Below are 130,921 nucleotides of genomic sequence, written 5' to 3' on the forward strand. Positions count from 1 at the left end.
CTGGAGCCTCAAGCATTTTAAAAGCTAAAGTGTTGCGTATGCTGAGAAAAAGCTTGAGAATTGCCTAGTAAAATATAAAACCCCAAAAACCAAAGGGTGAGGGAAATGAGCCCTTTATTTATTCTTAAATTATTTTTAGGAATAATATTTTTAATTATTAATTATATTGAAACAAAATTTCAGTGCTGTGATATTTAGTACAGTTTAATGGTTTTGGTGGTCTAATTCAAGTAGTGGAGGTAGCTGTGCTCCTCCTCCCAGGCTGTCCTGGACTCGGTGTAGAGAGCAGCTGCAGAGGCTGATGCTGCCTCAGGGGAGCTGAGGGTCTGCCAAGGGGCTCAGTCCCACTGGGACAGCACTGGTGAGATGCAGGAGATGTCACCATCCTGCATTTGGGATCTATTTCTGATGGTAGAAATGGGGAGAATTTTCAGTTGTTTCTTGTAAGCCTCCAACAGTCTGTTTCAGGATTCTTGAGCTGGAGTTTTCACATTTCTCATCTCCGGCATCAACAGCATTTTGAAATCATGCAACACTTCAAACATTTCTTGACCAATAGGAGAGGAAGGATATCATTGGGCTCACTGGGGTGAGCTGTTTTTGTTACTCTGAGACAAATTAAGTAAGAAGATTACAAAAAGCAGGAAAAAATAAGTAGTAGGTGTATCCAAAATAAACAGATGCAATTAATTGTTTTTATTAACTGTTGCAAGAGGCACCCAGGCCTTTCTCCAAGCTCACAGAAGCACCAGCAGCTTTGGAAACATCAGCCTCCTCTGCCAACATATAATTCCAATTAAATGCAAGACTCACTTTCCTGGAAACAAGCATGTTTTTCAAATCAAAGGAGCTGGAGGCAAAGTCTGAAACAAAACTGCCCCAAACATATTTCAAAGTATTTAATTACAGTTCTCAAAACCTATTTAAAAGATTCTATGAAGCACTATCTAAAGAAATGGGATGCAAAATTGTTCTATAATGTTCCTCAGATTTTGTTATTGTTACTGACGAAAGCTTGGTAAATTTACTAAATGGATGCAGAGAGAAGTAAAATACATTTTATGGCCAGAACTGGTACCTTACCCCACTTGACCCTCTGGCTAATACAGATCTCTTCTAACCTTTGCACTGAGTACTGTAACATGTGTTTGTCTATTTGTTCATCTCCCAGCATGGCAGCCAGGGCCATGAGGACAGCAGCAGATAGAGAACCTGCCAATTAATTCCAATTTATTAAAAAAAAATAAATAGACATATATATATATATGAATAATATGTCCAAGTTTAATTTCCAGAGTACAGAGAAAATCTGAACTATCCTAAAAGAGCTTGTACAGGTAATCACAAAAGTCAGGGAAAAAGTGAAAAATAAGGCCTTTAGCACTCCTGCTGCCTTTCACCCTAGTACCAATGCAACCGATGGATATGAAAAAAGAGGTTAAGAAGTGGGGGTAATAATTCAAAGCTTGGCTCACAAACATCTCAAAAGTTTCTTGGTGTCAATTCAAAGTGCCCAAAGGACAGATCTGATAAAACAAAATGGCCATTAAAAATGTCAAGCAAGAATTCAACATTTCTTCTGTTAAAAAGATATGTAAAAGGTATGAGATCAAAATAAAAGGAAATTAATCTTATCTAGGAAATTACTCTTACCTAATCTTATCACCCCAGGACACTAGGCAACACACAGAATTCAAACCTGAAAGGACTGAAATGTCTCAGGAAGGTCCAGCTGTCAGTTCAGTAAGTGAATTTCAATTGCTTTGACTGTGTCTTTACCTTTTGGACCAGCTAAATCTATCTTCAATAGCATCTAAAGTCTGTCAAAACATCCACCAGCACCCCAAAAAGGTGTACATGTTGCTCACAGTCCTATACTGAACATGCCCTGTGCTATTCTGTTTCTTTAGTCAAGTGGCTCCAGAAGCAAAGCCAAATAAAAGCTGAGGAAATGCAATAGCATTCATGAGATCAACTGACATGCAATGGAAGCAAACATGGAATTTTTAGCATTTTGGCTCTGAAAAGGCAGGAAAGGTGCTGGTGTGCCCAGAAGCCTCTCTGCTTATTTTTGTGTTTAGCTATATTAGTCTGAGATTGTGCCATTAAAGACAGTATTGACACACCAGAAGATTCTAATAGTGGTGTGACCTTTTTGCTGTAAGCTTGATTTTGTAACCTAGCACTGTTCCCCCACACTGTTCTCTGCATGGGTGACGCATGCAGAGCAGCCTCCTGTGAGGTCAGCTTTATGCTTTACCAGTTTTGAGAGTATCCTCACATTTGTAGGTTCTCTGTAAGGTTCATGCAGAGACAGCTCAGTGGATCCTTGTCCACTGCAGTGAACTGTGGGATGGGACACAACCATCACACATCATGGGAAGTGACTTGACCTGACCAAGCAGACCTGAGGAACACAAGAAAAATCTACTTGGGAGCTGCTTAAACAGGTACACTGTTGCACCAGAGACATATATTTTCTTTCTCTTTCAGGTTCTCAGTGCTCCCTTCAATATTATTACTATCAGAAACATTTGTAAACAAAACTACATTTCAAACTGTAAGAATGAAGCATTAAAAAGACTGCCCAGTGACATGTTTCAGACTTCTTTAGCTGGAACTGTTCACAAGCTCTGCAAGAGCCCTATGTAACTCCAGATAACTTACAACTGGATCTCCTTCACCTAAGTCAGTTTGTTCAGCTCTAGTGCAGAAAGACTGACTGGTTTGGAGTTCCTTTTGTGGGGCTGACAGGAGGAGGTTCAGCTGAGGGATTTGTCCAACCCTGTGATTTTTTTCATTTCTGATTTGCTATGCGGTCTAATGACCATGCAGCGGCATAAGCAGCTTTGGGTTACCCTGTAATTTGTCCCTCTGACAAGCCAGCCTGCCATGTCAAAGCCTGCAGATGGTGCTCCCAGCTTGGCCTGTGGCTGGGCTGCGGCTCAGCACTCCTGTGGAAGAGCATCCCTGGATTGCAGGCGTTCAGGGAAATTGCGCTGTGCTAGACATGGCCATGTCCAGTGCAGACAACAGCCTCTGCACAAGATCTAAGCTTAAAAATTCCCTGTTTCTCCAGACCAAGTATCTTGAGGCCTCAGAGTAGGTAAAGTCCAAAGATGGTTCTGACTGGTTGTGTCACAGCAGTGGTGTAGAGCTGCTGGTGGCTGTGCCCACAGCTGGAGATCAGTAGTGCCACAGTGCAGCTGCCACGTGTGTGCTGGAGCAGACTTCCCACAGCCAGCCACTGTGGCAGCCAATGAGACTCCTACCAACTCCTATCTGGCCTTAGCTCAGGGACAAGCAGATGCTCATGAGCTCTTAGCAGTATGCACAGATCTGTATCCACACTTTCTCACTGGTGTGCCCCTTAACAGGTCCTGGGACAAACCCCAAGATCAGGGACCAGCAAATCTGGCTCAGCTCCTTGCCCTACAACAGCAATGAAAACTGCACTGGGGTAAGTCCAGTGAGGTTCTTCCTCTTTGCCCGCAGCTGACTATCATGACTAACCTTCTGGATTTATCCAGAATGAGTCAGACCTGTAAAATCATGAGACCAGCTGGAAAACAATACACAGTGTGAGCTATTTGTGCCCAAGTCTTTACAGTACTCCTGGGGCTTGTTTCCTCTGGAAATGGCAGAGTTGGGAACATGCTGTTCTCTCATAAGAAAGGCCAAGCTGACAGTCCTGGGCTCCAGGCAATCAGACATTCCAATGAACACCCAATGTCAAAAGACTTGCCAGAAATTATGGGGGTAGTGAGACTGAGCAGGCATATAGGGCCTCTCTGTGTTGACCAAAACTTGCTGAGTGTGGGCCCTGGATGTTTGCCTGAGAGATCTCACACATTCAGTGTTTGTGAACATTAAAATACTGGATCCTTTCTGCTCTGTCCTTGGCCGAGAAATCCTCTTGGCCTCTCGTGTAATACTTGTTGCTACTCTTCACCTTGGGAGTGGCTGCATTTTAGTGGTGAACATGAGATCAGCCCATGGGGTGCGGTGGCTCCCAGTGAGCGGTAAGGAAAGCTGAATCATTTCCCCATAAAACCCAGGGTGCAGGATCTGGCTCCAGCTCCAGCATTCCCCAGTGTCATCTGCATTGACTAGGACTATTTCTTTTGTCAGAATAGTCAGCCAGTCCCAATAAATGGTGATGATGATGATGAGCTTGGAGGCTGAATCAGGCAGCCAAGATGAAGAAACAGCTCCAAGATGGTCAGGATAAACAGGCACCACAAAATCTATCACCAATCCTTTACAAATGTCATTTCTGATGGAGCCACTATCAGGCTTTCTGTCACAATCTTAAACATGAGGTACCTTTAATAATGGCTGTTGGAAAAATGTTACAGATAGAGTGTTGTTGGACAGCCCTGACCCCTTTTATAAGTGTCCCAAGAAAGAGGCATAAATAATAAAGCAATACTTTTGTTTGCCTGTTTGGAACAAGCCTTGTGTTCATACTGCCAGCTTGGACAAGGTTTCACCACTGATGTGGGCCACCACAAACAGGTGCTTTATTGAAGCACAACACTCTCTGAAGGAGATGTTTCTTTTCTCATCTAAAATGGACCAGATATTTTGGTTACAAGTTAAGAGCATAGTCTGAGTCCTAATCAAGATTTTCCCTTGAGTCCTAAAAAGCAGAGATGCAGAGAGTAAAGGAAAGAGAATTGTGGCTGGAAATATTATAAGCTTTTTTTGAGTGGCACTGTTGAATCACAGATAGAAAAGATGGCTTTGTGCTGTCAGGTGCTGCTGAGGGGACCCAATACATGGTGACAAACTTCTGGCTGGTTATGTTAATTTGTCACAACTGACAGCAGTCAAGCTTACTGTGTATAAATCTTTTACAAAGTCATTCTTATCTCACCTCCATCACTGCAGCATCCCAGGACATGGGATACTACAACCTCTCAGTATACTTACGAAGTATCAGCTGTTGACTAGAGGCTGGTAACTGAGGCATGACATAGATAATGACTTGCCCAGACTCAGGCAGCCCAATGGTGTCTCATATGGTACATCTGAGCTGAAAACAAATCAGGATATAGCCTGCTAATAGTGAGAAGAAGAGGGAGCTGAGGGTACCCATACAACAAATCACTGCTCAGGAGGGTACTCTATAGCAGAAGATGCAAGAACATCCTGGCTTCTGGCCAAAGGTTGCTGTGAGCTGAGACCCCAGTACACTAGGATGGCACTGCCTCAGGAGTACCAAAGGATCCTGTTTAAAGTCAGCTCTTCCCAAACACTGGCATTTATATGGGGAACTGTATCTGGTGTCAGAATGAAAATCAATAGCAAAGTTTGCACTGGTTTCATATTAGCATATGCAAAGTAGGAATGAGCCCTACTTTGTGAAGGACAAAGCATTCCTTGCCATGAGAGAAGGCGGCAAAAAACCCCAACCACCACATTAGAATATGAACATACAAATGTTCATATTTATCCATCACAGGGTGGTATGTTTTTGGAATAATGTACTTTACGTAGCTTTATCCTTACCCCTTACCACCATAAAAGATGAGCTAACTCCCAGACTTTGTGTTGTCAGATTGCAGTACCTGTTTGGAGACAGAGTTCAACCTTTCCTCTCCTCAGTTTTCAGAAATATGGCAACATAATTCAGACTTCGTGCCATGAGGGTGACCGAAGGGGAATCTGTAATTCAGACACATGGTGCCTGCAGTTCCATGTCCGGCTCCAGGGTGGCGATGCTGCTTTAGCTCTTACTCCAGCTAATTATGCACACTGCACTCTCTGAAGGGATTTTTTTTATTAGCACCACAGGGTGTGATGAGAGATGATTGCATATGGCAGGAGTCATTCTTACAACCACGGTCCGCCTGTTTTTGCTACATCTGAAGCCTTGCATGTAGCTGCTGGAACAGCCCTTACCTGCCCATGGATTGTAACCGGAGGAAGAACAGAATGTCCTAAGAAATTACACGTGTCTTGTTTCTGGGATGCTTTTTATTATGAGTATTTACAGATGGTGTCAGTCATTTGTAGGTGGTTATGCTAAGAGGAGATAACAGATCCCACCCAGGACACAGGCTCTTCTAATTCCAGCTCAGCCTTTGATCATGGATAAATTATTCTTCTTTCGCACGCCTCAGTCTCTCTCCCCCTTCAAATGTCTACTTAGACTGTAAGCCTTTGGAGACAGTGGGTGTCTCATAGCGTGAAGATACAGAATGTAGCACTGATACTGTGCAGCACCCAGAACAATGGAGACCTTGATCATGATGGCAGCCTTCACTCATTATCTTAATAGAAGCATCCAAGTCTATATATGAAACAATTTATCTGAACAATCATTTGGCCATACTGACTCCAGATCAGACACGTGGTAAGAAGTGACAGAGGAAACTGTGCATATGTAAAACCATTTTATGTCTTTGAAATGACTGAAGATGTAACTTTTGCAGTCAAAGTAGAGGTCAGTGCCCTCCAAGTGGCAGCGCTGCACCTGAGACATAATGTGTGTGCCATTTCCATTGTCTGCTAGTAGCTTTGCCCGAGTAGGGAAAAGAAATTAATTCCAACTCTTGGATCCCAAAGGGCAATTTTGTAGCAATTGTGGTGGCTCTCTGCAGGGAGCAACTCCTTAGAGAATTGAACTAAATATGACACCAGAGAAGGAACTGGTACCTCCCTTACAAGGGACGCTCCACCCATCTGAAGAGGGAGAAAAACACAGGTTTGAGGAGACTGGACTCTCCAGCCCTCCAGCTCCTTTTCCATTTTTAAGTATACACTATAAACACCATAGCAGATAGGAAGCATCGGTTCATAAGGAAAACTCCCATTTGACTAAAAAATTTCACAAAGGACATTTTAATGGGGAGGTTTTGAGGTGTGAGGACAATTAATACTGTTTCACCATCATTAAGAGAGTGAATTTCCCATCTTGCGTGGCAGAAGAGCAGACCCTAAAGTGTACCTGACCTCCAACAGTATGTCTTCCAGCTTTGCTGGGCTGCAAGGACCAGATCTGTGTGCAGCCTCCACCAGAGAGAGTTTATTTCATTGGTGTACTACTACCTCTCTTAACCAAGACATCAGTCAGTCACTCAAAAGACCTGGTACTGCTTCCTCAGGCCACTTTTCTGTCTTATGTGTCTCTTCCACCCCAGCTCAATAGACCCATATTCACACTGTGCAGGATCCTCCTGGCAACTCTGAGCATACCAAAGCAACAGTGAACCTCTGTTCCTCATTTGCCAGCCACTTTCTAATCCAAGCCTTGCTATTTTTATCCAGTTCAGATTTCCTCACTCCTTTATTAAATAAATAATGTGGCAATCTCTCAAATGTCTGGCCAAAGGCAAAGCAGTTTGCAGTCATTTCTGGCCCTACTGCCAGAAAACAACTGACTAATCAAATGGGATCTTGCTTCCTAGGCTGACCCCAGTAACAAGGTTTTTCTCTAAGAGGATGAACCTGGATATCAGGGCTCTGTCACCATTTCTACTATACTAGGGGTCTCTTTCTCCTTCTCTCCCAAAACAACTGCATTAATGATGTAGTAGAGAATTCAGCAGCATCCTACCATGCCCACCATCTTCCCCAAACATCAAAGGAGCAAGTGCCTTATGTGACTCAAGAGAGATTGTAGGACTTCCAAAAAATCACTCATTCCTCTGAGATTTCTGCCCTCAATGTCCTAACAAATGGGAACAGTCTCCAATTCCCTGTCCTCTTGTGACCTTAGCCCCAGTGTGCCCTAGATGTGATAGCTCTCATTGAGAGCCGAGTGACTCTTCTGGCTTGGACCACCAGCAGACACGGCTGGGGCTTCATCTGAGGTGAGTCAAAGAACACACATTCAAAATGTTCCAAGCCCGATAATAACAGGGAGAAGGTGGCCCCAAATATGTTGTTTGTAGCATCAGCTAAATGCTAATTTGGAGCTAGTTTTCCTCCCACTTTGCTTGGCTATCTTGACAGAACAAAAGCCAGAATTCCTGAGGAACTAGCAATTGCTACTGAGTTTCCAAGGGCAAAACTCAGAAAACATCTAAGAAAAAAAATAGTCATAAAATCTCTGATTTCTGAAAAATAAACAGAGTTCCTCCCCTCTGAAAACTCTGCTTCACACTACCTTTGGTAGGATTTCCAAAATCACCTGTATATGAAAGCCTTGGGCTGGGTGTCCTTTATGCAAGGCGAAGATGGTGGATCATTCTCTTACGGTCAGTCAAATATGTTAATAAATTTCTTTCAGGCCTAGTTAGGAGCTCAGCCTGTGCATTTTAGAGTTTGTACTGAGAGTAGCACAAGGTAGAAACTACTCTGCTGAAAAAAGGTAGACGGCCATCCTCTGAACTTCAGCTATGCCTTATCCCTCCTTTCAGGTGGAGGGATTTCTCAGGAATAGTAGGGCAGCTGAGCAGCTGGACTTTCCTATGAAAGGTAGACTATGAGAGTAGAACTGGAAGACTGGGGCATGTGGGTATGTAGGGTATTGATGATATGTGCTAGGGAAAGGGTGGGTTGTAGCAAAACTGTAATCTCCAAACTGAGGTTTGGAGATTAAGCCTCAGAAACTCTGTGGTTTAGGCTGTTGTTTAAGGCTGGTAAAGCAGCTGCTAGAGAAAAGGGGAAACAGAGGAATTTGAATACTGCTTATTAAAACTGGTACTGTGGAGGGGAAGGGGAGAAAAGCAATGCATGGTCTGCTCTCAGGGAGGGAAGCATACTTGGTTGCGTAGAGACTTACCTTTTAAAATTCTCCCTTGCTTCTCTCTCTTTTCTGTAATTAAGTATGCTCTGGATAGCGTAAAGGAAAGTTTACCACTCTGATACTGAGAGCCTGAAGCAACCCTGAGGCCCCAGAGCCTATAAATGTTTCTGAGAGTTTATGGTCTCCTGGTGTTGTAGAAAGCAGTGCCCTTGTCCCTGGCCTTACATGCAATGAAGGCCTGTGAAAGTCTCTCTTCTGATGATGATATGGCAGTCTGACCTCCCATGTGGCCTTTCTCTACTTATTCCTGGGATACCATTAGGGTGTAGAAGTTTATGGATTAGCTCTGGGGACAGAGCTGCTCTTTTAAGTGCCTTTGTTCCCTCTTCTAGAGGCATAGGAAAGCTATGGATTTTAGGTCTCTGAACATCTTAAAAGTTCATTTGTAGGCTCTTCCCTATGCCAGGGTAGGCCTGCTGTGGGATCTGTTTGGGAAAGCCAGGAGTATTTCTCAGCTGATGACCATTCAGACACTGGGTTGGAGAGGCACAGCTCCAGGAAGTGCCATCAGAGGTGCTGGAGACTGAAGCCATCCTCAGATGAGGTCTGCCACTGACCTGCTATCTTGGATGGGTTATGTCATCCTTAGTGAAGGTTGGTGTGCCAGCAGTGCCTGGTCAGGACATTTTACTTAAGTAACCCCTTGTTCCTCACATGTCAGAGAGTGCAGGGGTGAATCAACCAGCCATTTGCCTGGCACTGCTCTTATTTCAGGGTCACTGTTCTCAGGTTTCTGTGCTCAGCCAAAGATTTGGCAACTCCCTGGTGCTTGTAGCCAAACAGAAGATCTGGTACTTGTGTTAGTGTGACCAGGTCCCTGCAGTGGTTGACAGAAACTGGTCTGAGGGAAAATTACAAGAGTTTGATCTTCAAACAGTGTCCATCAGGACTCCTACTAGATCTGAACAGCTATCATATCTGTGATATCTGAAAGGCTGCCTGTGGCTATACCCCTGCTCTTCCATCACAAGGCAAATAACAGTTTACAAATCTTTTTATTACTTACTGAAGTGAAAATTTTTAAGGCTTTTGGGCCTGAAATTGACTTTTTCCTTCATTTGCAAAAAAGATCTTAATCAACATTGCAGAATCAAATAGGCTGTGGATGGTTCAAACCAAACTGCTCTGCCAAGCCTCTGGCCATCTAGGATAGGTCCAGGTATTCTTTTAATGGGTGCACCAGGATCACAGGCTGCAGCAGGGCTTTGTTGCATAGGGCTAGGTGCAGTGCCGATTGGTACTTCTTGTGAAGAAGGGACAGGAAGACATGGCTGAGGTTGCTCAGCTGATCAGTGGCAGAGTGGGAATGAGCTCCAGTTCATGTTTTATGCATCAAGTGAAAAAAAAGCACTTTGTTTTAATCTTCATTAGACTTTTGCAGGAGTAAAGGCAAGTTGGAAATTTCTGCCTTATTGATGGAGAAGCTGATATGCTCACCTTGTTGCATACAGAGCCAGACCAGAGACACTTCTCTGAGGGGAGGAAATGGATATAACTGGGGTTTAACTTCAGTAGGTGTATAAATCATCCAGGTTCCCTTGCTCTGCAATTAATTTAAGTCCTAAAGTGATGGGATTTAATCTTAGTGTTCTTGCTGGGTCCCCTCTGGCATTTCTGGCAGTGTAGCCTTGGAGAACTATCACTTGAAGCCCTAAGACTTTCTAAATGCCACAAGAGGTGACATCTGTTTAGATTGCTAGCAGCAGCAGCGGGGAAGATTTAGAGGGTACTGGAGCCATGCCATCAGCTGCCGTACTTGCTGGTGCATGGGGAGAGGTAAGAGCATGTTGCATTCTGAAGTTGGGAGGCTTCTGCTAGAAGTGTGGGGATTTGACAATGCTTTGGCACTGGTATAGAGGACGGGGAATTAGTTCCTCTAGCTCTACAGGTGCTTACACCCCAAAGGCTTTCCTTAAAGTCTGAGGCAGAAGTGGAAGTAACAAAGCTAAGCAAAGTTTTCAGGACTGTCTCAGCAGGACTGATATCATCCATTTCACGCAGATGAAAGAGATAGAGGGAAAAGGAAAGCAAGCATTGAGAACACTGAGTGAGTAAATATTCATGACTAATATCATTAAAGCATAGCTGAGCCAGCTCATTTGCCCTGTTCTTCGATCACACACTATTTAGCTTCTTTTACTTGAGCACTAACAAATCCAACAGCTGTAGGCAAAGTGTAGGCTCAGGAGGTCCCAAAGCCTAGGGAGGCCTTCTTTTGCCCTCAAAGTGAGCTGCTGGGCACAAAAGCAAACATTGAATTGTCTGCCCACACAGGCAGGTGACAGTGGGAAGTCAGCTGCCGATTGCAAATGTTTGCTGACCACAGCTTGCCAGCTCCAGCTGCCAGCACCCAGAAAGCTCTCAAAGCCAGGACCTCATGTGTGACGACAATGGTGGGGAAACATTGCAAAAACTCTGTTGCATGTTTTAATAAATCATAATGTGGCTGGTATCAGTATGCTGGTACTGAAGGAGTTACTGGAGGCAAGAGGCTCTTCAAGCAGAAAGTTTTGCTTGAATGGAGCAACAGCTGGGCATGAGCTAGCACTGTGCTCCTGCACACTTAGAGGTCAGGTGTACATGAGAGATTTCAGTGATCAGGCTGAAACAGCACCTGAAAATCTGGAAGGAAATGTCATCTGTCAAAGCCTTCGTTTCTTTAGTTTAATCACTTCTGTCATGTTTTGGACAGATAGTTTTAAAAATAAAACCTAGTGGAAAGAGACTGCATTTGATTCTCAGCTTTGCTATGAATGCTCTGGGCTGCCTCTTGCCAGGCAGCTCTGTTCCTGCATTTGTATATGGGGATTTTGCCTCTTGCGTTATAAACTCTCTCTGGGGTAGGAGCTGTAAGATTGTGTGATCTGCTCAAACCTTTCAGAACTTACATGGAAGGAGTGCTTCACAGAAGGTGAGGTTATTGGTAGTTATTAAAAATAGAGGTCCAGATATAATCTGGCTGTTCTTCTATAGGGCTCAAAGCATCTGCTGCTGGCTGTGATTAGTCAGAGGATACCTTTGGTCTGACTCAAAATAAAGCTAGCTTTTATTGCAATAGTTAGTCAAACAACCTTAAATTCTTTCTATAGATGGAAAAATCTGGCTGCTGCTTAATTGGAGGTACAAACTTCAGAGCCCTGGAGAGATGGGAATGCAGATTACCTGGAGGCAGATTAAAAGGGAGGCTTACAAGATAAATTGTCATGGGCTTCACTTACTTGCAGCAGCGTGACTTCCAACACTTGTTACTTTTCTTCATTAGAAGTGATGAGTTTGCACAGATTCTCTGGACATCTGTGGAAGCCACAAGGCGTATGGAGATGCTTTAGTAAAACAGCAGACTTGGGCAATGGCCATATTTGCAGAATGACTAAGTGACAGAGTTGGGTCTGCCAGTTCATGGTCCCCAGCCATGCATTGAAGCATGAAGGGAAGACAACATGTGGGTGATGGAGCAGAAAGCACTTAGCTCTCATATGGGACCTTCTCCTTTTGAACAGATCTTGCCCTTACAGACATGCACGCGGTTCCTGCCAAGTCCCTCCACAGGGCTGAATTTGACTGAATTTCCTATAGTACATTTCAGGAGGAGGAACATGTTCCCCACAGCCACCAATTCTCTCTGGCAAACAGTAGCATGTGTTTCACTGGACTTTCCACAAACCATTTCTTGGTTTGTTTGGTCACAGAAGCTGTCCTGTGCTAGCACTGTCTATTCTAGCTGGATCTGCCAGTGCCACCATGAAGAGTTATGTGTGCCACACTCTCTTTAACATGTTTTTCCCAAACACATAGTATAAGGTTCTATTTTCTTTGATATGGAGTACTCTTGGGGGAAAACACAGATTACAACTGCTATTTCTTAAAATATCTTCTATTCATTAGCTGCTGGTAACAGAATCAAGGTGTTGTCAGTAAACCAGATTCACACAACACATCACTCATGCACGTTCACTCATTAGTGGGAGCAGCCATTAGAACGCCAATCCCAATGTGAATGCTTGGAAGCAGAAGGTCATCCTGATGCACCACTGCCTTCTGGGCAGGTCTTTAGAAATTCCTTCAGAGGGCACCTTGTTTCACCACCTGTATGCATAACTCTGTATTCTTAATCTGTGTAGAGCAGCCACTGCCCTCCTGGGTGTGATCCAAATTATACAACCTGTTGCAGGTTCTAATGTGTGCTGGTAGCCTTGTAGAGCATTAAACACTGGTGGTCTAAATTTATCATTTCTTGCAAATTAATGAGGATCAGTTATCTCTGAAGCTTATCAGCCCCTAGGAAATTTTCACATAATATCTTCTTAGCATATATCTGTCTTGACTTTGGCCTGTAGTATTTCCTGGCAACTATTTCTCCATGTGAATCTATAGAAGCATACAAACTTGTACAAAGGGGGCTTCTATGATACCAGGAGGTAGTATTTAATTGGGGTGGTGGTGGAACATGTATGTCCTCTGCGGCCTGTGGTGGGCTTAAATAAATTTGGAATAAGCTGGATAGATACCAGTACTTGGGCACACTAATGCTGTTATCTTCATATGGATGGAGTTGACATTTACTTACTCCAACTGGTTTAAGAGCCTGTATGCGATACATAGCTCTTTCACAGCTCCTCTTCATGTTTTGCAGGCTGGAAGGGGTTCCCTGGTGATCCGGCTCTCTCATACATGGAGTGATCACCTCCTCTGCCAGCTGTGTTGTAATGCCCAGCATGGCTGCTGGTGAAGAACAGAGTTCCCTGCACACTCTAGAAGTGTTAGGAGGAGCAGTGTAATCCTGTAGCACCCAGTAGATACCAATTTACATCTCTGCCCTATATGGGAACTTACCAGAGCAGGATGGCCCAAGCTTTCAAACCAGGAGAGAGCTCTGTGGGATCCCAGCCATATGGCACACAGTGCTGGTTACTGATGAATAGGTTTGCTTGGGGTTTTCCTACACATGTGGTCAATGAGACAGTCTGCCTTTCAGCAGGTCTCAATTAGTCTAGCTCCTTTTTGAGCAGCACTGGCTCACACTGATGCCTTTGCTAGTGCTCCTGGTTGGCTTTCTGTGGTCTTGCCCAAATGAGTCTTGGTCTGCTGCTGCTGAAAGAAAAAACCCAATTGCTGGCTACACAGCAAACATCTCCAAAGAAGTCTGAGCTGTAGTTGGTGTGGAGCTGACCAGTCTGAATGTAAAGCCAGACAGCTAGTCTGTAGAAAGGTGTATTATATCTTGGGTGCCCACAGTGAAGGAAAGGGGTAAGTGCTCTGAAATTCTTCCTAAATCTACCCTTGCCTTTTCACCTCCATGGAGTCTGGCCCTCTGAAGAGGCTCCTGACCTGGAAAGCCAAATTGGATGGGGTTGGGTTAAAGGAGCACTGAGACAGGGAAATTTGAGGGCTCCTGATCACCATTACATGGGCCCTTCACTACTGCAGAATCCCTCAGATCTTGTTTTCTGTCTTACCTGGAGGGCTGGCTTTCAGTGCAACTGCAGCAGACCCGGTGTATCTGATCTATCAGCGGCCTGATGCTCTGACCTGCACTATAACCAGCAGCAGGGGCACCAGGATGCATGGAGGAATCTGACTACTGTAACCAGGGAAACAGGAGGAGTGGGCTTCTCAGGAGGAACCAAAATGGAGAAACACTCTGAACTAATACATTCATTCACCACATAGCACAGTGGAGAAAACCAAGAGGGTTGTGCTGCTGTGTGTGACAGCTGACTGTGTAGCTATTACCTGTGATGGTGAAGTCAGCAAGTGTGTAGGTTAGCATGCATTCCATGTCTTTCCGTCACTGGCATTTCCTGATAGTTTTTGACAACATTCAGAAGTTCCGAACAGAATTATAAATTTAAAACATGTGGTAGCTTTTGTATAGTCTGATAAAAAGTATAAAACAGCAGGAAAGTTTGAAAAAGTCATGCTGACACGTCAGTGAAGCAGAGTCACTAGCTGTGGATTTAAGAGCTAAGTGAAGTGCTACAGGCTGTTTCACAAAGCCAAGTTTCTTACCCAGCTTACTACAGAGCTGTCATTTGGGAAATCAGAGGCACGTGCAGCCCTTCTTGACAGACCATGCTTGGCATTGACTTCACTGGGGGGTTGCAGTGCCAAATGCCTTCCCTTCTTTATTTATTTGTCACTGTGATGGACACCCTGCCAGCCATGGCAACTAAAACATTTGTTAATTGTCATGCCCTTTACTGGAGTTAACTCCACCTACTTTTCCCTGCCGGTTCAGTCAAACATCTCTGCTACAGCCAGGTTATTTCTCAGCCTCTGCTGCTGGTTTCTCTGCAAGGGCACTCTTGTAATTGCTATCTTCCAGTAAGAGCATTTTTGTATCAGTGTCCCTATCTCCCCCAACAGGAAGAGATGCCTAACCCCGTCCTCTCAGCCATAGAAAAGCTATTTGCAAATACATCAGGAAGGAGGCACTTTTTCAGTCGTTATAAATCTGAGCTTTTACTGGGAGGTGCTTTATCTATGCCAGCTAATCTAGAGTGTCTCAGTACTTTACACTGAGGATGAGGGTAATTATCTTTAAGCTAACTCACTTTCTCAGTGAACACTGTTCTCTTTTACTGCTGCACTGTGGCCTCCTCGTGACCAGGAATTGGTTTTCTCTGCAGTACTCTCCTCACAGAAGGGAATTGAGTGCATTTAATAAGCTAATGTGCTCTGAAGTGGGGGTTGTGTTAAAGATGCAATACCTGATCACAGACTGATCTTATAAATATTTACTATTTTATATGCCTGAAGCAGTCTTATGCATTTAAACATTGGCAGTGAACAGCGAGTACATTTACAAGGATGTGTGTGGTACCACCCTTGTGCTAGAGCTGATGTCATGAGGCCAGGAAAGCTTTCTGCCTTATCTCTTGGGGACCAGAGAAGGCCGGAGGCCATTGGCACTGACACCATACAGTGTGCCCAGGCAAACATTTGGGTTGGAAATGTCTGTATGTTCTGGCCACGTGGGAAGGAGGTGTATCTTTAGGGTGCAGCTAAAGGGCAAAGAAGCTGAGCTTAGAGTTCTCCTGTGCCCCAGCTTAGTGGCTCTGCTGCTGTGTGGCAGAGCAGCACTGGGCAGATGTGGAAGTGTTTCTCCAGCCAAACAGAAATCTATCACAGCACAACACATAATACAGCTGAGTTAAAGTAACTCACCAGGGCAGAGAAAACTCAGCTGAAGTTATTCAGCTGGGTTACTGACAAAGATGTGTCAGGCAATTAGTGATCCTTGCAATATGTCCTGTACCTGCTCAGATAGAGGAAGGAGCTGACAGTAAACACACTGTTAAAATATTAAATGTGTCCAGTTCTCATGGCAGAAGCATTTATTATCAGTCTATGCTGTTCTGTTAGCTCAAGACATCCAGATAAGGATGAGGGCATAGAACAAGCTAGGAGAGCTGTGCCTCAACACATCAATCATTCAAAAGCATTATGTATTTAAATGTGCAATTGGAACTGATTTGAGTCTCTTGAGGAAAAAAATCCTGTGCATGCATCTCCGGGGAGAAGGTGCTTTAGTTTCCGTGTTTCAGGGTCTTTCATTGCACAGGAGTTTTGTTATGGTAAGGGTTTCTGCAGCAGCAAAGGATGGGATACTGTGCTCTGGTTTTCCTCAAAGACTGAGGGGTGGTCTGAGGACTTGCCTTGTGAACTTCAGAGAAACAGGAATGGCTGAACTCTAAGTAAAGCAGGTAAGATGGAAGGTTTCTACGATGGTTCTTTGTCTTAAAACATTTCTAACCATGCTCTGGCTTCCTTGTGCTGGATGTGGAACATTAAGTCTTTTGTCCACAGAGCACAGCAGAAAACTTGGGAAGGAGGAAAGCAGCATTTTCCCAGTTCCTGGAGGATTAAGGGACCTGCACAACATCACGTAGGAAGTCAACAGCAGAGTGAGAACCAAGCAAATTCACTAGTAGTGATTCAGGCTAGAGGCTGGCCCAGCCCAAGGCATATAAAACTATATCATATATCATCCTTCTGACTGGATAAATTCCACCGAGGGAGCCACCTGCCAGCAGACGATGTGGTCATCATAATTGAAACACTGAAGGAGAATTGAATTGAAACCAGAAGGAGAAAAAAGATATTCTGGACATTTTGAGATTTCCTGGTTTGGGTATTTTCAAAATTAAATGCTTCTAAATGTTGCTTAGACTCTGCAGCTGTATTTGCGTGCAAAGGTGGTGATCTTATATACTATTATGTAGAATGGAAGGAGTCACATCAAAGGCAAAGGAAGGCAAACATGTAAGGCTGAAACTGCCTCATGAACAATCAACCACACAAGAAAGCTGTGAGTTCACAGCTTTCTCTCTCTTTTCAGATAAATCCAAGATGTTTTCATAATTTTTTATACAATTTTTCACCTTTCTGAATCCAAATTAAAGCTAGTTGTGAAACAAAAATTTCCCTTTTTGATGCTTCTCTATTATAACTTCTTATGCTCCTTCAGCAAATGACTCAGCTTAATTGGCATTGGAGAGACTAGAGACAAAGAAAAATCTCATAAACACAGAATAGAAATCCCACACAAATATTAAAACAAAGCTATTGCATTGTTACTAGCAGTTCTAGAGACTTATTTTCTGAAAACTCTCATGTCTGCAGGATCTTCCACTGCATCAATCCCAGTATGTTATGTGGTCATTTGTCCAAAGAACATATTCATTTATGAGTCTGACATGGCTTTGTTAGTCAAGACTGGCAAACTCAGTTATGAGCTTCTTTCCCAAAGATTCAGTATTTATTATGTGTCATCAAACATCTTGATAATTTGATGGCTGGCCTTAGAGGCTTGGAGTGCTCAAAGCCTGGGGAAGAGAACTGGAAGATCTGGAAGGAATGACGTGGAGGAATGGCAGTGCTGCCTCCAAAGCTTGGTGGGATTGTGGGATCCACAGTGATTCCAGCCCTCTGCATCCTCATGCTGCAACAGGGGCTGTCATGAAAGCAGAATTTAGAGCAGGGTAACTACTCCTGATCCTGCTGCACATGCCTGACATGTCATATTTTCCATCAGTGGCAGCCAGAGAGGCTGTTTAGGAAGAGCCTGCAAGCTGTTCCAGGTCTACTCCACTCAGACCTGAGTCCACGAACCTTTTGTGTGTGTTAGAGGGCACGCCTTTGCTTTTACCACCTGGTTATGGACCTTGTTTACTCTGAGTCTCCCAAAAGCATTGGCGAACCTGTTGATGCTCTGGAAATCAGAAAAAATTTCCAGAAGTTAATCACCCCCAGTAGGAAAAAACAGAAGTATGCTTCTATGTCAAGCATTTTAAAACTGCTTAGCTTCAAACAAGGAAGCTTAGTCATAGGCCACAGCCACCAAGATGCCTCAGATGACATGTTTATCACTGAGCACTCAGAGTCCATGCTTAGGGTCTCCTCATTAATATCCAGGTGTGGAACTCATTGCGCCAAACTCATGATCTAAAAGACAGGCATCCAAAAATTAATCCAGGTATCCGTATATAGAAGTTACAGATGCACCACCAGCAGATGAGTCACCTTTTTCTAAAACAGGTATCTCAGATTGCTGCTGTGAGTCACCGTGGGCACCACCTCCCTATCTCCCCTGCGTAGAGGATGCTTATTTAACCAAAGTGGATTTCACACATGTTTGAAATTGCTGAAGTTAATTGAAACCTGTCCCCACCATCTTTGCCCTGTGAAAAGAGACACATGAATTCTGAGTCATCTTGAAAGACTTTTTGCTGAAGGGGGATAGTGGACAGGTGAGTGCAGGGCAGCCTGATGCTCCGTCACCTGCTTGAGGTGAGAAAACATCTTGACCTCAGTCACTGTTGTAGTCGTTCAAGGCTTTTAAAAAAATTAGTTTGGTTTTCTAATGACGCACTTACCAGTGATCACCAAAGAACAATGTATCCAAGCGTAATTTCCTTGGGACTCAGAATCAGGACAAATCCATTTTAGCTGATAATATGGTAGTAAAATGTGTGATATTTGAATCACCAGTATGTAATTAGGCAACTCAAAAGGACAGGAAGAAGAGAAATGCTACAATTGTGTAAGTCTCCTCCTGTTTCTGAACATTAAAAGTCACATGGCAGGGGTTACCAGAATTGTGTGATTAGCTTAGAATTTTTTTTATTTTATATAACCGTGCAAATATGACAGAATGTTAGACCTCTCTGCAGATGAAGGAACACATAATTAGGATCATTTTGTCAAAATGACAATTTCACTTAGTCAGCATATAAGGTGCCTGAAGGTCATAGGCATTTTCAAAAGGGATAAGTGTTTCTTCTGTTTGAGTGATAAAGACCAGAGTTTTGTAGAAAGCTATTTTAGGAGAACTGAGGAAAAAAAAGTAAAACAAACAACTGTGTTTGTTACAAAGCCAAAGTGGCATGTAAGAGCTGTCCTCACTCTGTTCTCTATTATGAAATACTATTTGTTCTGTAAAGTCTTGTATCTTTCCATGCAGTTTAAAATTAAATAAAAGACGCGGTTTTACAAGGTTGTTTTTTTTCAGTTAAGAATTAACTGCATAAAAGTGAGGATTTGATTGTCTTTCTGTAATGCCAACTTTCGAAATACAGTTACAAAATTACCAGATTATAACACAGCTAACATTAATATGTATGAAGCCTCTATCCCAAACCCAAACCTCAGTATTCCGCTCCATGAATGATATTTTTGTGTTATTTATGTCTGTATATGTATATTTGTACTTGAGTGTGAGTACATGCGTCCACATACATACTTGAATTACAATTTTCTTTGCCTTCCGGATTTTCTCTACTGTCTTTTTAAAGCTAAAGTGGGAGCTTATTTTTAAACACGAGTTGAAGTGCTCGCATTTCCCACGACTCCAGCATCCTGGTGCATGTTTTGCGGGAGCGCAGGGAGCAGCAGGGCCGGGCGCTGGGCCGGGCCGGGCGGGATTGGCTCAGCCTGGGCTGTCGCACACCCGCGGCTCCGGGCCCCGCTGACCGGCAGTAACCCCGGGGAAGCCCAGCCCACTGCGGGTGTTCCCCCCGATCCGGGCCTGCACCGTCAGCTGCCGCTGGCTGCCCCGGGGCCTGTGCCGCCCCACAGCCGTGCTGTGACCGTGGCAGCCGTGGGACGGAGCGCTGCACGGCCCCCCGGGACAAGAGCTCCCTCAGGGGCTGGGCTGCGGCGAGTGGCCACTCGGCACACGATGCTCCTCCACCTCTCCTCTGCAGGGCTGCTGTGCTGCCATCTCCGCCACCTGCTCTCCCGGGACTTGGTGCCCTCTTTCGGAAAGCCCCCACGGGCTTGTGAGGCCCGCATGCAGGGTCAGCAGTAGCTGGTGCTTTCTCGGTGTGGTTCTGATGCCTTGAGAGGCTACCTAGAGCAGAGGCCAAACAGTGTTAAAGGAATAAAGTAGGAATTTATTAAAAAGGCCTTCAAAGGGTACACCCTGGGCAGTACAAGAGCCCGGCCGAGGCTCCACCCAAGATGGATGACCCGTCACATGTTTCACCATTTTATAAATTTTGGTCCATTTCCATATTGGGGTTAATTGTCCAATTACAGCTTCATGTTATAAATCCCATCTTCCCAGATTGCTCTCCTCAATTTGCTGTTGTTTATACATTTTGGGCCTGAAGCTGCAATGGAGCTCTTGGTTCTCAGGCTGGAAAAGGATTGTTTAATCTAACTGCACTGTGAAGAGAACTTGCTAGCACTTTATATAAAGTTCAGTGTTATATACTAATGCAGTACTGAATCTGGAAAATATGAAAGCTAAAACTTAAGGCATCATTTGGAGCCCATAGCTTGGAGCAGAGCTGATACCCAGTCCTGCTCCTGGGCATCTCTGGGGGGAATTGCTGAGCTCCCTAGGGCACCCTCCCTGGTCCTGCTCCCAGGGTCCTGGACTGGACACACTGGGTTCCTCACAGCTGTGTGCACATCCCACCCCTGGGGAGTGCGTTGCAGCTGGAACCTGGTCTCCCCTAAAGATCACGTTGGCATCTTCTATATGTTGTGTTCAGAGCAAAAAAGATGCAGCAAACTCTCCCCTGACAGCCTGCAGCCCTCCCTGCTCTCGCTCCCTTGGGTCTGAACAAGCAGGCACTTGTTTGCCTGTTCTCTCCTACCCAGCAGAGCTGGCTTGTACATTAACTCTTCCTTTCCCTCTCCTTCTCTGATGGGCGGAAGATTTTCAGAGGAGCAAAGTTGGGGTGCACTGGAATTGCAGCCCAAATGTACAGATTACACAGGAAACCAGGAATGATCATGCATGAAATATATCCAGGCAATGACTTAAAAATGCTGAGGTGGCACTGCTGGAGGGGTTGATAGTGTAGGAAAACATATTTTAGGCAGAGGATTTAATAACAGTCTTTAACGAAGAGGGAGAGGCTGCGATTGGAGTCGCACTCATGAAATCCAGAGGGATCATTAACTTTATTTTTAGGCTTGGCTGAATAATCAGGAGTTTTGAAGACTTGCCTTCTCAGTTTCACTTGTTTTAGGAGGGGCTGTGCTGTCATAGCTGGGATCAAAAGTGCACCAGATTACCAGAAGCAGCACCTCTCTTGTCACTTCCAGGGACGTCGTGCTGTGACCAGCTGATGAGCAGGAGCATTTGATTTGCTTTCTTTTACAGCTCAAAGGAGCAACATGTCAAATTGGTTGGGCTGGTCACATATTTCCAGGTGGAAGAACACAGCTGCTGGAAGAGCCTCAACCTTCTGTCTGAGTAACTCTCTTTTCATCCCCTTGCTCCAATTTGCAGCACGCTGACTCTGGCTTACTCACCCAAAGGGCTTTCCAGCAGCAGTAGCTGCAGCTGGAAACCAATGCATGGGCCTGTTTTCCCAAGGGATTCAGCATGCCCAGCTGCAAAGGTCTGGTGGTGCCAGCAAGCATGAGCTGGATCAGGGGTCCCTATGTGCTGCAGGCGGCAAAAATGCCACAGACAAGGCCATTCCCTCTGCCTGCTTGTGCATGGAGCAAGCTGGTGCCATGCGGAGACGGCCTTACTCGCCACTATGATCAAAAGACGTTTAGGTGGGGGTGCAGGGAAGCGACTATCAATTAAAGTGATACTTGGTCAGGGGATTTCCCCCTTTTCCTTTCACTTCTCTCCAGCTGCAGAAGGGGTGGGGATACGCAGAGACACTCACTCTTGGATGAGGAAAATTCCCCTTGCTGATGCTGATGAACCCGCCTGACGGGAGGCGGCTGCCGGTATTACGTGTTGTGCCGCATGTGTATCCGCCAGCCACAAGGCCCTGGCAAGGGGCCCCGGCTGGAATTAACCTGCAGTAACCCCAGGCGCAGGGGCAGCCTTGGCGGGGTGTGCCTGCCTGGCCTGCGCTGGAGTATGAAAGCCATTATAATCCACTCATTCATGATGCTTAAAGAGCCAGAGGCGTTTTTCCCCTGGTTCTCCTGGAAGAGAGAAGGGTTTGGAAACAGTAAGGCACAGCATTCCCCATCCTGATGGAGCATCTCGTGCTTTACCAAGCCCTGCCCACCATGTCATCAGTCCAACAAGTTTTAAAGTAACATTTATCATTTTTATTATGAACAAATAAAATTTCAGATCAGCACAACCAGATGTTTCCATATTAGTAGAAATTATTTGAAAAAGTTTTTTTTCCCAGTACACAAAACAGAGATACTAGTATGCAGAAATCCCTAAGCTGTGAAAAATCATATCCTACTCACATTTCAACAGTGACAGAGCTTAGACAATGTGCAGATTCAACTTTCCAATCCTTCCCTGAACACCCAACACTTAGACTTCTGCTCTTCACAATACCAGCAGGGCTGGGAATGGTTTTGGAAAACAAACCAGTCCGTGCTTCTGCCAGCAGCGGTGTGTGTGGTTCGTATTGTTTCTTCCTGTGCTCGGCTGGTCAGCAGCGAGCCTCAACACACCTCTAGGAGGCAGGGTGTAAACCCCACCCCCCCCCCCCCACCCCATTACAGATAGGGAAACTGAGGCACAGAGCGTTTTTAAGTGACTTTGTCCCAGATCGTGCAGTGAGCGAGTTGTTCAGCTGGGAACAGGTCCCAGCTGCTTTAGCCATGAGGTCCCACTGCTGCTTTTTCTGCTTCCACCTTTCACAGACTCATTTAAGCTAAACATACAGACGATGCGTCCAGGACACAAACATGCCACCAAAAATATATATATATTTATAGGTATATATATATATATATCTTAAACAAACTTCTACTTAAAGTGTGTATCTGTTTCTTAATCTAACAAAAATTCTAACTCAAATACATTCAAAATCACCTGTACCCACAGTTCCATGTAGGCAATTAAATAATTAAGAAACCCCTTGAATGTTCATAACTCAGAAAAAAAACCCAAAAAACGGCAGATAGCTGTCAATACTTCTATGTATATTAAAGAAAGATTTAAGGCACCCAGAGATATTTGCCAATCTACCTTTAAAGTGACTGGACAAACACCAGGACTGTTTGGTTACTGCCCCTCAACTTCCACTCTCATTCCAGATTCTGGACCCGAATCAGCACTCGAAATTTGAACTCTTGATGTCAAGACCTGCTTCTCTGCTGAGAGGATGTGAAATACTGCTGCATTTCACAGCATGCATCTCTACTGTAGGGTATGTCACACTACACCTTAAGGGCACCAGGAGCAAGGAAATAATTCTCCCCTTCTCCCCTCCCCACATCCCTTTCAAATTATTGGCTGGAGTAAATTCATCCTCTCTGGGGACTTCCATGAGTTCAGAGGGGTTTACACTAGAGCAAAGTTAGCCCACAATTACAGAGCTAACAGTGTTTCTCTTTTTTTGGAGGGCTTTTTCTTTTTCTTTTCAAATGGTAGGATACTGCTCTAGCCACAACTCCCTTTGGTCCAGCCAGCACCCAGGCAGTCAAGAGCCTCAAAGCAGTAAGGACACTATCTCCTGAAACCAGAAGCTGAAGGACTCTCTTCTCCATTTGTCCTTGCTCTTCTTGGCTGGAGACCACATCATTCCTTATGGCTCAAAAACTCAGAGTCCCGTTGCTGAGCATAAACAAGGTTACAGTGGTGGCAGGGAAGGGAAGGTAAGAAGACAGACTCATTTTCTGAGTAACAAGCTTGTTCTTGTTAAGGAGAACATCACAGAACTATCCTAGCTCCTGGCAATTTTCACTGCAGCAGGAGGAAGCAAAGCTGCAGACACTTGCTTCCATGAAGCTTCTCTGGCTGTGACATGGCAGAGCTGAGGTGAGGAAGTTGGCATCTGCACTGTCTCTGCCTTCCCTGGCCTGCCTGAATAAGGGAGACGCTGCAAACCCCACTCAAATATCACTTTGTTCCAGCTACCTCTTGTGCTTTCCTCCAGCTCCAATTGATGCCTTGAAGCAACAAAAACAATACTATTACTACAACTAATGATAATAATAGTAATAAAAGTTAATAATAACTAGGAGAATTAAGGGGGAAAAAGCATGTTCAGCTCAGTGAGGGGTGTGACACCATGACATCCAGAATGTAACCGACCGCCTGAACTCAAGCTGGTCTCTGCAACTTGCAGGAAACAACACCCACATGACTTTTTTCCCCAGCGCCCTCCAGCTGCATGCCCACGTCGGCTCAGTGATGTAACTGACCTTTCTGCAGGCTCAGCCGCCCTCGCTGCCTGCCTCACTGGCAAAGGAGTGAGGTGGCGAGATGGCTCGCCGAGGGGGCTGGGAGGCAAGCTAAGGGACTAACAAGGAGCTGTTTTTGCATCTCCTTCCCACTCCCTCTGGGTAGCAGGGAATGGCAAGCCAACATAGCCAACCCTGGGCAAGAAAGCACAGAGGTAGCTCACACTGGTGGCAGTGTCTCACCTTGAGGTCTCAACTTCCTCGAGCCCCCTGTGCCACCTGGCTCCACACTGGTGTTTCTCAGGCACTTGTTGAGTGGACTCCCCGAGGATGAAAATACCTGCTCCTGCAGACACCCTCACTCCTCCCTACACCTGCAGGTGCTCCCTTGTCTGGTCCCTGTGCTCAGCAAAGATCTGGATCTGCCTGCCACCCAGAAGGGACCCTGTTTTTCCAGCACATAAAGCAGCTTAACTCAGAGGTGGAGCTTTGGTTTACATCCTTCTCCTCCTCTCCATTTTGGCAAAGTCCCATTTGCCAGCAAAAATCTCAGTGGTGGAGGTGAACAAAACTTACTATGGGCTGGTGCTGCCTCTTGGCAGCCCGTGGCACACCCCTCCACCTGTCCTCCTCCTCACTGCAGCTCTCCAAAACAGCTGTGGAGCTTAGTCATGCTCTGCCTTCAGTCCCTCGTGGCACAGAGGGCAATGCAGGGAGGGAGGCTGTGACACTAGAGGGAGTAGGAATTAAGGCCACCAGCACTCCCCCTCCAGTGCCCACTGCTGTTACCGCATGCCCCAGGCACTGGTGGACCTGGCTGGGGATCTGAGAGAGTCTGGGCACTCTCCTCTTCCCAGCCACAGTGGCTAAGTGGTGAGAAGCAGGGGAGAATGCTTCCCAAGAGACATCTTGGAAAGAAACAACTCTTCTTTCTGATGGCAAGAGTGAGGGATGGGGCTGCTTTTCCCAGGAAGAGCAGTTTAGCCATGTCATGTCTGTCTGCAGCCCTTGAGAAAAGAGGAGGGATGTGGCAGAAACTTTGGGGGGAAGGTAGTGGGGAGAGGGTCACTGACTTTGGCTCAACTCTTCATCTGGCTGGTACAGGCTTCCCTTTACTAAATGATACATAGCCAACTGCAATGGGCCTCCCCAGGCCACTTCCTACCAGCTTCTCTTCCAGGTAGAGACTGGGACAATGTAAAGCAGGAGACAGGTTAGAGAGGCTGGAGAGGAAAACAGAAAGGAAAAGGAGAGGAGAGAAAGGGTGGCCTTGTGTTATAAAGGCAGAGTCCTAGATCTTAAATACATCACGCAAAATGCAGGGTGGTAGGGGGGGCATTAAAACTCATTATCATTATCTTAAGCAAACTGGTAGCATTATTCAGTAGTTAGTTAACAGAACATTAAACTTTTGTCCAGCGTGTTTGGAGGGGTTGGGAAGGGAGAAAGGGAGAAAAAAAGGCGGAAGGAGAGGTGTGGATGTGTGTGTGAAAGGGAGCAGGAACTCAGCCACTCTTGTGACTTCCATCTCCAGTCCGCATTTTCCGAGCCAGGATGACCTCCTTGGAGACCTTCTTGCGATCGCTGGCCAGCCCCAGGAGGCACATGAGGTCAATGAAGGCTGTGGTTAAGTTGAAGCGCCAGCCAAATTCACTGGTGGAGTAGTCATAGGGGAAAGTGTGGTGGTAGTTGTGGAAGCCTTCTCCTGAAAAACACGAGCAGGGAGAGGATGTTGCGGAGCTCTAGGTGATAGACCCTTTATCTTGACCTAAAGCATCATAGTCCTGTAATGGACTCTGGATTGGGTTCAGGTTCCTCTCTCCTCTCAGCCCAGTTTCACCCTTCTGCAATCTACCCCATCTCATTTGGGCATGACCCAGCATGTCAGGGCTGGCCCAAATGAGGCAATGACAATCACAGAGGATTTTTGGTGCTTTAGAAGAAAACAAGCATGTGGCAAGGAACAGTGAAAGGCCCTGGCTCTCCAGCTGCACCAAAACACCAGGGGATTCCTAATAGTTTTTCCCCTGCCAGCACAAAAAATCTTGTAGTATTAATGCAGCTACCAGTTAGACCAGCAGCAAGCCCCCAACAAATCAGGCTAATCAATAGTCCTACAACACTGGCAATCCTAATGCCAAATCCAAAGGACATTTCCTGATGGGGAAAAAGCAGACACTTAAGCAGACACTTCTACTAAGCAATCTATACCAGTCAGCCACCATCTGTTCTGGACACTGTCAACATTGGCTTCAGTGCTCACCCCTTCAAAGGTGCCTTGACTCCTGCTCCTACCCCTGAATCTCTGCAGTTCAAATCCCTCTTTACTAAAATTCCACAAGCAGATCCTTTGGTGGTGGAAATCAGTGGAGCCCCAGTGAGGTACAGTGGTGGAAAACAGGTAAGGATTTAGGCATGGGAAAACAGATAAGGGTGTATACTGATCCTGGGATGTACTTTCCTAGATCTCCAAAATTTCAGTAAAAAACATGAAGCATCTATCTTGTCTTACCCTCAAGCACCCCAAAAATCACCAGCTGTCCTGAAAATGTGTCAAAATATGAATCTGCTGATTTTCAAGTTGACAAATCTCAGACAGATATGCAGTGACTGCAGCACACGTTTTTCAGTCTAGTGAACATGGCAGAGAGACCTCTGAACAAGGTAAATAAAATATTGCCGTTGAGATAAGAAGGTGCTAAGTGTAGTAGAATTCTTTCCAGCCTGGAAAGAGTCTGATGGGAGCTGATAACCCCACTGCCCTTAGGTACTCACTGGCCAGCATGGGAAATACCCCCAGATGCAAAGGCTGGAAGGGAAGGGTGCAGGTGAAATAGGGAGACCTGGGTTGATAGAAATTCCTAGAAGCAGTTGCAGCCCCAAGAGGCAGTTCCTGTTCTACAGTCCCCCTCCAGCAAAGACACAGATGCTGAACATACCTAGGGCCCCCAGGCTGACCAGGGGGTTCTCGCGCGGGTTGATGTTCTGGTCATACGGCCGGTTGCCAAACATGTGAGCAGCACTGTTCACTAGCCAAGTGGCATTGAGCCCTATGGTGTAGCGCAGGATGGCTGGAATGAAGAAGCTGATGACGATGGATTCATCCCAGAAGTACCAGGGAACTACAGCTGGCAATGTGAAGCACAGCAACACCACTGAGGGCTTGTAGTATCTGGAAAGGAAGGGACCAGGAGGAAGGTGTTCAGTGGCAGAGGCAGGACAGGAAGGACTGATTCAGCCCTCCATTTGGAGGATTCATGCTCAACTATAAAGGGAAAATTAAGTGCAGAAATGCTTCACTCCTGAGCCTTGTATCTTTTGCTCTGGATGTGCAGAAGTCATGCCTGGAGATTCCCAAGTCCTATCATTAGGCAAGAGACTCAGACTAAATCCTGCTCCCCTCACATATGCACAGAGCAATGCCCCCATCACCATGAGTCCAGATACCAGCTGCTGCTTTTGGCCTTCTCTGTTATTGGCGTCTCAGCTACACTGGTCCCTGTAAAGGCAGCCCCATGCTTCCAGAGTCCCACAGATGGTCCTTTCTCTGGCTTTGGCCCAGTGCTGCAACTCCTCCTTTCAGACTTGCCTCTGCCTACAAATACCCCCCATAACAAGTGCAAGCAAGTGGAACAGATGAGCATACAGATGAGCATGTGGGCTCTCTCACACTAGAAGAATGGCAGTAGAGGAAGGTGAACCACTCTGATGACCCACAAGAAAAATAAGTCTAAGACTGAACTAGGGACTTCCTGACTTAGGCTGGTTACCATATGGTTTCAGTCCCACATCCCTGCAGCCCTGATGATAGGCTCACCTGCTCTGGGAATCACTCCTAGTATAGCTCCAGATGGCTGAAAGATACCCTACCCAAGAGGCACCAGTGAATCACAACTGTCCTTCCCAGTTACTGCCCCTCTCACATTTCCATTTTCAACCTTCTTTCACCATACTGTTTCCAGAAGACTGAGGGAAGAGGGGCATACACATGGCCTGGAAGGTGTACAATCTCCCAGGATGTCTCAGAGGCACCAGTATGTGGGCTCTGGGGCAGCCAAAGTAGCAGCTGGGCTGTGGGGTGAGCAGGTGGGGGGGCTTTGTGGTGGGAAGCTCAGCCAGCTGCTGGCAAGATGCTGCCAGGTAGGCAGGCAAGAGAAGGGTATGGGAGGGCTAGAGGTAGCACTGGGTTCTAAACACTTCCCATAGGAGAGGAACAGCTAATTTCTCACAGTTCATCTCACAGCAAAGCCTTGGGCATGCTGAAGAGTCACATTTCTCACATGATGCCCTCGATCCTCTCACATTCCATCAAAGCCACTTGAGTTTCCAGCTCATTTGTCCCCACTCCATTCCCCATAGCTCCTCACTAGGGTTGACCCCACCACTCACTTGCGCTGGAACATCACCACTTTGTCAGCCTTTATGTCACTTAGGTCCAGCTTCTGTCCTTTCTCGATGACATCCGGGTGCTTGCGCACAAGGAGCCAGCCAATGTGGGAGAAGAAGAAGCCCCGCATGGCATTGTGTGGATCTGCATCTGTTTCGGAGAACTTGTGATGGACACGGTGGTCCCGGACCCACTCATAGATGTCATTCTGCAAGTCAACAGGAGTGAAAACTTAGGGTCAGGGCTGGACACATTCCCTTCAAATTATAAAATGGCCTGAAATGTTTAAATACTTAAATCCTATTGACCTGAACTCATATCAGTTGCATTGTGTGTTATTAGGGTTTATGATTTAAAACAGAGGTTGGGTTTTGGCTGCACCTCTCCAGTTTTTTGGGAAGCAGCTCCAGAGGGGTGCCTCAGTGCTGCTCTTTGATTGGCCAGCTCTGGAAGTTGCACCACACCCATGGTGCTGCAGGCTCTGATTGGTTGGCCTGTGCCCCACCCCTGCAGCATCCACTCTCGTTGGCTGGCTGGTTGCCCTGCCCTCCTATGCTCGGCTCCTGTCTCATCCCCATCCCTGTCCCCATTCCCATCCTTGCATAGTGCCAGCCCCAGGGCTGACCTGCCCCTTCCCTGTACCTGACATTTCCCATAGGTCATCCCGCCTTGCTTGTCCTGGGATTGCCTAATCACATGTTTAACTTGTGGGGGAGAGGGGGGTGAGGCTTTTTTAATTTATTTTTTTTCCATTGGAAATCAGTCTTAAAATTAAGGTTCCTATTTAGAAAGAGAACAAACACATAATTTCAATGACATTTCTCAAAAATACCTCTCTTCAGACCCATTACTGTTGCATTTAAGCAGGAAAATCAATACAGTTTGGAAAATGTCAACGCTTTTATCATTTGTATTATGAAATGATTGCTTTGGCTGGTTTTAAGAATAGATTTTCATAAGCCTGTGATCATTTCTTTGTATCAAGATTTCAATGAGCTTAAAGCCATGTATTACACCATCCTAGAAAACATGAAATAGAGATCTAACCATGGCTCTATTACCTGTATTACACAAGAGGCTCCTTAATCTCCTACATACCCAGGACTTTTCCTGAAAACACTCTGAAGGCAGGGAAATGGCATAATCATCCCTGTTTCTTGCCTCAAAAGACTAAAGGACTTGTCCACACAGGGAGCCTGTAACAGAGGCACAGCTCCTCAAGTCCCTTTCAACCACTCCTCCTTTAACTGAGATAAAATTTACCTGCAGGCCATTCCAGAAGGCAATGATAGACAAGGGCCAGGACTAAACTCTTGCTTGTTTCCAGATATTGGGAACTGCTGCCTTCCTTCGAGCCAAATATCTCCAGGTATCAGCAACCCTTGCTGATCTTGGCCAGAGCTTGGTCACTCAGTATTCACCCAGAAGAGGGTGGCCCAACTGCCCTCCCCATCTAGTAAAAACTCAACCAGTACCTATGCTGGAAAAGTTTCATCAGTGACCCAAAGTCTCTTTCACATTCCAGACCCTACACAGGACCATGTAACATGAGAAAGCCCAGTCTGAAAGTTGACAGACAACTTGGGTTTGCACATATGTCTTGCTGGAGGCAGAAGGCACAAATTTGGAAAGAGACCATGTAACGCAGCTGGATCATGGTATGACTTCATCTGCCACACCCTGTCTACAAACAAAATCAGGAGTCTCAAACCTGAAAAATTACATCTTGACCCAAACTTTAGCTCATTATCTTTTCTACTGGTCTTATTTTGGGATCACCTCTAAGTGCTCCCTGACTGAAAATCTTCTAAGAAGAGCAAGCAAAGCCAAGGAGAATGTCTTCTTCCTTGGGAGTTTCCAGATACAGGCTATAACCATGAGAGCTTCTGTTGTGCTGCAGCTGACAGGTCTTGCAGGTGGAAAAGCCAGTTAGAGACAGAATTCACAAATTCTCTGAAGTTACAAGTCACAGGACTCTGAGCAGCCAACAGGCATTTTCTGGAGGACCAAAGATAAGACAGTCCATAAACTTCCATGATCTTAAAAGTTGCTGATTCCTCTGCTGCCACTAATAGGAACGAGATAAATTCAAAATAAATCTTTTCTTGATCTCACTGAAAGTAACTATTTAAAAAAATCCATGGGGAATAGTATCGAATTTTCAGTAAAACTTTGGATTAGTTCCTATTGAAGTTGAAATATCTGTCTGTCTCTCATCTTTGTCTATTCCTATCCCCTACAGCAATAGCTCAGCAAATTCTTTCCCCCTCTGCCCTATAACCCTGTGAAAGATGGTCTTTGTACAGGACTAGCTAATACACAGCAACCCATCCTGTTGCCTTGATGAGTACTGGACCACTGGCTGGAATCAGCAGCTTGGTCCCTCCCCTTCCTCATCAAAGACTGCTGTTTGGTATTATCAGAGAAGAAGACATTAAATGATGTTTTAGAAAGCTTCTCAAGGCTTAAAAAAATTTACTCTTTTTTGATTACATGTAAACAAAGTAATATCCTCTGAAGAATTACTTAAAGAACATAGCACTTGATACTTCTGTGTTCACCTTTTTATAGCAGAAAGTGCTGCATTCTGACACCTTCCTGAGTGCTTCCCACAGACAAGCAACCCTTCAGTACAGTTGGAGGATGGAGTGTTGTTAGGGCTGACTTACAGCAGCAAGCCTGAGAGGATTTATTTTTCTGTGCCATGGCAATCTGGGGTTTCACTCTGACTTCTACAGATTTGCAGTTTTATTTACTTTGGGGACTGTGAAGTATTCTCACAGTAGTTAGGCAATATCCTGAGGTTAGTGCTCTTTGAGAGGTGAAGCAATCTCCCAAGGTGCTTAACAGTGCCTGCAGTCACTTGTGCCACTCCAAATGGGCCCAACCCTTCTCTCCTTAATATATCACTGACCTGGGACAACTCTCTGGAAGCCAGTGGTGTGATTTGTAACATGATTAGTCCTAATCTGAACGAGAGAAACATCCCCTAAATCTCAACAAGTTCTTGGTCTTTAGGGTGTAGCACATTCTACATCCTGTAGAAATCTACATCCTTGGCTTTACAGATGTCTTCTCCTCTATCAGCCACACAGCAAAAGGAGAGTGAAGCAACATCAGGAGAACACGTAACACTTCCACACCTCTTTCATAGGATCTGGTGCAAGCACAGGGAGACCACACCTTGGAGAAAGGTACATTCCTGCTTTGGAGAGCTTTCCTACCCCTGGTCTTGGCCAGTTGTCCTCTCCCCATTGGGTTTGTCTCAGAGTCAACCTCTGATGGGACAATAGGTAAAGACAAGGAGACAGACTCTAACACTGCGGTGTTAGATAGAAAGAGTTGTCTTTTTTCCTAACAAGAGGTGGTAGGAGATTGGAACCTCTTCATCAGATTGTGTCCCATATCTGAGACAGGGATTCATGGGAGCACTTCCTTCTGAGCACCAGTGACACACTGAGAAAGTGCTTACCTGGAAGGCCATGGAGTTCGCAATAGTCAGGAAGATGCGCAGGGGCAGCGTGGCTTTGTAGGACCGATGACTCCAGAGGCGGTGAGATCCAGCTGTGATCCCCAGAGCACTCACCACAAAACACAGAAGAGCTACAAAGGAAAAGAAAGTAAAGTTGAAGAAAAGAAAAAAAAGTTGAGCAGTTAGAGCAAAGCTTCAGGAAGAGCAACACAAAGGTGGGCCTTCCCCCAAAGCTTTATAAACAAGAGACAAATCCATGGAGAGCACAGATTGGGGCAATAAAATTCAATGTGAGAGTGCCCAAACTACCACAGGCCTCCTAGGCAATGTGAGGCAAATAAATTCAGCTCTTCATCTCTAACAAGGAAGGAGGCTCCCCCTTAGAAGACTTGTCACAGGGATTGGTTCTTCAGCACAGTGCCATCTGTCATGGTGCAGAATAGTCAAAATTGTATGAAGTAGCTGCTTCCATAAAGCATAGTGGTAAAGCACTGCAGTCCACCAGGGAACAGCTTCTCCCTTTCCTTCCACCCTGAATAATCCAGGCTCTTGCTTTCGTATCTCACCACTCCCCACTAAATCTCTTCTGCATTATTTTCACCTAGAGATGGTAGATAATCTTAGCATTCTTCGGGGGACAGCTCAAGCCCAGGGTTAGGCTTTTCTTCTGCTCCCTTTCTGAGCAGAAGCTGGCTAAAAAAAGATCTAACCTATCCTCCCACTCAAGCCTGGGCTTCACCTTCAGCTCTAGCTCACCTTCAGCTCTAGCACTGGCTTAAAATCTGCCCAGAAGCTACCATTCCTAGGGTCTTTTTGATCTTTCCCTCTGCTCAACTCCTGCACCTTTTACAGAAGGAAACTCCAGAGCTAACAATTCATTGCAAGTTGTGCCCATGGCAGGGGCCAATGTTGCTGGGCCCTGTTCAGCTTTGAGGCTGCTTCACGTGTTCCCTCTTCATACAGAGCAGAAGAAATTCCTTGCCCCTTTGGCATTTAGTAAAAAAACCACATCCCTCTCCCAAGACATATTTGCCCTGATCTGTGTGCCCATTTGTCCTCCTGGGAATTCTGGAAATTAACCTCAGCTCCAGCATCTGACCCTAAAACTAAAATGGAAAAAGACCCCAAGAGTTTCACAGCAACATTACATTAGGAAAGTGGATTAAGAAGAAAATGGGTTCTGCAAATTAACTCATCCTCTAGGAAGGAAGGGTCAGGAAGTTTGGTGGAAAGACAGCATTCAACAGCTGGTTTATTCTGCAAGCTCAGACACAAAGAGTGAAGGGTGCATATCTGTGAGTAGGTCAACTCCACCTCTAGTCCTCTGAGGAAACAATGCCTTCTTACCAGTCCCCCAGGGCAAACTTTCCTGGTATAAATTTGCACATTTCAGCCAATTGTATTGATCATAAAAAGATTTCCTCGTTCTTACACATAAGTGTATGGATAGGAATTGCTGGTCCTGTGCTTGATGTTCGGCCAATGGCTCTAATCAAGTTTATCTTGAACCCAGAAAACCAGATACTCTGACAGAAACTTGTCTGGAATCAGAAATCTGAGACCTGTGCCAGGCATAGCCCAGTTCTCTCATTCAAAGTAATACAGGCTTTATTTCCTGTAACCTCCTGCTTCATCTTTTTTCTGTAACCTCCTTTTTGTTTTGCTGCATTCTCAACCTAATCTCTTATCCACTAAAAGCCTGTCTTGGGTGATTTAACATCAACTTCTGGCCCCTTAAACTTGCATGAACTCTTCTCACTTCCATCCTGCGGCACAAGAGTGACCTTCCCTGTCTGCTGATCTGACCATGATTCCCCATCATCTTCTCCCTTGGTTCCCTGCTGAATGCAGCACAAGCTTTGGACCGGCACAACTCTGCTTTGTGTCTCCCAGCACCTCGGCAGTCTTTTGGGAGAGCCAAGCATGCAAATACAGCAGGATCCAGCTTTTGCAAGAGACAGAGCTGAACAGAGCTGAACAAAGCTCACAAAGCTGTCCAAGCCTGGAAGGGGAGAAGCAAAGGATGATCGAACAGGGCATTTGGCTCAGGTGTCCCTTTGCCTTACTGGTGCTGAAAACCTTGAAGATCTTACTCAGTCTCATGATTCTGACTTGAAAGTTATGAACCAACTCATGACCTGTTTATTTTAAATTTTAAGATGCATTTTAAATCAGTACTATCTCCACAGATAATACAGGATAAACAAGGGCACTTTGCAATAGATGTGTAGGGCAACTTGCTAGGGAAAGAGCCCTCTAGGGCAAGCAGGCCCTATGAATTGATGGTGTACCAGGGACACAAATTAATGATATGATTTTTCATGCTCTTAGTAGCACAAGAAAGTAAATGTCAGGTTAGATGAGTAAAGGCCTGATTCATAGCCCTGAGTTTTCAGCATTTCTTATCTGGTGAATCCTCACATGCTGACTGAGCATATTTTGGTAAAAGAGGCCTCCAGGAATATGAGTCTAGCTGATGACTGTTGTGTTTAAACTTTGCAGAAAAGGAAGCTCATCTGTATCTCTTTTGTACAGACAATTCTCAGAGTTTGCCTGTGGATATCCCTGTTGGGAAAAGATGACACCAGCAACAAAAACATTATCAGCAAGCACAGGGAATCACAAAAGAGATGTAATGAGGACACCAACAGACTCCAAATGCAGACAACCCAGTATCTGCTTTTTCCTGGAAGCTTTTGTAAAAAAATTGGAAGAGCCTCCACTGTTTTTGGGTGTCCTGGCATAGAACAGACTCAGCCTCCATCCAAAGCCCATGAACCTCAGCAGCTCGTGTTGACTTCTCTTGGAGCTGCATCCCAGGTCACTACAATGGCCATAACTCTCTAATTATAATCCCATGCTGCTTGGCCTCTTGCCAAGAATCTGTAGTTTATCTAAGGGGCAGACACTTTGTGTGGGAAAGCAACTGATTCTCAATCTATGCATTTGGGGTGCCAGCACCACAGAAAGCCAAACCCTACCTGGAGACAATTAGACCCATCAGCCATATCTAAGAGTTTATGTGACAGTGACAGGATATGCACAATGATTGAAATCCTTGTGGAATACAGAAGAATCCAGCACCCTTATGATTCAGAGAGTTCACCCCCACAAACAGGTACAGTGATGATCATAGTCAGGGAATCAGCATCTCACAGGGAAGAAGAAAAACTCCTCCAAGATCATCCACTTAGAATTCAATTGGAAAGAGAATAGAGAAGGTGAAATAAAGTAGCACAGCTTTTCACACCTGCCCTGTGATACTGCCCCAAACTGAAGGACTTAGAGGGTCAGATGAGGATGCTTCCATACCATACCATGCTTTGAACTGCATGAGATTCAAAAGATTGGCAACTGACAGGTGATATTCCCAGTGACCCATTGAACTGGAATACGAAGAATTATGACCACTGGCAGTAATAAGCACTCGATATTCCAAAAATTAAACAGAAAACATTCCTCATTCAGTCATAGCTATGACTCATTAGGCTTTACCTCTTTAGGGCCCAGATTCAGACCCAAGTTATGATGAGAAGCTAGGAATGTGCTAAAAGCATTGTCACCTGCAGTGAACACCAAGGATGTTTACATGAAGAGGTACTCCTGCTCCAGAATGTGTCCTTGGGCTTTTGCTTAGTGCAGGACTGTTCCCTCCTTGCTGCCCAGTCCCTGTTAGCCAGGTGAGTCCTGCTACTCTCAGGAGAAAGATACCAGGGGCAATGAAATTTACAGGCTGCATAAAAGGGAACAGTGTTTAGGAGGAGCAGTAGGATCTGCTGTCACTCAAACCTGACTTCCCTGCCACACTCAGAGAAGCACACCATCTGCTACTTAAGCCTGGAGGGAACACTAAGTGGAAAGGTGTTGCCAGCTGTAGTCTTGATGGGAAAGTGAAAAAAACACTATAAACACTTTTCTGGTCATATCTCTGGGGGTAGTATGGGCTGAGATTTTCATACTGTCAGAATTGCATAAATGATCCAGCAAGGTTCACCTTGGTCCAAAGATAATACAGAAAAAAAAAATAAAATTATATCAGCCCATGCTTCTAGAGCTCCTGGCACTGCAGGGAACTGAGGTGTTGACAGAGCACCATGTTGAGAAGAACCATTCCTGTTTACAGACACTGCTGTCCAGGCCAACTGGAGTTAACAATTACTGTCAGTCTGCTGCATCCAAGGGCTAAAAAGACTACCCACAAAACATGTTTCCAGGGAGGATCTGAGCAATTAGAGAAGAAACTGTCCATCACCTTTTCATTCTGCCCTTTTAGACTCAAGTTTCTGTGCCATTTGGTAAATGACGTAAAATCTGCCTATGATCCTTGAAAAGACTAAGCAAGACTTTGAGAAGTGCAGTAGAGAAGACAATAAATAAAAGGGGAGCTGACTAGAAAGCCAGTGCTGGACAGGCTCTGAGAGCTCTTGTGATGGTGAGCTCTCACCTGATCAACAACCCGAGCTCATTCTGGGAAGCTCTGTACCAGAAAGAGATCAGGGGATACAATGCACACAGCAACGCAGAACAGCAAACAATGATGAAGGCAGGGCTGGGGAGCTTGAGAGACAAAGAGGAATCAGCACATAGAGAAATGAAAACAAAAGAGGACAGTCACCAGTATAACTGGTTTCAAAGGGACAGGAACATCAAGGAGATGGTGGCCTGGATGAAATGGGTATAAGCAATGGATAAATTATAGAAGGTAGATGAGCTACCAGGCCCCACAGCTGCCTGTTGTACCACAACAGAGAACATCTGGGGCCATGTTAATTTTGTATCATATGTACCCAACCTAAGGAAGAAATTATCTGAAAAACAAACAAAGAGACAAGCAAAAACTCCAGCAGCTCCAGAACTACCACTGCTACCGGAGCTGGCCTTCCATGAGCCTATGGTGTACTGTCAGGAGCAACCTAAGTCTCTGCTGCACTATCCTTGTGTGTAACATGGGAACTGTAGTCCTCTCCTTGCTACCAGAGGGTGATGGGGAAAAAACAGCAAGTTACTGACATGACAGCCACAGAAATCTTGTATATGCCAAATAAAGGCATGAGCTGAGAAAAGGGCAATGCAAGGAGCAAGAAGCTTTGCTGAGAAGGTAGACCTGTGGAGGTTCAGAGTATTCCAGTTCCAGTTAGTGCTGGAGGAGAATGGACTCTAAGGGAACTCTGACTTGGCTTCAAGGTGCCATGAACGGTGATCCTTTCCTGGAAAAGGAGTGCAGGAGCTTGGTGGAGCTACTCAAGCTTTGGTGGATTCATCTTCAATCTTCAGCCAGTCCAGAACAGTGCAGTTCCCACAAACACCATGTCCTTCTCCCATTCCCAGAATATGTCACTCCAGAATCCACCAAAGAATCTTGCAGTGCCTCACAGTGGCAGGAGAGCAACTGGCACTTCACATCAGAGCTGACTGAGTAAGGAGAGCAGAAAGGATTGACATGAGATAAAAAGCAAAGCAGATTCCTGGGAAGTGCCATGGGATGGTCTACAGACGTCCTAAAGAGAGGTACAGTTGCAAAAAAAAGATGTACAGTCTCTCTACCTCAGAGACCATTTTGGAGTAGGGTGGGGTTTAGCAGAATGCAAAACAGCATTAACTTTCTGGATAAAGACGCTCAAGCCCTCTTAAGTATCCCAAGGGAACTCAAGGGAGGAGGGTTGGATGGATTTGGAAATCATGGAGTATATCAACAGCTTGAAATGAAATCAGTAAATTCTACCCACTTTTTTTTTCTTCTCCTTGCCCCAACATCCTGAGGTTATCTGACTGGAATTGGAGGACCCAGGCTGCCAGCTCAGTGAGTGAGAGAAGCCAGCAGTCTTTGCTTAGCCTCCAGCCCAGGGATGGGACACACAGACCAGGATCAAGAGCCCTGAAATGCTCCTCCAAGGTCATGCTGAGGCTGCATGTTCTGCCCAGCTCTGACAGGCCAGGGGGATGTACAGCCTGTCAGGTTTTCACAAGGGAAAGGCCCAGCAAAGTCTTCTTTCACAACATCCCCCTAAAAGGCCATGCTGGCTGCAAAAGGGAACATATCAGTGCCTCTGCTTTTGCAGATGCTGTAGCCAGATTCTGGCTGTTGCCTCCAGTGAAGTTCATCCCCCGGACCTCTGCCTGTGAGAGGCTGATGTGGTTCAGGAGGAAGAGTCAGCCTGGCCATCTGGCAAGGCAGGATCTCCTTCCTGGTTCAGCTGTGATACTTGTTGCACACAGCCATCAGGAAGACAGACTTTGAGAATGTGATAGACCAGGTGGATCACCCCAGGGCCCAGCCATAGCCAAGCTGACCAGGAAGCAGGAGCACTACTGAACCCAAAAGCCACCCCAGCAGGCCTCAATCTAGACTGTTGATTTTTGTTTCAGGATGTTCTGTTTCACAGTGAGGCAGTGGTTGGATACAGTCTCTTGACCGCCCTACTGGGAGCTATTTGGCTTCTGGACTCCTCCAGGGGTCCACACAAAGGCCCCTGGAAAGCAAGGCTCTCCTGCAGAGTGGGCCCTGGGCCCAGCTGTCTTTCAAGCAGTCAGAGGAGAAGTTTGGTTCCTACCCAAGGCAAGATCTCTGAGAAAGCAGAGCTTTGCCTAGCTACCTTCTGCTGGGTTGTGATTTCCACTGGAATTTGCAGCCTGAAGAGACGCTTATTTATTTTCTGAAAGTTGTCAGGCTTAGTTCCGGGATGCCAGTGGCTAATCTGTGCTCTTTTAAGAATAATAAAAGACCTGAGCTTCAGACTTAATTCTTGACTTTTATCTTCAGCACAACTGAATTTTGTCTCTTTTCCCTCATACACACATTGAGGCTCTGTGGGATTTACACTTCCCTAGTAAGGACAGGAATGGTTCTCATGACTGCGCAGCAGTCTCATGCCAAATAGTGCTCTGTACCTTGCCTCCCCAAATACCCATTAAGGTGCTCTTCCTAGCATCTTTCTTCCTTACTTTCTGGCACTGTCACAGTATTCTATCAAAGAGTGTTGTGCTTCACCCCGGTAGCAGCTGCACATTCAGGGTATTTCCAAGCCTAATGTCTGTGAATCAAGTTTGTTCTTTGAGCAGACAAGCCAAATCCCTGCCAAATCTTTCCCTCTCATGCATAACCTTACAAGAGACACTAGCAAGCCCTTCCACAGCTTGCTACAAATCTGGCTGGAGAGCTGCTTCTAGAAGCAGCCCCCTGCTTCTTTCTCTCTCATCCCCGAGTCTGTGGGCCTGGAGGAAGAAAAAACCAAACAACCCAGTTTGGGGGTTGTGGATGCCAGGAAACAGATTGAGGAATGTGCTTACCCCATGCCAGTGTCTGGATCTTTGCAGAAGGTATCAATGTCAATGCGAATAGGGCCCCTAGGTGCAGCAGGCTCATGAGGATGATATTCCTCCAGACGTAGCGCAGTGGGGGCTTGGGGCCCTCTTTCTCCCGGTAGGTCTCATCAAAGATATCGTCTATCATGCCCCGGTCTCCTGCCAAGTCCTCATGATTGAGTGAGTCCTTCTCCATGATGGCATCTCCATTCCTGGTCACCCGGGAGGTGACTGTGCCAACAGCAGTGGTGCTGGAGGTGGAGGAGAACTCCTTGAAGAGGTAGCAATGGATATTTTCAAGAAAGGAAAAAAGGGAAAACAAAACAAGAAGTTGGTGGTTATCAATTCAAGAAATAGAAACACATGCATCTAGGCTGGCAGTGTAAAGATTCACAGCCTGTAGTTTCCCTGGAAGGCTCCATTCTTTCAGCTGATCCCTTGGCACAAAGAAGAGCCTGCTCTGGCCACATAGAGTCATGGCCTGAGACAACAGGGACCTGGTCTTTCTGGAGAGGAGGTGAATGGTAGGTAGGGTGCCAAAAGTAAAGAAAAATACTTGAAAGCCAGTCTCTTTTCCACCAGTGGCTTTGGTGAGATCATTTGCAGACTGCAAGGATTTTTATTTTTCCTTCAATTTGATTAGTGGGTGTTTTTAGGTGGGTTTGTGGTCTGGGCTTATGCATAAGCAGACAACAATAAAGGAAATCTTGTGAATGAACAAAGATGAGAAAGAAATATGGTCTGAAACACAGTTTTATAATAAATCAACGGGCTGCTCCTGATAGCCTACTTATTTGTGCCACTCCACCAGGGACCACGGGGGAACATCAGGAAGATCCACAAGGGGATTCCTCTGGGGTGCCTCCTCACCTCCCCTGCTTCACCTTCCAAGATGGGATGTGGCAAGACCAACATGCTTGAAGATCAGTGGATGGAGGCAGTCAGGTGAGGTACTTCTACTTAGAACTGCAGCTACTTATCCCGTGCCTGCTGCTAAGACTTTTATCCCTCTCTTATTTCCCACCCACAGGCAAACTGAGGCAAGGGAAGACAATCCTCTGATCTATGGCCACCAGCATGCAGAGAGGAAGTTTTAAGCAGCAAAGTTGGCTCAGCTTGGCTCCTGGCTCCCTTCTATAACTGTGACACAATATTCCCTCAGCACATGCTTGTTTGCCCTGGCTGAGTGACAGCCTACCCCATCAGGCATGCATGACAAAAGGAGCAGGCAGCACTGACCCTAATGAGACAGGTCACTGAACCCTGAATCACCGATTTCCATCTCCATCCTGACAGCTGTGTGCTTGCTAGTACTCGCAGTCCTTTGTCAGTCCCGAGCCCAAGTGCCCAACACGGCTCAACCCTGGGGGTGCCAAGCACGTGGGATGCAAGCGGTGTGTCCTGCACATGTCACCCCCATCCCCTGGGAACCTGCCCAAGGGACACATCCCTCTGCCGCAGCACCGCTGCCCCCCGCCGTGAAGGGGCACTAAAGGTCAGCCGGCAGGAACAGGAGAGCTGAGACTGCCGGAGAGAGCGTGGTCAAGCTGGCAAAGTTCCTTTCCCAATAGAAGTCTCTCCTGAATTAACAGCAGATTCCCACTCAGGTGTTCAGGATTCATAAAAGACCACCATCCTGCCATGGCCTAGTTTCCTGAGGGAAGCATTAAAATCAGGCCAGGCAGCTTACGTGGCCACCCCAACTCCTCCCTTTCCCAAGGGCTGAAACTAGAGGGTTACAGACATACCTTCCGATGGGGAGGAGCTGGCAAGGCTGACAGATTCCCCACATTTGGGAAGTAAAACGATCTCTGCAGAAGGAGCGCTTTTAGTTTTTCTTTGGGGAATCAAAGGTTTGAAAGGAAAAAGCTGGACACAAAGTATCCTGCTGCCTTCCCTGCATGCAGGCAAGCTGCTGAACTTGGGACTGGCTCTTCTGCATCCTGGCTATAGGCTGTCTCTGCCTGCTTTGCTAATGAATGTTTTGAGAGTATGATACTCTCATCTGCTGGAGAATTTAGAGGTAATCCCCAGACCAAAAGAGCCATGAGAAATGGCTTCTAATCCAGAGATCAGGCAAGGAGAAGTCCTTCCCATTCCCAAGTGTTAGATACTCTCATCTGGCATTTTGGCAGAAAGGTACAATTTTCTTTCTTGGCTGCAGGACAATCTACCAAAAAGACCCAAGACTTGTCTATGCAGGAAAAATTCACAGCAGTGATTGGTGTATAATTAGACGGGTAACACACCCCATATGGACATGCTGCTTCCAGAGTAAGAAAGTGGGGCTGGAGTTGCATTTTTCTCCTCCATGATATCTTATGTCACTGTCAAAGTTACACAGGGGTAGAGGAGGAGGAGGAGAAGGAGGAGGAGGGAGAGTGCAAAGAAAACAGCAGAGAGGAAAAAATGTCTTCCAGAGTTGTAGTAGCCACATGAGGAATTTTACCAGCATACCTATGCTGCTGGAATTACATTGATATAATCAGACTGGTCTTTTCTCACATGTAAACTAACCTTGAACAAAAGGGCTATAAAGCAGCTGTGAAACAGCTCCACCGTTACAGACTTGCTGGGAAGAGCATGGGGGGAAGAGGGAGGGAGAGAGGGCAGCTATTTAAGTAGAAACAGGGGAAACAAGGAAAAAAAGAGGATTTTTATCCCCTTATGACCATAGTGGCTCCTACCGAGGAAAATGGGATGGAGTACTGATCTGGGGTCTAGGGCTGAGAGAGGGAGGAGGCCAGCTAAATCATTTTCATTAGCTTTCCCTCATTTCTGAATGACTTTGCAGCTCTCATCTGCAGAACAGATGTGTTTCCCCATCTACACCCCCACCTCCCCAGCACTGAACACGCCATAGGTGATGCTGGCACCCAGCCAGCTTATACAACCAACTGCAGCTCAAAGGCTCCTGCACTGGGTACAGTGTACAGGCCCCAGGGCACTGAATCTCGGGTCCAGCATATTTGAATATGCCCAGCATGACCCAGGGACAGGATTCTTTCCAGCTTCCAGGATATGGCCCAAAATACATGCCAAAACCATGAAACATGGTTTGAGCACACTGCCCTTGACATCCATTTTGGGAGGGGAGAAAAGTGAAGTTCTTTACATCACAGCATCACTGGAAGGTCATGGCACCTGCACAAAATGACCAAGGAAGTCCCTGTGTGCTGGTGACAGCAAAAGAACAGGGCTATGATTTATATCCACTTCTAGGCATTGGCAGAGGGGAGAAGGATGAGAAGGTGAGAGCACCAACACCAGAAACAAGCCCCTGCCTCCTCCCCTTGGGCAAAGGGTGGCTGCCATAAGGGTCAAAAATAAAAATGAGAATCTTTAAAAATCCAACAGCTCCACACATCTTACTGGTGTGTCAGGCTGTTATTCAGACCTTCTTATGCCAAAAATGGGCAGTCTCCCCATTGTATGCTTGCTTGGCTCAAGCAGACACAGTCATTCATTTCATCTGGGCAGCCGGCTTTCACCTTGCGTCTGTCCTAGAGACGCTTCCTGCTGCAATATTTGGTTTTAAAAGACTGCAAGTGAAAGCTCTTTCTTATTAAAAAGAAAATGAATTAAGGAAATTTTTTTTAAATCCCAGTCTGAGTATTATCAAAAAACCACTATGACTTCTTGGCACAAAAGATCTTCTTGAACAGCTCTTCGTGCTACTCAAGCACCCAGCATGCTTCGATGGGTGTTTTCAAAATAAACCTGTATTTTATGCTGAGTCTACCTGAGGGCACAGGACCCAGGAAGATCACCTCAAAGGCGGATGTCTCCGCTTCATCCATGGGCTCCCCATCAGGCTTGGGTGATGTGTTAAGTTACCACTGAACCCCTCCGGCTCACAGCTGCGAAGCGGCGCGGAGAGGACACGGGCACACACGTGTGAATACCTGTGTGTGTGTGTCTGTGTGTGTGTGTCTGTGTGTGTCTGTGTGTGTCTGTGTGTGTCTGTGTGTGTGTGTCTGTGTGTGTGTGTGTGTGTGTGTGCACGCACAGACACGCGTGGATACCCAGACCCTCTTCCCCAACACAGCAGCAGCGCAGCGCTGCCGGGGCCGCGGAGATGAAGGAGGAAGGGGCGAGGGAAAGACAAAGCACCCGCACCCCGGGGCCCCGCTTACCTCCTCCTGCAGCAAGTGCGCAGGCATGGGGCGGCCCTGTCTCTGCTCCTCGGCGGCGGAACGCGGGCGCGCTGGCGAGAGGCTGCTTCTGCTCGGCTCCTCGCTCGGCGAGCTGTGCGGCTCACGGAGGCGGGTGCGGAGGTATTTAAGGGGGGCTGCTTGCTCGGCGACTGGCGGGGCCGGGCTCTGCGCGCCCCGGCCTCCCGGTGACCCCCTGCCCGCGGCTGGGATGCGCGGGGTCAGCGCGGAGGGCGGCGAATCGCGGCGGGGGCCCGGCTCTCGGCGTAGCCGGGGGGAGAGGCGGGGCGGAGCGGGCAGGGGGGCGGGAGGGAGGCAGGATGCTGAGGAAGAGGAGGATGACGAGGGCCAGGCTCTCTCATGATGCCTGGCTGCTTTTTTGCTTTTTTTCTTTCCTTTTTTTTTTTTTCCCCTCCCTCCCCCTCGCGAGCTGATTGGTTGCGGGAAATTTGGTGCCACCTCGGCTTGCCCTCGCCATTGGCTGCCCGCAATCTGCTGTTCGCTCCCCGCGGCGCGCACCCTGCGCGCCCCGCTGCGCGCCCCGCTCCGCGCCCGCCGGGGCTGCTGCGCTCCCCCAGAGCCCCTCCGCCGCCCCTGGGGCTGCCCCGAGTGAAATAAGGGCATCCCGAGGCGTGAGCGATGTCAGGGAGCCCCGCGCCCCTTCCCCAGCTGGATGTGAGTTGCGGCAGGGAAAGAAAGGGATTCAGCACGAAACATCTGCTCTGTATTGGGGATCTGTCTGGGGAGCATTCTACACGTGTATGAGAGTATAGAAATCATACATTTCTGCAAAGAAAAGCACCCCACAACTTATGTCCGGATAAACTTGTATGTCTGTGTAGACGTTCATCACGATATGCGCAAATAGTTTGGAAGCTGTTGGTTGCAACATTTTAAAAATAATCCTCTCTGTTGTCCCCAGAATGCAGTGCCTTCAGCAGAGGATGGAAGGAAAAAGTAGCAGCTCAGTTTGCCATCAGCTATTTTCCATAACAACCTCCTCGCTAGCCAGTAGTGCCAGCGATATCCAGCCTCTATCTAAAATCCAAACTCTATCCGAAATTCAAACTCTATCCCACAGAGACCTTCACCGTTAAAAGTGAAAAACAGGACTCTTACAAATCAAACCTTTTCAGTGGCAGAGCCCGGAGGCAGCTCTCCTAAGTCCACCTTGTGGTCACTGTGCCAGGCACCCTCAGTCATTTAGCACCAAGGTTTAGGGTACCCTAGTGCCATTACCCTGGCCAGGACCTCTTGTAGCTCCTTCCCCTACTCAATAGTGTGTCCTGTGTTCAGTTCCTGTCCCCTGCTAACACATATGTCATTTTGGGAGTGAAGCAGGGATGTGAAAAGCCAAAAGTGTGTCCATATCCTCTGACATATATCCTGTCCAGAGCTCTCCTGCAGTGATGGAGCTGACCACACGAGGTGCAGGCAGACAACCAAGATCTTGCAGAGTCCATCCCTGGGCTGATCCTGCTCAGACATATCATGGCTTATTCAGTGGCAGCTGTCAAAAGTGAGTTTCATTGTAATCACTGGAAGAGAAAAGTGACAATGAAAAATAACAGTAGCCCTTTGTTCTCAAGATTTAGAGGTGTCCAGCAAAGGGGGAAATATGTCCCTGCTTTTTCATTTCACTATGATGGATGAAGAGGTCTGTGGGGAGTATGTGTTTAAATTTGATATTAGGATCTTAAGTCATGCCTATTTTTTGAGACACAATATTAAAACAGAGAGCCCAAACAGAAGATGTTCCTGGATAGTGAAAGCAGACATGAGTCAGGGAAAGACTTTCAACCGCCTCTTTTAAGACTTTCCATTAAATGTTTGGTTAACAACACTGAGAAGAAATTATGTTTAAATTAAAGATTATACCTGTTTTCTATGTGAGTGCTGAAAGAGCTAGAAATTGAGCTAAGAACTACCCTAAGGAAACCTGACTCCTGCTATTTCCAAAAGAAAACTAGAAAATAAATAATTTTTTTAAAAAAGAAGGTGGCACTTGGTGATTTTAAAGAGGTGATCTGCAGCTCATAACACATGGGGAAAATAATCTCAGTGTCATGAACCAGGAGCAGACCTGGAATTGCTAGCAGTGGGTGACAGTGAGGCTTTGGGGAATTCAAGGTTTGCAGTTTTGCAGATACTCAGGCCCACCAGAGCCCTTTCCTTTTCCATGGGTTTCTTTCCTCAGACATGGAGTGCAACTAAGAGGGATTATACAGGGCAGTTAGTCTTTTGCCATCTAAAATTAATAACACGTTTGGCTGCTCCCTCACAACAGGAATAAGTTTCCTGCATATTCCCCTGCCCAGTTAGTATGGGGGTGACCATCACATTTCTTTTGCTGCATAGAGGAAGAGGTGGATCTTGACCATCACTGGTGCTGTGCTTACCTGGCAGGTTTCAAGTCTTCTGTGCCAAGGACAGTCCTGAGAAATGCCCTGCACAGCTTGGCCAACTTCTCCAGCTGTCATTTTCATTGCCATTGAAACAGGTTAATGCTCCTGAATGTGGCCACGAGGTTCAGGCATTGACGCCTTGGTGAGGAAGTAGAGAGTGTGCAGCGTGGTTTGCTTTTCCAGTGTTTGGATTGCAGCAGATCTGGCCTTGCTGTCGAAAGGCTTTTTGGCCCTATGTGGGCTAAAGGCTTGGCCATGCTGTGCCAGCCAGGCTCCCTCCTGTGGAGAGCTGCTGGCCATACCAGTGGCCTGCGCCCTGCACAGCCTGGCCCCGCCACCCGGCTCTGCCCATCTGAGTCCCAGCTGCAGACTTCTGTCTCAGCTCTGCTGCTCAAAGGCTTCAGACACAAGGGGGATCACTGGGCAGCCCAGGTGGGAAAACAGAAATGTCTGTATAAACCCAGAAATACAGCTTAAATTGGTCTTTTCCTGCTCTAGTTTGTATCTCTCCAGACAGGCTTTTCCCTCCTTCCAGAGAGAACTTCCCAGCTGAGTCTTCAGCAGACTTACATTGCTCATGGTGTACACCAACACTGCCTCATGAAGATTCAATTTTTCTGCATCTGGTGACTGCTGCCCAGGGTCATAGTCTTTCATAAAAGAGCTGATGCAACCAACCAGGGCCATGGTGCAGAGCAGCAAATGAGCAGAACCATGTCATGGGCAGCACAGGCCATGAACTTCAGCACTGGATTTCTTTAGAAATACATGGTCTAATGCAAGGCTATTTCCACCTTCCTAAGACCTCACCACAGATTCACAACTCAGATGGGGCACTGGGCTAGTGAAAAATTCTTGCAGAATTCTTTTTGTTAGAGGGTCTCACAGTTTTTCATCAAGGGTGGAGAGAACGAGGTATAAACCAGCAGTGAGGTTTACCACAAGATAGTATCAGTGAGCAGACACCTTAAGAGAAAGAACTGTCACATTCCTGTCCTGGGATGCACTAACCACCCTGGTTTTGCTACCACAGTGCCAGAATGCAGATAAAAGCATCAAAGCTAAGCTAAGGTTCTTTTACCGTAACACGTTCCTTCCTATTCTCCTCTGAAAATATAAAAATGCTTTTCCATTTGGCAGTAAGGTTTGCAAGGGGATTTCATCTGATGTTGACATCTTGGAAATTTTATTAGATCTCCTCAGTTACCCCCTCCAAAACTGTTGAAAAAGCCATGTACACAAAAACACTTTCTGTAAAGGGTTTTACAAGGTTTGTTTAATGTTTATTTATCTTCTTTAACAACATTCCCTGTCTCCCACTTTGTCTTCTATTTCACAGCTGGAAGCTGAAACAAGAAGAGGAGACTCAAGTAATGAGGGAATGAGCTGAAAACTGGGGAAAGAGATGAACCCTTTGCCAAAAATAAAGGCTTGCAAAAGTTTTCCTAGGATTATTTTCTACATCTCTTGCATTGATTTTCTGAAGAAGTATGAAGCAATTCCAGCTTTAGAGCTTTTTCTAGAGGTAGGAGAATCATGCCGTGGGTCTTTCATTCAAAGAGCAGTGCTGGGGTGGCTTTCTGTCCTTTCACCAATGCCTTCTCTCCTCCTTACCCTCATTAAGAATCTGCTCTTCAAAGGTGTCGAGCCCACTTTGCAGAGCAGATGAACACTGCTCATCATTCACCACTGCTGCCAGTGGTCTCTTAGGTTAATGGTGTCTCTGGTTTTGACAAGTTGACTTTTGGGCAGAGTTATGTGTTGCAGAGAAATAGGGTAGGGCACCATGGCTACAGAATGAGTTGGGACAGGACCTGGCTCAGACTACAAGAGTTCAGAGTTAATGCTTGCTTGAAAGATGATGGCAGCTGCAGGTCTTTGGGGTTATCTGTTTCAGGAGTGCAGGTGCCAAGGGATCAGATATCAACTTGTGGGATCACCACATGGTTTGATGTTGTTTTCTCCCCATGCTTTCTTTTGAAAGCTGATTATCCTGTGTTACATTTTCACACACTCTTCCTTGTCCAGGAGAAGTAGCAAATATATTTCATATTTGAAATGGAAAGATAAGAATTGTTTAACTGGCTCCAGACACAGTGACTTGAGGAGCCTGGTTTCATGGCATTTACCAAAAGTGCAGCATCCTGGTGATTTGCTTGCTTTCTATCATGTTCCCCCCATCACACACACACCTTAAAACATCAACCGTTTTTCTATAAATTCAATGGTTCCCACAAATTCCTGAAGATCCCCTGCTCCATCCTCACTCCTCAAGCATGGCTAAGCTCAGTATGGAATACCTGGGCTCCTCAGTTGGGAGCACCCAGAAGAATAGCAATGGCCAAATCCCCAACTGCCCTTGGAAGGGCAAGGGCTGGAAGAAGCTGATGCTTACCTTGTCACCCCGCTGCTTCTGACTGGGACATACGGGGTTAAAGGGAGTCAATAGAGTAGCTGAAATCACTAGTGTCTCATTGCCAGGGTTAGAAGGGAATGCAAATGTAACTGGGGTGCCAGCCATGGCTCCAAGCTATGATCAGGATAGCTAAATTCCCTGCCATTGATGAGAGGATAATCGCCAAGATAGTCTTATCAGCATCAAGAATTAGGCTGATAACATGCTGATGACTGGGATAGGGTGCTTATCTCTGCACTTTGCTCCATCCCTTTCGGTCTGACTCAATGCCAGACACCCTGCCCACCCTCCTCCCCTCCTGTTACCCCAAACAGGCTTTGCTCCCAGTCCTCGGGCTGCCAGCAGCAAGAACCCAGCCGGTATTGTCTAAACAGGGCCATACAATGGGCAGCATTGTTGATACTGGATTTTTGCCCTCATTGAAGATGACCTCACAGCCCACCCCTTGGCCACTTCAGCCAGCCCCTCGGGACTGTGAGGCTGTCTTTTGAACTCGGTAAATAAATTGGGAGAGGAGGGGGAGAAAGGGATGGGGACCAGAGGAACACAGCGGTCTTTGTGTTGCCACCCTCTCTTCAGCACTGGTGCTCTCTGGTGTCCTTCTACCCACATCAGATACGGCAGGCCAGGTGCCAAGGAGCCTCATGCTGCGCGCCCATCCCCACCCTCCCGCCCTGCGCTCGCTGGGCAGCGGCACCTCTGCACTTCTGCAGCCTCCCTTCTTCGGGCTGTAGCGTGCAGCTCATCTCAGCTGGCCTTTCTCCTCCTCCAGGCCTTCTGTGCCTTCTTTCCCACATCTGCAGCCTACATCTCCTGCCCCTCTCTTCAGGCTGCGACCATCCTCCCAGGTACCGCATCGCCTGCTGCCAGCACCGTGGGAGTGCCGAGCGGGGATCTGCAGAAATGCCACCTCCTGGTGGCAGATCTTCTGACCCAGCTTAGGTGGCGTGGGCAGTGCCACGGTGTCCCGTGATCCGTGGTGTCAGCCCGGCTTAGATACAGACAACACATCCTCAATACTCGCTGCGTCTGCGGGTGGATCTCCACCTGTGTGGGGAGACAGGTGATGCTGCGTGGCTGTAAGCGTGAGCCCTGGGGACACATTGCCACATAGTCAGCACAGGGGGAAATTGCAGCACCGGGGAATGGTGAGGGCACATCCAAGGTCAGCTTGCAGCTGCCTCTTGGGCAGAGCACAATGTCCCATGCCACTGTTTATCCTGTTTGTGTGCGTGCTCTGCATCATTGCTTTCTACCCTGTCTCCTTGCTGCAACAGCAGCCTGACCATTTGATGGCTGCCCCGACATTTAGGAGAACAAAAATAGTTTACCAAAGTTAAAAATAACCTGGGGTCTAAAGACTGGGGAGACATCTCCCTTATATACTTGCTGGCTGAATCCCAGATACTCATTTTTATTCTAGAGATGCTTCTGATAGACTCCTGTTAGGGGAAGCAGGCATACTCTGGCAGGGAGATGCTGATGGGGTGGCCCTGAGGATGCATCCAATGGTGCTGGGATGAGAAGCAGGAAGGACAAAGGAGAAACTTGCTGAGCTCTCAACCCAATCCTCCCTACTCTAGGCTTATCAACGGCACACAGACAAAAACCTCAAAGATGGGGTGTGCCTCTCCCTGTCTGCTGCTTCCTACTTTGTCCACATCCATACCTCAATTGCTTTTCGTTTTCGGGTCTTTAAAGAACTTGTCTACCCTGTCTCCTCTAAAGAATGGAGCTGAAAATACTCTTGCCTTTCCATGTCTACCTCTTCACTTAAAGTAAAGGGCTGCAAAACTTCTGGATTCCTGTTGGTTTTGGTGGGTAAAAATGTCCCATGCTAACCTGGTGTTTGTGTTTGGAGTGTTAATAGAGGGAAAGTTCTGTTGCAAGTGTAAAAGAAATCCTGAGCAGGTAACACAGAGGGGACTTTACAGCCCAGTATCATCTGCTCTTAGCTACTTCTGTTACCTTTCTAAAGCCATCCTCATTTTGTCTCTAAAGTCTTGTGACAGTACCAATGCAGCAGTCTCATTCAAAATGTCAGTCTACAAAGGCTTCTTACAAAGTCTAGTCCTCATGGCACTGGAGAGGTGAGCAGATGATTGACCACCACACGCATTCACACATTCACACAGCAGGTATTTGGTGTGTTTTGGAAGGTGTGTGTTTTCCTTCATCCAAGCTGTGTTCGAGAGGATCATGTTTGCAGAGGATTCAGGTATAAACCTCAAGAACAACCAATGTTGGCATGGAAATTACTTCAACCTTCTCTAATTGATAACGCCAGGTGATTTTATTCCTGATTCGTTGAGAAAAGAAAGCAAGGTAAGGGTGAAGTAGCAGAATTTTATGGCTTTTGGTATAGAGTTATATGACATTATCACCACAGTTTTACTAATTTTAACTAGATGAAGATGGTTGTGGAGGTGTTGGGAAACTGGGCTAAGAGCACCCACTTTCAGTCTGAGGGCTGCTGGAACAACTCTGGGATCCCTAGCTGCAGTACAGCTACTTTGAATTTCCCTGCTGATACACATGAAGAAAGACAGACCAAACTTCTTCCTTCTGTAGACTGTACTGGACTAGGAAGAGCAGAAAATGTGTTGGAGGTCACCTGCTTAGATTTCTAGTAAGCTCTTGGCAAATGGGATACATGGACTGAACTAAATAATAGGATGCAATTCACTAGACAAGTACAAAGCTCCAGTTTGAGGTGAAGAGTCAAGTATCCGAACCTGCACTGGGAGAGTAACTGGGTGAGACAGCAGATCTGCAGGTAAGAACTGCAGGTGTACAAGTAGTGGCATATGATAGACACGGGGAGACTGTCTGGCTCTGCTTGGCACTGGGGACATCCAAAGTCTGAGGGTTTTCTTCATTTGTCCACTGTGCCATTTTGCTTTTTAAATAGCCTGCTGACTCTGTGGTGTGCCTTGGGAATAACAACTCTGAAAAAGGATTTGCATGTAAAGATTAGCAACCCTAAAGCTTCAAGAGCCCCCCTGAATAGCAAAAATATCACACAGGAAGAACCCAGGCAGAATCCTTTGCTGCCTGTCCTGCAGCAGCAGGGTTTTGCTTTCATGTGAGATACTTGTCTGTACAGCTTTGGGGGACAAATGCCTGGATGGCACCTCTCAAACCACTACCAAGGGACTGCAATATCTCCCCCCAATGATGTCCCCACCTGATCACAGCTTCTGTAATATGCTGAGAGCCCCCCACAGGTACTCCAGGATCCCAGCTAACGTGCCTGAATGCTGAGATAGAATGAGTTTGGAAAGCATTGGAACACAGATAGGAGGTAACTGGTTTGCAAACACACAATGTTACCAGAGACTGGTTTGGCCCCCACTCCTTCTTCACCTCCTCTTTCTCAATCACCCAAATATATCCTTAAAAAGTGGCTCAATCAGGGGATTAGCTCATCCCTGAATATCAATCACATGCAGCACCTAATCCCAAAACTGATGACAGACTCTGGGTGTTCAAACGGCCACCTAAACCTTTCCCATCTTGTCTTCCTACCTATAAAATATAAACTTACTGGATTGTTTGGAATAACATGGTGAAGAATAAGAAGAGAAAAATAAGTATTTTGCGGCATGGGACTGTGCAGGTTGAATGGATATAATTGCACTGCAGACAAATGATTTTCATCTAAACAGTGATTTGGTTACAGAAAACCAGTGAACAAAAATGGAAATGTGGTGAATCATTTGCAGCTCCTGAGGAATCTGCCTCTCTAGTCAGGACTTGACCAGTGCTTTCCTCCAAAAGAATAGTGGAGTGAGCTCAGGACGTGCTGAGGTAAAACTAGAGCAGCTCTTTAGTGTCCACAGGGTTCCTGCCTTGGTTTCCAAAGATGTCAGGATTCCTTCTTTTGCATTTCCTCCCTGGGGCTCACAGCTGGATCTCAGGAGGTGCCAGGCCTTCAGATGCAGGGACCCTGCCCTTCTTCAGGTGCTGCTGAATGTATCACAAACACTTTTTTCACCCCTGGGAACAGGGTATCGCCTCTGCAGCATGTGTTAACGTGAGCCTTAGCCACAGACTGTGGGAAAAACAACATCAAAATGTCAACTGCTGACAGCTGCTAGAGGAGGGGGAGAGGGATACTCCTGCAGCAGGTATCAGAGAAGCCTGATGTTTTGCCCTGGATGGCCCCGATTTCAGTATCTCTCATTGCTAAAGTTTGCTCCAGGCATAACAGGAACAGGCAAAGTGAGTTCCTTGTCCAGGAATGAGTTAGTTATATGACAGTTAACCAGTGCTGAGGATTTCAGTTTGAACTGCTAATCCAGTTTTATACCCCCAGCCCCACCCTTTGGACTTTCCCTGAATTATTCTGCATGGGATATCTGCATTGCTTGCCCCTGCCAGAGGCCCTGAGAGGTGGAAGTATTCCTAAAGTCAAAATGCAATGATTGAACTGCAAAGAGCCTGGCAATTTTCAGCAGATGGCCACAGTATGTCCTCCATAGCATATGCCTGCCACACGTGCTGCAGCTTGTGCATGATATGCAAGGATCAGCAACCAGCCAGGAAAAATTTTCCCGGGTGGAATAAATTGCACTGCCTTCATCCCGAACACCTGCACTGGTCCTCGGGTGGCATTGGTTGATAGCTGAGTGAGTGCTCTGCTGAGCTTTCGGGGAAGCCTTTCTGCCTTGCTCCTGGTGGTAGGCTGTTGCTGCTGCTCGGTCCTGGCAAGGACAGGTTGGGTCTTGTCGAGGCTGTGCTGCTTCTGCCCATATTGTCCTTGTTAACCGGGGCGACAGGCAGTCATTGACTGAGTTTGATAAAGGACGAGCCCAGTGTGGTATGGAAGGTGAGGACTGCTGGGATTGGGATTTCCAGTGCTCGTGGCTGTTGGAGAACGCAGTTCCAGGCAGAACAGACACCTGATCAGGGGGCAGTGCAGGCAGGGGCATGTCCAGCTGCATGAAGGGCACAAGACCGGAGTGTCCGGGGGCTGCACTGCCCGGCCCGGGAGGCCTGTGCCACCAGGGCAGCGCAGCTCCGGGCAGGCAGCGCTGGCACAGGCGCTCAGCAGCGGGCACCGCCGCCAGGGCCGAAGCGGGGCTGAAGGCGGAGGCAGGAGGAGAGCGGGACGGCAGGCGAGGGGCCACGGGGACGGCCGGCAGGTGAGGCGCGCTCGCAGCGCGGCGGGCCAGCAGCAGCAGCCGGGCCAGCGGCAGCAGCAGCCGGGCCAGCAGCAGCAGCAGCAGCCGGGCCAGCAGCAGCAGAAGCAGCAGCAGCAGTAGCCGGGCCAGCAGCAGCGGCAGCAGCAGCAGCAGTAGCCGGGCCAGCAGCAGCAGTAGCCGGGCCAGCAGCAGCAGTAGCCGGGCCAGCAGCAGCAGCAGAAGCAGCAGCAGCAGTAGCCGGGCCAGCAGCAGCGGCAGCAGCAGCAGCAGCAGTAGCCGGGCCAGCAGCAGCAGTAGCCGGGCCAGCAGCAGCAGTAGCCGGGCCAGCGGCAGGACCCGCGGGCGGAGCGCCGCCGCCACCTGGTGTCCGGGCCGGGCGGCGCAGGCAGCGGGGCCGGGTTCGGTCCCCGCACGGCGGGGAATGGACGCTGGGGGACGGACGCTGGGGAATGGACGCTGGGGAATGGAAGCTGCGCTGGCAGTCCTTGGGGCATCCCGCGGGGCTCAGCGCGCCCCAGCTGAGAGGGGTGCACGTGTCTGAGGTGAGCCATCGCTGAGAGAGATGAACGCCGTCCTCCTGGGATTCTGCCAAACTGTCAGAAAAGGTCAATGATGCTCCAAGTGAGCTTTCCCAAACAGGGCAACCCCGTGCCAGTTTGTAGCCATATGCTAAGAACTGCCCAGCAAACCTAGGTGGTCACAATAGGGAGTTTAAGTGCTTTACTAAACTCATAAGCATGTAACTGGGGAGTAAGTAGATGAAAAGCACTGAAGTGTAAATAATAGCTAATGAAACCAAACAATATTTCAGTGAATAGATTAAAAAACCACAGGCTTTACCTACGCTTTGGAGATTAAATGCTTTAAAAAGTGCTGGTGCATCTAAAAGTGGGAACTCCGGCAGGGACACAAGTTCTGGAGGAGGGAAACAATTCCACAACAGAGACCTTCTTTCACTAGTCTCCCATTTTATGAATTATGCTATTCCATCAGAAAGCTGGGTGCAGCACTGTAGTTCTCCATCATGCTTGCGTCTGTTAACAAAGGTGATGGAAAATACAATCTCAGCTCTCACATATGATGCATCCTGCTATGTTTTTCCTACATGTTAGCCCATGTATTAATGCAACATTCCCTAAAAACCAAGAGGGATCAGCATTCCTTCTTCTCATCACACTTACTCAACACAAGCTCACAGCCTGCTGTGTTCACAGAGTACACCGTGTAAGCACTCTGTGTATACAGAGACTCTCTTGCATGTGGCAGATAGCTGGATTGGGGAAGAAATCTTTGGTCTGAGTCCTGCTTTATCTTTGTATGGCCAGTGGCAGGTGTTTGCCTGTGATATGCCACGGGACATAGACTGTGTGTCCCTCTTCTTGCTGGCTGTGATAAATCTGGGTCAAAGGAGCAGCCTGTATCCAAACATCCTGCCCCTGACAGCAGCCCAGCCTATGAGAAGTGACTCCTTGAACCCCTTGATGGAAGCTCCCGGACTTGTGACAAGCGTGGGTCACCTCTGGGAGTAAACTGTGGGTTGGTTGCCTCCCCAGAGCTGTTTTCATTGCACAGGAGGAAATAACGTTTGTTTTGAAGCTGGTCCTCCTCAGGCGCTTCTGTTTTTTTAGGTGTGGTGCTCATCACTGCCCACGGTGTGTCAAAGACAGACTTTCTCCCAGCAATGCCAGTTGGCCCAGACAGTTCCTAGGAATACAGAGCATGTTTGCTGCATGTGTGTGTGGTAACATGCCCACACATGGATCTGAACAGCTGCATGTATCACAATGAAGCCTTAAGAAAACAACACCCGGCAGAGTGACAGTAAAGGTTCTTTGTAATCAAAACTATATTTAGAGATCAAGAAAATTTAGCTCTATATTCTAAAAAGAGGAAAAATCAACATTATCTTGTAAGGGACCTGATAACTTAATCCTATACCTGCTTCTTTCTGCTCAAGTGGAGTTGCACTTGCACAGTCCCTGTGAATTTGCAGCCAGACAGTGAAGTCCCCACTGAAGGCCACTGCACAGGTACATGGATGTACGACAGCCCTCCAATGTGTTAGGAAAAGTGTGTTAGTAAAAATGTCTTTGTACAGATGTTTATGAAAACTTACTGCTAAGTTGTACATCATGGTAACAAGTTTTTATAGGTCAGTTTCAATCTGTCCTTAGCTAAAATGTCTTTCACTCTCTCTTCACCTTTTCCTCCTCAAGCAGATTTGTCTTGACAGATTGGAGACATGTAGGGCTGCTTACTGAAACAGTCCTTACACCTTGGTCTGCAGAAAGTACCTTTTGTGCCAGTTCCTCAACAAGTCTCTCATGAGATGGTTGAATTCCTTGGTCTCTGAACATAACTAGAACAAGAACGGTATTATTCAAATGTAGATTCAAATGTAAGATAAAATCCACCTGTCTCATGCAAAAAAAGAGATTGGCAGAGAAGACTTCATTTAAATGAAAAGTAATGAAAAACACATGAATGTTAATACACTATGCTGGGAAAATTTTCAAAATGTGTCATAAATAGTTTACTCAATACCAAGGTACTGTGCTTGGAAGCCTGGTTTTTTATTTCTGATGCTTAACAGTTGATTAGTGCTGTCAGCACCACTTTCCCTTTCTCTATTCCTGATGCAATCCATAGAGATAACAACTATCTCTAGCTCTGTTCATGTTGCCTGGAAGTGGGAACCAACTGCTTGTGTTGATGAGAACCAGCTGAAAATGGATTATTGCCAAGAGAATTAACATAGCACCCTAAGTAAGAAAACAGGAACTTGGCTATAGAATTATTTATGCATGGTTGTGTCTCTTTCTTTGTTTGTTTTAGATGCAGTGAAATGTGATTATAGAATACTGTGTACTGCTAAACTTCTGTCTCATGAATGAGGCATCTGTAGAACTTTAAACCTCAGTGACAATGATTAAGCTCCTGAAAGAAAACTAAAAGTATTGTTCGAAATCTGTGCTGAAATAGATTCTGTTATAGAGTGGGATACTTCTGTCTTGGTCCTCCACCAGCTCTGTTCAGCACAGAACGTTGGTCTGTAACTGGTGTCCCAGCATCACCTCTAGCTGGTGAAAGTGTCCCTGCCAGGGCCACTTCAGCAGTGGCTGGTGAGCTCCTGGAGAGCCTGTCTGGTGAGAAGACTCACCTCAGTCCCAACAAGTGACTGCTCTTCATTAACTGACAGGACTTTTTTCTAACCATGAAATCTAAATGATTTCTAGTTCTAATTCAATGTTTGATAGTGCTTTTTTGGGGGGAATTTACAAGCTCCTTGGTGCTCTCTTCTCTTTACACAAAGAATTTAAGTGTGGGGTATCATTTAAAAGTCTGTGTGCATGGCATACTGACAGAAAAACTTCTGTGGCTCTGGTACTTTGTGTTATCCTAACATGCTGAATCCCATTGTGATAGTGGTTTCTGGTTTTAGAAACAGTCTTTCCTGGGTGTCTCTGAAAGGTTTCTTTTAGGCCTGCTGAAAAATGGATCTCAACAAAGAAGGGACAAAGAAGAATGGAGAAGAGAAATTCTGTTTTCACAAGAATGAAAGTTTGGCGAATAAGGCCGAAGACACTGTAAGGAAAAGAGATGTGAGGTAAGTGCTCACAGATGCTACCAGACATACACTGTTCCATAGCAAGGAAATACTGCTGCTCCACACAGGCTTGCATCAAACACCACAGAGGGCATTAGCAGAGTGATCTATGAGGTCCTAAGTCTGGATCATATTCTCCCCCAGCTGACACATCTCCCATCATTCAAGTTTACTGGCTGAAAAGAAGCTTTCCAGACCCACATAAATTGAGTCACCCCCCCATGCTGCCTGTAAAGCGTTGCACATGTTTCCTTAATTATAGAGTGCTCTTGGTTCTTCCTTGTGTTAGGCTCTTCAAAATCAGGTGACACAGACATGACCTGTCTTCTGAGCTAGGTGGGTGGCTTGGTCTTTCAATACAGGACAACGCCTCCCCTTTCACCACCTGCTCTGTGCCCCAGCCACTGAGACAGTGGATCTGCACTGTACCTGGGCCCTGAAAGATGGGATGGGATGTGCACTGGTGCTGTGCCACAGGCAGCAGGAGCTGCACTGTGGAAAAACCTCCATGTTCCCCCAAAGCAGCAGCTCCATGCATAAGTCACACTGCTTGTGCATGGGCAGGGACACCAGCTGTATGGTCCCAGGAGTGCAACTGGATGCCTGGCTCTGGCATGTGGCCTTTTGCTGAGGCCTCTTTCCTTAGCATTGCTGCTGCTGGGGGGCTCTGCAAATGCTTCCCCTCCTCTGAACCCACTATTTCCATGCCACTGCTTTCATCTTGCTAGGGAGTAATGAAACACAACAGCCCTAATAATACCAAATTCAGTCAGAGGATCCAACCCAGACCTCCAGTGACTTCCCACCACTAAGGCTGCCCTCTTAGTGCCCTGTGCCAAGTTAGGTCTTGTCTCACTGTTGTTCAAGCAGCTGCTTAGTGCCATGATCTTAGGTGACATCTAGGGGACATCTCTGCATATCCCAGCTGGTTTGGCAACATCACCTGTATGAATAATTAGAGTCCAAAGAAGACAGGCCTACAGGTGTGAGAGTCATGTTGCTTCCTTAGGTAATGCCAGAAAAATAGCAATCCTCAGTTCCCACAGAGAGGCACCTCTTCTGAGTTATGTAGTCAGACCTGAGGAAGAACAAGGCTCAGGCTACACATTCTTTGATAGTCTCATCACCAAAACTAGTGTGTTATCCCAGGGTTAAGCTCTGGGACCCCTCAGGGTACAGTGACACACCTGCAGGACTTGCTGGTGGCCACTGGCAAGGTGGATGCAGGCAACTCCCAGCCACTGTTATTGGCAGTGTTGCCTGTTTGCTATTTTGGTGGTTTGTTTGTTTGGTTCGCTTTTGTTGTGTTTTTTGTTGTTTTTGTTTGTTTTAATCAGGCTTGCCTCAGGGCTGGCAGGCACTGTGGGGCTCATGGAAATACCGTGAAAGCAGAAGATTACACCCCCTGGTTTCCAAAACGATCACTACATTTACTCCCGTGTTTCACCCCTGCTTTTACAATGAGCTAAGGAAGAGGATGCTGTGCCTCCCACCTGCCTGGGCGCTGCCACTCGCGGAGCTCCTGCTCTTTGGCCCTTCACTGCAAGTGTTCCCAGGGCGACTGTGATAATAGGGCTGACGGTGGTTCCTAACAATGGGTAGTGCCACCCCTCTGATCGGTGTCACCAGCTGAGCTGATATAAAAGAAAGAGAGGATGCTTACTGTCTGTGGGGAGCTGCTGGTGTGCCCTCTCCTGGCTGCTGAGGCAGACAAGCTCTTTGGCATTGATTATCTCTCTGCTAATTTAATTCCAGCCTGAGCAGGCAGTTGTCACAATTCCAGTTAAAAAGTACTTCTGGTGGCAGTGAGTAGTCATGAGTTTGTCTCACCTAAACAGAGCTGAGAGCCACTTTCAAGTATCAGAGGTGCATGAACTGGAGACAGTGGGGAAGAAAGCTTGGGACAATCCTGTTTACAATGGCTCTCCTTCTACCTCCTTGAAAATTCAAACCATCTACAACCCCAAGTCTATCCTGGAGAATCCCTATGAGAATTTTGAAGAGGTTGGGAATCCACTGCCCTACCAAGAAGAACAGAGCAAAGCTGTGAATGGGAAGACAAGTCCTTTCCTCAAGTGCTGCTTCTACATCTTCAGAGGCATCCGAGGTAAATCTCTGATATCTCATTAGAAGGGACTTTTTAGCCCTCAGAGCAATGGTGTGGGAAGGAGGGGAGGAAGAGAAAGGATGCAGAAGGTAGAAACCTCATAGTGTCTGTGCAGGCCAGGGACCTGTTAAATATGCAGTAGCATTATTCCAGAGATCATCTTTGGCTGACCTGAAAGGAGCATCCTCATTCTGTGTGCCTTGCTGTAGCTTCATGGTCTATCCTGTTACCTTTACTACAAGGCAAGAGACTTAGTGGTGTGCTCAAGGTCGTGCAGTGAATCTCCAGGAGCCATCACTGTGGTGGTGAGACTATTCTGTCTTTGTGTGCATTTTCTAGATAGAGTGGTACTGGTCCCTGTGCTACAGCAACATAAGAACTGATAGACTTATCTACCAGAGAAAAATCTAGCACTGTCAGGACTGAAATGTAGGGGGGGATTACAGCAATGTATCAAATAATGCTTTGCTTGAAGATAGCTGAAATAAAGAGGTGGTTTTTTCCAGTTTAAAAGACAAAGGGGAATTAAATACCATATAGGCTTATTCAGAGGCAAACAAAATCCTTGGGGGCAAAGTAAGTCTCCTGTCAGGATACAACCTTGGGTAAGGGCATTATTTGAATTGTTTCTTATAGAAGGCATAAAATCCTAATATTTTAAAAACAGGAAAGATTAAGCAAATAAAAAAAAAAAATTCTTGCCAATGTGTCTTATTTTTCCTCACTTGGAAGGCAAGAACCCTTCTCAGAGCCATACTCTCTAACAGTACAAGTGGGTGAATAATGGTATAGTATGGTCCTGAATTGCACAGCCCCTCTATGACCAATACTTTTGTCATTGCCATTACAGTCTAACACTACTAACTCACATGGAATTCAGAGCAGGGGCTTTAGAGATTTCTCCTGGCCAAGGAACAGTGCTGAGTGGGTTTGGTAGCTAATTGCAGACTACTCTTAGGCAGTGTATAATTTACCTGCTTTATTCTGAAATGCTTTCTTCTAGGCATTGTTTGAGGCTTAAAATGGAAAAACACATCCATGCTTTAACATCCAATTTCCATTTTTGAGCTGCCAGAGTTCAATTTGGAGCATGCAAATGATGATAACTGTCAGGATACTACATTATTTTCTTCTGACTGTTGCAGCAGTGTGTCCTGACACTAAGGGTGGTAAATAGGGCTGTAGGAAACACCCAAGCTGGGAATCCAAAGGCCAGTGCAGACTGACCAAAGGCCTCTTTGAGCCTCACAGAAGTGGGGACATTTTCCTTGAAGAATTTGCTTCCTTCCTTTGCATCTTTACTAGGTGCTCATCATTATTCATTGCCTCTCCATTGCTGGCTTTCCCCCTTCCCCTTCCATTTAATCACCTTGGTGTCTCTCGTGAAAAATAGAAGTAGTACCTATAAGTGAGTTAGACAATGAGAGTTTGAGAGGTTGTTTTTTTTGCTTAAAAACCATTTCATGAGATTACATGTCCATAGCTAGTGGTTGTAGTTTGATTATTAAGCTTTTTTCTTGTCCTCATCAGTTACTGTGCTGGGTTAGTAGTGAGCACTGCTGCTCCTGATGCCACTGCTCAGGACCATTCCTCTCTAAGCGGTGTCCAAGCAACTCTGTGTCCTGGTTCCTGCCTGCCTCTGCCACCTCTGCTGTTCCATGGTCAGCCCATGGACAGACTTTGCTGGGAATCTGTGTGCATGGTGGTTGATAAGGGATACCCAGCTTACCACTGCCTTTGGAAGAGGATCTCCAGCTGTACCTGATACTGTGAGCTAGTCACTCACCTGGGTCACAAGTCTGGTTTGAAAGCACACCCAGAAGATAATGTAGGCATTTCCAGTAATTCTTATCAGTCACTTGCTACTATCAGGAAAGTGAGGCTTATAAATGAATTGCATTCATAGCCCATTTTCTAGATTCTCTTATTTTTTTCTCTGCTCAGCCGTGTGAGTGCTGGATTGGTCATTCAAGGTGCCATAAGGAAAACTGGATATCTTCTAGCCTTGGGTCCTTCTACTCCAAATGTCATGTCCAAAATAGCTGCATCCCCAAGGGGTTAGGTGGTGCCAAAGGAGACACAGATGGGGACATGCTTCATGTATAAGGTGATAGGTTTCCCTGGCATGTTTCCTAAAGACATAGCTGAAAATAAACCTCAGCTGATACAGAGTTACAACTACAGCATGCAATCTGAAAGGACTGGAGCAGCCTCATGGTCCTCCAGGTATCATTTTGGGCAAGTCTCTGAACCAAGTTCTCAAGGACATTTGAGTGTCCTTGAATTTAGGTGTTCCTGAGTACACTTCTGTTCTCAAAGTAAAGAAGGTCTGGGCATTTGCTCCTAACATATGGATAGTAGGAGTTCCCTGCTCACAGAAAAAAACCCAAACAAAAGATTGAAGTATAGTCATATTTAAGGATGAAAGTAGTCATTTAAAAGTGACCCAAAGAGATAGGCAAATTGTTTTCCTGTGTTTTTCTCCATTGTGAAGATTCCTGTAGAACACATGATACTTTCTCCTCCATGGGAGTTAATCCAGACCATCTCCAAGCTGTCAATTCTGTCGCTGGTCTGGATTGTCCAGAACAGGCTAGTGGTTTGCCTGCCCAGAAGAGACAGCAGATGCTGCAATAGTCACTATGGCAGTTATAGGTGCAAAAAACCTCTCTAATCTCTTGTGATGCCAAAGAGCTATAAAAATGACAGGATAAATGCACACAGACTGCTAGAAGTTTTGCTTACTCCAGAGGAAAAAATAAGTTTCCCATCTGCCAAAGATGACTTCAAATGTGGGGCCTTTGATCAGCTTTGATCCTGGTTTGCAGGAAGACGGTTGTTGCATCCTACTGGGGATAGGAATCAGGGCTGAGCTCTCTAGGAGCTGCAAAAAGCAACAAGACTATGGCAATTATTGACATGGCTTTCATCACTAGGCTTTCAACTGAAAGTTCTTATGCCTTTCAACTTCAGGTGCGTTCCAGAAATCACAACAGAAAGCCATTACAAAAAGAACAAACAAATACACTAATGGTATCAGATGGTTCATCAAACCCAAAATATCAAGGCTCCTTTTAAAGGAAGCATTTCTCTCTTATTGACAGCCCTGGTGGCATTTAATGAGTTGTGTGAAGAAATAGGATCTTTAGCTGGTGCAATTGGTGTATTGGATTCAGCTAAGCTCCATCGTTAGATGTCCTGAAGATAATTTGGCTCTAAATATTATGCTGAAAATATTGAGTTGGGTTATTTGATTGAGTTTTATGACAAGAAAACAACAAAGAAACTGCATGAGTTTTTAGGTAAGCAAGAGACAAATATTTGGGACCTAATGGTTCAATATATCCTAAAAGGAGTAATAGTTGTAAAGCTAACACCAGACACAGTTCTGCAATGGAAGACCTCTCAGAAGGTCAGCTGTTGGCACATGGGTGACTGAGATGAAATATTATGGTTTCAAGAGCATTTATGACAAGGACTGAATTTCTTCAAAGAGTAAGCTGAAAAACAGTCAGGAAAAGATCAGGTGGAATGCACAGAAAACAAAAGAACATAAAACTAAATAGTGATTTAGCAAAATAAAGAGCCAGTATATTTTAGTGTTAGTTAGCCACAAATCTTTTATTCATGCTGGAATGGCTCTTCTTAGGGGTATTCAGCACATTTTTATAGGTTAAGTTTTGAAATGAAAAGTGGCTTGGCCTTGAAAAGCAACAAAACTTCAACTCCCAACAGTGTATTTTTGGAACAGGACTACAGCTCCTCACATGGCCCTTGAGAATCACTGTGAAAACTCTATGGTCCCTTCTTTATACCCACCAGGTCTGTGGGGCACTACGCTGACTGAGAACACAGCTGAAAACAGGGAGCTTTACGTGAAGACCACCCTGCGAGAGCTGCTGGTCTATGTTACATTCTTGGTGGACATCTGTCTATGTAAGTAGCTGTCATATCTCATAGGCACCATGTCTGTGTGCAGCGTGAGGGGAATAATGTGAGATTTTATTACAAGTCTTCCTTGCTCTGCTGTAAATGTTACATTTATTGTATCTCTCACAGCAGCAAGAAGTTGTCATCAACCGACAGAATTAATGCTGCTCAAGGAAGTAAAATTACTGATGAATGCCAACTGACGTTGGTTAGACTTAAGCAGTATTTTCTGATTGGCATTATCAGTTCTAGCCACTGACTCCACAGTCCTAGGAGTCAGTGCCCAGAGTCTTTTCTCAGTTTCACAGCAAATGCTGTGAAAAACACCCAGAGAGCAGCTCTAGAAACTTCCTGGTATCAAAGACAGTTCAGGGAGATTTTCCCCTCTGAGACTGGATGGGTGGCTGAGGTGATAAAGCAGATGGCAGTTCACCCTGTTGTTCTTGAGTGAATGTAATGTGTCCCTGTACTGAATGCTAATGCTAATAGAGACTTTATGTCAGTAGGACAATGGCTGTGTGGTTTTGCAAAGGTTCGTTCCTTATCACAAGTGAGCACCTGTGGCATGGGACAGTGAAGAGGGTTATATTTCATGGACCCTGTGGCAGGAGAGATGGACAGACAATACCATCCTAGGTTACTATCATGCTGGCCCAGGGAGACAGTCACTCTTCCTAAAGAACCAAGGCACACGCATAGATGTACATGTTGTCACACACTGACTCATCATCCAGAAGTGTGGGGGGCTGTGTCTTGAATGTCAGGTGCTTTATTTTCCTGGTGTCCTTTCAAGAGCAGGACATATTCTTAGTGATCACCGTGATGGATGATTTTTCTGAAGGAAGGAGCACTGGAGAGTTGAAACAACACGTTTGTGGAAGTTAGAGCCTGCTCCTCTTGGAGTTTCTTGGTAGATGAAAACTTACTTGGAGCTTTTCACTTGGGAAAATAGGGTGGTCTTTGTGCCTTCATGACTTCACATCAGAAATTCAAAATATAGATCACGGACTTTGTTCTGAGAGATAAAATTTCCCTCAGTAATTTTGCCTGGAAACAAAAAACTGTTATCCAGAATGTTCAGTTGTATCCTCCAATGGTCTTCTATCACTACTTAACTCTTAGAGTCGGTCAGTCTGACCATTTAAACTCTGGAAGACAGAGCAGATAAGTTTGCAAATCCCTAAGAAAGAAGAAAGCCCGAAGATTTCTTCCCCTGTGCCTTGTTCAGCTTACCGGTGAAAATATAAGGTACATAGAAAATGAATATATAAATACATTTATATCAGACTCCAACATTTAGGTATAAGGAAGGACCCTCCTCTTTTTCTCTTAGTGACATATGGAATGACAAGTTCCAATGCTTATTACTACACCAAAGTGATGTCTGAGCTCTTCCTGCAGACCTCTACAGATGGCCGTGTCTCCTTCCAGTCCATCGGCAGCATGGCTGACTTCTGGGTGGTGAGTACCAATCTGGCCTGCCATGGAGAGCCCTGAAACTCAGCTAGACGGGGATATTCAGTTCCCTCTGAAGTACTATCTAATGATTTCAGCAAGAGATTTTGCTGCCACAAGCTTTTGCCAGGTACTAGCAATAGTTACAATAACATTGGCATGCAAAATATTCACTGATTTAAAGCACAATTTATCCCTGAGCACTGTGTCCAGAATACTGGCTAGGCTAAGTTTTGTGTGTGCCCAGAAGAGTCCATTTCCCAGTAAAACAGGCAGGACACAACAAAATAATTTTGGTGATATAAGCATCAGCTCATTTCACAGATAGGAAGTACTGGACTAGAGAAGCCAAGGGATTTACTTCAGGTTTCCTTGTGATGCAAGTGGCTTTGAATCCTAGAGTTCAATATCTTCAAGCTGGTGTCTTAGTAATAGCCTATGTCCGTTTTCATGGCATTTTGAGAACATCAAAATTGACCTGCCTGTAATTCATGCCTGGGCTTGTCTAATCTATAGCTTCTTTAGGAAGAAGCTGGATTAAAATTTGCAGTGACTTTTATCAAAGAGAATGAAGAAGGGGAAAAACATCTGGGGTCTAACATATTTCTGTCAAAGAATGGGTGAAAGAATGACAAGAACCTCAGTGAAGGCCATTGAGTTATTGCAAACACTTATCTCTGACGGCCAGAAATTATTTGTCAATTATAGTTGCCTTTTTCTATTGTATTAAAACACTCTGGCTAACAATGGCCCTATTGTTTCCCCACCATTTCCAGGACACTGGCACATGCACTTTTCATTGTTTGCAGCTTGTGCCAAGGCAGTTCTGTGAAACGTGTGCTGACTGAAGTAGAAGAGGCAATGAGACTCGTAGAGCTCTCATCTCTTCATAAGGCAGAGAAGGTGCCACAGACACATTACAGGCCTGTGAGAAACCAACAGAGACCCTGCTACCTAGCATCCCTCCTCCATCCACCAGCCCTGCTCTTTCCTTAACATACATGCAACACAAACTTCTACTATTCATCCTGGGGACTGGAGAGGGGTGCGTCAGGTCTTCCTACCTCAATCCCAGACTAAGAAAATTCCTCTGATGCATGAGCTATGAAGGAGTTGCTCTCCTCTGCCTCCTTTGCAGTATGCACAAGGTCCCCTGCTGGATAATCTTTACTGGACCAAGTGGTACAACAACGAGTCCCTGGCAGCGCACAGCACCCAGTCATACATCTATTACGAGAACCTGCTGCTGGGTGTCCCACGCATGAGACAACTGAAGGTGAAGAACAACTCCTGTGTGGTCCATGATGACTTCAAGGAGGAAATCTTGGGCTGCTATGATGTATACTCTGAAGACAAGGAGGAAAGGGTCTCCTTTGGGCTCATCAATGGAACAGCGTAAGTACATCTAATCCAAATTAGTCTCTTCTCGTTCAAATAAGAACTGCTGAGCTGAAGGATGCTGGGGGTGATTTTCTAACATAAGGCTGGAATTCCCCTTGCAGTCAGAGGCAGGAAGTCCTTTTTGTCTATAAATAAGGTCTAGTGTCTCTTTGTGGAGAAGCACAACAGAACGAGTTTTCATGTTGGGAAAGCCATGAAAAATCCAGTGGGAATATAGGAAGAAATTGTTACCTATTTTTAAGAAAGTGAGGATAAGTAAAAGCCTTTGGGGCCAGATCTATCAAGCGGCAAGCTGGCATTCAGCTGGCAAGTTACTATTTGCTTTCCTCTGAGATTTCAGGAGCCAGAGAAAAAGGAGTGCATCCCTTTCATCTTGACAACTTGTTTCTCTATAATACTGTGAGGTAGCTGCAGTTTAAAAACTCTGCTCACTGCATGAATCTTGATACATGAATGAGAAAATATTATTCATTAGGAAATACGAGTACAAGAGCATTCTAAGCAGATGGTTGTGTGTGATGTGCTAGAAGGCAACAGAGCAGATCCTGAGAATAACCTCCATGAAAACAAGACTGATATAGCCAACAAACCTCAGAATTTTCCCTTCATAGTATTGCAAATCATGTTGTGTCACGGCTGGAAAGCACTAAACCAGAAAACTAACCATAAGGGTTATCAATATTATGTAGGGTCAGATCAGGAGTAGGAATTGTGCCAATTCTTCAATTGAAAACTGCTCTTCCCCTTGAAGTTATAATTTTTCCTGCATACAAGGCCATATTCAAGCCTGGGCAGGTGAAGCCGTTGTTTGTGCCTTGTCTGTTGCAGGTGGAGGTACCATTCTGAGGAGGAGCTGGGTGGTTCATCTCACTGGGGAAGACTAACCAGTTACAGTGGGGGCGGATACTACATAGACCTCAAGATGACCAGAGAAGAGAGTGCTGAAGCCCTGCAAGTCTTGAAAGAGAAACTGTGGCTGGATCGGGGAACACGAGTTGTCTTTATTGATTTCTCTGTGTATAATGCAAATATCAATCTGTTCTGTGTTCTGAGGTAAGCTGAGTCCTGACAAAAATTCTTCAGGCTCTTTCATCTTCCTCAATGCCTCAATTTGTTTCTTAAAATGAAAATATTTTATTATGGTCCACCATTGGGGTGGGTCTGAGTGATGTCAGTAGAAATTGTGTAGATTAGTGAGAAGTCTTGGTCTTCCTGAAATAACCAGTCACACTTCTTGTCACCTTTCACCCTTTCCTACCACAGGCAGTGAAGCAGCAGAGATGTGGATGCATAAACACATACACAACGCTTCTGCTTGTGGTGGATATCTCATGCTCAAGTTTGATGCCTCTCAAAATTATCTCTGAGCCTCCATCCCCTAGTTTGAAATTGTTTCCTTGTCCCCTTCAAGGTTAGTGGTTGAGTTTCCAGCCACTGGTGGTGCCATTCCCTCCTGGCAAATCCGGACAGTGAAGCTTATACGATATGTCAGCGCGTGGGACTTCTTCATTGTTGCCTGTGAAATTGTATTCTGTGTCTTCATCTTCTACTACGTGGTGGAAGAGGCTTTGGAGCTCCGTATCCACAAGCTTCAGTACTTCACCAGCATCTGGAACATTCTGGATGTGGTTGTCATTCTGGTGAGGATCCTTGTACACTTTTTTGGGGGAGCAATGGCAGAGATGTATAAGAGCCAAAATAAATGAAGGAATGTAGAAATTAGTTTAGATAAGGCAAGAACTGGGTGCATGTTTTGCTCTAATACTAAAATGAACAGCTGAGTAAATTGACACATGCTCTTGTATCTGGAAGAACTGCTAGGAGAAAATTCTTAGAGATGCCCAAGAGACTGTAAAGTCAGGGCATTCAGCACATCCAGACCATATTTCTATAGCCCACCAGACTCTGAAGTGCAGCTCTGAAGTGGGATTCCAATGAGTTCTGTGACATTTTCATTTCCATGGAAAGTATAGGAACAGTGGTCACTGCAGACTATTCCTCTTCCTCTTTGCAGCTCTCTATTGTTGCCATTGGGTTTCACATCTTTCGCACCACTGAGGTGAACAGGCTGCTGGGAGAGTTGCTGAAACACCCCGACACCTATGCAGACTTTGAATTCCTGGCATTCTGGCAGACACAGTACAACAATATGAATGCAGTCAACTTATTTTTTGCCTGGATCAAGGTATTGTAGGGGGTTTGGGAGGTGCCAGGTCTCCAGTCAGGCCTCTCCTTCTGGACAGTTTGAGGGCTGTCTCTTCCATCCCTCTGAGTAGATGTGTAATACCTATAGAACAGAGAATTTTCCTCAATTTTTGCAGTAAATTGCAGTAAGTTCCTCGATTGTTTTGCAGTAAATCTGGGTAACTTTTCACCCTGCATTCTGAGGTCAGTTATTTGGAGATAGTCAGGGATATGAGTTCAGACACTGAGGTGTAAAAGTGGTTTTAGAAAATGCTGAGTACCATGAAACTCTGTCCATCCTGTACTGTTTTGGTATTCTTGAGATATTCTTGCAAACCATGGGTTGTTTTTCATGATGGTCACTCCAGAGCTGGAAATTACTCATCTGTTGACATGGACTTTGCATTTCAGCTAAAGCATCTTGGTGTGGCAGAAAGCCATCAAGGGGTTCCTCATCAACACTAAAAGATTTGTCCTTCTAGCAGTTCCTGTTTGTATTTTCCTTTGAGGGAACATAGTCATGTGTCTATGAACCCAGAGAAGGATGGTGGCACACCTGGAATAAATGTCCTGAAGACTAAGCCACCATTCCTAGCCAACTTTCTCCTCACTACTTTGGTCCTGTAGTGAGCCTCTTGTCTTAGTAAGCATGTGCATACATGAGAGAGATGGACCTAGCTGATGGTTTGGCCTAATTTTTTCCCCATTCTTCCATCCTGCAGATATTCAAGTACATTAGCTTTAACAAAACAATGACCCAGCTCTCCTCCACGCTGGCACGTTGTGCCAAGGACATCCTGGGCTTTGCCATTATGTTCTTCATTGTCTTCTTTGCCTATGCCCAGCTGGGTTACCTTCTATTTGGGACACAAGTGGAAAACTTCAGTACCTTTGTTAAATGCATGTAAGTGTGTAAGTTAGTACCATGTTTCCATAATTTTATCAAAATAATTTTAACCGCTTTCTGCACTTCCCCCCAGTTACAAATCTCAATGTCAGTCAGACACCTGTTGTAGCTCACTGTAATAAAGCCACAATGGTTAATAAGTTGCTCACAGCCTTCTGGACAAAAGAACGCAGTGAGAAAACTGAGGGAAACAGGCAGATTTCTGTTTGTCTTTTGTTTGTCAGCAAGGACAAGAGGTATGATGGATATTGGTAAGGATATTGATTTCCATAGAAGTTCCACAGATACTGATCAATATATCTGAAATGGAGGATGACCAGTGGGTGGATGAGCACGCATAAGAGTGGTGGGGAAGTGAGTTAAAATCCTGTCTCAGACAATCCTGCAGTCCATGGGCCTGCTCAAGTAATTTGTGATGTTAATGGAGGTATCTGCTACAGCAATTGTTTTCAGCTTGTGTTCCACAGACCTCTGGGCATCCAGGTCCTGCCTTTGAGGGGTCTACAAGAGAAAACTGAGACAAGGAAGCTTTGGATCAATACACTTAAACTTTCTTCACTATAGGGGCTATGAACTACAAAAGGTTGAAGAGCACTGTCCAGTTCTAATATCCCTCCAGAGTCTCAAAAAATCTCTTGCAAGAGATGGCTTTGTTGAGTCAATTGCCTTTAATCAGGGAAAATTCAAAACTTGTTTTTTCTCCTATTTATAGCAAAACACACTTTGGACAACCTGAATTTGTGTGAAAACCACATTTTATTTTCCTCTTCCTCTAATCAGATGCATTTAACTCACTACTCTGGAGTGACTTAGACCCTGCTCAGGTTTGTGCCTGTGCCCATCTGGGCTGCAGGCAGGTTCAGGTTCACCTCAGGACTGTTTGCGTGTGCCTTTGTGTGACCCTGTGCTCTTTCTTTCCCCCAGTTTCACCCAGTTTCGGATCATTCTTGGTGATTTTGACTACAATTCCATTGACAATGCCAACAGGGTCCTTGGGCCTGTTTACTTTGTCACCTATGTGTTCTTTGTTTTCTTTGTACTTCTGGTAAGCAACAGAGTCCTCCTTATGTGTGTATTGAAAGCAGTGTTTGAGAGATCTCTCCTGACAATCCCTGGGTTAAGTGAAAATGCCTAGAAAAGGGGTTTCAGTTACAATAGCTTTGCAGTGCAAATAGACCACAGTAAGCAAAGAGTGTGTTACTACAGCTGGGGATTTGATTATTAGGATAATTAAGGGCAAACATCTGTCAAGGTGAAGACTGAAACTGACTGGCTTCCTGGTCAATAGATGCAGAGGGATGCTCATAAAAACCAGGTTAAACACCCAGTGTCAGGAGTCCATATACAACCTAAGATTTTGCAATAGAAGCTACCAAAGGTAGTATTTGAGGTGGGAACAAATGTTCTTTCAGTCACTGCTTCAACTGCAAAAAACTTAAGAAAACATGATTTGGCTGAAGTGGGCCTTTTCTTCACCCTTGTTAATATGCCCAAGAGAGATACCCCATAGGGAAACAACTCCTCATTTAACTAAGTCTTGCACATCTGTGCCTGTTTCTTGCTGCTTCAGCTGCTGGAGCAGGCAAGATGTCTCATGTATATTCATCTCACTTCTTTACTTTTTCTTAGAACATGTTTCTGGCCATCATCAATGACACCTACTCAGAAGTCAAGGAGGAGCTTTCGAGCCAGAAGGATGAGCTGCAGCTCTCTGACATCTTGAAGCAGGTGATGAATAGTGAAAGCTGTGCTACTTTCTAGCTAAATCATTAAGCATTTTTTGGAAGTCCCTGACCTAAGTGGGATTTACTAGAGAGAAACAGTGGTTGCCAACTTCAGATCCCCCTTCTTTGTGTGCACAAGAGTCACAGTTCTTTTCTGGGATAAATCAAGCTCCCAGACCCTTTGGCAATGAGACAATGAGAAAGCAGGTGTTGGGGGAATCCTGTTAATTGGTGTAGTGTTTCTGAGAGAATTTTCTTCCCAGGATGGTCTCTAGACAAAGCTCTTTCAATCCTTCATAAAATGTACTTTGATCAATAACATGGCAAGTCCTGCTGTGCTAAGCTGAGCCTGTTAGAGTGGCACAAATCTAGAAGGCTAGATCTGTCTTTCCCATGGGCAAATTCCAGAAAAGTTCCTGGAAGGTCACAATTCTGCTGTGGGACCAATAATCTGCAAGGAATAGCATTTGAGATGTTATCTTAAACAGCTGATGTGTTGGGAAATCACACGAATGAAGAACTGGGATGAGAAAAGCAGAGGGTTAACGTGTTAGTGTCATTCTGAAGGTGTGATTCTACTTTAGAGATGAGGTTCATACAGCAGTGCTTTTTGGTTTTTTGCTTGTGGAAAGCTTGAAAACTCCTGGTACTACTTGGCATATAACTCACCTGTATCACATTGTCTGCTCTGTTCTACTTTTCACTGTTCTGTGTGCGTGATTCTGGGTCTCTATCTTTGGTACCAGAGCTACAACCGGACACTCACGAGGCTGAAGCTGAAGAAGGAGCAGATCTCTGATGTACAGAAAGCCCTGCAGAATGGAACAAAACAACTAGACTTCGAAGACTTCAAGAACAGCTTGAAGGAGTGAGTGAGTCAGTTTGAGGGATGCCTACTTGGTTCTTTCTCTTAGTAACACGGGTAATTTTAAATTTTTGTTTTTCAAGACAAGGAGAGCAGTTAGCTTAGATCTGGATAATTTAAGACTAAAAAAAAAAATAATTTTCTTTCCTCAAATGTTTAATTTCCTGTTCTAAATAGGTTTGCTAACTATCTCTTGCCCATTTGGGATGTTTAGATTTATCACTGGCAGGAGGAAACAATACACTGATTTCAAAATTCCCACTCTGTTAGAGCTTAACCGTATAATTCTATGCTTTGAGCTTTCTCTTCCTATTCTTTTGCAGACTGGGCCATGCAGACCATGAGATCACAGCAGCTTTCTCCAGATTTGACAAAGATGGCAACCATATCCTTGATGAAGAGGAGCAACAGCAGATGAAGCATGACCTAGAGGCGAAAAGGGTAAAAAAAAGGGCAAGGAAAAAAAATCATCTGTTTGGTAGACATCACTCCAAAGTGGCCTCAGGAATCTTTGGGTTTATGGTATAAACTAGGCAGGCAACTAAAATATAGTTCCAACTCTACCTGGATACAACTGAGTGTATTGCTGCCTGTGAAGCTCTGTGTTATTGACAGTAAAGCCCACCACAGAGTTAGTATCCATATTTGCAGGAGTTTCTTCGTTTTCCAGGTTGCTCTGAATACAGAAATTGAAAATTTGGGGAAATCCTATGGTGACAACAACATGCATGAGAATCTAACCTACATGGAAGCAAGGAATAACCACACCAATAAGGCCACCTGGGTCTCCAAAGAAGAATTCCAAGTGTATGTTTGTATGCTGTCAGTAGTTTAAATACCCTGCAAATGAGGGCTCTGATTTCCTGTTGCTTCCTTCCCTGATGTAACTCTTTACAGTGGTGCTGAACTGTTTCAGTAAGATCTTGTCCCTTTTATCTTGCACATGTGTAAATAAGCAGGTCAGGAGATAACTGGGACTGTTCTACGTATGGAGTTTGCTAGTTCCTATAAAAGATTGAGTTAAGAAATTTTGCTTTCTGCCTCTTGAATAACCTCTGCAGCTGTCATCTACCCACAGGCAATATACTGTCATGTTTCAGGTCAGAAGGTGGCCCAAATAACTGGGCCAGGGAAAGTTGATACCTTTACAGAAGGTCCTGTAGCAATAAATATCCTTGATTTATAGCCTAGTTGGCCTTTATCCTGCAGGTCCAAGAATAACATATTTCTTCCATAGGAGGAGCACAAGATAAACACAGCACATAGAATCAGTATATCTTGATTCTGCTACTCAGAAACACTGGGCCATATCAAAGGAGAGGCAGGTGCAATATTTAATAATGGAATTATACTGTGTCTGGGCTGGGATTCATCCTAAGCAGAAACACTGATTACAGATGAAAACACAGTGTAGTAGGGAGCTATGTCATCAGTAGGTGTGAATCCGTGATCTGGGAATATTTGCTTCTATTTGAGGTCTCTGGGAGATGTCTGCAGAAGCTCCCTTTATTCATCACATGTAGAAGCTTACAAATGCTCTCCATGTCTCCCTCAGCCTCCTGCATCGCGTGCTGCAGCTGGAACATTCCATAAACAGCATTGGCTCCAAGATTGATGCAGTGGTGAACAAGCTCAATTTGCCAGAAAGAAAAGAGCTGAAGAAGAAGGATCTGTTGGGCAAACCTCTGGGTGATATTAGCAAGGTTGGTAGCCCTCCACCATGGATTTGAACCAGCTTCAGATCAGGTGACCAGCTCTGATGGGAGAAAGGGCCTGGTATCATCTTTATTTTTCCAATCTTTGTTGATTTAAGACAAAAAGTCTTGGGCAGGGTCAGCATTTTGTATGATCAATCCTTTTCTGTTTAAGCAAAATGACACAAGCCCTTTTGTTTTCATGTCTGCACAGTTAACCCTAGTACCTTTAAACACACTTTCTGGCTCCTTTGTGGCCAGCCTCAGTCCTGTGGCAGTGCATAAAATTTGCCCGTCTTCAGTTGCTTTCTAACTCAAAAAGTTAGAACAGAAAGATGTCTGTTCATCCTCAGATACTGAAATGATCAAACTGTCCTTTCCAGCAAGAGCAGCTCATAGCTGTGGTGGACTGCGATCTTAACATTTTGCCTGTGGATTATTTATCAGACATGTGGTGGAAGACTGGTCAGCTATGTGCTTATAGGATATCACTGCAGAATTATGACTTTTGCCAAAGAGTGCCCATATTGAGTGAACCAGTGTATTTTGGATCTTCAGCCTTAAAGTCAAAGGCAGCAAGGCATGTGGGAGCCATGTCACTACTTCATGGTTTTGTGGCTTCAATAATGAGAATAGCCAAACAGCACACAGTGACCTAGAAGAGTCAGAAAGAAGCCTCTCTTTTGCAGAATAGTCTTGTGATACCTTCCCCTCTGAAAGAGTGTTTTGGGAGGTCCTGCTGCTCATGTGAACATGCCCAAAGTCTTATTCAAGTATTTGTTTGCAGATTTGCTTTGCCACAGTATTTCTGTGAATGTGCTTGTGAAGGATGAAAAGGAGTTAATCTCTCCTTTTTGGTCTAAAACTTGAATGTGCATTCATTAGTGTATTGCAGCTGTGTATTGGGTCTTTAATAGACAGCCAGGCTTGTTCTGAGAGAATGTGGGAAGATATTTTAGTATCACACACACCTTGCCTCTCTCTTGGAGTGTTGCTAGACTTCCTGGTAGCTTGCTGACATTGCAGGTCACACTTTCTTCTTGTTCACAGGAGGAAGAAGCCAGTCAGAAAGAGCTGCATCCCCAGAGCCTGGACCAGTTGGGGAAAGAAGAATCAGAAAGTTGGACAGAACATGTACAGAGAAACAACCTGAGTGGCAACTCTTCCCAAAATGGGATCTATCACATCTTGCCCAAGTCAAGTGTGCTGGGGTCTCAGGTGCCCAAGAACCTCTAGCCAGTCTGATGTGCATTTCTATAGCAGTGCTCAGCAGCCCAGTGCTCCCAGTCTGGCTACCATAGTACCAAGTCACTGTCAGTTGTTCCCTCACTGTTAGGATAATCCAGACAGCTGGACACAGACAGCACTGTTGTCAGGAGCCCTTAATGTGAAAAATCAGGGATGCTCTTCTCCATGATGTATCATGTCACAGAGCTAGAACTTCTGTCCCACTTCACCTTCTCCCCTGTACCTATATCTCAGGAAGAGGTAAAATTTGGCACTAGGTGATGTATTAGATTTTTGCCTCTGAACAGGCTGGCACAGCATCGTGTATCTAGCCTTCCCCAAAAAGTAGGAACCCCTGAACTCTGAACATTTGTGTCCAGAGTGGCATATTGCAACTTGCTCCCCACACACGATAGTCTGCAGAAGAAAGATATGGTTGCCATGGAAAGAAAGCAGAATATAATCACTAGTGTAAAATGGGAAGAGGAAATCTAGTTGTTTCTGCCTGGTTACAGCCAGTTTTGTTCTGCTGTAGTTTGTTTCCAGATTACCTTGGTAACCCTCTCTGTACCTTAGATTCAGGTATTTAGGAAAGAGGTTACTAGTGCTTAACTCTGGATAACTACAATAAGAGTTGACACCAGTGTAATTGGGAGAAAGTCTGAAATATTCTAAAATGAGAAGCAGTTGGTGAAGTCCTAGGTCTGAGTGTTAGGGAACAAACTTCTGGTTATATGATTTCTAACATAGCTGTTGACACTAAGAAATCTTTGTCATTTATTTTCACACTTCTTAAACTGCATCTCAAGATTCTTGCACCTTGCAAACTAGCACCCCATTTATGAAGTTTGATGCTTCTTGTTTTTGTCAAGGAAACAAATTTGCAGTTATGGGTGCTGACACCATCTACATTGAAGAATATTGTGAAAATGAGATGTGTCAGTTTTTTGACCACATGCAAGATAACTTATTTTCTAAGCATTTTTCTGTTTGCTGGGGCTAGTCTTTCCTTGTAATTGGTGCAGACTATTGCTGCTATTACAGGGCCATTGTAAATATATTTCAATACCTTAATCACTGATATTCTGCAATAGTTAACCGCAAATAGGCTCTGTAGGCTTAAAGCCAATAGAAATGTGAGCTGTACCAGACCACTGCTAACAGCTCTCATTAGTGCTACACTGTTTAGTGTGCTGTGCAGTGATAGGTTTAGTGGGGACCTTGTGCAGGGGCATCTTGTATTGCTGCCTTTTTTAAGATGAATGTGTCACTGCATTCTGGGGAAAGCCTCTTTGGCAATGTCTGAAGGACCTCAGGATGAGCCCTGTCCTCAGATGGCCCAGGTGTCAGGGCTGCCACAGCCACAAGATAGTCTTGATAAATTGAAACAGTGTCATTCAACTACAAGGGCCCAGCAGGAACTGTGAGAAGCAGCTTGTTGTCCAGCTCACAGGGAGGATTTCAGACAGGAGCTGTGGAGGCAGGAACTACAGGATCTCATGATTCACTTCCCATCATCAGCTGGTCCTGCTGTTGGGGACAAGACTTACCTGTGAGATATTGCCATGGTGCTTGACTCCCAGTTCCACTGAATTCAGAATGATGTCTTACCTTCAGCTTTTCTGGCTGAAAAAAGAACAGTGCTGTTGCTTACTTCCTCCTCCTCTCTACATTGAAGCTGTTATCTTAATCAGAAGAAAACAGCCTGTCAGGAGAACTTCCTGAAATAGGCCTTTTTCCCCCTCCAAATTCTAATTAAACAGAAAATTCATATGCTAAATTGTAATTGAACAGAGGAACATATCTGCTCTATAATAGGCTTAAATAGTGCACACAGCCCTTTGTAGTCAATTCATCAGGTCTTCTGTATGTTGAAAGGCATAGAAGAAGTTTCTTACAAATTAATTTGTAAGATCTTGTTTTAGATCCTGGCTCAAGAGCAGACTATGAGTACCAAGGCATAATTGCAAAGTAAGAAAAAAAATTGCTGTTCTTTTGAGTTCTCTGAGGGTCTGCCTTATCCATGGACTCAAATTACTGGATGAGATTCTGAGTCTGTATTACTGCACAGATATTAAATGCTTGGGATGCTGATCTTTTAGGAACTAAGTCTGGTACTTTAGGAGAGATCCAAGCAGCAGTTGTCTGCTTCAGGTGGTTGAACCTGTGCTGGTAGCCAGTGTAAGATATGTTGCTGGCTGAGGCTGAGCTCCTTAACCTAGAAATAACTACTGTGAGGATAAGATGACCCTGAACTCAGGTTCTGCCAAGAAAATGAAGGTAAAATCTAATATCTGTAAACCTTGGCTTTACAAGGCCTCAGATTTCTCACAAGGGATAGTGTTGTTTAGCTGCTCTGTTCAACAGAGAAGGTGACTCAGAACCTCCCTTCCTGCATTGCCCGGTGTTTATTTTCTGTTCCCCTTCTGAGCTGTGCCAAACCCCAAGAGCAGCCCCACAGATAACCTCCCACTGAGGCAGGGATGCTGCAGCCACAGCAGCACAGCCTAAGAGCCCTGCCTGTCACTACACACCAGAAGATAACCTTCACACCCCTGTTCCTTTCTGCACAGGGACTCCCATAACTATCAGGAAAGGTAGGTGAAGTGCAGAGGTGTGAGAGCTGAACTCAGATCTATGGGACAGTGACCAACAGCACTGGCAACCAGCTCCCAGGCACGGAGTCAGCTCTTTATGGCAGCAGGAGGAACAAAAATGGTAATGTTCATGTGCAGTGTTTGTTCATGCCTGAAACTTGGGAAGCCAGTTTTCCTCTGCAACTGGAGAGCATAGGAGTCTCCACAGGGCCACTGCAGCTGGGAGAGATGTCTGCCTCTCATTCTACCTGTCTCTGGTAAATGTGGGAGACTATAGCTCAGCTTGCCAGGGCCCTCCCTTTCTCTGGCAAGAACAGCCTGGCAGCTTCCTCTCCGCTGGACTTGGGGGACAGCAGTCAGTCTGCAATGTTGAGGAGCCCTAAACCAGCTCTGGCTGTGATCAGACAAGAACTGCAGGCTATAGTGGTCTCCCACGTCAGCTTCCTGGCAGAAAGACCAGTTCCCCCTGTGCTGTGATTTTAGTAGTGCTAGTGCTTCTCAGTGTAAAACAACTTCTGTTACTGGCATGTGCCCATGCCTGCATTAATCTTGTACTTCTTGTACATCTTCATGCCACTGTGCCTTGTCTGTTCTTCGTTTATGCTGTCATGTGTATAATGTGTCCTAGAGCAGGCATGGAAATTACTTGTTCCCAGTATTTGCTTTTGTGCAGTTGTCAATTGTGTTTTCAAGCTGGTTGAGAAATAACATCAATACACCAAATGGTAAATTCATACAGCTTTTCTTTTCAAATATGTGTTGTCAGGCCTCCCATCAGGAGCTGATATTACTTAGATAATACATGTCTGATGGGTAAAGTATTTGTTCCTCAAAAAAAAAGGTGTGTGATCGTGTTTTTTTTCAATCTGCAGAGGGTAGCCTTCCAAACTGCACTGTGCCAGCTGTGCCTTAAAGTGGTTAAAATCTTTGGGAAGATGTTTGGAAAAGTATAAAGTGCTTTGAAGATATATCAGCAGTTATCCCTGTGAAAAACAAGGTTCACTCTCCTGGTAAAATTGAAAAGGTTTAATAAAGACGATAAGAAACATAGATAATAAAGTAAAGAATAACTGCTGGGTGCTTGGCACTCTGCCAAGAGCACATTTGGTGTTTCAGGAACACCCTTTATATACCATTTCTATTGCATCACCTTGATGCATCTTCAGACTTTTCCATTAACTAGTTTACATCTTCCAGGAACTATTTTGCATGGCCACTCCTTGGATCCACCTTTTTAGAGCATGAGCATTTCTTGGCTTGTGGTTTTAATTCCCTTCTTATCATCTTTTAATTTGGGCTTTGGCTCCTGCTTTCCACAGGCGGTGAGTGTTGATAGCAGCTAGGTCCCATCATCTGTTCACTGGGGGTTATCCTAACTGGGCAGGCAGTTCAAACATACTATATCGACTATTACCACTTATGCCTAATTTTTTGCTAATAGCAGGAGAGACAAAAACTACATTCACACAGCAAAGCCATTCGAACATTATACATATAACATTCATCTTAATACTTGTGAAAAGCCAATATTATACCATCACTGTTATTTATGTTGGCACTAGCAATGGATGTGGTCAGAAGCCCACTCTGGCAGGTGCTGTGGGTGCTCCTGATTTAGAGTCAAGGGGGAAGGAAGCAGTGTCCTAGCTGTGATTTCAAAGCACAAGTGAGGCAAAGATTCACGGATGTGTGCAGGCATGGCAGTGATGTCTGAGAGGAAGCTCAGGCATCTGGCAATAAGCAGCCCCAACCAGCCGTGGCCATCAGCAAGAAAAGCTCCTGGTCGTGCCTCTTCAAGAACATGATGCCATAGCCTTAACAATGAGCAAGCCTAACTTTTCATGTGTTCATTTTCTTTTATGTGTTCAAGGAACAAAATACACAATACACAAATACAGCCAAGCTTCTAGTTACTTATCAGCCTGTTTTGGTTTACCAGTAGATGTCAGTCAGCACTACTCACAACCCTTTGCACCTACAGTCCCTTCTCTTCCATTTTCAATGGACAGAACAAATCTGTCATTTGTTTTAGTGAGAGGAAACTGAGATACAGAAACATTCCCTTTGTGGTTACAGAGAAGACAGAAGCAGAATCCATGGCTTCCAAAAGGTAATTTATGTTATTAGACCTTCACACTTGAGTATTTGTTGCAAACTTTATCTATCTCAGGCAGGTTTTAATTCTCCCTACAACCTGTAAAAAGGGGGTTTTTACAGGTTTTGCTCATTTTCTTCCAGTCTTGTGAAAAGTTTTTAATGAGTGCTATTATTAGTGTGGAGCTGCTGCTAACTGTTCAATCTTAAGCACAGAAAGTTGTTAGCTGGAGGCTGCCCTGCCCCTGTTTTACAAACACACCGTAGCAGGAGTCACTTAAAAAGAAAAGAGGAACATCAGTGAACAACTATCAGTATTCAGAGTTTATCAGCAACTAATGAAAAAGGAAGGAGAGAAGCCAGCACCTCATGATCTAGCCGATTACAAACCCAGATGATGTGCCATCCTTTTGCTGGTCACAGAAACCCTAATTCCAGGTCTCCAAACATGAAAGCAAGGAGGCTAGGAGTGCGAGAGCAGTAAAAGTAGGAGGAATTACAGTGAATACCATGTCCAGCCCCCATTCCGGGCTCAAAAGACGAGGGATATGATAATGTGAATGTGCTGGGTTTTGGGGAGACATGGAGCGGTTATGGCCCTGCTAATGGCCCCTTTTCAGAGGTGGCAAATGCCAGGCGTAGCTCATTGCCAGCCAGCCATGCTGTATACCTGCCAGGCACTCAGGCAGGTGACAGAAGGGTGCCGGCCCTGCGGGGTGCGGTGAGATAAAGCCCAGCCCTGGATGAAGAGTGCTGAAGGAGGAGTGCAAAAGTTCAGTTGACAAAACAATGTCTGCTCAGCGCTGGGTCTCCAGCCTGAATCAGCCAGCTTTGCTGAGGCGTGCCATAGCAAGTTACCAAGACAGCCTGTGTGCATGGCAGTAACAGGGCTCTGCAGCACAGGAGGTCCCAAACAGCTCTGGATGCTGCTGTTTCCTGGCCACTGCCGTCCCCAGAAGATAGCAGTCGTTACTCTGATGGTACACTCACCTCTAGTTGCCAGAAGGCACAGCAGCCTAAGAAACAGCCACTCAGAACAACATGCAAATCAGGAACTTGAAGCTGGTTTTGCTTGTGCTGCCTGAGAAGGGACTGGGAAGCCATCTCAAGTGATCATTTCTATTGGCTGTGAGTCTCCATGGGGTCCCCTTCTGCAAAAATCATCAGAAATAATAGTAAAGGGCGAGCTCAGAGAGCAAAACTCCCTATCTGTGCACACATACACCTGCAGACATATTGCTGTAATGTTGCAAACCACCCAGGTTGTTCAGACATGTCTGGAGTTCACAAAGAGAACAGGCTTTGAAAGCACATATAAAGACCTCTGGGAAAGACAAAAGGACAGAGCTTCTTCTCAGTTTCCTATTTTCACATTTTCCAATTAAGAAGTGTTACAGCAACAAAAGATGGTATGCTTTCTGAATCCTTTCAGGAATACTGCCTCTTCTGCCTCAAAGAGTTTTATTCTGTTCAGGCCCAAGAGCAGCCATGCCACCAGCAGGCATTCTTTACCATGAAGAGAATTGAATGACCTTATTGTAAAACAGAACAGATTGTACTTGCTTCTGTTCTCTTACCAAATACTCATGAAGAAGGAGAGCTATGCCCAAATGAACTGTTCAGCAATTGGACACCATGACCTATGTCCAGGTGCAGTGGTCAGGGTTCTTGTCATGACACACAACAAGGTACACCAGCTAGAGACTTCTCATATCTCCTCCATCCTTAGCCTGGTGACCATGGGTTGTTTATGAATGTGTGTTTTCACATGCTTTAGGAGATGACACTGTTCAATTTCTTGTCCTGTCCCTCCTCTGTGGGTCATTAAGATTTACTCATTGCCCCTTCTCTCCCACTCAGAGTGCCTGGAGGAGCTAGATGTGCAACTGCCCTGGTGAGAAGATAAGCTCAGTGAAATTAACACTTGCCATTCTGGTGTTCTACACCCAGAATCTCACTCTCTATCCAGACCCACCTTGGCATTTCTCGTACTCCCCCTGCCTCTCCTGATCATCCAGCCCTAGGACATCTCACTGGCCTTCAGTGGCTCCTGGGTGACCCTTGGCTCCCTCTGCCCCTTTTGCATGCACTTGTCATCTCCACTTATACAGCCATTTCAAACATAGGAGAGAAAAATTAAGTCTGGAGAGGAGCAGAACAACACAGTCAAAAAACCTGAGATGCCCTGGCCAAGACAAACTTCAGGCACTGGCTTTACTGAAAAAGCCAAATCTAGATGAGTTGGGACACAGTGGAACATAACCAGTGAGGCCAGATGGAAAGCGAGTACAAAGAACTCTGACCTGAGTAGTTTAGGAGTGTTCTGCTTTTTCCTGTGGCATTACGGGTGACTTGTGCAACCAAGTGCTTCCTTCTCTTTGTTCTCCTCTCTGTTACTGTCTTCATCTTCAAGATGAAAATCCAAACAATTAGTCTGGCTTTCTGTTTTGCGTTATCTTTGATAACACTTGCTACCTGGTGATTCCTTGCTTTTCTTCCTCAGTTTACTTCTTTATAAATGTGATTTTCCTGCAGTCTGCATCAGAGTAGGGGACAGCTGAGATTTCTGAGCCTTTGCACTTTTTCTTTCACCTACTGTCATGCTCTGCCCTGTGTCATGGCACAGTAGTTCTCTGTCAAGGTCATATAGCACTGGTGGGCCTCTAGGAAGGCACAAAAGAAGGGAAGAGTTATGGGGGAGACAGAGCCACTTTCCTATATCTCCTTCTGCAGAATGCAAGCTGTTTGCTGAAATGGTATCTCACAGTCTTACTGTTGTGTATGGTCCCGTGGGGGAAGAACACTCTGCAACTCTGGGGGAAGAACACCTACTGCAAAAAAATAAAAAATAAAAATCTGAATGTGTTCAGGGCTGCCACAACAAATACTAATGGCAGCAGCTCAGGCCTTGAGAGTGGATAAAAGTTAAACTGTTTTTAGGAATGTCTCATAGGGCAGCCTGGACTTTGCTCCTGAGGAAGGAGGTGAAACACCTACGTAACAATGTGTATGTCAACATTCATGTCTAGCAAGGGAACTGACCTCTGCAGAGCTGAGTTGGGACAGATAAAACACAGTTTAATCCTGTTAGCCTCCTGCAGGCACTGAGGCCCTCAAAAGGGAAGCAGAAGGATGGAGCGCCCATTCCTGACTCACAAATAGCAAGACAAACTGTACTTGAAGGAGTCCTGCTCAGGAGCTTGGGTTGAGTATGGGAGAAAATTGTACTGGGGATTGTGTGTTGTGGCCTCAGTGCTTGGTGCACTTCTTGGTCTGAAGTCCTAGGCTTTGTCCCAAAGGCTTGAGAACACTGTAGGCATCTCTCCCAGACCTGCTTGCCTAGAGAGGACATGGGAGCTTGCTTTCTCCTTAGCAGGCTCCTGAACACACTACTAACAGCAGCAAGTAGGAGCGATAAAAATCTGAGCACATTTATGATGTCATCTTTTTAACTCCTGAAGAACTGTCATGGTGGTTTAGATGCACTATGCACTTTATCTGTGACATCCTTAGCTGATTACTTGCTTTACCAGGTAGTACCAGATTACACCAGATGTGTGTAATTCTGTTGGTCCTGTAGTTCAAGTGTTCATGATTTCTGTCAGAATGAAGCCCATGATATCTCAGTATAGTGTACTAGTTAAATACTGATTTCCTTTACTCTTAGATTTGCCTGAGCCCTTTCTTATCTTTATCGATTAACAATTTGGAGCTATGAATTCAGATAATGGACTAAATGATTAACAAACTTGACAGAGTCAGTTTTCTTCTACATAATCTGCAAGTCTTACAAAAGTCAACTTCTCCAAGGCAAGCAGCACTTTAACCAAGTAAGGGAGGCCAGTCAGCACTAGCTTTGACATGATGAGCAATCAGGGCGGAAAAAGCACAATGAGTTTTTTTTGTGCCTAGGGTGGTAAATTTGTAGATGCACCAGATTTGGTACATGTGTACACGTCTGTACAGGGTGTGTCTTTTGGAATGGTTTACTGGAGCTTTTGGAAAAGAAGAGCCCAGGAAGTATCACTCAACCACCATGTCTGATATTGCTGTCTGCTGCATTGATCTCAGAGCTGCTTTTGTACAGTGAACATTAGGATCTGCTTATTGATGAATTCAGTAGAGAAGGCAATAGTACTAATAATCGTACATTTCCTCCTGGACATATTTCTTATGCACACTCTTGCTGGTTCAGGTCCCTGAAATATTTTATGAGCTTTATGAAATTCAGCATTAAGTAGGATTAAAAAACACCCTGGATCCTCAGGTCAATGAGAGGAGCATGCTAAACAAAGCAGTGGAGAAACAGCAGGACTCCTCAAAGCCTCACTTTATGCTCACTTTCCTCATGCCCACGATGGTATCATGGTCCCTCCTGCTCTGCTACCCTGTAGTGGCAGCCAAATCAGAGGCTCAAGGCAGCAGCACCTCAGGAGCAAAAGCAAAGGTCTCAAACCTGTGCTAAAACTTGCATGAGATCTTAAGCATGACCCAGGCTGTTCTTTCCTTGCTATCATAACTTATCAATTTGAAGCCTGTAGCATTATTTGTTTAATGTCAGTAAATGCACCAGGGCATTGTAGCTTGGTGCTTTCTAGGGCTTTACACTGGGCTGATCCTTTCGGTGTCTTTCTGTGAAAACCACATCCTTTAATCTGCAGTAAAGCCTGACAGTTTACAGGGCAAATGCCCCTTTCAGTGGATGAGGAGCACAAAGCATTGCTGGTGGGCACACCCACCAGCCTACAGAGTGGTGGGCAAGAGAAGAGTACAGTAACATCAGGCTGTCATCAAGCTTATTGTATTTGTCTTAAATAACTACAGCCCTGGCCACTGTTTTCTATCCCTGTACTGGCAGAAACCTCCCTCAGCAACAGTATGAGCTAGATAACTGGATTAGTAACATGATACAGTTGAAAAATATTCCTAACTGGGGTGGAAGATGAAACAGGCTCTCCTTGAAGAAACCTGGAAGACTGCTGCTTGAAGAATGGGCTAGAGAAAAGACAGAGCCTCCAGCCAGATCCTGTATTTGGCAGATTTAGTTCCTCCCCATATCTGGGGTCTCTGCTCATTTCTTTGTCATTGGGATGAGCTTAGGCACAGGGGACAGAGAAGTGGATTTTCTATTCCATGAAGTGTGGGAGGAACAGTAGTGTTTCCCAAAATTACCAGCATGAAGGCACCTACCACCTTTGTCTGAGGAGCAAATGTGCAACTGAAGCTGTCAAGAATAACCTGAACTTTTAGTTGTGCTCCTCAAGTGAGCTGTTCTCCTGCACCACTGTGCAGGCACTATGTGGATCAGCAAGTTCATGACTCAGAAAATTCTCACCTTTGTTCCCAAGCACACAGGCTCTGTTTGTCTCACTGTTATAGGCACATGACAAGGAAAAATTGCCTCTGCAGCTTGTTGAGGGGTAGTGAGTATTTAGGATTGAAATATTTTTGGAGACAGAGATGTGCATGCTTGGTGAAACACTAGGGCAAAAGTCTTCAATGTAGGCAGATTTTCCTCGAAAGAGGAAGTTAAATCACACAGGAAACATGAACTCAAGTCCATTTCTGACCCATAGAGTGACTGAAGATAACATTCAGCAAGCCTATAGCAAAACCTGCTCTTCTGAGAGATCTCTAGGGCTATTTCAATACCCCTATAAACCTACCCACTGACTCCTCATTGCAGAGCAATGCAGCTTCATAGGATGTGGGTGTCTTTTGCCTAGTGCATCAATGGCATTGATCATTGAATATCATGCATATCAACATACCCAGAGGAGGCAGGTGCTGGAAAAGGGAGAGGTGAGCCTTTGGAGTTTTTTATTATTGTTATTGATTGGATAGATAGAGGTATCTTTTACCCTAGCTGAGCCTTAAATTGATCTAGCAAAAGATGTTAGGAAAAAAGCAATGCTGTACAGTGCTGCAGAAGGCAGTCAAACCAGAGGCAATTAATATGGTGACTTGGCAGCTTTGCCATAAATAGTATTTATAAATCATAAAATTGGGTTTTTCCTGCATTCAAAGTACCAAGGAACCTGGGGAGATAGAGCTTATTTATAGACAACAGTGCTTGGGAATGGGAAGACAAGAAGAAGGCTTGACCTCAAACTGAAGGAACTCCGATATTCCTGATTTCACACGTTCTCCTAGCTGGGAACACGTGGCAGCACAGAGAGACAGCCTGATGGACAACGCGTCACCCCAGCAGGATGTCCTGACCCCCTCTGGGCCTACCAAGGAGCGCAGTGCCACGGAAGAGATCGGAGCGGCAGTGTCACCCTGGGAAGGGCTGCTAATGGCCCCAGCTGACCCGGCTGGACTGGACCCATGCCCCGGGGGTGATGACCTTTCCGGGAGGTGGGAGGGCAGGAGGCTGAGTGGGCGCTGCCTCCCGCTCCCCGTCTGTCCGTGCCGTGCCGAGGCGCGCAGGGGCCGCGGGCATTTCACGGGGCTTCTCGTGTCCGACGCCCGCTGCCCGCATTGGGGGCTCCAGGCGAGCGATCACCGCGGCTTTGTCCCGCTGCTCTCCCCGCCCCGGGAAGGCGGGCTGACAGCGCCGGCAGTCCTCGGCACCCCGGCACACGGGGGCTGCTCCGCGCTGCCGCCCCGGGCCCAGCGCTGCCGGCGGGGACAGCGCTCCCGCAGCGGGGCCCTCACACGGCCGGGCTCGGCACGGCCCCGGGGGTCGCGCCGCCCGCGGAGCGGAGCTCCATCACCGCGCCTTCATCCGCGACCGGCGGGGTTTGCGTGACACCGCCGGCACTCCCGCTGCCGCTTTATGTAACCCGCCGCTCGGACCCGCTTATAAAACGCCGCCAAGGCAGAGCCACCGCCGCTCGGAGCGCCGCGGCAGCCGCGAGGTAACGGCGCGGGCCGGGCCGGGCCGGGCCGGGGCGGCCGAGCAGCGCTCCTGGCGGGGCCGGGGCGGGCGCGGGCGGGGGAGGAGAGCGGAGCGGAGCGGAGCGTGGTCGGTCGGGTCGGATCGGGTCGTGGCTCCGGCTTAGTGGCGAAACCAGCGGAACGCGGTGCGTGGGTGGGTGACAGAGGGGCACTGCCGTGAGGGGCTGCTGCAGCCCGACCCTACCTGTAGCCTCTGCTGGGCTTTCTCGTCCTCTGCCGTCCGTGCACACACGCGCTGGCCAGTGCAAATCGGTAGCTTTACAAAAACCTGCATAAAAGGGTGTACGGTGAACGCAACTACCGAACCTAGCCAGGACAGATACAAGCAGAATGCTCAAAAGTCTAACAAGGTCCTTGTCCCTAGTGTCAGTGTCCTCCTGTTAGTTTTTTTTTTTTTTTCCCTCACCATCTGTTGTGCAACCTTTCAAGTGTGTAAGCCATCTCTTGTTGATGTAACTAGCATATCCTGTGTTGTATCCCATAAGCAAATCTTTCCCAGGGTTGACTAGCCTTGGAGTTAAGTATGGGTCCAAACTAAACCACCCTTCCTTTGCTCTTAGTTTTATTTCACTTGTACAGGAAAAAGCTTTTGCAACTTGTTGAACTTACACTGATAGGAAGAGGCAGAGTGGAAAGGACAATTCCCATTTCTTTAAACCTGGAGCTCCAGGTTCCCAATAGGGTGACCATCTCTCCCTGAGAAATCTACTTCTGCTGTAGTGGTGGTCCTTGGTAGTTATCACCCTCTTAGTCCTGGGAGGAAAGAAGTGCAGACGGTGGGAAACTGGTGATTGGTGGGATACTTCTACCTTCACACAAAATTCAAGGAACTAGCAATGGATGTGTTTTGTGGTCAGGTCTTTCTCCTTGTTCTTTTAACCTGATGAGCACCTGGGCTTTCCCCATCATCACAGTAATTTTTAGCATGTGCAATTGTTATTCTGAAACAGACTTGTGCAGCAAACAAGATGCAACTGCCCTTCATTTTCATAAACAACAAACATTTTTTTTGCTGTGGTTCTTTATATGGATTCATTAATAGGCTTTCTCTGCTGGCTTTGTTGGGGGGCAGAGGGCTAAGCATGTTATGACTGAAAAGGGTGAGCTTGAATCTCTTTAAGTGGTGACAGTTTCCATTAGTAGTACCGACTGTGTTACAAAAGATGGTGGCCATCATAGGTAGGCTTGTTTTTGCCTCATTAGATGCCCTTTGAGCAAGCATCATTTACTTCAAGAACATACTTCTTGTTCTTAAAGGTTAGTTCTAAATTTGTGGATTTCCGTGCCTTTGGGGACTACTGGATGTCTTCCGGTGCGGATGTCCATCCTTTTGGAAACTTGGCATGTGTACCGATTTGTGTGGTGCACATGAACTTGCTCTTCCAAGACACTTTCTGGAGAAATTTCTGTTCACACGTCTCCTTCCCTGCGTGTTTCTGTGTTCTGCATCTCAACAGATGGGAACTGCTCAAAACAACAGCGACCTCAAAAATCTCCATGCAGTGGAGCTTGACCTGTGTAACAAGGACATGATGTCAGACACATTCGATCACAGCATTATTTCTGTTGGAGAAGAGGAAGGAGCGGGCAGTTTCCAACGTTCTGTTCCAACACAAGAGTCCCTCCGATCTCCTCGTGGCTCTGTTGTGAGTTTCCATAACATCCAGTACTCTGTTAAGCAGTCCAGTGGATTCCTATGTAAAAGGAAAATTGTGGAAAAGAAGATTCTTCATGATGTTAAGTAAGTGTTTGCTTAAATGAAATACTAGAGGGTAGGAATTAATCTTCTGCTGTGAACCAGTGACCTTATGTCACCTTCCAGATCCAGCTGTGCTGGTACAGAAATTACTGCCCTCCTGCCAGTCAGCAGTTCATGTAAGCACTTTGATTTGCTTTTAGGCAAAATAGCTGGGATGTAGATGAAGTAGTTTCAGTTATTGATTGGAGCAAATTAAGACCAAACTTGTGTGAACTCTTCTGCCGTAAGATCTGAGGGCTCCCTTAACTAAGGCTCAAGGTGTAGTCAGAGGAAATGAGCAACAGAGAGCAGTTGTTGCTTCTTTTCAAGACCCTGCTGAGCAGAGAAGACACTTAATTTTTGTCTTTTGTAGATTGCATTTTATGTCCAGTTCTGATTCTGTTCTGACTGGCAGTCTGGGACAGAAAGGAGAAATGCTTATTGATTTCAGATTTGAGAAGTTTTTAATCTCTGAAGTTTTTCTTTTAACAGCATTTTGTTCACATCTCACATCTACTAAAATCGGCATATGGGTGGTCCTTGTAAATGTCCTTATTTGTAAACAACTCTTTCCTTCTTCCAGTGGCATTATGAAACCAGGCTTGAATGCTATCCTGGGGCCAACGGGGAGTGGAAAATCTTCGTGAGTACCTTCTGCTCATTTAAATGGACAGTCAGCTGTTCAAAATATATTTGGGATTCTGAGGGTTAGGGGAGATCTGAGGTATCTGCAGACTTAGACCTTTGCATGCCTTTGAGAAATCTGGTGATGCAGTTTTACCTCCTGCCCCTCTGTCAGCTTTGCTGAAGTTCTTGCACTGTGACGTGTTACATCCCTCATCTGCTCCAGTTGGTGCTCCCTATTACTGCAGTCTGGTGGTGGCCTGAGTTAAGACACCAGGCAGAACTGAGGTGATTGGAGCTCAGATGTAGGCTCTGTTCTGACTGGTAATGGGGTGGGGATGGGGTACAAGCCCCCCTGGGGCATGGAAGATGTCAACCCCTCTGAACTCTCTGCAACATGAGAGTTCCTCGAAGCTGCTAGGCCAGACCCCTCTCTGACAACTGACAGGAATGTGGTGTAATGCAGTCTGTAGGATGCTCTGATCTTTACCCCAACTTGGCTGTGGCCTGCTGGTGGGGGTGCACATATGCTTGAGTTGTTTGGATGAAGGCACAGAGAAATACCATGTAGACTATCTCCATCCAGTCCTAATGCTGTTTTCTCTCCTGTGGTAAGAGAGCTCTTTGTCACTCTCCCACTTTAAGAATGTCAGACAGTTGCAAATATGGCCAGGGTTCACACAGGTGTGTCTTTGTGGTGACCACTGATGTTCTTTTCTGAGGAGCCTGCTGGTTAATCAGGATGCTTTCAAGAGCAGCACTTCATCAGGGCAGTTTACTTATCTGGCAGACAGGCTGGCCTCTGCATTGGCAGTAAGGAGAATCCAGTGATACGTTAAAAAAAATTACTTTCTAGAATTAATCTTAACTCCTGTTTTGTTTACACCCATATGGATTAATTTCCTTGAGATCAGAGGAGTTAGTTCGGTGCTCCCCTGGCTGGAGAGCAGCCTGCAACGACTCAGCAGGGTGCTTTTGTCTCTGTGCATTTGAGGTTATCTGTAAATACACAGACCAAGTTTATGTCTGTAGGGGGTTGACTGTTGTGAATTGTGAGCGTCTGTACACTGCCATACTGCTGTGGCACACCGTGTGCTGGAAAATCCTGGATGTACACCAGACTTTCTGTACAAAGAGCTAAAGCCTGCAGAGTAGGGGAAGCCCCTTCCTCTGCCCTCTGGTTTCAGCACACTGTGAGCAGGCTGTAACTCAGTCATGGCTGGTGGTACTTACCCAATCAAGGGTAAAGGCAGCAGTTATTGCAAAACCTAATGCCTGGTGTTTGTTTGAAGTCTCCTAGATGTGCTGGCTGCCAGAAAAGACCCAGCAGGTCTGTCTGGAGAAGTGCTTATAGATGGCATCCCACAACCTCCAAATTTCAAGTGCATCTCAGGATATGTTGTGCAGGTGAGTAACTGCCTTCCTGGAGGCCTGGGAAACCTTGGGATGGGAGACCACATAAGATGAGGAAACATGAATGACTAGTTTAGGTAATTTTCAGTGATCCCTACAGAGCCTAATTTGCTAATTCAGATGTTACAGTGTTTAGTTTTTATCTGGGATATGGAAGACAATAAGATCAAACTGTTACTCCAACCTAGCCAGGCATAGAGGTGTGTCTTCCCACAGCCCCATGGATCCCCAAACTGCTGGGCTACTGTGACTTGTCCTTTGGACTCTGCCCTGAAGTGCTAGCAAAGATTTTTAAAAAAGGGAGGAAAAAAATCATGACACCCAAAATCTCTTGTTGTTAAACTCAGAAGCAGTTCTATTTGGCAGAAGTACCTTCAAACTATCAGACAATAATTCTAGGAAATAAATAGATCCCTGCTGTTCTTCCTCTGATTCTAGCTGGCTGTGACAGAGGTTCATTCCACTTGGAGACAGGAAAAGCCAGCTGAATCTGAGGAAGTGGGTGGAGGCCTGGACCAATAATAGACCCTCAAAGCCCTGGGGAACTTTGGGGAGAAGGGGATTCTTGGCAGCTGTATGAGCAGCCAAGTCTGGAAACCATCCAGGGTTCTGACTGCAGGCAGATGTGACACAGGCAGCTGAACACTGCCAGCTGGGGGCTCTGGGAGGACCGATGGGATGAGACTGGTGCTAAATCTTGATCCTGCAGGTCAGAGATCCCCAAATTCTCAGGGGATGATTAATAGCCAGTAAGTTTCTTACAGGTGGTCCCAGTTGGAGACATTTGTCTCTCAAATGTCCAAAGCAACCAAACATAACCTTAAAATGTTAAGCAACTTGGTGAAACATTAAATGATTTCTCCCCTTTCCCACCCAATGCAGCACTCCTTGGATCAATAAAGACGGACCAAAAACTACAAGCAGCACTGAAGTCCTAAATACGTAATTATAGGATCATTTTTATGCAGATAGGCATATAGGCATGCTAAGTCATCTGTCACCCCTATAAAATTTCTGGTGGTCTCTCCATTCATGCTGTGAGAGTGAAGGTGTCATGTCACTGATGGTCGTGCTTGGTATTAAGCTTAAATTCACAGTTTAGTTTCCAGTGTAGTGACTCAGCAGTTGTATTGGTGGATCTGAGAGTGGAGAATGGGAGGATGGGATCAGAGACTGAGGGGTTATGGGAAGGGAGGATATGAAAGGCCTAAACCATCTTTGGTAGCAAAGCAGCACATTCTTGTCTTCCTCTGTTAAGTCCAGTGCCAAACATGGTTGACTGGTATATCATTTGGTGGTGATGCGCTACAGCTGACACGGGCAGAGTCTTAAAGCAGGCAAGAATCTGGTGCCCTGCAGCTTAGGGGATGTCTTCCAAAGATGGCTGTTGTAACAGGCAAGTTTGTCAGCAGCTATCCAGTGTTGCAGCCCTTTCTCATCATATGGTAGGATACAGAATTGGTACAAATACGAAAGTGGGGCTGATGGAGATGCATGGAGCTCTGAATGGACCTGATGACGAATCTCTATTAGGCTCATGGTTGTTGCAGGTTGCTGGATGTTGCTCAGGTCTGTTATTTGGATAGATTTGATTTTCTCTCAGTGTACGTGACTGTTGAAGGTTTTGAACCCTTAGAATAAAGTCTTAGGTCCAAGAGTTGTACATAGCTGAGACATGGCTGGAACATCTTGGTGCAATATTCTTGCTTCTCTGAGAAGCTGCTGCCAGTGAGGAGCTGGGGAACACTCCTTGTTGGCAGCTGAACTCAGCAGGTGCTCTGGACCACAAAGAGGTATGGCTTATAACTGGGAACAGAGCTGACCAGGGTGATTCCCTGAGTGTCTCTACCTTGAACACTGATCACTAGCAACATCCTTTGGCTTCAACTGGCTTCCAGACAGGTGTTTAACTGTACAAAATCACTACCTGCTTTGCCTCACTTTGGCTAGTAAGAAAAATGCACATGCAGTGCAAAGTGGCACTGTCTGCACTTGAACTTCTCAACCTGAAAGCAGGCTAGGGGGTTGCTTGGTGTAAGCTGTGGGGCCTGCAGAGCTGCAGTCTCCCCTTGACTGCTGCTGAAGGACTTTGAATCTCATGTCATGTAAAATTTGAAGGAGTTGTCCTTCAGTCTGGGTTCCACTGTGGTCTGCAAACAGTCTATCCAATTACTGCCACTAAGGGACTCTGAGACCCACTCTGCAGCTGAGGAGTCTTTTCAACTGTCCATTTGTACTTTCAGGATGATGTTGTTATGGGCACGATGACAGTGAGGGAGAACCTGCAATTCTCTGCTGCACTGCGACTCCCCAGCTCCATCAGCATTAAGGAGAAGGAAGAGCGAGTCACCCAGATTATCAATGAGCTGGGATTAAGCAAAGTGGCTGATGCTAAGGTGAGCAGAGAGAACACCTTTCTCAGAAATCATACTACCTCTGGAAACTGAACCATTTGTCTCTGGGCAGTATGGTGTATGTAGTGCAGTTACAGGAAGCTAAACAGGAACTTGACTAAACCATATTGCATGCAAGAAATCAGTCTCCAGCTCAGGAAGGGGCTTGGAGAGAGGTATTTATATTTGCTACTAAAGGGAGAAGATTTTGGACCGTGTCCAGCATGTTGTATAAATTCAGAGGGGAAAGAGTCGCTTAGTCACTGTATCTTGGAAAGTTGTTCAGTCACTTCCTGGCTTTGTGGAACAAGACAAGAGAATTGTTTTCTCGTTTCTGAAAGCTCTGAGGGATGGAAAACTGGTCTTTGATGGAGAAGTTCAGTGCAGAGCTTGTATTAACAGGCAAGCTACCAAAGAAAGGCATCCCCACACGCCAATGCCTCCTCTGAATGCTGTGGCCTTGCTGTGTCTCTTCCTTGTCAGTGTCATCCTTGTTCCCTGAAATCATAAGGCACCTGGTACCTCTGAAAATCAGGCTCAGCATACTGCTACCCAGTCCCTCACACTGAGTCAAACTCACCTGCTACTGGCCCTAGAGTTCATTAAAGGGACTCTGAAAATGAAAACGGCTGGATGTCGAAAGCCCACAGCTCCAGAGCATGCACTGACTGGGTCTTGTTGAAAATATCTGATTTCTTCTGCTTGCAGGTAGGAACTGAATTGATCCGGGGAGTGTCTGGAGGGGAACGGAAGAGAACCAACATTGGGATGGAGCTCATCACAGAGCCACCAGTCCTTTTCCTGGATGAACCTACAACTGGCCTTGATGCCAGCACAGCCAATGCAGTCCTCATCCTTCTGAAGAAGTAAGAGTCAGCTCTTCGGGCTGTGTTGCAATTTGGTTGTCAAGTCATTAGTAAAAAAAGGAATGTTCTTATGACCAAGTAGTTATAGTTCTCCTTAAAAAAAACCAAAAACTAAAAAAAAACCCCCAAAAAAACCCCCTAAAAAAACAAAAAAAAACCCCCGAACAACTAGACAAATATACTCAGAAGTAGTGGTAAGTTATTTGTTTGGGTTTCTTCCAAGGCCTTTTTAAGCTTATGGGAATCTTTCCACAGCAAGCATTGGATTGGAGCCCAAAAAGCAGATGTAGCTTGGACAGCTTCCCTTTGCCACAACGGAGGGTGGACTGGGAGGTCAGGCCTTGTAATCATAATTTCTTGGCCATCCATCTGAGTCTTATTACCTGACAACAATCTTGAACTCAGATTAAACTTCACCTGCAGATTTACCCTCAGTGTCCTATGTTTTGGAGACAAGCTGTCTTCTGACAATTAGAACAAAGTTATATGCAAGGAGGACGAAAGAGGCTTATTTAATGAGAATGACTTTCTAATCCTTCTCCTGGGTTTGAGGCATGTTGTCTGGTTTTGCTTGTGGGGGTTACTTTGCTCTGGTGTTTGTGAATATAGTTCCTTGCTGGGCATCAGTGCTAAAGCACTTGAAAGAGCATCTGACAAACCTCAGGGAAAACTTGTTTTGAATTTTTTTTAGAGTAAATCTTCAGCAGAAGAGCTAATAGAAATCTCAGCTGTCCAGACTTTCACAGCTTGATAAGTAACACCTGGTACTGTCGTTGAGCACAGTGGACTGTTCCAGTTAGGCTGACATCTGGTATAAAAAACATGTAAAGAGGGTTTATACACAGCTGTGGCCTCAGGCTTTGCTAGCTACAGACAGAATCTTACTTTGGCTACCTGTACTGCAGTGATGGTCTCCTATAATGATAGGTGCTGTCTTGAGAGTCTTGCAGGCAGCATCTGATGCAGTGGCAGAGAAGGGAGAGAAGGTTTTTCTGGGTCAAGACCCTGAGAGGTTGCCAAGTATTTGTCTTGGATTTTGATACTTAGGGTTTACCTTCCTGAAATCCAAAGTGTGGTGTATTTAAGAGATGCTTTGTTTCTATTTCAGGCTCTCAAGAAGAGGGCGAACCATCATATTTTCCATCCATCAGCCTCGTTACTCCATATTCAAGCTGTTTGACAGTCTGACATTACTGGCTTCAGGAAAGGTGCTGTACCATGGTCCTGCAAAGCACGCCCTGGAGTACTTCAGTTCTATTGGTAAGTCTTCCATGCCAAGAGCAAAAGCAACTGGCTCATGAGTTAAATCTGTGTGTAGATTCTTGCCCTAGCATTGGATAACAGGCCCATGCTTTTCTATCACTAGGATGTTAGAGACTGTACACATACAGTCTGAGCAGTGTTATGTTAGAACCAGAAAAAGACTGAGAAACCCAAAAATTTTCAAGACAAGAGAGCATGGCTCTCTTGCCTTTGTTTTGCCTTGCATGAGGACAAAACCCAAGAATCACTTAGACATGTATAATCATAATGTCCAACAGACAAGATAATGCCTGTAGTTGTACCAGGCCTCCATGGCAGATCCAGTGGTTTTTGAGCCACAGCCTGCAGATTGGCAGCAATCTGTACAGATTGATCCAAAAATATGCTCCAGACTGAATGCAGGTGGGCAGCCAAGAGAATAAAATGATGGTGTGTCTTTAAGATGGGTTAATAGTTGCACTGCTGGGTGGCTGCCCTGTCTCTAAGTAAGTAGGGTGAGGGTATCTGACTATAATGAACAGAGAATGTGGAGTGAACTTCCAATCTTTAGATGCAACTGTGGACACATTAAATTGTAAGTTTTCCCTGCCTTTAAGGGAGGTGCTTTAACCAATGTCAGTACTTCTGCTCTTCCTCTTAGTAGCTCAATTCCTTTCTCTCAAAGCTGTAGAAGCATCTTTGGGTTTGTTTGTTTTTAATTTCCTCCTTGTCCCATACTTAGAACTGTATTATAAGAAGCTGCTCTTGGACAGCTCTTCCTCAACCTTGTGACCAGGGAAACACCAACAGCTTCTGGAAGAAATATCTGAGGCTGTAGAGCAGACATCCAGGAGCCTCTGCTGAGGAACTGTGTGTCTTTCAGAGTGGAATGTGGTTGAACAGCGCTGGGAAGGAGGCAAGAGCTGTCCATACTGAGCTATGGTAGAAGCAAGTTAGAGATTCCTTCTCACCTGAAATCAGTGAAAAAGCAGCTTTGAAGCTCTTTAGATACACCAGATTCACCATCTCCTAAATCCTGTCCATCTACTGCTGAAAGTAACTCATAGGAAAATCTGAAGTTTTCTGGTAAAAGGGTTATGGAAAAGTGATATAGTATTAGACCTGACCTTCTGAGGTGTGCCCTGTGCAATGCAAACACATTGCATGTGTGATTTTGATTTGGTCTGTTCTTTTTTGTTTTTTAAGGATATGAATGTGAACCCTTCAATAATCCAGCTGACTTCTTCCTTGATGTCATAAATGGTGATTCAACTGCTGTGGCAGCAAACAAGGAAGATCACAGACCTGTGGACACAGGAAAAGGTAAATTGTGCAGGAGAAATCACTGTTGGTTAGTGTAGAAGGGAAATTGTATGTGGTGATGGCAAGCTTTTATCCTCTGGGTTTCCTTGAGTCTAAGGGCATTTCATTATCTTTTTTGTTTTTCCTACTAGTAGATATACTTTGTTTTGGTCTTCTTTAAAGAGATCAGAAGACTTTTTAAGTGGATTTTTTCACTTCAGTAGTATAGCAGAGCAATGACAAATACCAAGAATTAAAAAAAAAACAAAGAGTGAGGGAAAGACTGGAAAAACTAGAACTTAGTCTCAAGAGGCAGCTGACAAGTTCAGTCACATAAGAGGCTGCTGCAGAGAAGACAAGGTAGATTGGCTAAGGAGTGTTGGATTTACAGGAGAGTGAAAGAGATTGGAACTGTTAGAGAACAAATTCTCTAACAATATAGTGAGTGAAATGTTTGGAAAGGCTTGGGGATCATGTAGCACATCATTGACTGAAGGACTATAAGGGAACAGATTTTGTAAAGTAGTTTTTGGTGATGTGAATCAGAGCAAACATTGTTTTTTCCCAAATTCAATGAAACAATGGTTTTCTGGTGCCATGTTAAAAGAATGTGACCATTTTGTGCCAGAAAGAATGGGCAGGTTAGCTAGGTTCTATTAAAAATGTAGGAAAAACCTCTCACTCAGCATAGCATCTTAAACTCAGAGCTAAGGCTTGAACAACTCAGATTCTCTGGGCGTTTCTGCATTTTTCTTCAGCCTCCAGAATTGCTGAGTTTATATCTGGTCAGGTTCATAGGGAATCAGAAGCTATGTCTTGTTTTTCTCATTCAGAAGTGAGCAGTGACAATGGAGTGGCAGAAGAGAATGTGGATAGCAGTGTGGTAGATGTGCTGCACCAGAAATATCTCAGCTCCAGCCTATATCAGAGCACAAAGGAAGCACTGGGGAAAGTGGAACTTGGACGGGGAAGCAAGCAGAGACTATCCAAGCAGGAGCATGAGATTACCTATGCAAATGGATTCCTGACTCAGCTGTACTGGGTGTCCAAGCGTTCCCTGAAAAATCTCATCAGGAACCCACAGGCCTCCATTGCACAAGTACGTAACAATTGCTAAAAGTCTCAGATTCTTGCTGCTCTCAGTCCCATAACCTGCAGTTTGTAGGACAGAATCATGTTTTCAAAGGCAGTTAGGGAAGCAGAAAAGTCCTGTGCCACTGCCATCTAAGTGGAGTGTGATGCTCAGCTACCTTTGTGGCCTTTGGAAAAAGATCTCCAGTTTAGTTTAGCACAAGGGCTACTGCACTGAAGATTTGGGTGTGGGGAAAGTGCTCCATTCTCTGGTTCACATAGGGAACCTCTAGGGTGATATTAATTTTGTGCCTCACTTTAAAATTTAAACTTGGTTATTCTATAAATGTGTTTCTACTAAACTCTGCTAGCTCCTCTGAAGTAGAAAAGTGAAGAGGATAAAATCCGAAAAACCGTCATAAGGATTTTAATTGTCTGTGTCATAGGTACACGTTGCCTCACAAGAGCAAGGCTTTAGGCAGGTGTGAATCTTAAACCCTGCATATGACTTAATAATGTTAGTTCCTAATTTTTTTACTTACCTGAAGGATTTCCTTTTTCCTTTCTTCTTTCCACTTCCAGATTGCCGTGACCATAATTCTAGCCTTGGTTGTGGGTGCTATCTTTTTTGGTGTAAAACTGGACCGAAGTGGCATTCAGAATCGGTAAGATGAAAAACCACAGCTTTGCTCATTTTTCTATCTGTAGCAGTCAGGTTTGAGGCACAGGGAAGGAAGGCCTTGGGATCTACTTGAAATACAAAGGAGGGTTGGGTTCACAAGTCTCAGTGCACTGCAGCATGGAATTGTCAGGGGTCCTAAAGGGGCCATAGTTCTGTCAGTCTTGCACATAAGTACAAAGGGCATGTAAAAGGGAAGATAAAGGATACAGCTAAGATTTTCAGTAGCACAGTTAATTATCTCCATTCTGTGAATGGAGAAAAGCACTGACTTGATGGTGTGATAATGTCTGAGGCTACCACTGTTTGTTCTGGTTGTTCCCTCACTTTTCTGCTGTTCTGTTTTGCCGTCTAGGGTTGGATCCTTGTTTTTTGTCACTACAAACCAGTGTTTTTCCAGTGTCTCTGCAATTGAGCTGTTCATCAGAGACAAGAAACTATTTGTGTAAGTAGTAAGGCACTTGGACTGTCTCATACCCTGAAATGAGATGGGGCAGTATCTTACATGCTGAACAAAATTATTGCCACCAATACTTGATCGTTCCCTTGCAACATCAGATTGTAATAGTAATGCTCAGTTAGTCTGTAGAGCAGGGATGTGAAATACTAAGAGCTGGGGGAAGGAGGAAATGCTTTTACTTGCTTGCTGTGTGACAGTTTACTGCTTTTCCTACCCTCTTTTGGTAACAGCTGCTTTTGAGTTCTGCATCTGTGAATCCTGTGGACTGGGAATCTTTCCTGCTCTCTTTCTCACAAGCACTGACACACAGTCTTGCAATGGTCCTAAAGAGGCAAGACTGTGCAAAAATGACGGGAGAGTTCCTGGAAAAATTATGCAAGGGATGCTCAGATGAAGGGGGCCGCTGTCTGGCTTACAAGGGCTCGCTAGTAATCAAGGGCATCTCTCTGTTTAGAGAGGGATGTGCTTGATTATTATATTGTTGTTATAAGTAATTACTTTAATATATCATTAAATATAGTTACTGTATTTATTACCTTTATTTGCTTATAATATTATTTATGTGTAATATTTTTATAATTATATTTATATATATATACACGTTTCTGTATGTGTGTATATGTTTGTAAATGCATGTAGATACAGTATACACACATGTATACATACATATATGTTGAAAGTGTAGTTTGGAGGTGCCTCCAGCTCATGCAGTAGAAGGGCAAGAGACAGATCCTGTGCAGTAAAAAGGAAACTGGAGATTTATGCCCGGAATGTACATGTCGACCCACAGGCTGCTCAGAGCAGCTTGATATTGTCCCTAACAGCTGCTCAGGAGTGAAACTGCCCCACACTGCCATTTCTTGCTAGTCTGGAAGACTAGCTTGCCAGCATAGTTTACCAGCTGCATCAGTGGGGATTTAGGCACCTCACCTGTTAAAACATCTTTTCATGAGCTCCATTAAGCAGCAAAACAATCATAATGACATTTAATTGACCTGTGAACTGGAGGTGAGTTTATGTCCCAAAGGTGTTTTCCCATTGCTGGGTATCATTCCTTCTTCCCTGGAAGCAGCTGTATGAGTTAGCAGTGGATGAAGTGTTCCTCCAGTTTATAGAAGCCTAATGCTTCCCTGTGCTCTTGTATTAAGGATCTTATTCTTTGAAAAGAGACTTAGGATATTTTTTTATGATATTTTACTTAGCAATCACACAGTCTTTCATTCACTTTCCTTGGAGGGCTGTCAGTTTGATTGCAGGGTCTGAGAGACAAATCAGCCCTTACTTCATAGATTGTCAGTGATGGCACAGATAAAACAAGCATTTTGCATAGAGAGGAGTCAGTGGTAGAAAGAGCAGAAACAAATCAGGATAAACCAAACACGCACTCTAAGCCTGCTTCCTACAGAAACTCTAAACCTGTACAACTCCCCTCCTTCCTGTCCTCACAGCCATCAGTACACCAGTGGATATTACCGTGTGTCTGCCTACTTCCTGGCCTTGATGATAGGAGATCTGCTGCCCATGAGAACTACTCCAGCCATCATATTCTCATGCATCAGTTACTGGATGATTGGTAAAGAATTGATGCTTTCATTGAACCTGTCATCTTCCAACACATTTGATTTCTGATTTAGCCAGATTCCTGTATCTATAACATACTGCTGAACCTCCAACTGCTTGGCATCTTAACTTTGGAGGACTCTGGGGCAGGGGCAGAGACACCAGCAATCTAACACAGGGACCTGCCTGACAACATCTTTTGGTTAAACTCTTTAGGCTTTTGAAGCATGCATAGTTCCTGCCAACTCCAAACTTGATCTTTCTTCCTGATTTGCCTGTCTTGTGTAGGAATCCAAGGGTACCTCTCTGGAATTCATAATGTGGTTGTTTACTGGACTCTTACCTTTCTGGTTTTTGATAGGATACCAAGCTGTTGCAGGGCGGTTCTTCTTCTTCATGCTGACCCTGATACTGGTGTCCTACACAGCCACAGCCATGTCCCTGGCTATCAGTGCTGGCATGGATGTGGTGGCTGTGGCCAATCTGCTCATCACCATTTGTTTTGTCCTGATGCTTGTAAGTATGTTAAGGGGGTGTGTGCTCCTTTGGTGGATGGGAGGGAAGAGCTGAGACCAGCTGAGAGGACTGGGTTGAGCTAGCCCTAGGCAGGCTAAAATATCCATAGTCCAGTGGCTCATCAGCCCCATGCTTGTGATTTTATTGTCACTGTAGTCAAAGATAAACTTCTGCCAGCTTCTAGTCTAAGAGTTGGGTGCAGTTCAGTAGTTGTGATGCCACCAGAGCTTTCCTAACCATGTGCCACGCTTGTCCTTACAAAGACTGACTTAAAAAAAATCTTGCATTTCCAGTATTAGAAATCTAAGTGATCAACTATATCACTTAAAAGGAAAAAAAACTTGAAATAAACTTTAGATCTTTTGATTTTTTGCATTAATTTTTGCTGCCCAAGTGGGATTAGAAGGCACAAACCCTCTCTTTTTTATAATCCAATATTGCCCTGGGGTTCTAGAAATTAATTCAATACTCTTCTCCAAGGATTTTTTAAGGAAGAGAACAAGTGAGAGAGAAAGGAATTTTGACTACTCATAGATGAGAGCTGTGAATTCTTTTTCAAAGAGGTGATGCTGGTGATGAAACTTCTTTACTGTGAAACCTACCAAGTTACATATTTCTTGTTAGATGATTTCATACTCTGAGCCACAGTACATCCCTTATTCTTCGATTTGCAATTTAACCTGCTTTTGCAGTTAGCCAAGTAATAGTGCTCTGCTTCAACTGCTCACTGTGGGTGTGGGTGAGAAGTGTGCTTGTGTAGTGAAGGGCAGCTGATGTACATTGAATTAAATCACTCAAGTGTATAAGGACTTAGTGTATAAGGACTGTGTCCTGAAAGATCACTTGTGATGAAGCAGAGGGTGAAGTGTCATTTTAGCTATGAAGATCACTTGTGCTTAGAAGTAAAAGCAAATCTTTTTCCAGACAAGAGAAAGCATGAATAAAAGACGTAGGACAGAGGGGAAGGCTGAAAGGCTCCCCATTTTTTTCCTTTTTTATTCTCCACTTTCTCACCTCCCTGTCGTCCTTCTTTAGCCTCTGGCTAGCTTGACCACAGGACAGTCCTCCTGAGTAAGAAGTTGTGATCATGCGTCTTAGCACACATGTGGATGTAGAAAACCTTTCTGACCTCTTTGCAAGCAGTTCAGCTGAAGTTACTTGGGTGTGCTGTTGGGCCAGCAGCATGGGAGTGCTGTAAGGTTCCAACTCGTGTCTGTGGGTACAGGGATAACAACAGTAGTTGGTCCATCAATCCCAGTGCAACTCTGCTGGGAACTGCAGCATCTGTGCAGGAATGGTATTATTTGCAGTAAACAGAGTTTGTGACTCACAAATCTCTTCTGTTCTATTTCAGATCTTTTCTGGCCTCTTAGTGAACCTCCCTTCAGTAATGGGCTGGCTGAACTGGCTCAAGTACTTCAGCATCCCCCGATATGGCCTCACTGTGAGTCGAAAATAGCATTGGTCTCCTCTGAGTAATGTAGCCACACTGCTGCTTCCTGGAGAGGTTTTGAGTATAAACTGTGAAGTTCTCTTAAAGCCAGATTTAGTTTATTTCATTGCATGAATGTGGTAAAAAAAAAAAATAAAAAAAACCCAAAACAAACCAGCCAGCCTCAAAAAGGAAGCAAAAGTTAGAACTCTGTGTGAGAGCTGGAAGCCTCAGAGACTGAACAAACACTTTGTGCTACAGAATTAGTGCTGCTTGGACAGCAGCAGAGCAGGCTGTCCAGTCAGGCATTAATTCCTAGCTTGAAGAGTTTATCCCTGTGGTTTAGAATAAAATCAAATATTGTACAGCCTCTCCAGACACTACTGTATGGGTGGCCAGTCTGAGGCCAATGACTTTCCAACTGGTTAAAGTATTTACTATAGTGCACAAGTCTTCAGCATGGCTTCCTCTGAAGTGAAATTTGACTTTTCTGAATAGTAAGCAGCAGAAATCTAAGGGTGCAGCTGCTTGAAACATAGTAAATAGATAGAGCAGGTCACAGGTGGCAGTTGTATTTCCATCTCCTGTTTGCATCCTGGCCAAGCCTCTTCGGAAGGAATAGTGTTCTACTTTGAGTAACAATGACTGAAATGAATGCTGCAGCTGGCGCAGGGTGGGAGATGTGCAAAATCTCATTGTTTGGGTATCACTGAGGTACTTTATCAGTGTTACTCAATGTGGACGTGTCCTCTGAGATAGCAATGAGTGCAGGATGCCAGTGCTGGGGAAACTTTCACCTCTTCAGCTGACTGTGCCATGCCTTCAGTGTGGTGGTGCTGGGGTTTCTGCATGCAGCCACATGGTTTTCTGGATAAGTAGATTGACCCAGGTGAAAGTGGATGAATGGGAACCTGTAGCTGGCAAGACGGAAACCCTTGGCTAAGCAACTTGGAAGCCAAGGCCTGGGACACCAAACCACCCTGCATGTAGATCTTGGAACAGTTCCTTAGAAAGGTAGTGATTAAGAACTTAAAAATAAAAAGGAACATGAACATATGATTCCAAGAATGGTGGCATGTGTATTCTAGTAATAAAGTTTCTTTGAAGTGTTTCAGTTTTAACACCCCGAACCATGAACTCCACCTCTTTCCCTAGGCTCTTCAGGTGAATGAATACAGAGATCTCTACTTCTGTGGTGAGAAGAATCCAAATGCTACAGAATTTGTGGGAGATATGGGCAGTTGTCCCCCCAATATTACAGAAGAAATGTAAGTAACTCATGGTGTTTCTGTAAACATGAATTGTGATGACTTGCTTAAAGGGAAGTCTGACTGTGTCAGATTTTTTTACGATTTGCAGAATAACCACTTACAAGCCAGTCTCAACATGTCCCAAAGTAATGTGTTTTAGGATTATACAGTAAAACTCTACGATTTCCCAAGAGTGAAGTAGGGATGAAACTTCACTTGGGGAAAATAGGCAGATGAGCTAAATTAAGTTTTGTATTTGATAACCTAGCCCTGACTGATCAGTTTCCCTAAACAAATCTAGGGTCACTTAACAATGGAAATGCAGTGTGTGGACAGCTACAGAGTTGCTGGAGAGCAGTAGACCTGTGATCAGAAACATGCCTCCACCACAGAACTTGTTTGTAAATAATAACCTTGCTGCAGAAACAGAGAGAGCCGAGGTATCTCTCGCATTTTGCCCCATTTGAAATACTCTTTGCTATTGATACCTTAAGCTGTAGCAGTGCAACTATTTCATGACATGTACTAGAAAGATGGCAAACAGAGTATTTTGCAGGGAACAGTGCTAGGACATTGTTTCCACGACTTTTGGACTTCCAGTGATTGTTGAGGGGAAACTAATGTTTCTGTACTTACTATGGTTTAAGGTGGTTCTGAAGTTTCCTTATAAATTGCCAGTTATCTATAAACAGTTAGGTTGCTACTGAAAAATTACGAGAACTAGAGATCTAGATTTGTCCCTTGAGTTTTATTTGGTGATGGGTTCTCTATCACCTCTTTTGCAGAGTCAAGGGTAGAAGGATCTTTGTGAAACAGGAATAAAAGTAGTTACCTGAAGATGTGTGCCACATAGTAATATGAACTTGTGTCCTGTGCTTTTCTGCAGGTGTTCTGGTGAAGCATACCTGTGCAGCCAAGGAATCGCCCCTACCAGCTGGGCAATGTGGGAAAACATAGTGGCTCTCTTCTGCATGACTGTTATCTTCCTTATCATTGCCTATGCAAAACTCCGGTTTATGAGGAAGTTCACGTAGACTCCTGTGTTGCCTTGCCCTACAGCTTCTCAGGTGTTAAAACTACAAAGCTTGTTAGGGCCTACTGGAGATTGCCAAAATGCTTCAGCTGAGTTTGCTGGACTTCAGATGGGAAGCCTGTTCCCCTGTTTCTGGAGCATGATCTCCACAGGATTGTGGGTGTTAAGAAGAAATGCATTAATGTACATTGCATAAGTGATTTCTCCTAAGAAAATGTAATTCTCATAATTTGTTAGGTACATATCAAACTTTATATTGTAAACCATTATTATTCTGTGGCCAGCTTATATAGAAAATATTCCATTGAACATGTGAGCTTCTCCATCAGAAAAGGTGGAAGGTGTTGGTGGCATTTATGCATTGATTTGTTTCCCCTTGTTAGTGCCTGTCATATCTGAGGACAGAGACTGTTCACAATGTGTTTGGGATGAATTTGATTTGGAAGGCAGTACAGAGACCAAGCAGTCATTACCAGGAAAGAACAGTTGTACTTTTAGTAGCTTCTCAGTGGAAGCTACTTCCAGAAACAACTTTAGCTTCATTAAAAACTAAACAGCAGTGGTATTAAATATCTCACCTAAGAAGAGAAATATATGCTGTTGTACTGCAGAAAAAAGAAACCAAAAAATTTCCCTCCCCACTGTGAACAGCAAGAAATATATTTACTACTTAAAATGAGGAGAGGGAATTCCCTTTTTCTTTATTTTTTCCTAATTAAAAATTTGTATACTTACTACTGGCAGGAGTTTTTAACAACAGACACAGTTCTTAGCTACACTACCTCTATACTTAGACTATGGACTGAAAAAAACCTATGTAGACATTGCTGTGGCAACTACAACAACACGTACCACAGTCCATACAGGATGGACTATCGTGCCGGTTCTTGTCTCCTGCCCACCTCATCAGCAACAGAAGAGATGCTTTTAAATCGCATCAAGACCTGCAGCTGTAAGCGGATCGGCTAAGCCAAAGGAAAACGTCCTCAAGTACAGGACTGAAGAGTTTTCCTGTGAGGGTCGGGCTGGCAGCAGCCGCTGCCCCGGGCGTGCGGTGTGCGAGTCCTGCCGGTGTCCCTGCAATGAGCGGCCCGGTTGCGGTGGGAAGGGGGAAATGATCTCACTGACGGCGCAGCCGCATCGAGCACAAACCGGCCGCTCTCCGTTCTGCCTCGCTGCCTTTAACAGCTGGGGCAGATTAACCCCGTACTACGTTTTACACCTCGGTATTTGTGTCTGCAGCCGCGTCCCCGCAGCGCTCGCACACCGCGCAGCAGCCGTTCCCCTCCGGGGGCGGAGGCTGCGGGGCCCCTCCCTGCGCCGGGCGGTCCCGGGCCTGCCGCGGGCCGGAGGAGGCGGCTCCGGGCCGCGGGAGCGCCTCTGTCCCCATGGCGGCCGCCGCGGAGGGGCCGCCCGAGGCCGGCGCGCAGCCCGCCAAGCGTAAGGGGCCGGAGGACCGGGGCACGGGCAGGAGGACCGGGGCACGGGCAGGAGGACCGGGACCGGGGCACGGGCAGGAGGCCCGGAGCAGGGCCGGGCCCGGGGAGGCCGCGGCGCGGGCAGGAGCTCCCGGCGAGCCTGCGGCCTGGCGTGTGCCCGCCGGGCCGGGCCATACGCCCGCTGCCGGCCCGCGGCCCGGCCGGGTCCCGCCGCTTCGGTCGGAGGGAGCCGCGGGCCTCGGGCAGCCTTCGTGTGCGAGCCGGCCAGCGCTGCCGACGGGGAAGGAGGGGCCTGTCGGGTTGGGATGAGGTGCCGGGCTGTTCCGGGGAGGGGCCGGACAGGGGCAGATGGCGATAGAAACGGGTTTGCAGAAGAAAAGCGGCGATTGCCGCTTTCCGCGGGTGGGGGATCTGCTGTACCCATATGAAGCAGACTGGGGCAGCTGTGCTTCTGTTCCGAGTCAGTGACTAGAAATAAACAGCACCGTGCATAGCCACTCGGAAGTTCTCCCCAAATTGCTTTGCTGTCTAAGCACAAAAAGGGGCTAATACTTGTCAGTGCTGTCAGGCCGGGTGCCTGTCTCTTGAATGCTCCCTGAGGTATTATTTGTAAATAATGTTGGTGCTGCTTCAAAGCTGCCATGGTTTGTTAACCCTGTAAAGAAGGCAGCTAACATGGAAAGTAGTTGTAGGCAGCTTGAAGGGGGAAAAAAATGGGACCATGTCATCTTTCTGTTGTGTTTCTGGACTTGATATAGTTTGCCATAAACCTGTAATGTCTTTACCCTGAGTAGAGGATCCTGCTATTGAAACCGCAGAGGAAGCTAAGGAGCCAGCTGAAGCAGATATCAATGAACTCTGCAAAGACATGTTCAGCAAAATGGCCACTTACTTGACAGGTGAACTGACAGGTAAGGTACTGCAATACTGACCTGCAACTTCTTTCTTTTGTTTCAAAGAAATCTGCTGCATAGTTTGTCTAAACTGTGACTATTTAGATCACATCTGGTAAGACTGGCAGTCCAAATGTGGTGTGTTGCTAGGCTGCTAACACTGAGATTAGTTACATTAATTTAGTGAAGTCCCAGAATAGCACAAATATTTTTCAGAACAATTCATTGTGGTAGCAGCAGCTTAAAAATAATTATTTTTCGACTTGAAGTTTGTAGATGGAAAATCAATCTAACAAAAGCAGTCTAGGTTAAGACAGAGTAGGAACAATGCACTACAGAGAGTGAAGTTATTTTTTCCCAAGAGCAAGGATCATACACATTTTCCAACGTTAACGCTTCAGAATAAACTGCTGTAGAAAATTAACTGTAGCAAAGTAAACTGCTCACTGAGTTAATGCATTGCATAGGCTCTAATTTTGAAAGCACTCCTGATTTTCATAGGCTTGAAGGATATATGGTACAGATTACCAGTCTGTATTAGTGCCATCAGTTTTGTAAGCGTGTCTAACTGACAGCATTAAGAGTAGAAATATGAGGACTTAGTAAATTTTTCTCAAAAAAAGTTTAGAAGTGAATTCATCAGTGCAGTTGATTTTTGCTCACAAAATGTCATCTTTTTGTAGAGTGTATACTAAAAACTGTATTTCCATCTAAACTGTTGTGCTTCATTTAGCTGTTGGTTTGAAATCTCTTGTCCTCTTGAAGAGTCTGCACACAACTGAAACCACATCACCTTTATTTAAAATAAACTTTGTTTTTTTTAAGCCACCAGTGAAGACTACAAACTCTTGGAAAACATGAATAAGCTGACTAGCTTGAAGTACTTAGAAATGAAAGATATTGCTATAAACATCAGTAGAAATCTGAAGGATTTAAATCAAAAATGTAAGTACACCAAATAAAGTAGGTGTGTAAATGAATGGTGCACTTGTTTGGGAAATAAAACATCTTAGAGTCAGAAGGTTCACACTCCATTAGTGCTGAAGGAAAGAAAACCCACTGATATAGATGTGCTGCTGTGCAATGCCAGTCTTGTATATTTCTTAACAGCTTTAGAATCTGTAGACTACTGTAAGAGAAAATACATCTGAATTTGTGTCCTGGTTTACCCCAGATTCTGGGTCTGATAGGAATAACACTTCTTTTAATATATGTTCTCTTGTTACTTGTGTTAGAGACTAGACAGTACAAACATTTCAGACTTTCTGGAACATGGCTGTCAGAGTTCCCAATTAATTTTGGGGTGGAAGAGGGCCCATCCTTCTCTCTGAAGAATGTAATAAGAAGTTCTTGTGTTTCAACTGTGAACTGTTTCTTGGGAGTACATTACTGAGAACTGACAGATAAAATTGTTATTTTTTTTTAAGATGCTGATCTTCAGCCATATCTGGAACAGATAAACCTAATTGAGGAACAGGTTGCAGCTCTGGAGCAGGCAGCTTATAAATTGGATGCATATTCCAAAAAACTTGGTAACTATCATCCTCCACTGTTAAGACGTAGCGGTATAGTGCCTTGCAAGGGGATTTAAATAGAAAGAAAGAAAGTAAACTCTGTTTTGTTTAAGAAATCTGAGTTGCAGATTTCTGATATGCTGCTTTTGACCACGAACATTGTGTGTGAAGTGTTAAGCATTGGGAAAAGATTTCTATAATGAATTACATTTATGGTGGACTAGTACAGGTGTTGTTAAACTACTGCTTATTAGTGAGGCTTGATTTCTTTTTTATGGTTTACACTGACTCAAATTTTAAAGACTGATGTTTAGCCTTGCAAATTGAGGGATTCGTAATGTTCTATCAGGCACTCAGGTCCTCTTGGCTTAAATTAATGTTATTGTCTGACTTAAGCACCAGGTTCTTAAAAAAAATTATTTTACAATTATATTTGCCTAAATGCATTAGAAAAAAACAATACAGTAAATTAGCTTACAGGATGCAAAGCTTTTACCTACCCAGTACTAAAATACTATTTTTCCTTCTGCAGAAGCCAAGTACAAAAAACTGGAGAAACGATGAAATTACAACAGTCTATAAGCTGGAGTTGGGCAGTGAATCGGACTGATCTCTGGTTTTGCACAGCAGCAATTCTGTATGTTGACAAGGATTTGGTTACAGCTGACATGGAGACTGGGAACTTTTTCCAGCTATTGAATACAGTAGGCTGTATTCAAGCTTAAGGCTGAATAATATTTTCCTCTTCTCAAGGGGTACTGTTGCCTCAGTTCTGCAGTGAAAAGTAGAAGCTTGTCCTTAACTCATGTTGACATTGGCTATATGTGTGTTAGTCCTGTATTCCACATGAAATACTTGGTCTAGGGAAAGTTTTCCATAATCATAAGACAATTTTCCCTTAGTAGCAGCAGGACCTAAACTTGAATTTTTCCTTCGTTGAGCTCTGTGTTGGAAAGATACCTGGTCCTTTGGACTTAATGGGCGGGGTATTGAAAACACTTCATTTTGGTGTCCCCTTTTATCTATTTGAAATAGAGAGACTAATTACAAATTTACAATAAACTTGCTGCATATATTTCTCTGGAATCTCAAATTCTGTTGGAAAGATTACACAAACTGTTTTTTTAATTTTTTTTAAAAAAGGATCTATTAATAAAGACAAACTCCTTCAAGCTGCTAGGGATGATAGAAGAGAATATGTTTTAAACTGTGCATTGAGTATTCCTGCAGTTGTATTCTTTGGCTGGACGTCTGGTGAAGTTTCAAGACATAGTACTTTATCACATGCTCAGTTAACTTTACCAGTGAATTTTGATCCTAGTAGTTTTTGAAGTGGCATGCCTAGCCCAAAGTCTGCTTCTCTACTAGGTTAACCATGTTCCAAATTGCTGATTTGGCAGAGTTCTTTGTACTGAACAGGTATTCCTTCTACTCCAAGTATATTTTTTCTGTACCTGTTGATCTTAAGTAATTCAGGCTGGCTTTTCAGTGAGTTGCAGTTGAAGACAGTACAAGTACTGATATGTAGGAAAGAAGTGGTTCAAACTTAGCATGTTTAAAAGAATGCCTAGTCAGGTTGCCAGTGTGATAAAGATCATCATGCTGTCAGGGTGTGTACAGCCACTAATTAGTCAGGATGGACAGTTTTCCCTAGTGCTCTTTAAAAAGAGTGAAGCAGATGACTTTTGAGAGCCTTCACTATCACTTTGAAAATCCTGGGTTTGAAATAGAAATAGCATTTTTGTGCTCACAGTGTTGCCAACAGGGGGACACAGGGAGTCCCTGCCAGCAGGGAAAACCACAGATCGCACAGGAGAGGCACAGTTCGGACCATGCCTTGTTTGTGTTGAAAAAGTTGCTTGTACACAAAATACAGTGCCATTTTAAAACTACAAGGATGAAAACTTCCAGGGACTCTGAATATGGAGATCCTTCTAGCCGTGCACTGTCATCAAGTGCTTAGTGTTTTCAGGTAAGAAAAGTAAGAAATAGTGAGTTCCTTCAGAAACTCTTGAGTATTCCACCTCCAGGATGCAAAAATGAGAGAAGGGGCTTGTCCCACAATTGACTTTATTTTTGAGAGGAAATTTAAGAGATGGAGTTCCTGGCTGACTGGAGGCCTGTGTGACAGTGGCATCCCAGTTAGATTAAGAGCTGACAGCTGTGTTCCCAGTTGTGTCTCTGAATAACTGTTACCCTCCCTGCCTGAGGGAGCTCTGTGTTGCTGGTAGAATCCAAATCATGTTAAGGATGGCAGGTGTTTGGAGGGTAGCACCATGGAAGAGACATAGGTGTGTGTGAACAGCATTGTACTGGGGAAATGTATAGTCAGTCCAAAAAGCCAGCCAAAGCCATGACTTGGTTACTGCTCAGATGTTTCACCTGGAGAATCCCTGAGAAATTCCAGAGGAGGTACAGAAGGAGGTTAAATCTCACAGTTCTCCTTTGCAGAACTTTCTGATAGAAAATAGAGTAAGAAAATAGCAGGTTCTTAAAGGGAGGAACAGGAGGAAAACAGAACTAAAGGAGGGGTGATGGATAGGAGTCCAGGGGAAAAGTGTGTCTTAAAAGTGGTCTGCAAACCACTTTGGAGCTGAAACCTTAATGTTTTTAATGGCTTGGACTGCAACTGAAAACCAGGGGATGAAAATCAGCCTAGCAAATACAGCTCTGTCAGCAGAAGCAGAAGAATTCTGTTTTTCCAGCATCTTAAGATGGTCAGCCCAGTCACTCTAACATGTTATTTTGAAGTCATTCAAGTTTCAGAGCAGTACTCAGTGGAGGTATCCAGTCTTCAGAATCAGGGCAAATGGCTTTAACCCTCCTCTGATCCCAAAGCGCACTTCATAGCATGGTGGAGTCTCCAGGTGCTGAAGCTGTTTTGCTGATCTGCATTGGCTTGCAGCTTCATTCTTCCTTGGCTTTTCAGCATGGAGGAAGATGACTGGTACAAGCAAGCTGCTCCCTCATTTGCTTTGGCTATTTTAGTTGTGGCACAGCTAAAGAGGAAGTACAGTCAGTGCTTTCTTCTTTTTATCTGGTAAGAGGACTTATTTCTGTGATCCTGTGACATTTGTGGCTTTTTGCCTTTGCAGTGCCATGCTAGTAATGCATATCTAGCTTATTAATATTTGAAAGGAAGCAACTTCCATTGGTTTCACATAAACAGTTAATGGCATTGTGGTAATATTACAGTTCAGTCTTTTCCCACATAGTACAGATTCAGCTCTCTTCACTGTAATCACTATATATTATACATTGATGGGAATGTGATCAAGACAGGAAATTCCAGCCATTCATCTGTACATATGTTTGGCAAGTTATATAAACTCTATTTATGATTTTTTTTTTTGTGACTGTAATATTGCTGTAGTGATCTTTATGTACTTCATAAAATATTGGGAAGATGTAAGCTGGCGTTCATCTAGGAAAAGGTGCTGTGGAGGGGGGATCCTGGTATTATTTAAATTTGTCTTTTTTTTACCCAATGAACAGCTCTGTAACCACAGTTGGGGTTCTGATAGGTCCCATAGGGTCAGTGCAGCTTTATCCCAAATTGGGAATGGACGTTTACAGGTCATTACCCAGCTCATTCTTCAAGCCACAGTACATTTCATATGAGTGAAATGAAGCCGTCAGATGTGTACAGGACTTGAAAGAGATTTTGGAATGTAAGCTTTGTGGACACTGCTTTTACAATAAAAGATTTTCTGGAATATCAGAGAAACAACAATTCAGTATACTGCTTCTTTATTTTGCAGTATAAATTGTAATTCCATAAACCCTCATTGTAATCACACAGAGGATGACCCATCTGCCCAGTCATTGATAAACTCTCCCCCCCACAGTAGACAGTAAGTACTGAGGCAAGAATACAATAAATGGTCATTATTTAACATAAAAAAACAAAACCTTAGTGTTTTATGTTTGCCTTTACAAATAGATTACAGACAAATTAAAGTACAGAGAGAGGTACTTCAAGCAAAGTTTGTAAAAACCCTGGAGTACAAGCATCTGTTCCTGATGGAACCCCTCAGGTGATAGGAACAGCAGCAGCAGGGCTCTCAGAGAACTAGTGCAGACAGCCTGGCATGTCAGGAGCCGGGCAGGAACCAGAGCTGAGTGAGGGACATGCAGAGAAGAATCTGTGTAATTTTGCACAGGGAGCTGTGTCCTCCCTGTGTGATTGCCTATTCTGTTAAGAGCTGGCTGTGGTGATTATAGAAGCACCATACAACTTTCTAAAGTATTTACAACTTCACACATCCAACTCCATAAAGTATTTACCAAATGGTCTGAGTGTTTCATTTGCAACAGATTGGGGAATGGCTGTCATTCAGCCAGTTGAGTTTGGGATCTGGAAACTGTCTTCACTTGGCTAACGTGGAACAAAAGAGACCTCATACTCTTGGGGCAGGTTTGCCAGACTGGTGATTATTGGGTGAATGTCAATGTCTTTGTGATCCACAGTAGGCTTCAAAGTAAAGTTCTGCAGGATGGATGTTAAAAATATAAATATCTCCATCCGGGCCAGACCTTCTCCTGCACAGACACGTTTTCCTACAAGCAAAAAGAGGAAAAAAAAAGAAAAGTTACAGTGGAGTATTTTTCTGAAATCTGATTTTAGCCACAGTTCCATGAAAGTTCAGATATCTCAGAATGCATAGGCAGCACTGCACTATTTTGGGGAAGCATGAATTAAACTAGGAACTAAAGGTCTAGAACGAGAGCGCTCAGTGTGTGAGGGCAGTTTGAAGGCTCTGGTTGCTCATGTTCTGCTGCTGTTTGATGGTAAGTTTGAGAGACAAGTTGCATGGCCGAGTCCCACTTCATACACATCTTGTAGAAAGCACTGGAGGAGGTTTTGTGTTTGCTAAAAAACGAAGTCAACTGAACTCTAGTGCAGGGGTTAGAGCTGTCCAGAAATGACTGTAGCAGATGTCACCTGACATCATTGTACTGACAATGTTGATTGAGCCATGAAATCTTCAGAGAGATTTCAGGAGAGGATGGTTTAGGATCTGAAACAGCAAGAGGTCTTACCTGTAGAAAATGGCATGAAGTAGTCACTCTTTTTAAAGGTACCATTTGCATTCAAGAAATGTCCTGGGTCAAATTCTTCTGGATTTGGAAATTCCTTGCTATCATGTAGGACAGAACTCAGCATAGGGAATATGATAGTATCCTGAATTAACAAAAAAGAAAGGTACAATGGATGTACATTAAAGCAAAGAGGCACTAAGAAGTTCTCAGAGCTAAATAGAAGGGTAGTCAAAGTTTAACCAGTTTTAATGAACATTTAATGCGTGAAAATATATGCCAGTGGTATGGCAAAGATGTTTTTTAGTGAATTTTAATAGTGAGTCTGTTTAGAATATTTAATATTGCTTCCAAATAAATTACCAAAAAAAAATTAGAAATATCTCCCTCTTGAATGAATGGATGAAAAGGTATTTTCTTCTTTTTTTTTCTAATAGAAGGGGTTGGACTCAATAACTTCCAGAATCCTCTTCCAAAAAAAAAAAAAATTAAATTCAGTATCACCTTTCTATGCTTTTTAAAATAAATAAAATAAAATAACATCATTGTTTTCCAGAGATTACAACCTTTCTCAGACACAGTGGAACAGACCTTGGGGATAAAATAGTCTCTGAACTTGGTGTCTCTGATTACAGCATGTGGGACATTAAGAGGAAGGAAATCAATGTATCTCTGGACTTCATGGATCACAGCATCTGTAAAGGGCATCTGGCTCCGATCCGACATGCGAGGGCTTCGGTCTCGGCCAATCACGGAATCAATCTCCTTCTGCATTTTCTCTGTTAAGAAATCAGTAGATGTCGAATGAACAAGTCCCCCATCTGTTTGCCTAAACCTCTCTACACATTTACAATAAAATTTGATTTTAGAACACCAGGAATATACGAATATACCTAGTATTAACATCTGCTTCCCGTGAACACAACTAAGACTTATACACATTTCCACACTGCAAAAATATATTTCCTTACTTAGGGGCTATTGCCACATCTGGTAATGACAGGAATTGCCGAAACTGACCCCACAACCTATTTAAAAGTTTTAAGCTATTTATTTCCATTACCTACTATCTCTGGGTATTTATGGAGAATCAGAATTGCAAATCTCAGTGTGATGCTTGTGGTCCCTGTTCCTGCAAGGAACAAGTCGAGCGTGGTTCTGCTCAAGGTCTCAACGGTGAATTTTGAGTCATCATTCCCTTTCTCCTGCAGGAAGATTTGGCAGAAAGTTTTGAATGACAATGCCAAGAAGTTTGCTTGAAAAGAAAAATCCTGTACCCATAATGTAGGTTTATGGACACATCTAATGTTCTTTCAAAAATACGACACTCATTCTCCAGAACAGCAGCATTTATGGTAGGTTTACTGAATAATATTATGAAACTTTTTTAATATGAAAGGAGCATTGAATTATATTAACCAGACTGGTCTTCAGCTTTCGTTACTTTGGTTCATGCTGTTAATTCTGTGTTTAAAATGCATTGATAAGAAAATGGAGAGGATAAAATGAAGTCAATGTATCAAGAAGAGCAAGTTCCCCTCTATTTGCAGAAACCCAATGCCCCATCACAAGTAAAGATGCGAATCAAGCAGGGATTTCCATATAATCCAATACATCTCTACTCTTACAGTACCTGTTCCATTTTTACAATAAAAGCATCAATAAAATCTCGAGGACAAGTGGAATCCAGGGTTTTCTGGTGTTCCAATACGATATCAGTTGTAAATTTATCAATTTTTTCAAAATTTTTTATCAAAAGTTGATGAGGTCCAGGTATATAATCCATGAGAGTTGGGAAGAAATTATATGCCTGTAAAAATAAAGAGATTAAAAAGCACGTTCTGATTAATGTGGATAAAATAAAATGTTCCTCTGATTATAACTATGAAAATAGTTAAACAGGGGCAGTTAAACTGTTTTGGAACAGTAGGTCTTTCTTATTCAGGATTTTATTGCCATTTACTTTATGATTTCACTATATTCAAGGATTTGAGCAACTTTTGCAATGATAGCCTTTGGACATTCAATGGCAATTCCTTAAGGTAAAGAAAAACCAGCAGGAATTTGTTTAACTGCCTTTTTCACTTCCAAAATTTTTTTCAAATTTAGGAAAACCCACTGCAATTAAAAACTAATAACATGAGTAAACATTCCTTAATAAAATATTGTAAGAACTAAGAAATGTATTAAATAAAACCACACACACCTGTGCTTGTATAGAGCTCTGGAGCTTGTTGTTTTCCTCTATCCAATCAATTAAAGTTAGAAATTTCTTGTCCTCATAGTCAAACCGATCCCCAAAGACGATGGAGCAGATGATGTTGGAAACCGCATGGATTAGGCAATTGCTGGGATTGATGGGTCGCTCTGCAACAATCACCAAAAACATGGTATCTTGCTTTCAGTATTTCATGAATCATCCCCTCCTCTGACACTACAGGGTAGTTTCACATTCTCTGGAGATCCAGAATTTTGCACTCCTTTGAAAGGATGGTGAGGGGCTTATCCAATTTATTCTTCTCTTTTTGAAGTGTACTGACTTCACTCTTACAATGGTTTAAGTATCACTTTTTTCTTATTCTCAGCAGAACACTGGTCTGAGTGCCTTAGCTCCTCTTCAGCTAGCACATGCCTGTCTGTCTTATAGACTGTTTATTAGAAAGAGTCTAAACATCCCACAAAATCCCAATTAAACCATGGGGGCTTTGTCTGAATCATATCTTTAGGTTATTGCAATCTCCTTATTAACTTTATTTGCGTAACCTGTTATAGAACCCTTTCCTTGAGGTTCAAATGCCAGTGATCAAGGTCTAGTTTTGATAGCACAGCTGCATAACTCCTGTAAAGAGAACTATGGTGTAAAAAGCAAGATAAGATCCAAGAAAGAAAGGAAAGCTGTAATTACATATAGTGATAGGGTGCATCTCAAGGTTTCAAGATGAGAAACAATAACATGAAAAGGTATAAAATCCTGAAAGAAAACCATACAGTGAGAAAATGTCAACTTGGTAGCAGACCATTCCAAGGAGCAATAGCACCAATTCTCTGCCTGACTGAATACTCTATGGCCATTGAAGACTCAGAGGTGGTGAGTATATTAATGCTGAATGTAGAAGACACTGGTCATAGCTATTTATTAATTGCATTAAGGGTAAATAATATATTTATACTTCTTGGTTGTATATATCTTGCTTGTAAAACCTTTTAACACACAGTAAAAGATGCTGTAACAAGGTGAGCCAGGGTTAGAGGCTTGCATAAGGGCACAAGAAATACAGTATTACTGTGATAGTCAAAAGATAAAAGCAATGCAGGTGAGAGGTTTTTCTGATTTATAAAATGAATGTTTATCTGAGAAGCCAGATTGACTTTTCTAGTGGCTTATGGAAAACAGTGATGCTTAATCATTCTCTTAGATCCATCTGCTTTCCCCCCCTTGCAGAATAGGCACACATTGAGGGCTGGCAATGAAAAGGAAGCCTGGGGTCCAGGCTGGAACTCTGCCACCCTCAGGGGACACACTTAGAAGTAACACTCACTTATATACTACCAAAAAACACATTTACAGGTTGAAACCAAGAGGGTAACCTTATACCCTGCCCTCAGAAGTAGCTTATATCCCTGTTCCTATTGGACAACAGCAACAATCTGGGACATACTGTCTAGAGCTCATATGGACTGGACCCAACCCCAAATATCTGCAAATGAGTTCTCTGGTCTCCTACTTCTTCAAGCTCTGTTTACATGGAGCTGCAGGAGACATGGTGAAGAAGAGCATGCTTGGCTACCTGACAGTATCCAGCACTGTCTCCAGTGCTGGATTCCATCAAACCCTTGGCTCTGTGGCAAAGCCATTCCTTTTGCCACTTCCTGTCTTGTTCCTCAAGCAGAATAGGTTAAAAGCTGCTTTCAAAAGCTCTTCTACTTTTATCCTCCATACTGTCACAGTGCCTTGGATTGACCCACTGATAACTTTGCCTACAGAAGCAGGGGCAGAAACAGACCACTCCTTGGGTCATAGATTTTGTGAAGCAGCCCTACACCCATCATTGTCTCACTGCAGATATGCAGAGTCTCAGCAGGCACAGTCCTTTTCATACCATGTGTGTTCTTGAGCCTCTCCACCAGAAAATGAGCTTCCTCCTGGATTCGCTCCTCAATGCCCTTTTTCCCCATCCCAAAATCCCGCAGGGTGGTGAGTGTAAATCGTCTCAGCTGCTTCCAGGTCTCCCCATTGCTGGTCACAACGCCTGACACAAGGAGGAAAAATAGGCCTTCATCATGAATCAGGGATTTTTTCCCTTTAATGAAAACTACACAGTAAATACTCAGCATGCAAAGACACCTCTCTGTGGAGTTACACTGCAATTGCTATCTACCCAAAATAATAACTTCTCTGCAATTGTTAAGGTGATAAATTTGATCCATCTGTCACAGCAGTTGAATAAAATTTACTTTATTCCCAAGATAAGAAAAACTATGTTAGGAAGTAAGTAAGAAGTAACGCTGAATTGGTCTTGGGCACAAGGCCTTTACACTGACATAACCAGTCAAATGTTCTGCTGTGCACCTTCATAGAGCATATCATTATGGAAAATACCATTGGTACTGCACTATATATATAATACCATGGAATATGGTATTATAAATGCCATATTAAGGACTGACCTGGTGAATGATCTCATGACCTAATCTGGACTGTCCCAGATTGTGATGAAGGACTGTGGCCCTTACTGGGTTAGCCTATATTATCTTTGTTGTGTTGTGTACTTTCCTTTTGCTAGTTCCTTAGCTGTGTGTATATTCAGATTTTCAGAAATGGGAGAATGAATGTAAGACCTTAGAGGCACATTTAAAGTACAAAATTTTAGCTGGAGCTTGAAGCATGCTGGAAATAAAAAGGCACTCAGTGAAGCCATCCTGGGATCTTTAATGATTCTCCAGGGGACGAGTTTACTCAAGGGTCCAAGTAATGAGCTGAGTTTTTGGCCTTTAATTGCTAATTTGTTTGCACAAAAGTAGTAAACTAAATCTACTGTTCCCCCCTGCACTGCCCTCTTAGCTGTGTTTCTGAAGCTCTGAAAGCATCTTTTTGCATTCTGGCTTTACCAAGCACATACCTGTGCCTTGGAAGAGTTTCTTGAGCAGTGGTAGATTGCCTCTTCCACTGAAGTCATCTCCTTGATCAACCAGAGCTTCTTTCACAACATCATAGCCATACAGGACCACAACCTTTTGTGGGCCCAAATGCATCGTGAAGACAGGACCATACTTCTCACTGAGCTGTAGGAAAGGTGAGCATAAAGAACAACATGACAACATGAATGATAATCATGTGACATTTGTAGCAAAGAGGTCCGAGGGGTGATGTGTCATTGTCACTGTTGAGACATGACATTGATGAACAATACTGCAGAGATCTTTCAATTATGAGTTACAGACAAGGGAAGAGGGAATTGTACAAGAAATAGGGAATATGAATGGAAATGGCGAGTATCCAGTCCAAATCTGACAAAAGAAAATAGCCCTTCACAGGGCTTGCAAAAGATTTCAGAATGTTTTTGTGCAGGGCATAGTGGATAATTTACATGAGCTCTAAAATCAGTTATATACACACATTATAGAAGCAAATGCCTAAAGGCTTTTTGACCACAAACAGTGACACTGTCTCTCAAAGGGTTATTTTAGGCAGATGGGTGACATCAGTCAGGGGTGGAAATGGACAGCACGATTCAACTCCAAACATTTTTACTACAATTTCTGCACTTGCTTCTTCCACTCCCAGGAGATCCTACATATCTGCTAGGGAGCAGAGACAGCAGAATGGAGCTGGGTTCTCCCATTGAAAAGGGCCAGGCTATGCTGCCAGCATGATAAGGAATTGAGCACAGGAGGACTATACTGCAACAGCATCCGTGCCTTGATTGCAAATCCACTGCAAGTAGTATACTGTGGCACAAATTGTGAGGTCAGCACAGAACTCATTTCAGTAGGTCACTGCAAATATATCGACTGATTTATAATAGATATAGATAGATATAGATATAGATATAGGTATAGATATAGATATAGATATAGATATATAGATATAGGTATAGGTATAGGTATAGATCTAGATCTAGATCTAGATCTAGATCTAGATATAGATATAGATATAGATATAGATATAGATACACCCCTGTAGTATATAGACTTAGAAATACTATAAACAAAAATATTATTGCAATATATAGACTTAATAAGCATGTATATATAGGAAACCACGTTTTTTCTGTTTGAATCTAACATTTGGTCAATGCAAATTAAGCTTATGAATTTAGCTGAGACCGGCAGGACTGGACTTTATTTTATATGCCATGAAGACAACATAGGTAAGAATAAGACAGTCCCTTACCTTTTTTATGCTTTCAGGCAAATTCCATGGGTTTATCTGGAGCAGGTTTCCAACAATGGGGAATGCAGTGGGACCAGGAGGCTCTTTCCCTTTTTGAGATCTGCTTCTCCATGTGGCAAATGCCAAGAGGCACGAGATGCATACCAGCAAGAAAATAGTGGTCGCTCCCAGGGCCTCCATGGTGGGCTGAGGAAAGAGAAGTCAAGTGTCAGAAAAGCCTGATGCTGGACCTGGAAATCCATGCCTATTTATATGCTGTGGTGCCAAAGGACATGGTTGAAATTAGCCAATAGTGCCTTCCCATTCCTTTTGAGATATGAGTTTACTTATTAATCTGCTCATGATAAGAATGAATGTTACTAAAGCTGACTTTGTGAGTTATGTAATAGTCCAAAAGCAATGGCAACTAAGACCCGGAAAAGCCCTGGTACAGAAAAAAAATGAACAAGGAATGAGAATATGTGTAGAGAGCAGAAGATGGTAAAAACTGTAGTGTAAGAAAGGGAATGGAAGTATTAATGGAATAAAAAAAAGAAATAGCTTTCATTACCTTAGGAAGTCCCTATGTAATAAGAAAGAGACATGACATTGGTCGTAAAGTAATCCTGATTGAGAATCTGCAGAAGAAGATTGGTTATCTTTGTTTATCTCTAGCTATGAAACTGGTGCTCAAAGACAACGCAGTCGACAATGCTGGCAAGAAAAATGAGGTGTGCCAAACACAGAATATTGAGTTGGAAGAAACCAACGAAGTTCATCTAGTCCAACTCTAAAGTGAATGGCCCCTACAGGGATCAAATGCACAACGTTGATGTTATTAGCACCATGTTCTAATCAGTTGAGCTAAACTCAATATCAGTTCTCTGTAGCAAAATCTCTGAACAGTTCTGTTTGAAACAGCTTTCTCCTTTTTATTCTCCCTCCTCCCCCTCCCACCTTCCCCTCTGTTTTTGAGAAGCTTTATGTTTTACAGCCCCAAACCCCTAGCAGGGGAGAGAAATCCTCATTTCTATGCTTCCTGGGTAGATCTTGCCCCACAGAAGAGCCCTCACCCATCACCCCATAGGCTCTGGTCACACTCTGACCACTCTCCTGCTCTTTGCTTCTGACACCTGGGTCTCTGTAAAGCATCTACTGAACAATGGGTGAGCATTACATTGGTGTCAGTGTCCTCTGGCAGTGCCTGTTTATCTTTACACACTAGAGAGGGAGCTCATCCAGATTTTCAGACAACTAATGTCAGATTTGGGGTATCCCACCCAAACAAGCACATCAGGGACCATTTCAGTCAGAGAAACAGGCTCTGCCACCTGCCAAGACTTTTCCCACCCCATTCCATCATTTGACACTTACCCAAAATTATACTGAGCCCTTAGATGCTCTGATGCTGGAAGGATGCGTTAAAATGCATATAATCTTATATATCCTTATATATCCCATATATAAGAATATATACCCTATACATAAGAATATATATGTATCTTAATCTCTTCTTTGTCTCCCTGGCCATGGTAAGTAATTTGTCTTCCTGCATGAACTCGTTGTTGGCTTAGAACTTGAGTCCACATTTGTTCAATCAGTTTTTGAGTGTTCATGTATACAAGAATAGCCGGCCTACTGTAAACACCACACTTTGTTCTCTACTGAGTTGTCAAAATGGGGTTTAAGGATGGGCAGATTTTATCTTTAGCCCAAGTAGCTGAGAACTAACAGATTCTACAACGGTGAGGAAAGAAACTTGTCCTGCTTAAATTTAGATATTAGAAAGGTGGGTGTACAAATGAGCTGGTGGTCTCCTCTGTTAGTGGGGAAATACTGATACTTCCAGAGAACAGGTTATCCCACTTTGCTTATGAGCTTATTTTTGTGAAATGAGTCAGTCACTGAAGAAGTTTGTTTCCCCTGACTACAAAAGAAGGCTCTGGAGACATACAGATTTACATGTCTGTCTGCTAAGGATCTGTTTTGAGGCAGATGACTCTAATTCCCTGCTCATTTCTCCTGGTCCTAATGGATTTTTTTTATCAACAACAAATTCTGCAAATTCTGGTACAATGGGCATTACTCTGAATACTGCACACCAGGGTATTTAAAACCAGAAGTGGGCAGACGAGTGAAATTGAAAGGAACCTTCTAGGCTTTGGAGGGATGATTATACTGCAGAAAACAGTTTTATTGTCATCAAGGGAAAAACTGATTTTTTCACTTTTGTAGATAAAGTGCCTTGCATTCCTCTATTGGCAGCCCTGAGGGTGAACAATTGCTGTGAAGCCTAATGCAATGGAAAAGCAGAGCTTTGCTTGCAGCATCATCCCACATCAGGACATGGCTTTTTTATTATTTATCTAATTACTCACATAATCCCTGAAGGGTTTCAAAATGGTGTTGGGAATAAAGCCAGAGCTGCTTGGAGGGATCCATGGATTTAACTGGAAAGAGATTTAATTGCCAAAGGTCTTGGGTCACCTCTGATGACAGAATGACAGGGATTATTTGAGTGTGAAAGGCTATTTGAATATGAAAGGCTTATCTGAGTCTGAAAGACCCATCCTGATATAGTTCACATTCACAGGAAGCACCTAAAAGACTCTTTCTTCCAAGCTTTCTTCCCAGTGTGGTAGCAAAGCAGATGCCTGGGCCACTGGTCTTGTTAAAAACTGGCACCATTGTCTGGTCCACCTGCGAATTCAAACTCAAATTGACAGGGTGGGATGCTGCTGTCTGTACCAGTCTTTCAAATTCCAGGCCCTCCTTTGAATGCCTTCTGGAGGCTGTTGCATTGCTGGGCCTGCCTTGTGGCATGTATGGGCCAGCTCCCGGGGTTCTGTCCTGTGTTTACATGTAGCCTTTAATCTGGGACCTGCACTTATTTCACTTGCCTCTGTTGTCCTCCAGATTGGGTCTGTGAGAAAACAGACACCACCTTCTCCCCAGAACAGCCCCTTAAGTGTATTCACAGCCTGCTTAGGCATAATGGATCTGGCTCCCTCACAGGCTGGGGGATAGCAAGGCATTGGGAGTGGACACAGCTGGGACAACCAATCCAAACTGACCAAAGAGATAATCCATGTCTTAACATCATGCTTGGCAATGCAAACTGGGGAATTGTCTCTCCAATGCAGTCATTGTTCAGAGAGACTGTGATCATGAGCCTTCTGGTGGTGAATCTTTGCATCACTTTTTTTATTTTTTTTCCCTTCTCTTTGTTTATCTGTCTTTATCTTGACCAGGAAATTTTATCATTTTTGTTCTTCCAAGTTCCTCCCTCATCCTGTTAGAGAGAAATCTAGAGCTGTCACAGTGGAAAGCTGGGTACAGACTATCAGCCAGTGTCTATTCCTTGGCATCCAGACACAAATAAATGGCATTTGTTCTTTTCTATATTTTCAAATAAGCCAAAGGAGGTGGTTTTTCACACACCATGCCCTTGGGCTATGGAACACCCTTTTTCAAGATGTATGTGTCCAAAAAATGACCAGGCCAATTCATGGGAGCAAAATCCATTGAGGGTACTCAAACACAAAGATACCACTGATAGCTCAGGAATCACCGGAGACTGAAGCAGTCTGAAAGAATACTCCTCTCTGGTAGCCATGTTTGGTTTTGTTCTGTTCCTTGGGAACTAATTTTTAAGCTAGTGTTGGAGTTGGACAGAATTCTGGGCTGCCTTGACTATTGTCATGATCTGGAACACCCATCTTCAGGCTCATATGTCCTTACATTAAAATTAGTGACATTTCACTAAACCTTTTCATTGAAATGCTTTAACCCCAGCTGACAGCTGAGCACCCCACAGCCACTTACTCACTCTCCCTCTCAGCAGGATAGAGGGGAAGAGGACTGGAGCACTACAAGTGAGAAAACTCATGGGTTGACTTAAGAACATTTTAATAATTGAAATAAATAATGACAAAGAAGGAAGAAGGAAGAAGAAGGAAGAAGGAAGAAGAAGAAAAAGAAGAAGAAGAAGAACAACAACAACTTATAAAAGTGAAACTCAAGAAAGACAAGTAATGGAAACTAAAAGGATTTCTCACTACCAACCAACTGATGCCCAGTCACTGCTGAGCAGCGGTCCCCAACCTATTTCTCTCTAGGTTATGCATTGAGGATGTTTCCATATGTTATGAAATATCCCCTTGAACAGCTGGGATCAGCTGTCCCAGCTGTGTCTCCTCACAACTTCTTGTGCTACCCCAACCTATTTGCTGACTGGGTGGTAGAAGAATTAGAAAAGACCTTGAGGCTCTGTAAGCACTGCTCAACAATCACTAAAACATGCCTGATTTTTTAACACTGTTTCCAGCACAAATCCAAAACACAGCCTCATACCAACTACTATGGAGAAAATTAACTCTACCCATCCAAAACCAGGATGGCAAGTTGGCAGAATAGCCTGTGGAAATCGTCTTGCTTGTTCTGCTGTGAATAGCAACATCTTAGCTGCTAAACTCTTTCTAAGCTACTTTCAGACAGGACATTCCTTAGTGCTGTGTAGAAAATACAAGATCAACCTCTGCCTTATTTCTGGCAATTTGACAAAGGATCTGCCATGGTCAGCAAGTATTAAGGTTCAGTGATATCTTCAGTATTCAACAATTTGTGTACACCCATATTTGTAAAATGCTACACGTTGTACTAGAGATAAGATACAAATAACATTGTTAGTTTTCAGATCACAAAACGACATTTGACCAGCTCAATCAAAAAACTTGGTTAAATATTTATGTATGAACTCACTAGACCCAAAACATAACTTAGCTGAAAAAGAATGAAGTCAATGAAGTTCATCAGTCATTCGCAATCCACGGCTTTTCAGTAATCAGAAGGGCATGGAAATGAAGCTGATAACAGCCTCTTCTTGACCTGTATTGTGATTCCACCAACAGTAAATCACAATGTTGCTGCTATACCCCATCATTTCTCAGTAAAGGTGCTCAGTTCTAGACTATAAAGAAAGAACATGCACTTCCCCAAGTCAGGAAAAAAAAATCAGGAAATTGGAAAAGTCAGTCAGGTGCTATACATGGTAAAAAGAGGCACAGAAGTGAAAGCTGCCAGTTTGAAAGAGGGTGTCTGAGCTTAGCAGATTTCCTGAGAATGCTGCTCTCAGCTACCTGCATGAGCAGTTGAGCTCCTCCTGACCAGTTGCAGAACCACTGTGGTGTACAGCAGGTCAACCAAAAGGTCTGTGCTCTGTGAGATAAGGAAGCAAAGGGACAACATTATCAGCTGTCCCCAGCTGCAGCACCATCATCATGGGGCAGAGTGCCCATCGTGCCTTTCCAGAGGCAGGGAATCTGCAGGACAAACAAGATTTGAGCACAGACCTGCTCAAACTCGGGCTAGGGTCTTAACTAGAGGCAATCTGCAACTTTAGAAAATTGCTTATCGTCATCACAAAAAATCATGGAAGCATATAATTTGCTGGTAGTCTGTATGCTCTGAAAACAGTGCATATCATAAAGAAAAATGATAACAGAAAAACTCACCAAATAATTTAAAATTCAAGAAGAATTCAGTAATCACCAAGTAACAAAACCTTTGTTAACACTTCATGATATCAATTAACTACAGTCATAAGGGAAACAGACAATAAATCATACATTTAAAGCACAAAAAAAGCAGTAACTGATGCTGACACCAAGTGATAAAATGTATGCCTTCATCATGCCTTTCAGTCCTGCCAGAGACAGAAGCACAGACGTAGCAGAGTGGTTTGAGAAGATCAAGGAGGAAATCAAAGAAATACAACAACCCCAAGAAGTGACCCCCATACAGCTCTGGGCCATTCTAGCAGGAGGATGGTGGTGGAGGGATCCTCACCTTGGTGACACCATCTCCCTGTGGTTGTGTAGATAGTCAGGGCACAGCAAGTTCCACAGCACCATGTGAGGAGTCCCTAGTGCAATACAATACAGATGTCTTCAGGAGAACACACCACTGCTTAATCTCATCAGCCTGATCTGCCAGAGCAGTTTCCAATGATGGATTTACATATTTCCTTATTGTTTGGGATGTTAGATTTTTAATGAAGAAAATAAACTAGCTAAATTTCAACTCCAAGTTTACAGGTAGCTGTCAGTTGGGCTTTTCTCCTAAAACATGCCAAATTACAAGCAGTAAAAGTGAAAATCATGTTTCCCTACTCTAATTGGTAAGCAAAGAAATGTAGAATAACTTGAAAAAGAAGAGCTGTGCCAGAAGATGCAAGAAAGCAAGAGAAGCATGTTTAGTATACGACAGTCAAAGAGAAATGCAGAAAGCCCAGGACAGCATGGAGGGCACAGCCTGGGAGAGATTTTTCTCTGTAGAAAGTCAGAGCCAAACTGGTGAGTATTTAGTGGTGCTGTGGGGTACAAGGACAGTGACAGGTGAGACAGGGAGGACTTGCCTTGGCCAAAGACCCCATCAAGCCTTGTGTGAGGGCCTACACCAGCTACATGGTGACAGAGGGAGAAGAAGAAATTGCAGGGTCAGTGGGGAGTTTCTAGAATGTTTTGTACTGTCTGCTCATCACAGTGAAAATCAGCCATGAAATGCTCTGGCAGTGCATGTTGACCCATTGAATCATTTGTTGCCTGCATCCCACAAGGAATAAGAACTTGCATTAACTCAGAAGCAGTATCTGGGTAGCAGATGAACAGATTCTGTTTACCTAGTGGGACACAAGCAGCAATGGCTTGAAAATTAACATAAAAGATAAACTAGTCAATGAGCCAAAGGCAGAGTTCACTTGCTTAAAGCAAAATATGTGACTACCTCACGGTGAAGTGAGATTTCTAAACTAATAATTGTATTTGAGTTCCATGTAATGTTTAATAATGATTGGTTTAGAACCCACAGGGGCCATCCTCTTCCATGGCAGCAGTCTGGATTCAGGGATTGATTCTGTTGTCCCATTCCAAAGCATGCAACAAGCTCTTCCAGTCCTCCCTCACTACAGGTTTCATACATGGGATCACTGGGTAAAAAGGGCCCATGTAAAGACTCTCCTGCTTCAGGTGTCATCCCTGTCTCCCTCAAGTGTGAAAGTGGCTCTTGCCTCCCCCCAACCACCATATCATTCACTACACATATGACCTTCTCTGGAAATGGCGATGCCTAATGCATTCTTTCTCATTAAAATGAAAGATGTCTCCTATCCCTTTTCATTTTTTTGGAATAGTGAAAGAGGAGAACATTAACTATGATTTATTTTTCCCACTTAAGCTGTATGAAGTATATGATATTTCAATGAAAAATTGTCAGAAAAAAAGAAAATAAAATATTTAGGTAGGTACCTCTTCCTTCTTTCTCTGTGACTTTCAGATAAAGTTATTAATGGAAGTAAATCTTCCAGTAGTGCTATGGCAGAAAATGCAGAGTGATCCACATATGGTACAGTACAATACATTCTCACAGTATTCAACAACTCCAATTACACATTTGCTAAAAGCAAAACAAACATTGCAAAGCTTATCTAATATTTCACAAGGGCTTGGCAAGACAGACCTTTGATTTATCAGTGCAAATAGGTTGGTTAAATGTTTCTTAATGAACTCAGTTAATCTGGGCACCACCTGAAAGGTTCCAACATCAGACTCTGTTACTAGGTTTCACTGAAAATGAACTTCCATGATCTCTGTCAGCGACCCATGACCCTTTCCATTGCACCTTTCATGTAAGCTACATTGACTCATTAGACAAAGAGCTATTAAGGATGGATTATTATTTATTATTTGATCCAGGTGTGTCTACCTACCTGGGGGTACCTATAGATCATGTGATGGCAAAGGCCTGCCTAGAAATGCTTCAGCCTTAGAAAAGAAAAAATTGAGAAAGAAGAAAAAAGAACACTGCCACCCTCTTTTTATGAAATAAAGAGATTGCCCTAGCCTGAATACTGAATTCATCCTTATGAGAGGTTTGTGTCTGTTCTGGAGGCAGAGTAATTCAGCTTTCCATGGGTCCATTTGAATAGCATTTGCAGACTGATGCCTGGGGGAAAAAAAAGCTACTGAGGCAGAAAATCATCAGTCCAACCCCTAAAAGCAGGTCCTGAACTTTGAATGTCTCACAGACTATGTACTTGGAGGCAAAGAAAAGACTCTAAGCAAAATATAAGCCCAGAAAACCAGCTCCAAGCAGCATGGATCTGCTGTCACTCCCCATAGGAGACTGGTCAGATGCAGGGGTCTCCACGTGCTGCTAGCAGGAAACCTCAGCACAAAAACCTGGGCAGCAAACAAGAGCTGTCTGGGGGTGGCAGGTACACTGAAGAAAATAGGTGGCAGAATAAAGGCAGGATGAGGGCACAGCCTGTGAGCAGCAGCCTCTGGGAGCAGGGCTGTGCCCACCTGAGAGACCCTGCAGGGGACTCTGGCCTGCAGAGGAGGAAGCAGGAGGGAGAGATACTGGTAGGTACCAGGGCACGGGGTCCCATTTCATTCCATGGAAAGACACGCTGTGCTACCGGAAAGAAAGGGATGTACAAAGATCAAGGAGGCACTTCTGGGGTGCTTCCCCTTCTGCCCCTAAGGGGAAATTTATCTTGGCTAATATAAAGAGTAGTTGAAAGTAACAAACAAAATGAGACAAAGCATACATTTATGAAAATAAATACAGCTAGCTGGATAATGTACACCAATTTTAAAAGGATTCTAAACTACTTGCTTCAGCCATTGTTTCTTAATTTATTTTTTTATTGATATATAAGGAAATTTGAATCTACAAGTAGCATGTATATATAGTCTCACTCTATCAGTGTGATAATATGGTAAGTTCCTTATGTCTGTGGGCTGGGTTAAGTAAATTTGGAGCTGAAAAAATAATCAAAAAGGTAATATTGATTCTTTTCTTTATATGCTGTTTCTCCCACCTCTCTCCTTTTTCCTCTCAACCCTCTAAGGGGAAAAAAATATATGGGTCTTCTCTTATAGCTCAAAAAATTGAATAACAGGCTCTACAATGAATGGGACATTCCTCCCCTACTTTTCTACTGATGGCTTATCCCAAGTCCCTGGAGGAGTTCACAGTGTCATGGATAAAAAAAGTGATTTCTCCAGATGGCTGCTAAGCAACTTTTGTGCTGGAGAAGGTGAGGTGCTGAAAATGTGCTGCTGCTTTAGGTGCTCTGTGGATCCTTTTTCTTTCCAGGCCTTTGGTCAGGCACATTATTTGCCTCAGTGCTGGCAATGTGCTGTACAACAAATGGCCAGGTGCAATGTGACTGCACCAGTGAGGGAGGGCATGTGGACCATATCTGACACACCTGAGCCTGCAGCACTGGGATATGCACAACCTGCAGGTCAGCTACAGAAATTTGAACAAACCTGGGTGATATTCATTTAGAGCTTGTGCTGAAAGTCATATACTCCTTGACAGAGTGATTGTACCAAAAGATTGATCATTTTGTGGCCCAGGAAGTTAGATGTCTGCACAGGTGTTTTAACAGCTGAGATCCTGAGTTCTTTTCCATGTTACAGGAACATAAACCGAGTGTGTCAGACAGCAACTTCTCCTTTAGGCCGATTCTCAGTGCTGCCCTCTAATGCAGAACAACTCCGTCTCCTGTTCAACCTAAGAATTACACCCTTAATCTCATGAACGAACCAGTTAATCCCATCAAGAGTTACACAGATGAAATTCTTGCTACAGCCCCACACTCAGTCTTCTCCTTGGCCCCATCTAGGACTGTGCCTGGAGGGGTGAGGAAAACCTCGTTCTCTCTCCCAAACACCACCTTTTTGTCCATACAGAGTATGTTGCAAGCAGCCAGAAGCGTGTGCCACACACATTCACATCTCATGCATTCCCAGCTACTGCCAGTCTTTGGCACAGATGGAACGCTGGTCTGGCCCAGGGCTGGTGCCTGGCTCTTCTTACACTTCCACATGCATTTCCACCTGTGTGTACAATTTAGGATGTATTCAGATAATGACAGAGGTGATGAAGTGGGGGGACAGAATTTTCTCTTCATCAGAAAGTAAATACTGTTTATTTAGCCCAGTTTTCATCCAAATCCACAAAGAAATTCTCAAAAAAATGCCCAAACCAATACACAGCAACACACACACACACACACACACACACTCTCAACCCTCCCAAAACCCAAACCATTTTTTATCACAATTATGTTTCAGCAAAGAAAAATGCCTATTTTTATTCCCAAGGGTCATGTACTGATATATTAGCATTAAAAGTGCTACTTAAAAGTGAACAAAAAAAAAAATTCCTTGCAGTATGGCTGCAAAGGTTGTTTATAGTAATGGCTGGGCTCCTGCCCCCCACTGATGTGTTCTCCTTGCCAGAAGAGAAATAGCGTGGAACAGGGTCTGGAAATGGTGTTGTTAGTAACAGACCATTGAAAGGCTGGTAGGTGGCCTATGGCAAAAAAACCCAACCCCCAAAAAACCAACCACCAACCCAAAATAAACCAACCCAAACCAAACCAAACCAAAACAATACCCCCACACTCCCAAAACAAAGCAAAGAAACCCAAACCAAACCATGGTGAACACTCGTTATTCATATTATCCCATGATGATTGAGTGAATAGTCATTAACTTGGTACTGTCTTGAGAAATGAACATTTTCTGCTGCTTGGCTGGTTTGTTAATAATTTCTGATCAGAATAGGAGAATGCAGGAGAGAGAGGTTGCTGTTCAGTTCCACCAGCAACTGTGTAAAGTATTCAGGCTGAGTGTTTTGAGATCTCAGTGCCCTCTCCTGGCTGGAATTGGCCAGGCTGGAATTTTCATAGGTAATTAATTGGATTTGCAGGAGTCCAACTTCTTGGGGTTTTCCATCTTTGTTTATTAAACACAGTTAATGGCAGCATTACTACACCATCCAGTCTCCCTGAAAGCAGCTGGGCTCCTATTCATGCCTCAGATTCATAAACCACCTCTTCCCATTTGTCTTGCTGGGAGAAATAAATAAAGATCACTTCTTGCCAACAGCTGGACTTGAGGGGGATTGCCAGGGTCTAAAACATTGCCAGCAGCTTGTGGAGGATCAGGGTGTAACTTTAAAACCATATGGTAAATACGGCTGAAGGGATCCTCCTCTCCATTGCTGCTCAGCTCCTTGGGGTGCACACACAGCAGTCACTACCACAAAACACTACATGCAAAGAATTACAGCTACATGGTGGTTTCCCTACTCAAGGATGGATTTAGCAGCAGGTAGGCTCTAAAGTTAAGTCTCATTCCTCTGCCCACCTAGAAGAATCCTCTTGTACCCTCTTGTCTGGGACCCCAGCTCAAGAAATGACAAATGCAGACACCAAGTAATAAATACATCAAAGAAAATCTCTGTATGAAAAAGGACTCTTTACGCCAATACACTGATATAAATATGCAAAAATTCTATTCAGTAGAAACACTTTGAATTAACATAGGAATTAATAGGAGCAGAATTATCCAGCAATGCCTTCATCACCTTCAAAAAGACCTCTCTACAATATAATTGATTTTCAACCTTGGCCTGGCAGGCTCCTGGGAAAGGAAAAGCTATGACCCAGTTCTGATATGATTATTAATGTCAAATAAATATAGAGAAAGCCCATTGATAACAAGCTGAAAATCATTCTGCTGTGGAGTTGGACAATGAATATTCCTTTTCTGAGTTTCTGTCTCTGCTTTCAGAGACAGTTGACCTTTCCCTGCTTTGCTCTGACCATTCCTTTTGCAAGGGGTCTGCACAAACACAGACTTTATAAAATGAGCAAATTTAAACTTGATGTTTCCTATTACCTCTTGTTTCTG

At 44.6% G+C, this 130,921-nt stretch overlaps 5 protein-coding genes and 1 long non-coding RNA gene across 10 annotated transcripts; 3 read left to right on the top strand and 3 right to left on the bottom strand.

The window, feature by feature from the left end:
- Positions 1-22,281: 22,281 nt before the first annotated feature.
- Positions 22,282-43,950, bottom strand: SCD (stearoyl-CoA desaturase). Its single transcript, XM_058841830.1, has 6 exons — positions 43,632-43,950; positions 39,481-39,766; positions 32,194-32,324; positions 28,724-28,929; positions 27,274-27,506; positions 22,282-26,039 (listed from the first exon to the last, which is right to left on the bottom strand). The coding sequence occupies exons 1-6, from the start codon at positions 43,656-43,658 to the stop codon at positions 25,840-25,842; spliced, it is 1,083 nt and encodes a 360-aa protein (XP_058697813.1). The 5' UTR covers positions 43,659-43,950; the 3' UTR covers positions 22,282-25,839.
- A 5,454-nt stretch (positions 43,951-49,404) lies between these two features.
- Positions 49,405-86,672, bottom strand: LOC131580660 (uncharacterized). Of its 5 annotated transcripts, none has more exons than XR_009277913.1 (6): positions 86,497-86,672; positions 80,400-80,560; positions 76,269-76,423; positions 74,463-74,580; positions 71,602-71,744; positions 49,405-49,517 (listed from the first exon to the last, which is right to left on the bottom strand). It is a non-coding gene; the product is annotated as an uncharacterized LOC131580660 (long non-coding RNA). The 5 variants fall into 5 exon arrangements; XR_009277914.1 differs by lacking the exon at positions 49,405-49,517 and adding an exon at positions 50,851-52,524 and having other exon boundaries at positions 76,330-76,423; positions 86,497-86,670; XR_009277910.1 differs by lacking the exon at positions 49,405-49,517 and adding an exon at positions 50,852-52,524 and having other exon boundaries at positions 86,497-86,671.
- On the top strand, positions 58,971-76,270 carry PKD2L1 (polycystin 2 like 1, transient receptor potential cation channel). The gene is made up of 15 exons (XM_058842083.1): positions 58,971-59,331; positions 63,154-63,267; positions 64,595-64,722; positions 65,855-66,111; positions 66,946-67,170; positions 67,529-67,757; positions 68,132-68,302; positions 69,024-69,205; positions 70,133-70,253; positions 70,838-70,936; positions 71,679-71,800; positions 72,121-72,238; positions 72,468-72,604; positions 73,353-73,500; positions 74,542-76,270. The coding sequence occupies exons 1-15, from the start codon at positions 59,040-59,042 to the stop codon at positions 74,725-74,727; spliced, it is 2,529 nt and encodes an 842-aa protein (XP_058698066.1). The 5' UTR covers positions 58,971-59,039; the 3' UTR covers positions 74,728-76,270.
- On the top strand, positions 86,139-104,625 carry LOC131580656 (broad substrate specificity ATP-binding cassette transporter ABCG2-like). Its single transcript, XM_058842079.1, has 16 exons — positions 86,139-86,272; positions 87,770-88,053; positions 88,634-88,693; positions 89,967-90,081; positions 92,331-92,483; positions 93,189-93,346; positions 94,455-94,606; positions 95,795-95,911; positions 96,724-96,989; positions 97,544-97,626; positions 97,996-98,085; positions 99,549-99,673; positions 100,022-100,176; positions 101,531-101,620; positions 102,764-102,876; positions 103,745-104,625. The coding sequence occupies exons 2-16, from the start codon at positions 87,770-87,772 to the stop codon at positions 103,890-103,892; spliced, it is 2,109 nt and encodes a 702-aa protein (XP_058698062.1). The 5' UTR covers positions 86,139-86,272; the 3' UTR covers positions 103,893-104,625.
- A 288-nt stretch (positions 104,626-104,913) lies between these two features.
- On the top strand, positions 104,914-111,648 carry BLOC1S2 (biogenesis of lysosomal organelles complex 1 subunit 2). The gene is made up of 5 exons (XM_058842082.1): positions 104,914-105,331; positions 106,125-106,241; positions 107,049-107,168; positions 107,651-107,755; positions 108,270-111,648. The coding sequence occupies exons 1-5, from the start codon at positions 105,280-105,282 to the stop codon at positions 108,299-108,301; spliced, it is 426 nt and encodes a 141-aa protein (XP_058698065.1). The 5' UTR covers positions 104,914-105,279; the 3' UTR covers positions 108,302-111,648.
- On the bottom strand, positions 111,471-119,410 carry LOC131580657 (cytochrome P450 2H1-like). Its single transcript, XM_058842080.1, has 9 exons — positions 119,172-119,410; positions 117,898-118,060; positions 116,878-117,027; positions 114,984-115,144; positions 114,411-114,587; positions 113,841-113,982; positions 113,369-113,556; positions 112,781-112,922; positions 111,471-112,297 (listed from the first exon to the last, which is right to left on the bottom strand). The coding sequence occupies exons 1-9, from the start codon at positions 119,349-119,351 to the stop codon at positions 112,116-112,118; spliced, it is 1,485 nt and encodes a 494-aa protein (XP_058698063.1). The 5' UTR covers positions 119,352-119,410; the 3' UTR covers positions 111,471-112,115.
- Between the last annotated feature and the right edge of the window lie 11,511 nt (positions 119,411-130,921).

This window comes from Poecile atricapillus, chromosome 6 (genome assembly GCF_030490865.1).
Source record: "Poecile atricapillus isolate bPoeAtr1 chromosome 6, bPoeAtr1.hap1, whole genome shotgun sequence".
NCBI lineage: Eukaryota > Metazoa > Chordata > Aves > Passeriformes > Paridae > Poecile > Poecile atricapillus.

What these genes read in the sequence shown, in the direction of transcription:
- SCD (XM_058841830.1), bottom strand. Translation starts at nt 43,658, where the DNA reads ATGCCTGCGCACTTGCTGCAGGAGGAG. An exon ending in CGAACTCCATGGCCTTCCAG is followed by an intron (nt 28,930 to 32,193) that starts GTAAGCACTTTC and finishes GTTGACTTGCAG; the next exon opens with AATGACATCTATGAGTGGGT. An exon ending in GTGGTGATGTTCCAGCGCAA is followed by an intron (nt 27,507 to 28,723) that starts GTGAGTGGTGGG and finishes CTTCCTTTCCAG; the next exon opens with ATACTACAAGCCCTCAGTGG.
- LOC131580656 (XM_058842079.1), top strand. Translation starts at nt 87,770, where the DNA reads ATGGGAACTGCTCAAAACAACAGCGACCTCAAAAATCTCCATGCAGTG. An exon ending in ACGGGGAGTGGAAAATCTTC is followed by an intron (nt 88,694 to 89,966) that starts GTGAGTACCTTC and finishes GTTTGTTTGAAG; the next exon opens with TCTCCTAGATGTGCTGGCTG. An exon ending in CACAGGCCTCCATTGCACAA is followed by an intron (nt 96,990 to 97,543) that starts GTACGTAACAAT and finishes TTCCACTTCCAG; the next exon opens with ATTGCCGTGACCATAATTCT.
- BLOC1S2 (XM_058842082.1), top strand. Translation starts at nt 105,280, where the DNA reads ATGGCGGCCGCCGCGGAGGGGCCGCCCGAGGCCGGCGCGCAGCCCGCC. An exon ending in CGGCGCGCAGCCCGCCAAGC is followed by an intron (nt 105,332 to 106,124) that starts GTAAGGGGCCGG and finishes TACCCTGAGTAG; the next exon opens with AGGATCCTGCTATTGAAACC. An exon ending in TGCATATTCCAAAAAACTTG is followed by an intron (nt 107,756 to 108,269) that starts GTAACTATCATC and finishes TTCCTTCTGCAG; the next exon opens with AAGCCAAGTACAAAAAACTG.
- PKD2L1 (XM_058842083.1), top strand. Translation starts at nt 59,040, where the DNA reads ATGAGTTTGTCTCACCTAAACAGAGCTGAGAGCCACTTTCAAGTATCA. An exon ending in GGGCTCATCAATGGAACAGC is followed by an intron (nt 66,112 to 66,945) that starts GTAAGTACATCT and finishes TGTCTGTTGCAG; the next exon opens with GTGGAGGTACCATTCTGAGG. An exon ending in TGGATGTGGTTGTCATTCTG is followed by an intron (nt 67,758 to 68,131) that starts GTGAGGATCCTT and finishes TCCTCTTTGCAG; the next exon opens with CTCTCTATTGTTGCCATTGG.
- LOC131580657 (XM_058842080.1), bottom strand. Translation starts at nt 119,351, where the DNA reads ATGGAGGCCCTGGGAGCGACCACTATTTTCTTGCTGGTATGCATCTCG. An exon ending in GAGACTATTTTATCCCCAAG is followed by an intron (nt 112,923 to 113,368) that starts GTCTGTTCCACT and finishes TTGTTAATTCAG; the next exon opens with GATACTATCATATTCCCTAT. An exon ending in CTTCATGCCATTTTCTACAG is followed by an intron (nt 112,298 to 112,780) that starts GTAAGACCTCTT and finishes TTTTGCTTGTAG; the next exon opens with GAAAACGTGTCTGTGCAGGA.